The 144,179-nt window shown below is 42.3% G+C and overlaps 1 protein-coding gene and 1 non-coding gene across 4 annotated transcripts; both read right to left on the bottom strand.

Annotated features, from left to right (window-relative positions):
- Window positions 1-47,081: 47,081 nt before the first annotated feature.
- Window positions 47,082-121,606, bottom strand: LOC126458289 (very-long-chain (3R)-3-hydroxyacyl-CoA dehydratase 2). 3 transcript variants are annotated; one of them, XM_050095230.1, is made up of 6 exons: window positions 121,460-121,606; window positions 120,880-121,088; window positions 120,686-120,803; window positions 78,934-79,163; window positions 73,812-73,990; window positions 47,082-47,307 (listed from the first exon to the last, which is right to left on the bottom strand). In XM_050095230.1, exons 2-6 carry the CDS (start codon window positions 120,969-120,971, stop codon window positions 47,228-47,230), a joined length of 699 nt encoding a protein of 232 aa, XP_049951187.1. In that variant the 5' UTR covers window positions 120,972-121,088; window positions 121,460-121,606; the 3' UTR covers window positions 47,082-47,227. The 3 variants fall into 3 exon arrangements, with proteins under 3 accessions (XP_049951187.1, XP_049951188.1, XP_049951186.1); XM_050095231.1 differs by lacking the exon at window positions 121,460-121,606 and adding an exon at window positions 121,174-121,391; XM_050095229.1 differs by lacking the exon at window positions 121,460-121,606 and having other exon boundaries at window positions 120,880-121,391.
- Window positions 74,415-74,487, bottom strand: Trnat-agu (transfer RNA threonine (anticodon AGU)). The gene has a single exon. It is a non-coding gene; the product is annotated as a tRNA-Thr (tRNA).
- Window positions 121,607-144,179: the final 22,573 nt, after the last annotated feature.

Genomic DNA, 144,179 nt, shown 5'->3' with positions numbered 1-144,179 from the left:
CCCCAATCAACCAACCAACCCTTCACCACCTTGGCTTCCTGAATCGGCCCATGTTAACCATGGCCTCCATTCACTTCCTAAGGACACTACTCAAGCCTCTCTATCGCCTTTGGTTTCACGACCTTCGCATGGAACTTTGCAATAGTATCTTTGTGTACACTGATGGGTCTTGGACTGACTGTGCTGTCGGGTGTCCTTCGATGATGGTGCCCGTGTCTTTTGATATTGGCTTCCAGCACACTCCTCAGTATTTACAGCTGAGCTCTTTGCCTTGTATCAGGCCACAAAGTACGTCCAACAACACAGCCTTTTCAGTTGTGTCCTCTGCTTAGACACTCTCAGCGCCCTTTAAAGTCTTATGTGTGCTGTACACCACCCATTCCCTTTGTGCAATGGGTCCAGGAAAACTGTCACTTGCTCACCCTTGGTGGAGCCACTGTCATTTCGGTCTACCATGAAATGAGGCTGCAGCCCTCGTACCTCAGCCCACGCTTTCCTATATTCCCTCCAGTGATCTGTGTGTTCCCATCTGTCAGGAGGTGGTGTCCCTTTGGCATCAAGACTGGTCGTCCCTTCATGGGAATTAGCTCTGGCTTATTAAGCCTCTCCCAGTGGCTTGGATGACCACCTCTCTGCCCTCCCTCTGGAAGGAGATTGGGTATTGGGCATTGCCTTTTTAGTCATCGTAACTTGCTAAGTGGCGCACCCCCACCAGTTTGTACACATTGCGCCCAAGTTTTAACTCCTGATGGAATGAACATTTTTTTAACAATTTACGTTCCCAATTGGGTTTGCTGTCTGAGTTATTGGCGGTTTTAGCAAATGATGCACGGGCTGTTGACAGTGTTTTACTTTTTATCCACCAAAGCAATATGGTGAAGACCATTTAATTTTTAGTCTTCAACCTCCTTTTCTGTATGGTATCTTTATTAACCCCTTCTCCGCATCCCTGTTTTTTGCTGTCTTCTCTTCTGTCAATTGGGACTGACATACAGTCGTTTTTTGACTCCTCCCTGTTTCGCGTCTGATAGTTTTGCTTGGGCGTGTATGAACCCAGTTGTTCTTGTGCCCCAAAGCAAAGCAAAACAAAACAAACCAAACCACTACTACCACCACCACCACCAGCAAAACAAAACAAAACAACCACCACCACCACCACCACCACCACCTACTCCAGTCTGGTCACAAACATCACCTATCCCTCCAAAGAGAGGGCTACCTATGAAACCAGTCATATGATCTATAAGCTAAGCTGCTACCACTGTGCTGAATTCTACATGGGCATGACAACCAGCAAGCTGTCTGTTCGCACGAATGGCCACTGACAAACTGTTGCTAAAGAACAAGTGGACCACCCTGTTGCTGAGCACACTGCCCAACACAGTGTTCATTTTAGTGACTGCTTCACAGCCTGGGCCATCTGGATCCTTCCCACCAACACCAGCTTTTCAGATGGGAACTCTCCCTGCAATATATCCTCCTAGCCTCAACTTCCGTTAGTCATTGTCCTTACTCAAAGCCCCTTCCCTGTTCCTATTCCAGCACGGCACAGTCCTCTATTGCACAAATGCACCCAGTCTGTTCACTTCTGTTTTTATGCTAGCCCCCTCCCCCCTTTCTCTCCCCTGCCCTCTGTCTAACATTCTGACTGCACCTAGCTAGCCTACCCTCTTTCCACCTCATCCATCAAGCTCCCACTAGTATCGCTTCACTGTTCACACCCATACCTTGCTATCACTCCCCCACCTCACCCTCCGCCTTACCCACAACTGGTTGTCTTTCCCACCATGTGTTGCTCCTCATAGTCTGCCGCCCGCAGCTCGTGGTCTCGCGATTGTGTTCTTGCCTCCCAAGCATTGGGTCCTGGGTTCGATTCTCAGCAGGGTCAGGGATTTTCACCTGCCTCGAGATAACTGGGTGTTTGTATTGTCCTCATCATTCATGAAAGTGGCAAAATTGGACCAAGCAAAGGTTGGGAAACTGTACAGGCACTGATAACCACGAATAATAATAATAATAATCGTCGTCGTTGTAGTAGTAGTAGTAGTAGTAGTCTGGCATCAGTTGCCAGATTACGCCTAAAAAAAATTCCTTGAAAGTTGGCAATAACATCTGACAGTTGGCAACACAAACCAAAATATTCCATTAAAACAACTGCTCAGTTCCTAGTGCTGTAAAACGTGGAAAACAAAGACCCCAAGTGGCAAGTATAAGAAGAGGAACAGCACCAAAAATGGAACAGAATCATGGCATGTAGAAAATCGTCTACGCAACCTGTAAGTATGATTTAAAATTTTATTTATATCCCATAAATCCAATACTGCGAGGCATTTGCGTGGATGTAGGATGTGTCAGAGTTATTACAAATAATACAAAGGAATACATAAAAGTACCTCTTGCAAGAGGATATCTGGTATAAGAGAAAATACACATTAATAGGTATAGAAAAAATTACATAAATACATGGTAGATCTTAATAGCTAAATGAAAGACACAGTAATGTTAGCAGTGATTGTGTGTATCGTAATGTACAATAGCACATCAAATTAGTGAATGAAAAAATCAATTACAGTTTACTCTACTGAAATATTCTTCTACTGAATAGAAGGAATTATCTAACAAATACTGTTTGAGCTGTTGTTTGGGAAGCTCGTGGATAAGTAATTTCAGTGATAGTGGGAGAACACTGAACACCTTGCAGCTCATGTAATGGACTTCTTTTTGTACAATAGTAAGGTTTTTTGATTCATAATGGAGGTCCATCTTCTTCCTGGTATTGGGGGTATGGTATGAATCATTGGTTTTGTACAATTCTCCATTTTTACCAATGAAAAATAACAGGGAGTGGATATATTGGCATGCAGTTATCAGTATCCCTAATTTTCTGAAAAGGTTCCTTCAGGAATGCCTAGGCTGGACTCCACTCATTATCCTAATAACTCTCTTTTGGGCAAATGCATGGAAATAGCTAAAATAAGCAGTTTTTGTGGTGTCTCAGTCACATACAGTGGAAATAATACAAACAGTGAATGTTGCTGAGCTGAGTTTTTTGTGGAGGTGTAAAATATGTCCAGACCATTTTAGACTGTTGTCAATGTGTACACCCAGAAAATTGGTTGATTCAACTTGTAGTACCTCACTACCATTCAATGTAATACTTAATTGATCCTCAACTTTTTTCCTTACTTGGAAATGCACAAACTGGGTCTTATTAACATTTAGTGATAGCCCATTATTTACAAACCAATTACATATTTCACTAAAGACAATATTGGCCGATTCCTCAAGATTGAGGTTGGGAGTTTTGTTGATGAGGATAGAGGTGTCATCAGAAAAAAGAGTAAAGTGAGTTTTAAAGCTAGTATGCAAGGGAAGGTCATTGATAAAGATGAGGAAGAGAAGGGGGCCAAGTACAGAGCCCTGAGGAACACCACAACCAATAGAGTCCCAGCTAGATGACACAGAGTACCCCTCAAAGTCATTCAAAATGACCTTCTGCTTTCTTCCAGCTAGGTAGTATTTAATCCATGAGCCAACTGAGCCACTTATACCATAATATTCAGCATTTGCTAAGAGGATTTCATGATTAACACTATCAAAGGCCTTAGAAAGGTCACAGAAGATACCAAGATACCAACAGGAGATAATTTATTATTAAAAGACTCTAAGATTTGATAGGTAAAGGAAAAAATAGCTTGTTCTGTTGATACACCCTGTTGAAATCCGAACTGGCTACTGTTTAATACCTTATAATGCATGAGGTGTTCAATAAGTCTTTTCTGAACCAATTTCTCAAGAATTTTAGAAAAGGTTGTTAAAAGTGAGATAGGCCGACAGTTGGTAACATCGGCTTTATCACCTGTTTTAGAGAGAGGTTTGACAATAGCATACTTTAGCTCTCAGGAGCAATCCCATGCTGGATGGATTCATTGAATATGTGGCACAGTATTTTGCTTATCGGCTTATAGTACTCCTTCAGTAATCTTGAAGGGATGAAGAGATACCATCTATGCCAACAGAATTCTTGCTCTTCATCTCTCTAATTATATTCTCACTTTCATGTACTGTGACAGGAGACACTTTAATCTGCTTTTTTTTTTTTTTTAGGATAAACATGGCTTCATTAACAGATCCAGTTTGTACTGTTGATGCCAGAAAGTGGTTGTTAAAAATATCAGTGATTATTTCAACAGTGTCATGAATGGTATCATTTGTTTTAATTTCTATTGTGTTTTCTGCAGCAGGGATTTTCCCTGTTTCCCTTTTTATTATGCCCCACATGGTTTTAATTTTGTTATTAGAGACATCAATTTCTGCTTTTATAGAAATACTCTTTGCCCATCTTAGAACTTTTTATTACTACATCATAGAAAAAAACCAACCACCAGAACTGTTAATAACCTATAGGTAAACTGTCCCAAAATGAGAACTAAACAGGAAAAAAAATTTAACATATTCCATGCCACTGAAGATGTCTTACAGAGAATAAAGACGAAACGTGTATGGCATGAAAATTGTTTCATTCATTTGTAGTTGGACAATTCAAAATTATCAATATACTGCAACATTACATGTAACTGAGTAAGACAGGACTAAAAAAGTTGAAGATGTTAAGTTTAGTGGTTTCCTAGTAAGACCAGAGAAAAAAATTTGTAATTGTATGCAGCTTCAGTTCACTATATTTTGAGATAAAATTTACACAAACATCAATTTTACATCTACTAAGGGCAAGAACAAGGGGTTTTCATATTTAATGAGACTTTTAGTCAAAACTGCACAAATACTGCAGTTCTGGTGGCTTTTGTAGTCTACTTGAAGGCTGTTTACCTGCTTTATGGACCACAGATGCACCTTGTATCAATGTTTCCGTCTTAACTTAATCTATATTGATGTGGTCCATTGTAAACATTTATTGTTTCACTGTGGATAGAAATATTATCATAAATGCAGACAAGACTTTTGATGGGATTCAAAGACCTCTCAGAACAATGATAACAATGTATATGTTTCAGCAGTTGTTTTACAGCTGCATTTGTCATCTATTGCAACCCACTTTCTTTTCCATCTAAGTATTTTATGAGAGCTTTCTTGCATGGCCTCTGCAAATTCTCCTCTTCATAGCGTTCCATCTACATTACATACATACTCTACAACATGGTGACCATAAGGTTCATGGGCAAGGGTACCTTGTACCAACTAGTCATTTCCTTTCCACTCGCAAATGGACTGAATGCCTATGTATAAGCCCTAATTTCTCTTACTTTGTCTTCACATCCTTGACAGCAGTAGAAACATTCTGCAAATGCCAGTATCTAAATTTTCTTCATAGTATCGTTTTTCCTCTAGGGAGTCCCACTTGAGTTTATGTAGTATTGTACTAGTGTTCTATACCTAATTTCCTCTGTGGATTAGCCACACATTTCTAAAATTCTCCCAACAAACCAAAGTCGGTCATTTGTATTCCCTACTACTGTCCTTAAACACTCCTTCCATTTCATTTTGCTTTGCAATGATACACCTAAATATTTAACCAGTGTAACTGTGTTGTGCAGCACACCACTAATACTGTAGTAGAACATTATGGGATTGTTTTTCATATTCATCTGCATTAACTTACATTTTGGGCAAGATGTCATTCATCAGAGCAAATAGTTCTAAGTCATCCTATATACTTCTGCAGTCACTCTATCCCACCAAGGAAGTTCACCACTCTTCGGTGGGTTCATGCTTGGATACCACAGGGCCCCAGCCTTTGCAGCATCTTTTCCCTTCCATGCTGCATGTCTATCCTCTTGCTATCCACTTCCCCCTCACTTGGGGAACATGTCTGGGATGTTATTGGGAATGTTCTGCATTGTCTGTTGCTGATGTAAGAACAGCCTCACCTTTGTTTTTCACGCCCTTTTCCTTTCCTGTTTCACTTTTCCTCTCATTCCTCTGCTTGGGTGTCTGAGGTTCCTCTTTTTCATCTTCCTGTCTGTGTGCTCGTGAAGGCTGACCCACACATCTGCTGCATAACAGGTGACTAGGTAATGGGTACTTCCCAGCCTGAGGTTGACAGGTAGGTTTCGTACATACCCACAGTACAGGCCATGCCCAGGAATGGGTGATTGTCTGAGCTGCAACCTTCCCAAATTGTCGATTGGTCCCTCTGTCAGGTGTCTGGCAGGTGTGACCTGAGGTGTGAACAATCACCTAAGGCAGATGCACCCCCTTGTGAAGGGCTCCCCCAGTTGGAAGGAGCGTGCCATCAGAGATGCTGGCAATCATGGGGGATTTCCTCGCAATGAGTCACTCATCTTCACAATAAACATCTACAAAACATAAACATAATGAGGCTAATGGTTCAAAGACCCTTCCTCCTGCACCATGGTTCCTCATGTCTCACATACTAAGGGCAAGAACAAGGGGTTTTCATATTTAATGAGGCTTTTAGTCAAAACTGCACAAATACTGCAGTTCTGGTGGCTTTTGTAGTCTACTTAAAGGCTGTTTACCTGCTTTATGGACCACAGCCATGGTAAATCCGTTTATTATTCAGAAAGGTGTTGATGCAATTGTCGGCCCTGTGAAAGCCTGCTCTTGTTTACAGAATGGCACTTTGCTTTTGGAGACTACTTCTGATTCTTAAGCACAACTACTGCTTGCTGCCTTGCTTCTCCATGGCTACCCTGTTCGTGTTGAGGCTCATAGAACTTTGAATTCTTTCCTTGGTGTAATTTACACCAGTCTGCCCGATGGTCTAACAGACCCCAAAATCCAATCTTACTTCTCTGATCAGGATGTCATTGCTGTCCATTATGTAATGAAAAAGGTAGATTCCTCCTTAGTGCCCACCCGCAATCTTTTCCTTGCCTTTGATAAAGTGGTGCTGCCATCAAATATCAAAGCAGCCTTCGAAATTATCACAATCTGGCCGTACATTCTGAACCCAGAGTGCTGCTGCCATTCTCATTGTTTCAACCACACCCAGCCAAATGTGTAACCTATGGTAGGGATGCACACAAGGGTGATTGTCTGCCTCCTCCTCGCCACTGTATGGACTGTAATGGCAGCCATGCCTCTGCCTCTTGGGATTGTCCCATGTATCTTGATGAGCGGGCTGTCCAATAGATCCAGGTAAAAGAAAAAGTGTCTTACCCAGTCGCTCACAAGTTGCTGGCTATTCACAAACCCTGTGTTCTACCATCTGGCACCTATAGTTCTGTTCTTGTTACCCTCACTCCTGGAAGGACATGGCCATGTAGACATGTAACCTCAAATTCAGTTCTGAGGTTGTGAAACCAACCCGTGTCAAGGTAGCATCACCAACCCCCTGTCCAGCTACGCAACAACTCATCACTCTCACCTCAAGGGGCGAAGCGACAACCTACACAACTGATAGGCTGGAAAGGATGGAAGGAGTACTCCTGTGTACACTTCTTCTGTCTCTCCAGCCAAACAACACCCAAGTCTTCCTCTGACCGAAAAGGCTTGAAGAAGTCCACTAAAGGCAAATGGTCTTATCCTTTGCCAATTCGAAGATCCTCTTCAATGGTGTCACCACATGGTACCTTAGCCTGGCCGGCCTCTGTATCACCAATGCGCACCACCAACAGTTTTTCAGCGTTGGACTCCACAGACCAACCATACGAGCAAGCCGATGCTTCTGTGGAACCCATGGAGCACGATCCTCCTGCTTCTATGCCCTGTAGCAGCAAGTCTTCACATTCTGTCATTCAGCAGCTGCCGAGGTGACATACCTTCATCTCTTCCTCATCACAACCCTCCTTGAATGGAATGTTTGTGGCCTTCTGTTCCACAAAGAGGATTTATGGCTGCTTTTAGCATCACAGCATCCCCTTGTACTCTGCCATCAGGAAACAAAATGGCACTCTCACGACTGCTTTGAGCTTTCACATTACTTACTGACTCGTTTTGACGTTCCCCTTGAGGTTAGCATGCTGCTCATATGGAATGACATTCATAGTAAACCCATCTCCCTGCCTACCTATCTTCAAGCTGTTGCAGTTTGCCTTTTCCTTCCCCACCTGACATTTCCCTCTGTTATTCCATGTCACCAGGGCAGACTTCCTTCAACTTATTGGTCAGCTAACTCCCCCAGTTTTGCTACTCGGTGACTTCAATGTGCATCATCTCTTTTGGGGTTCTTCCAGGACCTGTCAGAGAGGTGCCCTCTTGGTTTACCTTCATAACCAACTGAACCTCTTCTGCCTTAACACTGGAGCACCCACTTTCCTTTCCGACTCCTCACACACCTATTCCCATTTGGACCTATCCTTTTGCACTGCCCAGCTTGCCCAGCATCTTGAGTGGTCTGTTCTTTCAGGCACCTACTCAAGAGACCATTCCCAGTTTGCAGACACCTACCCGATCCTCATGCATGCCCAAATGGTAACTTACTAAGGCTGGCTGGCAGCTATTCTCCTCCCTGGCAATCTTCAAACAACAAGATATCCGCAGTTGTGATGTCCAGGTGGAATATCTCACCAACGTTATCCTTACTGCTGCAGAATGTTCCATTCCTCGTACTTTCTTTTCACTATGTCATGTCCTATCCCCTTGGTGGACTGCGGCACACCAAGATGCAATTTTCCCATGGAGACGTGCTCTCCGCGTTTTTAACTGTCAACCTATGATGGAAAACTGCATTAATTATGAACAGATGGGTGCAAAGTGTCATCACGTTCTTCGGGATAGCAAAAGAGCTAGTTGGATTTCATTCACCAGTTATTTCAACAGTTCCACCCCTTCCTTTGTCATGTGGGCCAACCTCTGGTGGCTCTCTGGGACCAAGATCCATTCCCCAATTTCCGGCCATACAGTAGCAGACAATGTTATCTTGGACCCTATTGCTATCTCCAACACCTTGGGCCACCATTTTGGGGAAGTTTCAAACTCTTCCAAATATCACACTGCCTTCCTCTATTGGAAATGAGTGGAGGAGCTCAGGTGATACCCTTCTTTTCTCCAAATCGTGAATGCTACAATGCCATCTTTACTAAGAGGGAGCTCAATCATGCTCTCAGTTAATCCCGATCCTCTATCCCAGCACCAGACACCATCTACATTCAGATGTTGCAGCACCTTTCTCTTGCGGGCAAGCACTTTCCACTTAACACATACAACCACATCTGGGCTGAGGGCACATTTCCCGGACACTGGTGTGAAGCCATTGTCACACCCATACCTAAGCCTGGTAAGAACAAAACATTCCTTCTAGCTACCGCCCCATCTCTCTCACCAGCTGCATTTGCAAGGTGATGGAATGTATGATTCATGCTCGGCTGGCATGGTGGCTCAAGTCTCACAATTTACTGATGAATGCAGACTGTGGTTTTCAAGTATGACGTTCTGCAGTTGATCATCTCGTTACTTTGTCCACCCATGTCATGAATGGTTTTCTGTGGAAATCCCAGACAGTGGCCGTGTTTTTCGACTGCCTTGTCAGACACCTTTATCCAGGAAAACGGTGTGCCTCAGGGTTCCATCCTGAGTGTCATCCTCTCTGCTATCACCATTAACCCTATCATGGCCTGTTTTCAGCCAGGCATCTCCGGCTTTCTTTTTGTTGATGATTTTGCCATTTATTGCAGTTCTCCATGGACCTGTATCACTGAGCAGCAGCTTTAGTGATGTCTTGATCACTTTTACTCCTGGAGCATCATCAGTGGCTTTAGTTTTTCCACTCACAAAACCGTCTCTATGAATTTATGACTATGCAGTTTGTTGAAACTATGAAATTCCTGGGACTCATGCTTGATAGGAAACACTCTTGGTCCTCCCTTGTATCTTACCTGGCAGCCTGCTGTATGCAGTTCTGCTATGTCCTACGTGTCGTTAATGGTACTTCCTGGGATGCCAATTGAACCACCCTCCTCCATTTGTACCAGTCGCTTGTCTGTTCGAAACTCCGCTATGGGTGCTTTGTATATGCATCTTGTGCCGTCTCAACACCATCCACCATCATGCATCCGTTTGGCCACTGGTGCATTTTACACCAGCCCAGTTGACATTCTGTATGCTGAATCTGCTGAACAACCATTGTCCTACCACCCTGACTTTCTCCTCAGCAGGTATGCATGCTGTTTGTCTGCCATGTGTGGCCACCCATCCTATGCCTCCTTCTTTGATGATTCCTTTGATCATCGGTATGGGGCTCTTCACTCTTCTCTGTTATCTCCTGGAGTCCGCTTTTGGCACTTGCTACAGTGGCTTACCTTCACAATACGTGCAACTTTCCCAGTGGGTGTGAAGTCTTCACCACCTTGGCTTTGTGAGGCGGCACAAGTTAACCTTGGCCTTCATTCACTTCCTTCGCATGGAACTTCGTGATAGTACCTCTGTATACACTGATGGCTCTTGGACTGACCATGGGGTAAGGTGTGCCTTTTTCATTGGCACCCGTGTCTCTCAATATTGGCTTCCAGAACATTCCTCAGTATTTGCAGCTGAGCTCTTCGCCTTGTATCAGGCCACGAAGTACATACAACAACATAGCCTTTTCAGATGTATCCTCTGCTCAGACTCAATCAGTGCCCTTCAAAGTCTCTGTGTGCTGTACTCCGCCCATCCCTTAGTGCAGCAGGTCCAGGAAAACTGTCACTTGCTCACTCTTGGTGGAGCTAGTGTGATGTTTCTGTGGGTTCCTGGTCAAGTCGGTCTGCCAGACAATGAGGCTGCTGACGCTGCTGCCAAGGCTGAAGTCCTCTTACCTCAGCCCACAAGTATGTATATTCCCTCTGATGATGTGTTGTAGTCTGTCAGGAGGTGGTGCCCTTTGGCATCACCAATGGTCCTCCCTTCATGGGAATAAGCTCCAGCTTATTAAGCCTGTCCCAGCAGCTTGGATGACCTCCTCTTGGTCCTCCCAGTTGGAGGAGGTTATTTTAACTCGGTTTTGCATTGGGCACTACCTTTTTAGCCACTTTTATTTGCTAAGTGGCAGTACCCCACCACTTTGTACACATTGTGCTCAAGTTTTAACTGTCCACCACTTCCTGGTGAAATGCCCATTTTTTAACCCTTTATGTTCCCACTTGAATTTGCCGTCTGATTTGTCTGCCGTCTGATTTGTCTGCCGTCTGATTTGTCTGCCGTCTGATTTGTCTGCCATTTTAGCAAATGATGTGTGGGCTGTCGACCGCATTTTACTTTTTATCCGCCAAAGAAATATGGCAAAGGCCATTTAATTTTTAGTTTTGGACCTCTGTTTCTGTATGGTGTCTTTTTTAGCCATTTTTCCATGTGCCTGTTTTTGGCTGTCTTCTATTATTTCATCTGGGACTGACGTCTAGTCATTTTCTGTCTCCTATTTGTCTTCATGTTCTATAGTTTTGACTTGGGCATGTATGACCCCAGTTGTTTTTTGTGCCCTATAGCAAAACAAACTGTAACTCTATGATGATGCTTTCCCATTTCCTATGGTGTCATTGCCAAACAGTTGCAGACTGTTGCTCACCCCATCTGTTAGAGCATTTATGTATACAGAGGAAGGACTAGAGTGCTTTGACCAACATCATTTATTGTTTCTACAGAAAACATAAATGTTTTTAAATAACAGGCCCCCTTCAAGGAAAAAAGTAAGAAAATTCAGAGTTAATTTGCCATCTTCAGTTTATAGTTATGGAGGTGTTCAAAATGGTCAATGACACAGTCATTGAATTACAATAATAATGGTGTCAAACAAAGTCAAGAAAATAAGACTTTAATATTGGCCTTTAAAAAAATTTGAGTAAACCAGCCCATAAAAATGATTAAAACTGAGTTCTAGATAAATTTCTTCAGGCAAGCTCAAATCAGACATTAGGAAGACTCCCAAAGGATAAATATTAACTAGTTAACAAGAGATAACAATTGGCCTGTATGGCTTACCTATAATGTTTATACCTAATAATTTACACAACATAGAACAATAATAACATTAAGGGAAAATTTCCTATATGAAACCTGTTAATCAAGGGCCTCTTGTCTGACAGCAAAATTTCATTTACAGTGCAAGTCAGATAACATAAGATGCTCAGCTGGGGCCCAGTCAGTCAGGAGACATGATTGCAAACAAATAGCAAGCCACACTAGCAAATGCTCGAGAGCCAGGCCCACATGGCAGCTTAGTACGTGCTGTTAATGGACACCGAACATATACGTTTCACTGTATTACACTGCAAGTGAAAGTTATTGTTTAACCATGATTGCACTTACAGAGCCTTTCTAATAAGTTTGTACACCATAGGAAATAATCTTCACTAAAAATGTAAGGTGTAAATGAGAACTACTTAAAGGGAGCTGTAAATTATTCCAGGAAGGAATATAAATCAAAACTTGGCTGGATAACAGTAATACCAGAGAGCCCACCAGCTTCTAAAATATAATGAAGACAAATATTAGAATTCAGAAACATTTTGTTCTCTTGCATAAAACAGTTCAAAAATACAAAATTAAAAAAAAAAAAACACACACAGGTAATTCGTAGGCCCCTGGTATAATTATGTGTGAAAGCTGGACACATTACATAACTTTAACTACATTAACCATGCCAGATTTTTAGCGAGAGAACTGCCCACAACATTAACACAAGTTACTTCAAAATCGCAGGGCACTAAACTGGTCCTAGAATCGCATGGTCAAATAACAAAGGAGTGCATGACAACTCAATGAATATAAATACCAAGATCTGCTCAAACAGCCTGCGAAGTGGGAAATCTGTGCACACAGCTGAACAACTAGCAAGGCATAAGCATACCAAGATTTTTGTTGCCTACCCAGTCCTGACAAAGAAGAGTGAGTGATGACCAGGGAAAGATGTCATACCCATTAGCACCAGGTGTCCGTTGCACCAAGCATTGCTGCTGGCCCCAGCTCCACACTGCACAAAGACTCTATAAACACCTGCACTGCGCTGTTCGAAGTCACCCCCTGATACCACTCCAGTAGGCACTTGTGAACCCTAGCTGGGGCAGCGATAACTGAACAAGGGAGTAATCCATGCCGCCTGGTGAGATGAGATGCCAGCTAGAGGCTACTGAAAGGAGAGGGTGAAATGAGCTGCCACAGCTCAGAAGGGTGGTCCTATCACACTTCCTGGGAGCACTACTGATGATACTCTTGTCTCTTATTTATACCACTGATGACAACTTGGTTACTGTCATTGTGGTCTTCAGTCCAGAGACTGGTTTGAAGCAGCTCTCCATGCTACTCTATCCTGTGCAAGCTTCTTCATCTCCAAGTACCTACTGCAACCTACATTCTTCTGAATCTACTTCGTGTATTCAGCTCTTAGTCTCCCTCTACTATTTTTAACCTCCACACTGCCCTCCAATACAATATTGGCAATCTCTTGACACCTCAGAACATGTCCTATCAACTGATCCCTTCTTCGAGTCAAGTTGTGCCACAAATTTTTCTTCTCCTCACATCTATTCAGTACCTCCTCATTAGTTACGTGATCTACCCATCACCTGCATAGCCTACCCGATTACAGAGAGAAAAAGAACGAATTCTGTGTACATTTACATTCACCAATTTACGATGTCAATGGCACAATTCCATCCAGTTCTCCTTCACTATCATCAGAATCGGCACCAAAACTGACGGTGACGATGACATCATCATCATCATCATCATCATCACCACCATCACCACCACCATCAAAAGAAATCATTAATTGTTGATTTTCATTTATAATGCTATCTATAGTCTGTGCTTCTCTTATCAGTCTAGCAAAATGGTCTACTTTTTTCCTCCATGAAGTAGCGTCTACAGTAGCAAGACCTTCACGTAGCAGTCTTTCTACTTCTGTTATAGTAAAAGTCTTGTTGTTACTTCTAATGTATGCCTTGACTTCACTCCAAACCAATTCAGTGATAAGATGGTAGCCTAATTACCAAGTGACCCTGTTCACTTGCAATTTCATCTACAATGTATTTAGGTGTCACAGGCTTATTTTGTTTCATGAGCGAGTATAACAGCAGCTTTATCATGCTCATGTCCGCACCAATGTCTCTTGCCTGCAACCACTGCATCACAGTTTTTTTTATGGTCACTAGTGGTCAGAGTTTTATCTAAAATCACAGAATGGTATGGTGCATTGTCCATCACAAAAACTGTCGGAACCCTAATCTGGAGCAATAAATTTTTAAACCACTGTAGAAACCATGGGTGGTCCATATCCTCATGATAGTCACTGTTTTTTTTTGATCAAAAAACTAGAAGTCCTTCAGGCACAAAGCTGTTTGAAGATCCTGCATGGGCAACAATCGGGATCCTCTTCCTGTTGGCTGATGACTGCTGCTATTCGGAGTATCATCTGTCCAACATTTCTCAACTGATTCTCCAGCATTGACCCAGTTTTCGTCTAACCATATGACTGAGTGTATGACCTTTCCTTAAATTTTGTGTAAGAAAAAGGTACAACCTGCAACGACATGAGCTTTTTCTAGTAGCAGTTTTCGTTCATCTAACTTTTTAAAATGGAAACTCATGCTTTTTAATAACATATTAGATTAAGTCCCCCCCCCCCCTCCCACCCCGAGAAAAGTTTACTTTCTTTTAAAGAAATTAGCAACTTTGCTATTGCGGGGTATTGTTCCCTTTTATAGTATCCGTATATGTGCTGACGAATTGCATCAGACTGGAAAGAATGAATATCTGTAACCGGATGAGGCTGCTTTTTTTTTCTTGCCTGGAGTACTTATTAAAAATACACTGTTTCTTCCCAGGGCTTCTTCCACACTGTTTACTTCACTGTCTTTTAAGTCTTGAAGTAGCACCCCTTTCCTTATAATTGTTCTTTCACCGAGTCCTAGAGTTTTCGAGGTACGCTCTAAAACTTTACCAGCAGGAATCGATGCATGCCCATGAAAAGAAACAAATTCTTTTTCTTGCTCATAAAACTCTCACATCCTCTGAAGCAATTCCAAAGCCTGACTATTTCATGGCACTCCACGGTGCAACGGATTGTTGCTTCATGAATGACATTGTTTTGGTGACATTGTCGAGGCGGCAACACAACAGGCAGCGTTAGCGCACTAACATACAATGTTTACATGGAAGCCGGCAATGTGGTAGCATCGACGCCGGAACCAGCTTTTGTTCAGTGCTGTTATTGGTTCAGAAGATGCGGTGCCTCCCACTCCTCACTTGTTTGTTAGTTATACTACCAACTCTATGGCGCCTGTGGAGTGACCTTGAAGTGACATGCTTCAGTGGCCCAGGTATAGTGAAAGAAATCTGCTGTTTTGACACAAAAGGCAGGTTGATAGTTATCAGTGCAGAGGCTTGGGCATAACGCAGAGCAAAATGTTTGGCTGCAGCATCTCAGTTAGTGAAAACAGCATCGTTCAAGGATATACCAAGTACACCTGCAGAGGACTGGTACCCACAGAGGTGTTTGATCTTCACTCAAATCTACAAAGGAGGTGTATGTGGTCAAATGGTTGAAACATACCATTCCCAGCCTCTTGATCCCATCATTTTAAGCAGCACACCTATGCACAGAGCCATTTGAAGGCAGTTAGGTGCTAAATTAATGGGTGCCACTTAGGGCATTGGAGAGCTCGCCTAAGATCTCTAATGGCCTTGGTGATTTCCAACATCCACCACAGTGTTGTCTTCCGATGGAGGGATCACGGAGAATAGGGGACTGCTAAGTCAACTGCCAATGGAATGGCGCTGTTGCATTCTGGACAGCCTTGTCAATGCCTTCATTTAGTGGGGAGCTCAGAACGCAGTGCAGGCAAAAGTGTTCCAGTCGGCATTGTGGAGAGCCCATGTAGGCACGTGTCCTGGGGAGTGTGACTGAGGGAGGGACAGGAAGATTGGGAACTGATCGCTACCACACGGATCATCATGGTCCCTCTGGTGGATGTATGAGAGAAGACCAGTGCTGCAAATGGAAAGGTCAATGGCTGAATAAGTTACATGTGCCACACCAAAGTGTGCAGAGGCCCCAGTATTCAAGAGACAGAGGTCGAGAGCTGTCAGTAAGTTTTCAATGTCTACCACGGCAGTGCTTGTGGTTCCAGCCCACTAAGGGTTATGGGCATTGAAGCTGCCCTACATTAGGAATGGTAGCATGAGCTGAGAATCCGATGCAGGCAATAAATTCTGAGGCACTTCACCATCAGGAGGAAGATAAACATTACAGATGGTAAAATCCTGGAATTCTGTTACCTGAACAGCCACAGCTGTTGTTCAGGGAAACCCTCTCAGTTATCCAAACCCCTAAAGAAAAGAAAGATAACAAGAAGTCTTCCAAGACAAAGGAAAGTTGTAGTTAGTTATACACAAGTTCGGGACATATGTGAAAACTCCACCTGATACCCTATTATAAATAGTATGATTCTTAAAATATCCCTACTAGCCACAAAAGCAGGGGTCTGCGTTGCTGGAAACCAAGTTTCCTGAAGGGCAATGCAGAAAGCAGGGGAGGAGCTTAAGAGACATCATAGCCCAGGCTGGAGGTAGAAAAAACCAAAACTGCACTGGAGGATCATGGTGTTGGTATATTGTGAGGGCGTTAAGGGACAAAGGGGGCAGGTTACATCCCAGGGTCACCTGCTGCCTCTTGTTGAGAGAGTACAGCATGAAGACACACAGGTTCTGAGACATGTATGCTGCGATCTGGAGCCTCAGGGACCACCAGGATCACCGCCATGGCCACAGAAGCAGAACACATGTGGGTCACAGGAATTTCCTTTGTCTTGGAAGACTTCTTATCATCTTTCTTTTCTTTAGGGGTTTGGATAACTGAGAGGGTTTGCCTGAACAAGCTTCAGGGACTGAACCCCTACAACCAGCAGCCTGTGGCTCCTGGTATCCAGTTGCTGACTGGCAGAAACCTTGGAGGGGTGTGTCCCAAGGGACACTGTACTGGCATGAGAAGCCAGATGATGGTGATGCATCTCTGGCTGCAGGATGGTGATTGGTGACCCATGTGGGTGGGTAGCCATTGCCCACAAAGTGGGTTGGTTGGGTTGTTTGGGGGAAGAGACCAAACAGCGAGGTCTTCGGTCTCATCGGAGTAGGGAAGGATGGGGAAGGAAGTCGGCCATGCCCTTTCAGAGGAACCATCCCAGCATTTGCCTGGAGAGATTTAGGGAAATCATGGAAAAACCTAAATCAGGGTTGCCGGACGCAGGATTGAACCGTCGTCCTCCCGAATGCGAGTCCACCCAAAATGGGCACGGAGGGAGAGCCCTCAACCATCATGGGAACAGGCATGGTTGAGCAGCTCTGAGGCCTCACTGTAGGGTGAATAAGAAGCAGCACCAACAGCACAGGGGGCAACATCATCATAGCTGCATCGTACAACATTGTCATGTGTGCAATATGTTGATGATTGTACTAGTTCTTGGCCCTTTAGTGTGTCAATCTGTCAGAAGTCTTGTACTTATTTCTCCTTCTGAGAGAAAGTGTAATCTGATGAGCAAGGAGGATGGTGCTCTCTACATTTGATGCAGAAGTGGGGAGGAGCCCAAGGAATGTTTGGGTGCAACAGTCAACTGCAATCCCTACGAACTGAGCTGGCATTGCAAGGAAATGACATGTACCTGAATTTCACACAAATCGAAGGAGGAGGCAGATGACAACAAAATATGATTTACAGTTTCACTTCACATCACATCGGTATACCATCACCTTGACCCTTCCAGTCCATGAATTGCTCTCAGTGGCCAAGACGAAGGCCCCAGTAGCAAACCTATTGTTCTTTGGCCCTCTTGTGGACAAGACAGATGAAGTGTACACTCCAAGTTGGATTGTAGCTCATCATCAGACTGCAAGAGGAAGTCACAAGGGAAAAATGATGCCCTGAACCATGTTTAGACTATTAAGTGGAGTGACATTCACTGGAATGTTGTCTAGCTTGTCACCAGCAAGCAACAATTGTAACTGGGCAGGGGATGCTGTTTTAATCAAAACTGACCCACTCTTCATTTTGGATATGGCTGCAACTTTCCCAAACTTGAGGCCTCTATTGTCTCTACAATTGTGGCCAAAAACAGAATCCCCATCTGCCCTTATACAAACCAGGTATCTGGGAGACTATTTCTCTGCTTGTTGCTTAGCCTGACATTCCTCCCACAGTGTAACCAGGGAAGGAAACATTTTGGGGTTGTATCTCTGCATTGAACAAGTTCTTTCCTTCTTAAGAGACTGCTGGAGCCATATGACCACCAGCAGGAGAAAGCTTCATCTGTTTCATATGCAAGTCATCCACCACAGTGCCATCCACTCTGACTGACGGCTCTCCGCATGGGCACCATCCAGCCTCAGCAACATCTACCTGGCCAGTAATCCATTGCTTGGAGTCCCCATGCCCAGTCACAATGGGCACACATGGGGAGGAATCAGCTCATCCCTGCATGGTCAGGGTCTACTCTCATGCAGGTACTTTATGACCACCCCACAATGGGATGGCTACTGTGCTGGGTTTTGGGTGCATTATCTTACTGGAAAGGCACAAAGGTGGAACAAACAGCACACTGAATGACCTTCCCTGTGTGATCCACACTTCTGAAAAATTTAGAAAAGTGATGACAAGTTAAACCCAGCAATGGGGACCATGTATTTATTAATGAAAAGGTGTAAAGAGCACTGAAAATTAAATGGAAATCCAGGATCCTTAATCAAATCCAGGTCCATGCAGGTACTACACCAGAAAGACCATTCACTAGAAAGGCAGAAAGGAAAGGGATGGTGGAAGTATGGGCTTGCAGCACAGAGATGGGGCCCTGTGGTAGCCAAGCATGCACTCACAAAACAGTTGAGCCCCCTGGGGGCTAATAGGCAGATTTAGCTGCAATAAAATACAGTGCACTTAGTTTTATATGTGGAATCCTGTTAATAGCAACGTTTAATGTTCTTCCAATAGTAGCATGATTAGTGGAGCTAAACAAACTCAATGGGGGTGAAGGGAATGGTAAGCTCTCACATAAGGCACAAATTCACAACCTCCTGTAGCAGATGACAGTAGTTATCTTTACTATTAGAATACTGTCCAGTCAGTACTTGGGATAAACTTTCATTTTTTACATAAAACAGGACACTTTTTGGACAGTTTGGTACTAGCAGGGGGCATTTTAAGCATACAAATTAATGCGAGAGTTGCAACTGATGCAATGTTTGCTCATCATTCTAAGAAAAATGATCATATTTTGTGTTTTTTTCAGAATATCAGATTCATGGACTCGTTTCAGTCACAGGATGTGACTATGTTTCTGATCCTTTGTATATGGTGGCTTTGTACTGTAACAATTAAAAGTACCACCTTTTGGCAAGAACTCGCTGAATTTCAACTCTGAACAGCCCTTCTTTCTGCTGAGATTTGTCACTAAACATGACTTAGGTACATTCACTACTTCCAATACTGCAGTGAGATTTTATCAGATATTACAGGTGAGCTGCAACAACAGTTATATAAAAGACAAAAAATTAATAACAGGGAGGACTTAGTTTTAAACCTTGCCTTACTTACGAGAAGTAGCTACAGTACTGTCAGTATATGAGAATGTATTCAGCCAGTTGTTCCTGTAGCAGAAGGCATTTCATATTAACTGAGAAAATGGAGACAAGATGAGAGTAAAGAAGCTCTCTGTACTTGCCAAAAAGCAGAGGGGCCCAAAAGAACTACTAAGCATGACTTTGGACAGGAAGAGTTTTGCAGTGTGGGAGAGTATTAGTGGATGTTAGCTTATTCATGGCTCTGCCACCTCCATCTGTCAAAATCTTGATAAAGTTTTGAAGAGGCATAGCAAAGCCTGTTTTATTTTAAATTTTGTCATTTCTTTAAGATTTTTTTGTCCACAAAGAATGGTGTGGTTCCCACACCTCTCAAGCCATGACAATTCTGGACATGGATTTGTGGCCCTCATCTAAATAAGAAAAAGGCCAAATTTTCATTTTTCTTTCAATTTCAAAAAAAAAAAAAAATTAGTACAAGAAGAGTGCAGAGAATGAGGTACAGAAAAAATGTTGGAAAAAAGTATATGATCATAGGAGTTGAAAAGAAAGAATTAAAAACCAAGATGGAAATAATTAAAAAGACAGCCTCTTAATTGGGTGTCACATACAGAGCTGATGCAAGGGCTGTTCAAACTAAAATATGGAAAGAAAACGTCATAACCAAGCAGCTACATTAAGTATTCTGAAATGACAAAACCTCAAGTTACAATGAAGGAAACTGTGTGAGATTTTTGTAGAAAACACTGTGTTACATGTGGCACAACACTGCCAAAGAAAATATGTTTGTTTGCATGGCCATCTTCTGCAGCAGCTGTTAACATAGGTTATCTGTCTTTAGCTGACTGCAGTCTGATTAAAAAGAATTACACCAGATGCATTTTGCTTGTATTGACAAAGCACCTTCCGTGGTTATTGGTGTTTCTTTACGTACTCTGCTCCTTCCCTTCTTAATAGCAGTGGCTGGTGTTGGTGCAGAATGAAAAACAGTTAAGAAATTCAATTGTAAATAATGCAGCACAGGAAATACTGCAGAATGTCAGAAACTGTCAAGAGCAGATGTGAAATGAAGCCTGTCAACATCAACCACTGCTAGCAAGAAGGGAAGGAGCAGATTATGTAAAGAAAGACCAATAACCACAGAAGATGCTTTGCAAATAAAAGCGAAATGCATCTGGTGTAATTCTTTTTAATTAGAATACAGTCAGCTAAAGACAATTAACCTGTAGTAACAACTGAGGAAAATTTTGAAAAACCACAGTCATGGGCAGGAAGAGGAATGAAGACATCAAATGAAGGATGCAAATAGATTCAGTATTTCTGCAGTGGAGAGAACAGAATTGATAAGAATGGTACGGTTATACACGATGTGTATGTGGTAACACAATACTTCAGATAATGTGGATATGGTGGCTTCATGTAAAGCAGAACAGAGGTACACCTCAAGTAATGGAACCCATTAATTTGTCCTCAAATGGAAACAAAAGAAAAATTGGGAGTAGGAATTAAAATCAATGGAGAAGAAATAAAAACTGAGATTTGCCGATGAAATTGTAATTTTGTCAGATAGCAGAGGACCTGGAAGAGTAGTTCAATGAAATGGACAGTTTCTTGAAAGGAGGATATAAGGTGAACATCAAGAAAATCAAAATGAGGATAATGGAATGTAGTCACATTAAATCGGATAATGCTGTGGGAATTACACTCCTGGAAATGGAAAAAAGAACACATTGACACCGGTGTGTCAGACCCACCATACTTGCTCCGGACACTGCGAGAGGGCTGTACAAGAAATGATCACACGCACGGCACAGCGGACACACCAGGAACCGCGGTGTTGGCCGTCGAATGGCGCTAGCTGCGCAGCATTTGTGCACCGCCGCCGTCAGTGTCAGCCAGTTTGCCGTGGCATACGGAGCTCCATCGCAGTCTTTAACACTGGTAGCATGCCGCGACAGCGTGGACGTGAACCGTATGTGCAGTTGACGGACTTTGAGTGAGGGCGTATAGTGGGCATGCGGGAGGCCGGGTGGACGTACCGCTGAATTGCTCAACACGTGGGGCGTGAGGTCTCCACAGTACATCAATGTTGTCGCCAGTGGTTGGCGGAAGGTGCACGTGCCCGTCGACCTGGGACCGGATCGCAGCGACGCACGGATGCACGCCAAGACCGTAGGATCCTACGCAGTGCCGTAGGGGACCGCACCGCCACTTCCCAGCAAATTAGGGACACTGTTCCTCCTGGGGTATCGGCGAGGACCATTCGCAACCGTCTCCATGAAGCTGGGCTACGGTCCCGCACACCGTTAGGCCGTCTTCTGCTCACGCCCCAACATCGTGCAGCCCGCCTCCAGTGGTGTCGCGACAGGCGTTTATGGAGGGACGAATGGAGACGTGTCGTCTTCAGCGATGAGAGTCGCTTCTGCCTTGGTGCCAATGATGGTCGTATGCGTGTTTGGTGCCGTGCAGGTGAGCGCCACAATCAGGACTGCATACGACCGAGGCACACAGGGCCAACACCCGGCATCATGGTGTGGGGAGCGATCTCCTACACTGGCCGTACACCACTGGTGATTGTCGAGGGGACACTGAATAGTGCACGGTACATCCAAACCGTCATCGAACCCATCGTTCTACCATTCCTAGACCGGCAAGGGAACTTGCTGTTCTAACAGGACAATGCACGTTCGCATGTATCCCGTGCCACCCAACGTGCTCTAGAAGGTGTAAGTCAACTACCCTGGCCAGCAAGATCTCCGGATCTGTCCCCCATTGAGCATGTTTGGGACTGGATGAAGTGTCGTCTCACGCGGTCTGCACGTCCAGCACGAACGCTGGTCCAACTGAGGCGCCAGGTGGAAATGGCATGGCAAGCCGTTCCACAGGACTACATCCAGCATCTCTACGATCGTCTCCATGGGAGAATAGCAGCCTGCATTGCTGCGAAAGGTGGATATACACTGTACTAGTGCCGACATTGTGCATGCTCTGTTGCCTGTGTCTATGTGCCTGTGGTTCTGTCAGTGTGATCATGTGATGTATCTGACCCCAGGAATGTGTCAATAAAGTTTCCCTTTCCTGGGACAACGAATTCACGGTGTTCTTATTTCAATTTCCAGGAGTGTAGATTAGGAAATGAGACACTTAAATTACTAGATGAGTTTTGCTATTTGTGGAGCAAAATAACTGATGATGGTCGAAGTAGAGAGGATTTAAAATGCAGACTGGCAATGGCAAGGAAAGCATTTCTGAAAAAGAGAAATTTGTTAACATCGAGTGTAGATTTAAGTGTCAGGAAGTATTTTCTGAAAGTATTTGTATGGAGTGTAGCCCTGTATGAAAGTGAAACACGGATGATAAATTTCTCTCTATGAGTGTGGATAGTGTGCTATTTGGTATGCTTACATTTACATTATTATACGACATTTTAAATGCAGCTATTACTGTAACAATTTGGAACGACTTTTCATAGATATTGTCATCAACTTCAGGTGTTTTTATTTCCCTGTTTCACATACTATCAAATGCTTAGTCTCTGTCGTTGTTCTCTCCATTGTTAGAAAAACTTACCTTGGTGCGGTTACGTATAAACATTGATTGTGGCTTACATTTATAAAATGTATTTTGGAGTTGTGGGCGTGTGTGGTAGCAGCTATTGCAACCTCGCAATCGCAGTGTAGCCAACCACACGCAAGATGTCAAGTGACATGTTTCACTGGCCTGGGTAACACACCACCTTATCATCTGTAACTGTATCTGGAATGAGGGTGAGCTCCCATGTTGATGGTGTGAGAGCATCCCCTAGAGACAGACAGCTGTCACCCAAGTAGTCTCACCAATGTTCTCTATAAGTTGCTTGAATGCATGGTGAGCCAGTGGCTGTGTTGGCTCCTTCTGGCTCTGACCCAGGACAGATTTTGTCAAGGCCATTCCACTGCTGATAATTTGGTTTGCTGGAGTCTGCCATCCGGACAGCTTTTGACCAATGTCAACAACTTATTGCTGTCTTCTTTGGCCTACAAAAGACTTGTGACATCACATAGCAACAGCACATCCTCGCTAACTTACATGAGTGTGGTCGCCAGGGCCCACTTCTGGTTTTTTATCCAGAACTTCTTGTCCCACTGTGCTTTTTGCATTAGAGTTGGTCCTTCCCACAAGTATCCCCCCATATCCCACAGTATGGGGTCCTGCAAGGCTCTGTATTAACAGTAGCTGTGAGGTCTTCAGTGTCAGCTTCCTTGTCTGTCAATGATTTTAGCTTTTACTATTGCTCCTGGAGTGTGGGTGTTGCTGAATTCTAACTGTAGGGCGCCATTCATAAGGCACAGTCATGGGCCCTCACTCATGGCTTTCAATTTTTGCTGACAAGACTCACATCGTGCACTTCTGTCACTGTCATACTGTTCATTCACAACCAGAACTTTACCTTGAAGAACAATTACTTAACACTTTGGGCCCTGAGCCATAGTGCATGAAGCTCTACCACGTGTCCTAGCTGTTTTTAGTGAATTTTAATTTACTATAGCTCTTAAATGGTTTTTGTTATAGTAATGACATTGCTCTTATTGTAAAGCCTGAACTTTCTAGTTTGAAGTTACGTATAATACTTTGTTCTTTTAATTAATATTCGCTTTCATGAAACTTTCAATTATAGCATTGTTTTTGAACAGAGGAAAAATTGGTCAAGGATATATGCACTTAATGCTCAGAAGGAAAACTACATTATTTTAAACAAGAATTTTAATAATTATTTATAACCGAGCGAGGTGGCGCAGTGGTTAGCACACTGGACTTGCATTCGGGAGGACGACGGTTCAATCCCGACTCCGGCCATCCTGATTTAGGTTTTCCGTGATTTCCTTAAATTGCTTCAGACAAGTGCCGGGATGGTTCCTTTGAAAGGGCACGGCCGATTTCCTTCCCAATCCTTCCCTTACCCGAGCTTGCGCCCCGTCTCTAATGACCTCGTTGTTGATGGGATGTTAAACACTAATCTCCTCCTCCTCCTCCTCCTCTAATGATATATACTGCTTGTTTTATATACAATTACCTCCTTTGGCTTTATTTTAAGATGCAATTTTGGTCTTTGTATGATAAATTTTGAAACACGGTAGTTTGCATAATGCCACTTTGTATTCACTACATTGGTAGCTTGTGTCTTTGCACCACATTTTCCCAGTAAGCTTTTTGCCTCTCAGAGAACACACAACACACTGTTTTTGCTTCTGTTTTTTGCCTATTTCTGTCTCAGTCTTTTCCAGGAAATGGTTTCCAGTTGATAGTCTGTGGAGTCCTGATGTACCAGGTTGTGGTTCAAGATCTCTGTTGTCTGCAAGACCTGCACAGATAGTTGTCATAAACTGTGATGTTGTGAGGCATTTTCCAGTTACCTTGCTGTACAATATACCTGAATTTATTACTATCATTAGTATTATGCGGAATGACAACTTTCTCCACTACTTCAAAGTTCGATGCTCAAAAGCCCCGTATGATAGTCGTTGGTCTGATAAGCCAACACCCAACTTGTTTTTACTATAGTCCACCACACAGGCTGGTTTTGACCTCTCTGCCTCTTATCAATAAATGTCACAATCGCAGCAGTGTGTCTTATACTTATCATGTGCACATTTCTTTTGTCCTTCCAACAGAATGCCAAGATATTTCCTTTACGCCTAAAAATTAGTTCACCTCATTGAAGTTTTGGATCTTCTGTAGCAGAAGGTAATTCCTGTCTAGAGTTTCTTGTAGTTCCCACAAGAGCAGTTTTTGCAGCTTCCAATTCTGAAGCAAGGACTGGACTGGTGTAGAATCCATCTGTAAACAAAGTGTAACCTTTTACTGACAGACTCCCAAGCAACGTCTTTACAAGTGTCACTGTGTCAGACATCTCACCTACATAAACACAAAATTTCCAGACATAACCTGTCTCTGCCTCTGACAACATGTACAGTTTTATAACATATTTATTTGGCTTCTGTGGCATGTACTGTTTGAAATACACATGGCCACTAAATTTGCACATGCCTTCATCAATAGTAATGTTTTGAGAGGGTGTATATGCTTGCTGGAAATTAGCACACACCATATCCAGGAGGGGTCTCACCTTGTGCAGTGAGTCATAGCAAGCTTCTCCTTTTTTCTTAGCAACTGAATTGTCACTGATGTGTGCAAGTTTCACAAAACAGAAAGAAACCTGTCATGGCTCAGGATGTTTGGACAGAAATAACATGGCACAACAGGATTCTTAGACCAGTGCTCTCATATACGTGGTCTCTCACTTTTTTTTTTTTAAATATGTAAAAATCAGCCAACTGGTTGGCTGATTTTCACATATTTTTCAAATTTGTGTATATGGTTGCTGCAAATGTCAGTCATGTTCAAAGTTGGTCTCACACTTACACACATATGGACTACAATTGCCAGAAACTTTCTTATTTCTATGAGAGTAACTCCTTTCCACTTTGATAGCGAGCAGGTAGGGGAAAGGGAATTTGTGCTTCATAATTTTCTTATGCTTTGTTGTGCATACAGATGAGTTTTCTGCTTTATATGATTCACCATACTGTCTTCTGTAAGTAAAAACAAAGAGTCTAGAGGTGTGCTGTTCTGGTCTAAACTGGTAAGGCTGCACTTTCCAGAGTGTCCTGAGAATGGATATATATTTGGCACATGATCAGTAGTCATCTAGCCTTCCTGAGAATCAGTATGGTGCATAGTTCTCGGTCTCTCACTCACCCTTGGTCGCCCACGCACTTCAGGTATGGTATCAGCAGCAACAATGGCAATACATGCTTCTGAAGAACTTGGACACTCCCTCTCCTTGTCTGAATCTACCATAAAAGTAGTATTTGCAAATAAAATCACTTACTACAGTAGTTTTGTATTGAAAGCTCTTTCAATTGAAATCTGAATAAAAGTATTGTGTATTTTGTTATCTGCATTCCTTACCTGAAGACTCAGAATCTTCTTCTTGAATACAGTCTACGTCATCATCAGAATCGAGCAAATCGTCATCCTCTGAAAAATCAACATTACTTTCTTAAAACTCACACCATAACTCACGAGCGATTTCATCACCTATCAAACATGGTTCACGATGATGACGAGACTGAGCGTGCGTGTGCGTGGCAGAATATTTCCGCTCGCAAAGCCTCACAAAGAAAAGGACTGGTTCTCCCTTCTACAGCATGCCCGCACCATCTTGTGTCAAATACTTTAACTATAGCCTCTGTCAAGCCTCCCAGACCATTGGGAGCTTTATGAACACATAAAGGAAGGAAGGGGAAGATCGAGCACACGCGCCCGTAAAATTACGGGCATCGGATTTTTGGGGTGGTCAGGCATGCCCTTATTTTTATGGGCATCAGCTCCTAAGTGTTAATTTCATGGAGACTTATCACATTTTGGGACAGGTCTTCGATACCAGGCTGACGTGGCTTCCCAATCTTTATCAACTTATGCAGGCTACACCTTAATACAAGTTCACTGCCTCAGTAACACCAGCTGCAGAGCAGACCTCACTACCCTTCTGCAGCTTTATGAAGCCCAGTGCCTGTCCTGTCTTGATTATGGGAGTATGGTTCACCATCGCCCTCAACATTGTAGTCATTGGACCCGATACACCACTGTCATCTGCAGATTGTGGCACACGTTGGAACAAATGATGCCTGTCGTCTGGGCTCTGAGATCATACGTGGGACAGGTAAGGTACAGAAGATCAGCTTTGTGCATGAAGTTACAACTATGCTCACAATTTGCAGTATTTTCCCAAAGAACTGATTGTGACCCTTTGTATTTGAGTCAAGTGGAAGGATTAAACCAGAGACTTCAAAGGTTCTGTGGAAAGCTAGGCTGCAACTTCCTGGATGTGCGCAACATACGGATGAGAACTGTAGGATCCCCCTAAATGGTTCAGGTGTGCACTACCTGTCAGATGCTCCTACACAGCTAGCTGACTGTGTGTGGAGTGCACACAACAGTTTTTTTTTTAGATAGGCAACTCTTCATCCAGTCCAGATAACAATATCTGAAACCAAGAAGTATCAGTGTAAGGTCGAAAGCAATGTGTGTCACAGGTGAGAGTATTAAAATTTTAATATATGACTGCTCTGAAGCAGTTGCAACAAAGTGCCCGAGTTGGAAGCTCTCCTGAAAAGCAGAGCAGCTCACAGAAAGCTGCCCAAAATTCATAGCAGCGAGATTCTTGGGGAAAATTTAAGTGTATATCAAAAGAATAGGCAAACAGGAAATGGAGGTGGTGTATTTGTCACAGTAGACAAGAAACTCAAATCCACCAACATAAAAATTGAAGCTGTGTATGAGATTGTTTCGGCAAGACTCAGTATCAGAGGTGGGCATAAAATGATGACTGGATTCTTCTATCACACACCAGTCTTATCTCCTGATGTTGTAGCAGCTCTGCCTGCTTTATTTATTTAATTTGGTGTCCTCAGTGTTGACGTATTGTGCTGCTACACTGGCTGAAAAGGCAGATGTCAAAACAAGAGGGGAAGTAAAAATATCCCAGCTTGCTTCATTACAATGTAACTGGAAACTTTAGAGAAAACATCAGTTCACTTTTACATAAGTTCCCCAATCATACTATAATCACTGAAGGAGACTTTAATCATTCAACAGTCAATTGGGAAAATTACAGTTTTGTTACGGGTGGGCATAATAGGAAACCCTGTGAAGCGTCAGTAAGTGCCTTCTCTGAAAACTACATAGAACAGATTGTTAGAGACCTGAATCTTGATGGAAATATATTGCATCTAGTGGCAACAAATAGATTTGACTACTTTGAGGATGTCCATATTGCAACTGGTATCGAAGACAGTGATGCGGTTGTAACAGCAATGATTACCAAAGTACAAAGGATAACTAAAACAAGCAGAAAGGCATATGAGTTCAGTAAACTAGATAAAGAATCAGTAGTGTCATATCTCAATGAGGAACTTGAAATTTTCAGCAAAGGGCAGGAGCATGTAGAGGAACTGTGGCACAATTTTAAAATAATAATGGACCATGCACATAGATATGTACCCAGCAGAACAGTCTATAATGGGAACCTCCATGGTACACAGTCACTGTGAAGAAACTTCTAAAGAAACAGAGATTACTGCATGATAGGTCTGAAACAAAGTGAAGGGCTATGGACAGAGACTGAATGAAATGTGTTTAGCTGTCAGCAGAGCAATGCATGATGCCCTCAGTGACTACCAAAGCACAATATTGTGATCTTTCACAAAACCTAAACAAATTCTGGTCATGTGTAAAGGCTGTTATTAGCACCAAATTTAGTGGCCAGATCCTAGTGAATGAGACAGGTGCTGAAACTGAAGGTACCAAAGCAAAAGCTGAAATGCTTAACTCTATTTTGAAATGTTACTTTACATAGGAAAACCCAGGAAAATTTCCCCAATTTCATCACTGTCCCCCTGAAAGGATGAAATCTGTATTAGTGTCAGTGGCATTGGGAAACAGCTGAAATTGTTAAATTTAACAAAGCTCCGGGGTCCGATGGAATACCCTATCAAGAGTTAGCCCCTATTCCAACTACAACCTATCGTAGAGCCCTCAAAGAAAAAAACTGTGCCCAGTTCTTGGAAAAAAAGCACCGATCACGCACTTCTACGAGAATGTAGTAGGAGTGATCCACAAACTACCATTCAATGTCCTTGACACTGATTTGTTATATAATCTTACAACATATTCTGAGCTCAAAGATAATGAGGTATCTCAAACAGAATGACCCCCTCCATGCCAACCAGCATAGATTCCGAGAACATTGATCGTATGACATACTGAAAGCTTTGGACCCAGGCAGTCAGGTAGATGTGGTATTTCTTGTTTTCTGAAAAGCATTTGTCTTGGTACCACATCTATTGTTATTGGTAAAGTATGATCATATGGGGTATCAAGTGAAATTTATGACTGGATTGAGGACTTTCTGGTAGGGAGGACGCAGCATGTTATCTTGGATGGAGAGTCACCATAAGATGTAGAAATAACTTCTGGTGTGCCCCACATAAATATGTTGGGACACTTGGTGTTCACATTGTTTATTAATGACCTTGCAAAATATTAATAGTAACCTCAGACTTTTTGCACATGATGCAGGTATCTATGATGAAGTACTGAGTGAAAGGTGGTCCATAAATATTAACTCGGATCTTGAAAAGATTTCAGAGTAATGCAAAGGTTGGCAGCTTGCTTTAAATGTTCAGAAAAGTAAAATTGTGCGCTTCACAAAATGAAAATACAGTCTCCAATGACTATAACATCAATGAATCACTGTTGGAATTGTCCAACTCATATAAATAGCTGGGTGTATCACTTAGTAGGGATATGAAATGGAATGATTACATAGGCTCAGTCATGGGTAAACAGGTGGTAGACTTTGGTTTATGGTAGTCTACTAGGGAAGTGCAGTCAGTCCACAAAGGAGATTGCTTACAAATCACCCGTGTGACTCATTCTAGAATATTGCTCAAGTGCTTGGGACCTGTACCAAACAGGAAGAACAGGGGATATTGAATATATACAGATGAGGTCAGCATGAATGGTCACAGGTTTGTTTGATGCATGGGAGAGTGTCACAGAGATACTGAAGAAACTGCTGGCACTCTCTTGAAGATAGGCAAAAACTATCCCAAGAAAGCATATTAACAAAGTTTCAAGAACCAGCTTTAAATTACGACTGGAGGTAGAAACTGTTGTGCAGTCCTGCTGTACCCTGCGCAGCTAAGTTCCACAAGAAACTAAGTCCTTTCCTCGAAGCAGAATAATATAGGTCCAGCATCTGAGGCAGACTGAGTTTGGAATTCCTAGCATGCCAGCAATGCTGCTTATAATGACTCTCATGATGCAGCTCCCACGCAATCATATGCCATCCTCCTGCTATCTGGTCATTCTAGAAGCTGCTTCTACAGCTGGTCATGTAGGCTGACATTAGGTTACTCCTTTACATGCATACATCATGCAACATTTCCAGTCTGGCTACTCACTCGTCATTTTTCATGCAACTTGTTTGAGACACCTCCCTCGATGAGGGAAAATTTTGTAGTTTCTGTCCTCAGAGACTGCAACTTCTGTGTCAGCTGTGTTAGTATGTGCCTCATGAATTCATTACTTTGTTTGCAATTTCCCATACATTAATCTTTTAAAAGTAAATCTTTTTCTCCATTTACACGTACATTTTCTAAACACTTTCACTTTTGCAACCATTCATCAATCTTGAAACACTTATGTTTTCTATACACACCATTAATCATATATCTTTCTCAACTAAAACATCTACTACACAGAATAATTTCACATTTTCTGTCACAGTACTTATATTCTGCACGCAGCAGTATTAACTTTGTATCTTGAATTACACACTTTCTTTACAATGCATGCTTTTGCACAAAGCAGCTTCTTATAACCTTTCACTTATCTAGGGCAACATACATTACCATTTAATCATAAATTCACAAGTCACAGTATACATATTTGCACAAAGAAACTTTTTAACATAAACATATTATGATCTATTTTCTTTTCAATGGTACAAAACAATTGTCCTTTCTGGCTACACACTCATTACAATTACAACAGAAGTGAACTGTTTCATTCTCTTACTACTTCAGCTCTTCAGTTTCACTTTTGTCTCTTCTTGACACTAGCACTAAGGGCTCTCTACATCTTACAAATATCTTGTTAGTACAAGACTTTGTTCATATGTCACATTACCACTATTTCTAGCTTCATATTGAATAGATATTCTCTCGACATCAACTTCTTCATTTGCTCTTAAATCTCTTCGAGCAGGCTGGTAGTATCTGACCAGTTATCTACGGGCTACTGGTTCACTATATTATTTCTTGCAACAGTTGTCACCCGTGATTCTAAACATGACCTGAAAACAATCCTTACAACATTTACACTCTTTGGTAAATACACAGAATTACAATTATAATCACTATACATGATCTCATATAACTCCAAGTAGGTATAATACTAAATGAAAATCCACTAAAAGCTGCTCTTTGCTGATATAAAATTCCATTCTTTAAGTCATCCAGTTTGTGACCTACTATATTTAAATCACCCTACTGTCTAACCACATGATCAACAGGTAAATTCAAAGCAAGTTCTGTTACACCCCTTTTTCTTGGTTAATATTGCATTGCTCTACATCCATATTCAAGTTTGAAACTATATCATTATTTGTTATGTTTGTTCTAACAATATGCTCTATCAGTTTTTGAGCTCCGTATCCTCTATATTTATCGAGAAATTTCAATTTACCTTTACAATGAGTAACTACATCACTTGGTTCATTATCACTGCATAACACTGTAAGACCTCCATATTTCAGAGTAACAAATAACCATTCATTACCACATATGTGTCCAAAGACTTTTATTTAATACTATATACTTTGGGGTCCGCCCCTCGTGGTCTCGCGGTAGCGTTCTCGTTTCCCAAGCACGGGGTCCCGGGTTCGATTCCCGGCGGGGTCAGGGATTTTTCCTGCCTCGAGATGACTGGGTGTTGTTGTGTCGTCTTCATCATCATCATTCATCCCCATTACAGTCGGAGGAAGGCAACGGCAAACCACCTCCATTAGGACCTTGCCTAGTAAGGCGGTGCGGGTCTCTCGCATCATTCCCCTACGCTCTGTAAAGAAGCATGGGACTTCATTTTCATTTCATATACTTTGGGATACAGTCTTTGGGTATCTTTGTAACAGGTTGTAACATTATTACTTCACTCATCTTATGATCATATGTTGACAATAGAAAAAGTGTCTGTTTACACACTTTGTGACTTTGATCTACCTTTTACATAATAACTGATCGTTACTCAGCTCATATGTTGGCTTTTAGAATAATCTATGAACAGCATTTATTTCTCTGGAGCAATATAGTTTTCTTGCATTAACTTCTACAGGAAATGGCCAAATTTTGTACATGTCAAACACATCTTACCTACAAAGGGAATATTTAATATGTGGATTAAGATATTTTCAGTAATGAATACACCAAGATCTGTATTACTTCAAGCAGTGGATAATCATTATCCCCTGTAAGAGCTATTGGAAATGTCTTATCTTTAATATCATCTTTTGTCAGCTCTAGATAATTTCACTACTTGCGCAGTGCTCACCAAGTGCAGTTCCAAAATACCTTTCTGTACATTTACAATTGCTGTAATTAGCAATTCATGTTCCTGTTCAATCTCATTAAAGAAATACAGCAGCTGAATGAGTCACATATTAATGGTTATCAACATAACAGCTCTCTGTACCCTTCTCTCAGTGCTGTTCTAGAACTCTATGATGATGTACTGACTGAGCATTTTCATCCTTTGTGTAATGACCTGTTCGTTTCTCTTGATGGAACATACTGTTTGATTAAAACTTGTTAACATGGCTTTTACTGTTGTAACTGACTCTATGGTTAATCATAACAGCTGTTTTTTCTGCCTGTAGCACAAAATTTTTTTCCATAAAATAAGATGCAATAAAATTCAGTACTCCACATTTTGTTATTCTTCGTTCATGGCGAGCTGATTGTCCAATTCAACTGAGATTTCTCAGTTTTACGAATGTGCCATTGTAATGCCTGTTTTGCACCTTCACACTCTAAAGCACTCATGTTAAGTAGAGTGATTCTTCTCTGGCGGAATTCTGCAGCTCTGGCAGCTATTATTATGGTGTTTTCAAATTTATTCTTTAATTCTACTTAATTGAAACAACTTTCGATTTCCCGTGTTACACTGTAAAGACTGACTTTCCTCATATTGTCCTGGGAAGGACTGGAGTTTCATAAGCTGTAGATCTGAATACTGTAACATTGTTTGGACTGAAGTAATCCTGAAAGCTAGAATGGTAATTCCCACTACCAGACGTGTTACTGTCTGAGTAATTGAAAGAACTCTTTCAGGCAATTGGTGTGTACTGTGATACTTATTCCCTCTTAAATGTATGACCACATTTGATCCTTTACCTTGATTTGCAATACATGGGCCCTGCCATTGACTATCTAATTTCTTTGACTTCCGCTGTGTACACTTTTGCCAAATAACAAAACTTTATCTCCTGATTGGAACTCTGTGGATGTTGGCCTCTAGTATAATATTCCTTGTTCTTCAACTTAGTCTGAGTGTCAAAAGTTTGTGCATACTGATACCTCGTTCTCATTCATTGTTTTAACTTAAGTACATAATCAGCATGATTGTAAATTATTTTTGCTGGATTCTTTTGTAAAACTTCAGTACATTACTCTCTCTTCCAAAGAATAACTCATGAGGTGTGTACCCAGTTGCATCATGCAGCATTGAGTTGAATACAAAAAACGCATATTGGACCCAGATATCTCTGTCAGTATGTGCTCATTCTACATAGTGGCTGAGCATTTCTGTTGGAGTTCCGTGTGTTCTTTCTAATGCTCCATTACTCTGTAGCTGGTAACACATGGTTTGGACTTTCTCTGTACCCCAGTAGTGTACATGCTCATCACATTGTTTCACTGGTAAAATTACTACCCCTATCATTCAGTAGTATCAATGGTATTCCAAACTTTAAAATAATCTTTTCTGCTAGAACTCTTGCTCATTTCTGAGTCTTGTTTCTCAATGGGTTCTGCAACTAAAAATTTTATCAGTGTTTTCTGGAAGGTAAAGACATACTTATTAACGTTATCTGTTCGAAAAAGTGGACCTACAATATCTGTATCATAACTTTCAAAAACTTGCTCAGGGGTTGTCGTTATTTCCATTGGCATTTTCATTTTATTTTCAGTAGTTTTGTTGTTCTATGGCTTTCACAGCAGCACATACACTGTTTTGTAACAGCTTTCGTGCCTTCCCACATAAAATATTTCATTATCCCATTGACGGTTCTCTCTGTTCCTTGATGACTCAGTTGGTGAATCATGGAACTGCTTCAGGATCGCTCTCTTTTCTTCTGGAGTCAAACTAGCAGCTGGTCCCTGCTCACCTTTGTTCGCTGTTAAGGCCTGTGTGTCACCCACACCTACACGGCATGGGTCACTGCCCTCGTTTAGCTTTCCTTCTCCAGGAGGCCCATTAGCTTCACCACATGTGACCTCAAGGACAGCCTTTAAACTTCCACTCCCCACAGCTGTCTTGGCTGTTTTGGTTACCTTTCTTGAGTCGTCAGTTTCATTTCTAATTCTCCTGAAGTTTCTGATTCTAGAGAGAGCATCTATGACTTGATTTTATTTACCACGTTTACAAAATTTGATAATCATATTCTTCTAGTTTCAATCTAAATTTCCAACAATCTTGATGATGGATCTAAACTTCTAGTTCACCATGTCTGTTTGTGAAATGTGCATACTATGAATTTCTGGCCAAACAAACATGGTCGTAAATGCTTAATTGCCCAATATCTGCCTAAATCTTCCTCTCAATAGTTCCATATGCTTTGCTCTATTTAATGTTCTAGCTGTGTATGCAACAGGTAAGTCACTGCTCACTTTTCCTTGGCTCAAAACAATGCCAATTGAGCTCTGGCTTGTGTCAGCCACAACAGTAAGCCCATGGGTAGAATCCGAATACTGAAAAATCAGAGGACTTAAAAGTTTCTCCATCAACTGTTGAAATGTCTCTTGTTCTATTCATCAATTTATGCCACTCCTTTCTTCAGCATGTTACATAGAAGTTTTGCAATTTTACTATAATTGCTTATGAAATGAAGATAGTACCCACTTAGCCCCAAATATGATTTTAACTGAATGGTAGTCTTTGGCTGTGGCTACTGTTTCACTGCCTCGACCTTCTTTGGATAAGGCTTTAATCCACCTGCTGTAAAAAAAAAAGGTCCCAAAAGTGTAACCTCTTTGTGCAGGAATTCACATTTATCCACCTGTAATCTCAAATTATAGCTTCTAAGTCTCTCAAAGACCACCTCAAGATTGCTGTTTACCGAGGAGTCAAATGTTACTACACCAGCTAGATATATGAGTACCTCCTCTTCTTGCAACCAAATTAAAACTGAAGTCATTCACTTTTGAGACCTACTGGGAGCTGTCTTCAAACCCATTGGCATTCTTTTATATTTATAATGCCCAAGATCTTTCTCATCTAATAGCACTTGAGTTGAGAAATACTTTGCTTTTCCTTGCCCATTCAGAATTTCATCTATTCTAGGGAGGGGATACACATTGCAATAGATACTTCATTTAGGCACCTAGTGTCTGCTACAGTCCACTGTTTTTATTTCCCACGAGCATCCATTTTCTTTGGAATCATAATTGGGGGAAAATTCCATGGACTGTTACTTGGAACTATAATGTTGTCATGCAACATTTTATCAATTTCCTCTTGCAAGACCTTTTTAGTGCGTGTGGTATTTGATATGGTCTTGAACATGCTACCAGACCTTCTGCTTCCGGTATCAACTTGATTTCGCGTCTTTTAACATCAGTACGCATCAACTGATTGCCTGGCAAGTGAAATATGTCGTTGTGTACCATACAAAAGTCCATAATGGTATCTCTTTCTTTGCACTTCAAATGTATGACTATTAAGATTTTTTTTTTAACTTACTTGGCCTGTCTGCAGTCTTCTCACTTGCCGTAATTGAAATGCCACCTCTGGTGGTACTTCTTCAGCCACCAGTAACAGGACAATTCATTGACACACTCTCTTCTGTCACATTTAGCACACTCATAACACATGTTCCTTCTCTTACCATTACCAGTGTTTCTGGTATGTAGACTCCTGGCTTATTTCTTGCTTAGGAATGATTGCTTCCAACACATTCCGTATATGTACTAGCACTCTCAAAATTCGTTCCTCTCTGGGACCCGTGATCAATTTTTGCCCTGTTCTTACCTCTTCTCTTGCGGGTTCTCTCCTGCACTGGCATTTCCTTGTTTTTGCCACTCCGACAGAATTGAGTTTAACTTTTCTCTACCTTGGAGCTCCAAGTGCTACCAAACCTACACTTTGGTGTCTCATGGCTTTTACCGCGATTGAACCAGCAGCTACCATGTTTGATACAACTCTTCTAGATTTCACACCTCCAGCAACAATCAAACCTACATTTTGCCATTTCATGGCTTCTACTGCCAGGACTGGCACCCTCAGCATTCCACACAACTCTTCTCAGTTTTGTGGCTCCAACCACAACTGAATAAACATGTTGTTTCCTCAGGGCTCCTACCACTTCCACATTAACATTTGACTTTACCATGGCTCCTACTGCCACCTGACCAGCTCTTCCCATGTTTGACATAATGTGCCATTGTTTCAGGCTCCTACTGCTACTGAACCAATACATTACTGTCTCTCGGCTCCTCCCACACTTGCTCTAATGTAATTACTTTCCGCAGCCTCTGCTGCTCTGTCATTAACTTCTTTTTCACAAAGTTCTCTCTCTTGGAGCTGATGTTCCCACACTGTTTGCAACTCAATTTGCTACCCATGAATCCATACACTTTTTGCACTGTAATCTTTCACAGCATCTTGTCTAATTAGGAAACCTCTTCCTAATAGACCCTTGAATGGTAAATCTACTTTTGTCCTAATAACATGAACTTTGCACCTTATTAACATATCTGTTGCGACAAGCAATTCCATATCTACAGCACCTTGTGTCTTGGCAACAGTCTTAGCGATCCCTCTGGTCATAACACTCTCACCTGGATCACACATTTCAGCACCCCATAAACTTTCCCTTTTAACTAAACTTATTTGTGTGCCACTATATATCTAAAACCTCACTGGATACCATTTTCTTTTTTTGCACCAAAATTCTATAAATTCACTTCTTTTTGTGCAGTCAACAGTAAATATTTAGCCTGCAAAGGTGCAATGTTATTGAATCACTGTGCCTCCTTTTAGTTTTCTAGCCTCTTATTCTTTCTTTTCTCTAACCACACTCATATGTACATTGTTCCTTACAGTGGTCTCTCTGATAGCACTTAAAAACATATTACGTCACTTGACTCTGCACATTGTGCACTGCGACCAAATAACTTACACTGGGAACACTTCACTGGCCTTAACCTGGCCATTTCTCTGCAGTACCCCTTAAATCCAAGGTTTATTTCTGCGAGCCTTTCCTCATTTCTGTGCTCCAATTTTGCTAGCCAAACTGCCTTTTCTCTTCCCTCCTTGAGGTTTCTTTCTGATTGTGTCTCATTTAATCACACCCATCTATGTGCACAACAGTCTTTTGCCACGTGTCCTAGCTTACCACAGGTATAACATTTTAGGCTTTTTGGTCAATCAGTCCTCAACATTCCAAATACTTTTTTGCCACTGGCTTTTCTTTTGCTGATGCAATAGCACTCTCCTCTGTACTGACAGCATCACAGTGTTACTGTATCTTCTCTAGCCCTTACTATTATTTTAATGCAGTCATCATGGAGACCCTGTATGAATAATGCTCTGCCCAATTTCAGAAGTAGAGCAATACTCCCAGTAACTCAGGTTCTGTCATTACACCCCTAATGGCTTCTCTAAAATGATGTTGCAAGTCACCAATGTGTGAACCACACTATGCTATACTTTCATTGTGTTCTCATCTACTTGCAAACATCTTACAAACTTAGCTCTCAAAGCTGTCAGTTCTTTCCTGATTTCGAGCTGAGTACCGTCAGAAGTTCACTACATCCTACATCTATTTCTCAAAACTGTGGCCTGGCCTCAGTACTGCGTAGAGACATAGTAAGGCTGTGGCTTCCTGATAGCCAAAACCTGACAAAAAGGATGCCTAATTTTTGCCAACCACACAGAATAGGAGTGTGTACTTTTAGCCACCCCATCATTTGGCACCAAAAATTTCACGTCTTTAGTGCCCTGTGAGCAGAGCAGGATGGGGCCTGATGCTCTCTCCAGCTGTGAAGTGTCTCATCCAACTCGTAGACCAGGTGTCAAGTAGAAATATTTGCAGATATTGAAACTAAGAGGGGAAGAGATGAGGAACTCTAACAAAGGCTTCAGGCTCAACAACAAAGTAGGATAGAAAACTTGCATGTAACTCTTGAAGCTATGTACAACAAGAAACTAAGTCCCATCCCAGAACAGGGTAATGCAGGTCCAGCATTAAGGCAGACTGAGTTTGGAATCTCTAGCAGCGCTGGCAGCATTGTGTATAAAGCTTCACATGATGCAATCACATGTCATCCTCCTGACCTCTGTTTCTCTCAGAAGCTGCTTCTACAGCTGATCACATAGGCTTCTGCTTCTTAGCATTCCTCCTGACTTTAGGTTACCCTTCTACATGCACACATTGTGCAACATTAAAATTCTGACTACTCACTCTTAGTATCTCCCACAACTTGTTTGCAACAATAGTAATATGTAATTTATATGTATGTAGTCCTGTTCCGAAACACTTTTGTTTTTAAAAATTGATGTTTGTGACAAATATCATTACACTCTTGCAGCTGCACTCCCAACCCTGCTGCACTCAAGTACAAATTAAAATATTGTAATTAATAAATACCAAAAGTCGACCACTCTGAAGTTTATGTGAGAATCCTAGTCTGTACCATTATTTTAGGTCCATGGCACTTTTTGTAATGAGTTTTTGCTGACAGTTGATACTGACACTCCCTCACAGTGAACACGCCACACAGTAACTACCTTTGACACGTGTTATCCACCAAATAGTACGATTTCATCATATGGTGCCAGTGTGAAATCCATGTGAATCAGATATATATTATTGAGAACATATGAAACCACACCATGTTTTCTGCCTTGCTGTCACTTGTAACTTGGCTCTGAGACTGGTAGCCATCTGTACAGTACACAATTGCTGTCAGCAAGGTTGGTATCCAGTGGACGATCAGGACCATGTAAGTTACATCACATAGCACTGCTACTGTTTTATTACTTCCAGTTAATGAAATAGACACTTAAAATGTTTCCAGTGTTTCTATAATAACAAAGAGACACTACTGGATGATATCATGCACAGATCTCATGTACAGAAGATGGATGGAAGGTAGAAATGGGAAAGTAGACAAAAATTCAGTGTCACTTTTCTGATACAGAAAGACAATTTCAGGAGCTTACATAGGCCATCATCATGGCATGAGTTATTGGGGACAACTGTCAGTACAATGGAATGGTAGTTGTGGACCTAAAGCTAATTTTGAAATGCTAGAACATAATTAATTCACACATGATATTCTGTAAAACACATCATAAAAGAAACCCTTCATGGATGTGGAACAAGAAAGTTACTCATTAACAGCACAAGCAGCCACTGCAGATAGTTCTGTAAAGTAGGCTAACCACAACTTCTCTTTCTCACCATGGTAATCACAGTACTTGCTTCTAGAGTACTTCATATATGATTATTAGGAGAAATAAGGTACTTTGGAATATTTTTATTTTTGGAAAAAATATCACTGTTTCCTCTCTTATACTATTCAGCTACTGTTTTAATATAATACTTCAAACAATATTTATGTAACATTACAGTGCTTATTTCTGCCTATAAGGGGGTTAGTCTGTGTTGTTGCCCCGGATGATGATTACACGAATATTTTGACAGGATTTGTAAGTGGTGGGTCCTTGAGGTACAGCAATACACGAACATGAGAAGCAAGTTTAAACAGTTTTATTAACAAAGGTGGATTATAAAACATGCACGCTATGCGCACCCATCATCACTGTGTCTGACATCCTAACACCGGCTAATTACAGTCGTATCGAAAGGCTCCATGGTGAGCTAAGAAAAGAGACATATTCGCGCCCGAGGCCGCGCTAGTTAATACTGCCTGCGGACAGTGGCCAGTCGCATACTCCCTGTCGCAGTGAGGCTGGACGTGAGTCTACTGACCAAGCAAATCGTCAGCATTCAAGACAGGTCGGCTGGTGAGCACGTGTTAATACACAGTACGGCTGCGAGCAATCCGTAGACCCTTACATCACTCTCCTCAGATAAAAAGAGCAACCATAGGTGGCTCAAAACGACCTCCTGGGCGTTATGACTCTATTTCGCCATTTGTGGCATCAGAAGGCATTGCAACATGTATTTCATTTGCAGGCACAGTAACGTTCAGTACAGAAAAGCGTGCCTTCAAGATGACAATTTCATACATGACAAATGCTGTTGACAAAAGACAAATTAATAAAAGCAATAAAAACACAATACTGACAATCAAGTATTTATTAACATTACTGGATGGATCGAAGGACTCAATTCTATTTGCTGCTTCAGTGAAATTTAACTCATTATTTGAAGAGATTACATTTTCATGGATGTCCTTAATCAAATTATTGTCTTCAGAAAAACTTGATAAGTAATGCTTTCCATATGTTGTTGTTGTTGTTGTTGTGGTCTTCAGTCCTGAGACTGGTTTGATGCAGCTCTCCATGTTACTCTATCCTGTGCAAGCTTTGTTAATATGTATGAATCATTGTAATAAACAGATAACATTCTAGTTAATGGCAAATGTAGTTGGCAATGCACTAGATATATCAAATAGTTCACATGATAAATCACAATGTGTGGCATTCAAGATTAACCCACTATTGTTCAATTTTAGTGTAAAGGGTAGCTCAGGTGTATCATAGTTTTTACATGTAAATGTGACATCAAGGGTGGAGTTAAATGAGAAAATTATACCTTCAGAACATCGTTTAAGAAATGGATGATAAAGATACATTCAGTCATCTGTTGGGGGATGATTCATAAACAATTCTTTCTCACAGCTGTACACTCTACTGTCTAAGAATACTGCTGATTCAGGGCAAATTAAATTATCACTATATTTACACATATGCAAATCATTTTCATTTAGGGACACAAAATATCTTCGATCCTTGCTTATCAGTAGATAATCATTCAGTACATACTTTACATGAATACCTGCCTGTCTCCATTTCACAGGGTAAGTATAAATCTTATACATTTCAAAATTATGCTTTGATCTAGCAATGGGAATAGAAACAATAACAGTTAATTCATCTTCAATCATTAGGAAGTGTGTGGTGGTTAACTTACAGTAAGCATATAAATTGTAAGAGTTAACAGGGTAAATCATTGTATGTGTTACATCTAGCTTTTGTTCAATTGATAGTAGGATCTGTAACAATTGTTCTGGATGTAGTAGTACGCTGCTCAGACAATCATTTGAACTACTTTCTATGGCTGTTCTTAAGTTAAGGGCATCAATTCTAGCAGTGGACACACAGAAGGAATTAATTTAGTTTTTTTTAAGTACGTACGTCCTGTATCTTGACACTGTTCAACACAATGTAGTGATTCATTTAGGAATTCATCACAATAAGCACATTTCAATCACGGCACTGTTAATCACACACATGTCCGTAGCATGCTTTGTGTATACTCGGAGAATGTGATTACACTTTCTCTCTCGCAAGCGCTGCGAAGCCAAAGTTGCATTGTTTTTGTGTGGCGCGGCTGGCTCTACAGTCAGTCACATATTTTACCCGCAAAGATGCTCCAAATCAAATTATTAGAGGTCACGAGTTCCTTTTAACTGCCAATATTGGCAACAGAATTTAACGTCCATAGCATTGCTGTTACCTTCGAGTGTTCTTAAGGTTTCTTGATCACAGTTTATCACTGTTCACATTTTTCGCTAAATAAATCAGTGTTCACTAGACTTTTGTGCAGTTCTTGTAAGACACAGATCAACTTTCTGATTGCTGTCAGTACATGTCCATAGTACTTATACACAGTCTATATGCGCATGACAACTTTCATTAAAAGAGGTCTGGTACATTTGCACATATTTTCGCATTACAATAACTGAATAACAAGATCAAAATTTTATCCAGTTATGTAAACATAATACAGTATAAAACATTAGGAATCTCCTACATTGTTGTGATCATTAGATCATTCTCGAACAATTGAGATAACAGTACATTTCCATGATCTTACAGCCCACACATGACCAACACTCTTTGCATGTATGGGACTATATGACTCAATCTCATTTAAAATATTTTATGCATTTCATTGATATGTATGCTACATAAAAAAAATAACAAAATTTATTACATCTAATACAATAATATTTAAGTGAACTTTTATGAAGATACTGATTTCTTTTATTAAAATGTGTTTATCAAGGAGATTCTTTACTTCTTGCACAAATAATTCTCCCCAATCCAGCATTTTGCGTATTGCTTTCATGACTTCGTTCTTCTTAGTCCAGGGAACCGAGTAAGCTGCTCTACAATAGGTCTTGTGCGGGAATACATTCATTTTATATTGATAATCTTTTATGATACCAGTTTGTTCAACGAATACTTCAGGATATTCAGACAATAATTTGGTCAATTACTTAGCCTCAGACGTATTAATGCAAGCTATCTCCTTTATTTTTTCTTGTATTGTTGCCATGATGTCATTCGCATTGCTGGGTACATGGTTATTTTGGTTTTGACTACATATCTGCGGGTGCTCTTGGTTCAACATTAACATCTTCTGTTTACTGACAGAAAGATGTACCTTTTTCATTAATGGAAGGTTTGCACCGAACTCCCGATTCAACATCAAAGTTTTCGGTCGCTGTTGGTGATTAAGATCACACGTGCCCCAGGCGAGATTAATTATACCTTCATTTTCCCGAAGGAACTTGAGTCCAAGTAGCACTGGAATGGATAAGTTATCTATCAATAGGAACAAGCATGTCAAGCGATCATTTCCTAAGGTAACTTCCACCTGTGTCTGGAATTTTATGGTTTGTGTCTTATTTCCCAATGCTCCAATAACCTTGCAATTTGCGATGGGTAAGATTGGTAATTTTCCTAGTTGCGAAACCTTCTTGAAAAATTGCATATTCATCATGAATACATTTGCACCTGTATCGAACAGAATTGTAGTTGGTATCCCATTTATACTCCCGGTGACACTTGCTTGAATTATTTCCTTTTCTATCTTATCAGAAATGACAAGTTCTTGATATAGCTCATCTTCTAATTTATTTCCATCCTGATATCGAATCATGTTTACATTGTGCTTCTTTGACCTATTGCCTTCCTTGTTGCCCTCGGTTGCCTGGCGAAGGCCTACAGGGACTGCAATTAGTTTGTTGGCTTCTGTGAATTTTGTTTGGTATCAGAAGGTACCTCTGTTATTTTCACATTTTGTGAATTTTCCTGGCCTGTATGAAAAGAACCTTGCGACGGTTGCCAATGGCTTGGTCCTGGTTGCTGCCAATATTCGTTATCTCGCGCGCAGAGAGAGAGAGAGAGAGAGAGAGAGAGAGAGAGAGAGAGAGAGAGAGATTGAAATTTTCTGGTCATAGCTCTGAGAGCCCTCTTTATCACCTGTCAGGTGATTTGGCATTGTGATTTGATTGGCAAGGTGGCTTTAGTGATGGCAATTCGACCTATAACAGTGTGGATTGGTCATCTGTTAACGCATCAGCTGAAAGGCGACAGACATTACAGGCAGGCTCTTTGTACTGTTTATATAACAAAAATTACTTGCATTCGGAGCCTGGGGTACCTTGTACACAAACAGTTGTGGCAACTGTAATATCCAGAAAAAAACTGTTTGAATGAATCCAACTTTAGATGATGTGTAAAATATTGTACCAGCAACAAGCAAGATTGCAGGGAAGGAGGGAAGATTGAGATTTAATAATCCATTGACAACAAGGACATTATGAAGGAAATTGGCCTGTCCTTCTCATGACAACAATCCCATTATTACCCTTAGTCAATTTAAGGAAGCCATGGAAAACCTAATACTGGATGGGGGATTGAACTGCTATCCTTCTGAATTTGAGTCAGCTCTGTTAACCACTGTGCTACCTTTACTCGGTTAAGATAGCTGAGAGATTACATGCATGTTCACCCAGAAGCAATATATCTTGCGGTGTTGCACCTACTTTATGAAATTAAGTGCAGTCGAGAAGTAGGAATGTGAAAGTAAGTCCCAATACGTGTTGTTGACACCTAAGGGTATAATATTAAATCTGACTGAGTTCAAAAGGACATAACAATTGATTTACAGAAAATGGATTTGTCATACTGTGACATTTTTGTGCATACATAATATGCTGATACAGCAGTTATATGGTTGTAAAGCCAGTGGATAGATGAGAATTGTATGCAATGACAAACGTGCTGGCCCAGGAAATTAACTGTAGCATGTGATCACTATCCTCTCATCCATATGGCTGTAACAGATCATACAGCTTCATCCACAGCACCATCTCAATAATTAAGAACTGCAATTGGTTTGAATCAGTATACATTGATGGTACGGTGATGTCTCCTGCAAGGTGGACTGCTCATGTGAATACCACTGCATTGGCTTCCATTATACAGAAAACTCGAACACCAAATACTGCAATTGCTGCATTTAAATCAATGGTGTGCTGGGCAGCAAAATGAAACATTTTCGTAAGAGCCCCGCTACAATATGTCCTATAGTGATGAACATCTATGTCTTGGACACCAGCATGGTGACCACACTCTGGCATTCTGCATTTTCTTGCAATGTGGTGAAGAGCCCCCCATGTGTGATCCGTTTGGTCATCACAAGATACAACAAAAAAGCAAGGAAGGAAGATTGGGATTTAACATCTCATTGATGATAAGGTCATCATAGGCTGTGCAAACTTAGGTAGCACAATGATAGGGAAGGATATCAACTACGTCTTTTTCAAAGGAACCATTGTGACATTCATCTTAAATGATTTAGTACAACTCCAGTGCCTTAACCCCTGTCACCTTGTAACACTTATATCAATTAGGAGCAGGTTTATTTTATTTGACTGAGTATCTGAAATTATGAAGTGTGTATTCTTTGTTGTTTAAACTCCTTGATGTATGGGGAGAAAATTAGTTTTTTTGTAATGTATAGATAAAAAAACAAAAGAATACGTTGAAGTTTTAAATTATTATAATATGAATATGTTTATATAATATAATATGTTTATTGAAAGCTGGTTCATGCTTATGGCAATTGTATTTGTAACGTGTGAAAGCTGTAGGGAAGTCCCTCTGCAGTGGAAGTGGCATGGTGCAATGTAAAACGTGGGTTTGGCAGTCAAACTGTGTGGCTCCTTTGTGTGAATGGCACGCAGTATGTGGCTAGCCTTAGCATGATACACTTCGACGGTGCTAAGAGAGGTAATTGGAAGCTGCATTATAAAGGATTTGCCACTCACTGACTGTACCCAGCCTGCAATGCCAGAATGAGCTGTGACTGCCTCTCAGTGTAAATGGAGAAATGTAATTAAAAGCAAGAATGTGTCTTTTCAACAACCAGTCTGTCACTGAGCCCCACCACTCAGCATCACACTTGGCCAGCTGGAAACTACATACTGAAGGCAGTCTGGACAGCAGGTATCACCTACAAGAGGTTCTAGGGCCCCAGGTACAGTTCTTCCATTAAGTAATTTCACAATTCATATTTCAGTAGGACAATTTACTACCACAAGTGACACAGAAACTATTGTTTACATGGTCTGTAAATGTGCCTATCATGTTGCCATTCCAAGATGCTTAGGGATTGGTTGGCTGGCAATTTGGATGTCATGGCCCTCCAGTAAGCACTGTTGATGCATTGTGGACTAAAGTGTGGGGATAATGTTCTGTTCTGGCATAACCACAAGCACCGGAATGAAGATGAAGAATGCAAGAGCAGAGAAGGTGGTGAGACGTCGTCGGCCAAAGGTGCACTGACTAGGACCACACCATGCCAGGAACGCCCTCCAGCCAAAGAGAATTAAGTGCTGCTCCTGCTAGCCTCAGCTGGCCATATTAGCACAGTACTAGGAGAGCACTACAATAGCAGTGACGTGTGATCCATACCAACTGCTTCCATGGACCTTGTATACAGCAAAGGACTTTGATTGTTTGAATGTCACCCATCACTTGCAACACCATTGTAAGTTCAAAGTTAAGTATTATCAATCTTCTTATTCATAATGAAACCTATTAACATGATTTGTTTGAATTGTTGTATAACATTCTGAGAATGCAGATCCTTTAGGCACCCTATATGAGACGAGTGGGCAGGACCCCACATGTTCCCCAGGATCATGAAGAGGTCCTATTTGATTCCATGCCATGTTGTTTAAAGGCTCTAATTGTTGCATATGGGGCTTCACACTCCACACCAAATTTTGAGACTCTGGCATCTTAATCATTTGGGTGTTGTTACAAAGTTGATGTATGGCATAAAGTTCAGTTCAGCCCCATGACTCCTCCTTGGTGTTACAGTTTTTTTAAAATGTTAGTCTATAATGCATTGATAACATATTCAAACTTGTCTTTATGCAAGGTCATTACAATCTGTTCTTGTCATTGTGTATATTATACATGTCTGAATAAATGGATACACATGGGCATGCTAGAATGTGATCTGGCATGGAAATACATGAAAAAATATCAATGTTTCTCCAGACATGGCAGCAATGAAAAACTTGGAACTTCCATATATTAAATTTAAACTCATAAATGCCATGAATGAGTCTACACTGTCTCCTTATATTATTTCAAAAATGGAAAATATTGCATTGCTATACAAATGAAGTAGGCAAACGATATCCAAAAGCACAACTTTAGAGTGCTATTATGGGATAGTGTGTGTTCAGACTGAAGAGGGCTTTAAAAGTACTGTGTGAATAATTCAGCCACAAAAACAAAGATTATAGTTTTACAACAGTTTTTATTTTTAGAACATCAATATAAAATATGTATAAAACAAGATTCTCTTACAAACCATACATATATATATTCCTTTGCCTTCAACACAATTATTGTCTTATTCAAACACCCTTTTCTCTCCCTTTATTTATTTTTCCTTCTTGGTGGAAGGACTTCCTAAAAACTTCCTTCTTTGAGAAACCATATGCAGGAACAATTGTGGGAATACTGCAAGCAAATGAAACTTTATGTTAAAGTGCTTATAAAATGTCATAAACTAAATGACACGAACATGTAAGTTTTATAATTTTTAATTCTATTAAAAAGTCTGTAAGAAGTAAAGTAGAAATCCACCCCAATGTTGCTTTTAGTGTGTGTGCACTTCTGAATTTCTAATGTGATACCTATGTCACCTCACAGACAAAGTGTTAAAATAAATAAAGGTTCAGAGGTACAATAGGTAGTCTTGGTGACATGGGAATAGCCTTGAGTTATGGACAATATGCTATGTATGAGGTAGCAACCAAAGTAAGGAATTGCAACTGTCAAATTGCACAAATCATGTGAAGGATGATTTGGCCTGAACAAATATGTAATAAGTATGAGAACAAATATGCGGTATGCTGTGAGGGGTATTCATCTCAGTTCTTAGAATTGTCTCATTTTAAACTGTATATCTGGGCCTAGAACAAGAGTTGGTTAGGAAGAGACACAAGGTGATAGTAAGTCAAGTGGAGTCAGTTTCACTTTGGCCTATTCATAATCAAAAAGCACATTTAGGGTGTCTTTACTAATACAAACTAGAATTGTTATGAAATATACAGCAAATGTTCAGTGCATCATATATTAAGTGTTTCCATTTGTGGATGGCATGTGGATAGGAAAGCATTTATTTTGATTTTAGTATCCTCTCTTCCCCCCCCCCCCCCCCCCCCCCCCCCCCCCCCCCCCCCCCCCCCCCCCCCCCCCCCCCCCCCCCCCCCCCCCACAGTGTCAGCTTTTTTTCTCCCAAGTGTCTGCCAATACTGATTTATAAGAAACGATAAGTTAAACAAACACATGATCATCTGTGCTGTCAACTTGCGTGTGTGTGTGTGTGTGTGTGTGTGTGTGTGTGTGTGTGTGTGTGTGTGTGTGGGGGGGGGGGGGGGGGGGGGGGGGTATCCATTGTTAGTCTAATCTTACGTCAATTTCACAATCTGAGCAATATTCCACTCTGAAAACTTTGTTAGCCTTCAGACATTCTTTTTCTGTATTGTAACTTGAAACAGATATGTCCTTAAGCTAACCACATTTCCAGTCTCTTTTGTGTGTCTATCTGTGACTCAATGTTTCTATTATTCTATGAGTTGTTACTTTTTCTCCCAAATTATTTACATTCTTCTCACATCTTCCATGCCATATTAATACTCTGTTATGTAACACACAACCATTTCACAAGCAGTCTTGTTCAGAGATGAACTGCACTTTTCGATCTAATACATCTGCTGTGTGCATAACCCAATATATGTTCATTCTCTTTTGCATGCTGAGGCATTCCCATTTGAATTGAACTTTGTGCCCAATATTTAACTTTCTTTTATCTTGCTGTCATATGTCACAAAATGTGTATTTACTTCAGTTCAAAATCATATCATTCTATACATTTACAGCTGTTTACCAGTCTTTACACAATGCTGAAATATTGTAAAAGCCAGGTTAATAGTGCACTTTTCCTCAGAATAGTCTCCCATAAACAATTATGTGGTCTTCAAAAATTCTGACGACTGTTTAATAGTAGATATAAACAGTAATGCGGACTGGTCTGAGTCACACTCAAAATTGAGGAGCATTTTTTCAAATCTCGATAAATACAACAGGTACAGTTTTTCATAAAATGAGTTTTCCTGTTTTCACCTAGGTAGATATGTTTGAGCATTTGAATTTTTACACAACTACTACATCTCACTGACATTATTAAAAGTGTTGTAATGAAATACAAACAATAATGATAGAAATACAGTGGCATAATAAAATAACAGCAGTGATAACTATCTTCAGGTAGTTGTTTAGCTTGTCAATACTACATGAAGTATGAAATAAATTACACAAAAGTATTGCATGTTACAGTCACAGTGTTATTGTCAAGTTTTCCCTCTTACATTTACATGTTCCCTGTGTAGGACATCTTTGTAAAACTCCTTTGCATCCTCTGGAATTTCAAAATACTTTAGCAAGGCAGAAACACCTTTCTTCTTTTCTTTGCTTACCATATTTTGTTTTGGTAAAAGGGTGGAGGGTCGATGGTAGTACTGTTTTATGCATGATTTCTTTCATTTCAGGATGTCAACTTGTACTGGATCTCCGAAGAATGTAGCACTTAGTGACACATTAACAATTTTCTTTGTTTTCCTGTATGAGATGACATGCTGGCTGTTTATTTAGAATAACAGTTTGGCTTTTAGTACTCTCTGTGCACTATCTTTAAGATTTTTAACACAGTCCAGTCTGTATTTAAAACTTTGATGGTACCATGCTCTTCTAAAATACTGTAATATTCTTTAGAAGATCAGATGCTTTCTTTTTTTCTGTAAGACTTCTCAATTCTACCAAACACACTGTCTGTAGACATGTAGCTAAAGCCATGAACAAGGAAGAAGAGATGAATGTTATTGAATTTTGAGCTGTTTTCCAAAAATTCTGTAAGCATCACTATCACACATCTGTTTTTACTTTGGCTGCTGCAAGAATCTGAGAACAGGTGTATAGTATTGGTGCCATCAACTGGTATTTTTTCATCTAAGTCAGAAAGAAAGTCCAGCAAAGCCAAAGCAACTTCACTGCATCCTTTTGAAGATTCTGTCTCCAGCCAGGTGTAGAAAATAATGATTTCACTTTTTTGCTTCTTAGTATGGATTGTGTAAACTGTGCTTGTCCAACATAGAAAACCTCACTAATTAATAGTCTTGGAATAGCTTTTGTTGCACATCAAAGCATATCTTAATGAAACTACCATCATCTTCCTTCTTTATATCAAAAAATGGTTTTTGCACAAATTTTATGTAATCTGTGTCTAGTTTGTAGTTGATTCTTCTTCTGCAGACATGTTTCAGCTTTTATTTTCGTTATAAACCAAACTAACAAGTGGAACAAGTATTGAAATGAGGTGTCCTGAATAGTGGGTTGAAATGTTTGTCAAATATATGCTTGTATTTTGAAAAGGAAACACTGTTTCAGTCCAAATTTTTTCAGAACCTCTTGAACATTTTATTGACTGTGAGATCTGAAGGCAAAATAACCTCTCATAGACTTCCCCCTTTCATGGTGGCTGTCTCTGCATTTATATATTTTTTTCATATCATTCTTAAAGGCAATAGTTACCTCCTTATGATCCTTTCCTGTTCTATAGCTCCCCGTCCTTTGTTGGCAATATTCTTTCTTCATGGAACCTGATTATTGGATAGTATAACCTATCCTTTGACAAGCCAGGTACTCCTTGTAATATGGCAGCACCAACAGGCACTACTTCACTCCTCCTTTCTCTGACGGTATATACTTGAGTGTCACTGCTTTTTTTTCCTTTTTGCTTTCTGGGTGTCCACTACTCTGCACTGAGGTGGAGAAATATTAATAAATCTTAACAGAAACTTATCTTGATCCATTTTATTCAATGATGTTATGTGACAATGAAAGTGGAAAATATCTTCATAGCAGAGTTCAGAAGCTTTGTATTCTTTCATTTCTGTAGCTTTAGAAGGCAAAACATCAAGTCCATGATTACATTTTAATAATAAGTTCATTTTTACATTCTTCTTTGCATTTTAGATTGATGTAAGCTTTTCTTGAATTGGGGATTTTCTCGCATCAGAACATTCTTTAACCTGTATGTCATTTTCAGAATCATCCACTCTACCTGCTATACTTCTTTGGAGGTGTACACGTGAGCATTGAGGTGAACAATTGTGTAAAAGTAAGCTACAGGTGTTCTAATGGCAATGAAATATGGTTGCAACACTATTCTCGCCAGTAAATATTGTTACAACAATGAGTAACGTCAATTAATGCAAACCAATATATGCCATTATTGTTCACCGTTTTTCTGCGGAAACAGAGCCAAGACAAGAGAGAGTAATTATTTTGCATTTCTTGACTGTTGCTGTAACTGTAAGAATGCATATATCATGTTTTGCTAAAAACTTGTTATTTGAAGTGTTCATATACACGGCAGTAGTCGACTTTTGCGGAAAACTTCATTCAGGAGTTGATGTGAAAGGTCAATATCATACCTAACTCAACTTTAAATTTTTTTTTTGCATAAATCAAGTTCTGAAAAAATGCTCCTCAGTTTATTTGCAAATAAGCATTTTTTTTTAGTCGTATCTGCCAAGAAATCATCTTTCAAACAAGGCCATTTACTTTTGTCTGTTTTTCAATAACAAGTCTTTCTAGATCGACAATGTGAACATTTTTTCCCTCTACACATATGTACTTAAGCACTGAATGAAAAAACTTTTCAAAATTTGAGACCATAGGGCCAACCTTGTTATCTTAAGTGTGCAATACATATGAAATTATATGTAAATATCATTCACTCAATATTTTTTGGAACCTTTCCTCAGAGCTGTGCAGAAGAAAAGCAATAAAGAAATACCTCCTGTCATTTATGTCCATATTATTTTAGTACTACGGCAACATTCATTTGTGTACTTCTACACTCATTTCTTTTTGAAAATTCAATTTTCCAATAGTATTTGTGAGTTATTTTTTAAATCTTGTAACAGTAATTTGTTATGATAATTAGTAGATTAGAATTTTTTGCAGTAGGACAGTTTCTGAGCTGTAATTCTCTAGTAAATATGTACTGTTATTTCAAGGCTTTATGCTTTACCAAAAACTGTGATAACCTTTTTATTCGAGGTAGAGGAAAGTATTTTACTATACCACACATCTTTACTTTCCCTTTTGCCAACAAAAAATTGTTTCTAAAACCAAGACAATATAAACAAAAAAGTAAAAATAATCTTCTGCTGCTGCTGGAAGCAATTTCCATTCTCTTATACCACAACCCTTTTCCACAAACACTACAGACCCACTTTGTCAAAATTGTGCTGCACACAGTGAAAAACTGATAAAGTTTTTTACCTCCATGACTTTATAGTTGGTGTTTTTTAGTCAGCAACACACATTATTTCTCAATATTCCTTGGGTGACAGAAAATCACTACATACAGCTACATGTGTAAAGGAGGTAAAACTAAAACTGTATTCAGCGTAGTTCAGTGGAACAAGCTACATCTCCTATCATGAATGGAGCAATGCACCATGAGGACTCACTTCAATCTGTCAACATGGATCCAACGGTCATCTAAGTTTCAAGTGTGAGCATTGTCACTTAACAGCAAGAAGGACTGCCAATATGGAAAGTTGTCAGTGAACTGGTGTACACTGCAGTGATGTCATGCCAACATTCAACCACAACCGTGAGACATAAAACATTGAAAATCTGCCTCTTAGTGGTCACCAGCAGTCAGAAACAACCAGGCAATAACCACTACCTACAAATTGTGGCTCTTACATAACCTGATGAGAATGCAACAGAACTGCAGGTGGTCTTTTTGGAGGCAACTAGAAGGGATGTGTCTATCCAAACAGTACACAACCATCTACACAAAGCGATTTCACTTCTTGAGTATACACTGCAAACAACAGAAGAAACTACGCAGCAGCATCATGTGTTAAAAATGTAGGCAAGGGAACAACTGAAATAAAACCAGGTTCTATGGTGTTGGGTTCTCTTTACTGATAAGTGCAGGATTTATCCAATGATCATCAAAGACTGTGGAAGCAGCTAGGTACCAACATATGTTTCAGGTACGCAGTCCCTTAGCTATGTATGAGTACTATCTTAAATTAGCATCACACACACACACACACACACACACACACACACACACACACACATGGCTACTGTTTAGGGTCTCTCTGACCCAACTGTGAGCTCTGTTCATTCGTCTGATGCGGACAGCAATCTGGGGTGGGTAATGAGTTTAACAAGAGGGCATGGGTCAGGTGAGGGACGATTATCAGAGTAGCAAACAGGAAAGATGATGTGCTGCTATGGAGTGACATGATAGAAATGCTTGGTGCAGTGCCGGGAGGTTGTGCTATAGAAGGTGATAGGAGAGACATAGAAAAGGGGAAAGACTAGTAAGTGCAAGGAGGAAACGAAGGCACTTGTAGTGCTGGAGCAGGAGCAGGGAAGGGGGTGAAGGACAGGCGCTAGTGAAAGTTGAGGCCAGGGGGTTTATGAGAATGAAGTTCCCACCTACGCAGTTCAGAAAAGCTGGAGCTGGTTTTGGTAGGAAGGATCCCTATGGCACAGGCTGTGATGCAGTCATTGAAGTGAAACACATCATGCTTGGCAGCATGTTCAGCTACTGGATGGTCCAGCTGTCACTTGACCACAGTTTGGTTGTGGCCATTCACGCAGACAGAGAGCCTGTTAGCTGTTATCTCCAAATAGAAAGTGGCACAGTGGGTGCAGCTTAGTTTTTGTATATCACATGGCTGCTTTCACAGGTAGCCTTGCATTGAATGGGGTAAGAGATGCCTCTGACAGGATTGGAGTATGTGGTGGTGGGAGGACGTATTGGACAGGTTCTACTTTTAGGTCCATTTCAGGGATATGAGCGATGAGGCTAGGAGCTGGGACCAGGGTTAGTGTAGGGATGGACATTCCTCATTTCAGGAAACAACGAGAGGTAGCCAAAACCCTGCTGGAGAATGTGATTCAGTTGCTCCAGTCTTGAGTGGTTCTGAGTCTACATCTACATGTATACTCTGCAAACCATGGTGAGGTGCATAGCAGAGGGTACACCACTTTGTACAAGTTATTAGGGTTTCTTCCCATTCCATTCAAGTATGGAGCGGGGGGAAGACTGACAGACAGGCTGTCTCTGCACAAGCAATAATTGTTTTAATCTTATCCTTAAAAATCCTATGCGAGTGCCCCATAGGGGGTTGTAGTAATTCGTAATGTCATCATTTGAAGCTGGTTCTTGAAACTTTGTTAATAGACTTTCTCAGGACATTTTATGTCTATATTCGAGAGTATGCCAGTTCAGTTCCTTCAGTATCTCTATGACACTCTCCCACGGATCAAACATACCTGTGACCATTTGTGCTGCCCTTCTGTATATACATTCAACATCACCTGTTTATCCTATCTGGTACAGGTCCACCCAGATACTTGAGCAATATTCTAAAGCAAGTGCACAAGTGATTTGTAAGCAATCTCCTTTGTAGACTGACTGCACTTCCCCAGTATTCTAGCAATAAACCAATGTCTACCACCCACTTTACCTACAACTGAGACTATGTGATTGTTCCATTTCATATCTCACCCAGGTATTTGAATGAGCTGGTTGTTTCCAACAGTGACTGATGTTATAGGATACTATGTTTTTTTTTGTTTTATTTATTTATTTATTTATTTATTTATTTTTTAAGTGCACAATTTTACATTTCTGAACATTTAAAGCAAGTTACCAATCTTTGCACCACTTTTAAATCTTAAGTTCTGACTCAATATTTATGCAGCTTCTTTCAGGCAGTACTTCATCATCAGTTACAAAAAGTCAGTTACTACCAGTATTGCCTGCAATGTCATTAATATATAACATGAACAACAAGAGTCTCAACACACTTCCCTGGACAACACCTGCAGTCACTTCTACATCTGATGATAACTCTCCAACCAAGATAACATGCTGTGTCCTCCCTACCACAAAAGTCCTCAATCCAGTCACAAATTTCACTTGATACCCCATATGATAATATTTTTGACAGTAAGCTTATGTGTGGATTGAGTCTAATGCTTTTCAGAAATCAAGAAATTCAGCATCTGCCTGACTGCCTTGATCCAAAGCTTTCAGTATATCTTGTGAGAAAGGTTCGAGCTGGGTTTCACATGACCAATGTTTTCGGAATCCATGCTGTTTGGAATTGAGAAGATTATTCTGTCCAAGGTACCTCATTATGTTTGAGCTCAGAATATGTTCTAAAATTCTACAACAAATAAATGTCAACAATACTAGATGGTAGTTTTATGAATCACTTCTACTACCCTTCTTGTAGAAAAGTGTGACCTGTGCTTTTAAGAACTGGGCACAGTTTTTTGTTCAAGGTATATATGATAGATTATAGTTGGAAAAGGGGATAACTCAGCTGCAAGTTCTGTACAGAATCTGATAGGGATTCCTCTGGGCCGTGGAGCTTAATTCAATTTTAACGATTTCAGCTGTTTCTCAACACTACTCAGTTCATTCACCTTTTCAGGTGGGGCAGATCTCTTGCTGAGTCACAAATATGCACAACAAAAAGACTGTCACAAATCAGCTTTCAGCCAGCAAGGCCTTTGAGAAAGAAAAAAAAAAAAAACCACACACACACACACACACACACACACACACACACACACACACACACACACAGACTGCAGTCTCTGGCAACTGAAGCCATAATGTGAGCAGCAGCACCAGTGCATGATAGGAGTGGTGACTGGGTGGGGGTAAGGAGGAGGCTGGGGTGGGGAGGGGGAAGGGGGAGAGGGAGAGGGATAGTAGGGTAAGGGTGGGGGACAGTGAAATGCTGCTGGGGAGGTGTAAGACTTTTAATTTTACTGATGAGTCGCAGGATTTTGCCCACTGGACTTAGAATAGCTTTCTGTTGCCCTCCAAATCTCTGCAATATTCTTGTCAAACCCTATGCTTCTTCTGCACCTATCTCCCTAACCTATGGCTTCAATCCCTGTGACTGTCCGCACTGCAAGACTTGCCCTATGCACCCTCCTACCACCACCTACAATAGCCCTGTAACTCGCAAAACACATACTATCAAAGGGAGAGCCACTTGCGAAATGATATGTCATGTAAACACTGTTCAGCCTTCTACATCTGCATGACTACCACCAAATTATCAATTATGATGAATGGGCACAGGCAGAGGGTATATACTGGCAACGCACAATATCCTGTTGCAGAGCATGCTCTACAACATGACATTCATGACCTTGGCGCCTGTTTCACCACACGTGCCATCTGGGTTCTTTCCCCAGACACCAGTTTCTCAGAACTCCGCAGGTGGGAACTAGCACTATGACATGTCTTTGGTTCTCGCCACCCACCAGATCTTAATTTACATTAATTTCTTCCATCTCAACTTATCTTCATTGTAACTACTCTTTACTTCACCCCATTTTAGTTTTCTACGTCTTTTATTGTCTTTCCTTCTATTTTTCACCATCCCCTCCCACCTCTATTACGTACAATGCACTTAGCTTCTGACTCTTATTAAGTTGTGCATGATGTTTTAGTAGTAATCTCTGTCTTGTGTATTACCCTGTAGTCCACCTTTAAGCTCTCAGGTTTTCAAATATCATCCGATGCAGTTCCCAACAATCAGTCTTTCCTTCTCATCCCGTATGGTAAGTCTCCCCTGATCTGCAGTTCTGGTGACTTTCCCAAAATCTACGCCTTTTCCTAGACCTCTGCAGTCCTTTTCCTTCACCCTTCTTCCTTCCCCTTCAACCCTTCTGCCTGAAGAAGGAGCCACTGGCTCCAAAAGCTTCCCAATCACAACAGTCTTTTTTTGTGTGTTCTGACACCACTTGGTGAGTAGATTCTTTATCTACTCAATCAAATAATTTGACTGAATATAAAGATTTTTCTCCTTTTTTTAGTTGTCCTTTGTACTTTCATAATCATTGTTGCCACAACCACGTCCTGGTCACTGATACCAGTTTCAATGTAGAACTCCAAAGAGGTAAGGTCTATTTGTGGCCATTAGATCCAATATATTCTCATTATGAGTGGTGTTACTATCTATTCTAGGCAGTTTCCAGAGAAGGCATTTAGTAATATTCCACAGGATGTCTTATAATGCCCACCAATAACAAAATTGTAATTTTCCCAATTAATTGTTGGATGATTAAAGTCTCCTCCGATGATTACAGTATGACTGCGGCACTTATGTACAAGTTAACTGAGGTTACCCCTGAAGTTTTCTGTTACATCAGGAGATGAGCTGGTGAGCAATAGAAGGATCCAATTATCACTTTATGCCCACCTCTGATACTGAATCTTGCCCCAAACAATCTCAAATGTTGCTTCAATTTCTGTCTTGGTGGCGTTGAATTTCTTCTTGTCTACTGCAACAAATACACCATCACCGTTTCTCGTTTGTATACCCTTTCGAAATGCACTCAAAAATCTCACTGTTATCAATTTCAGGTTTCAATGAATCATATGTGGTGTGCTCCTCGGTGTCTGGGAGATGGTAGATGACTGAACAGACAAGAGACAGGAGATCTGTTTCTGGATCAAGGTTGGGAGGGTAATTTCACCCTGTTAAGGCCTCAGTGAGACTTTGGGCAAATTTGGACAGGGACTGCCCTTCACTATAGATGTGATAATCATGGGTGGCTGAAATGGGTTGCAGCTGTGGAGGTACTGTTGGTGGTTGGCAGGTTAGGTGTGGACAGAGGTACTGATGTAGCCATTTTTGAGATGCGGTCAATATCGAGGAAGGTGGCTTGTAGGGGTTGAGCAGGACCAGATGAATTGAATGGGGGAGAAGGTGTTGAGGTTCTGGAGGAATGCAGTGCTTTCACCCTCAGTCCAAATCATGTAGAAGCCATAAATGAATCTGAACCAGGTGAGGAGTTTGGGATACTATGTGGTTAAGGATTCCTCTAGATTACCCATGAATAGGGTGGTGCCACATAGGTGCCCATTGCTGTATCATGAATTTGTCTGTACAGTGTACCATTAAAGGATAAGTAATTGTTTTTAATTATGTAGGAGTTGTTGGTTTGGAGTCAGCTGGGCCACTGGGAAAGGTAGTGTTCAATAGTGGCAAGGCCATGGGCATTGGGAATGTTGGTGTAAAGGGATGTGGCGTCAACAGTGACGAGTAGGGCATCAGGTATTTAAGGAACAGGAATTGTGGAGAGCTGATGGGGAAATGATTGGTATATTTTATATGGGAGGTAATAGGCGAAGGTGCTGGTCCACGAAACAGATATTCTGTAAGTAAGGGGCCACAATGGGGTGTCCTGGGTAGTTGAGATTATGGATTTGAGGATCCATGCAGAAGGTAGGAGTTTGGGAAGCAGTGGGAGTGAGGAGGGAGGGAGGGAGGGAGGGAGGGAGGGAGGGAGGGAGGGAGGGAGAGGGAGAGAGAGAGAGAGAGAGAGAGAGAGAGAGAGAGAGAGAGAGAGAGAGAGTGATGAGGCCTTTGTTGGCATGTAGGATTATAAGTTTGTGTTCAGTTTTTAGGCTGGAGGTGCAGATGTAAGGCTGGTTTCCATGTTCAGGGATTTGGGTAACGATAGTAAGGCAAGGTTCAATGTTAAAAAAATCTGGAAAGTTAACAAGGGATGATTTGGGGGCAATGGGGATGGATCATGGTTTGATGGAGGAATGAACTGAGTCAGGCAAGTTTCAATATTGGTTTTGGATTGAAACTGACTGGCTGCGTTGGTGAGAAAAAGTGTTACCACAGTAGGGACCGGGAGAAGGAGAGAAGGTCTTTAAGTCCAGGATGTCTGAATTTGGTATTGGGGCAAAGGGCAAGGCCTTTGGAAAGGACTGACACATCTGTAGGACTGAGGCTTTTGCAGGATTGGTTCATGACAGTGTTTTGCGTTTGTTTAGGTTTGGATACTGTATGGTGGTGGGAGGGAGTGCCTGAGGGTGTGGTAAATGGACTAAGTCTGTAAGACAGGATATCGGGGGTTGGGGGGGAGGGGGGAGGGGAGAGGCAGTGGGACATTGGTGGACATTGGTAATGCAAGTTGGGGAACTCATCAGGTTGGAGAGTTCTTACAGGCTGCATTGTGCATGCTGCTCTAGTTCCTGGAGAATGAAAGTTTCAATCTGGAAGATGGGATGTAGGAATTTGAGAGTGTAGAATAGGAGAATTTTATGGACGGAGAAGAAATACTGCAAGGAGGTTTGGGCCTGATACATATGGTTTTGCAGGACTATTGTGGTGAGGGCTACAGACTGACTGAATTTGAACTGATAGAGGTCATTGTGGGAGGAGTGTTCCCAGCCAGCAACTGATAATTTGATTGTCAGGCGATTTGTGGGGATTCCGTGAGCTAGGCAACAATGCAAGAACAGAATGTGGGACTGTATTCTAGCTGGGAATAGGGAAACTTTTCTGTATTGGTGCAACGACCAAGGATCCATAATTAAGGATTAAAAAATACATAAAAATGTGAGGAAAAACAAGAGCATAAAAAGCTGAAATGGATCAGATATGGGGGAAAAAAGGTGAGATCTGAGGGGGCAGAGCCGATGGTGAAAGATGAAAATGAACAAAATCAACAAGAAAACACAACACATCATGAAAAATAAATAAAATGACTACAATAGTGGGCTGTAGATCGTACAACTGATATATGTGAAGAAAGGGGGCATCAGGTGTAACTGGAGTGAGTGTGGTGGGCATTTTCTCCTTCTGAGGAAAGACTTTTTGTCCAAAAGCTATAAGTTTAGCAGTTTTTTCATTGTGTCTGTCTGTGACTCAATGCGTCCTCTATGGTTAGTAGCAATCTATCCGTAAATTAATTTTGTCTTGCATTAGGTGGAAATTCTCTTACAAGTAGTAAGTGAAGTATAGGGCTGGTATCTCTGATGCCCCTCACACTATCAGGGGTAATTTGAGGGCTATGCTGTATTGTGACTGGATCCTCCAGCTTGCTGTCCAGCACATCAGACAACATTTTGGAGTGCATTTGTCTTTCAAGATGATAATTCTCAAGACTATATCTCCCACATTATGAACACCTGCCTCCAGGAGGCAGAAATCAGCCAAATGAAAAATCTGCAGTATATGCTGACACAAATCAAAGTTAATGTGCTTGAGACAAGTTGAGACTTGCAGTGCATCACTGCAGGAACTGGGTGACCTCACAAGTGTCATTATCAAAGGTTGAGTAGGTTAGTTCAGCAACATCTCATGTCAATTATAATCCAAGTGTGTTAACAATGGACAAGATGGAGCAACAACGTATGGAACGTAGCCTGGCTGCAGGTTTATATTTGAAAGATGTACACTTTCAAATTGATTGCCTTTCTTCTTATTTCACAGTAAAGTTACTTTTTTCCATAAAACTAAATCTTTAGCTCCCTATTCTCCTTGAATTTAAGCCCACACACATTTGTCATATATCCAAGTGATGCAAAACCTTTTGAGTTGTGCACTTAAGTTAATTTATGACAATTGTTTGAAAAGGACAGATCGCTGCTTACCATATAGGGGAGCACTGAGTCGCAGACAGCTGTACAATTTAGCTTTTGGTTACAAGGCCTCCTCCTGAACTAGGGGGGGGGGGGGGGGGGGGAAAAAAAAAAAAAAAAAAAAAAAAACAACAACAACCTACACAACTCACACACACACACACACACAAAAGACACTGTCTCTGACTCACATCTGCACCTGATGGAAGCAGAAAACCAGTGGTGGGGGTAAGTAGGCAGCATGGGGTGGTGAAGGCGGGAGAAAGCAGCATTGGGTGGAGGAAGGTGTAACACAGCTTGTGGTAGCATGCAAGAATGTGGTGGGGACAGGGTAGGGCTGCTAGGTGTAGTTGGAAGATTTGGGGGGGGGGGGGGGATAGTGGGAAAGAAGAGAAGTAGAGAAGGGGAAAAGGTCTAGGGGATGTGTTGTGATGGAATAGAAGCCTGTGTTGTGCTGGAGTGGGAGCAGGAAGGGGATAGGCAGGTCGAGAACAGGGACTAGCAAAGTTTGAGGCCAAGGGGGTTACGGGAACATAGGATACATTGCAGGGAGAGATCTCACCTGCGCAGTTCATAAATGCTGGTGTTGATAGCAAGTGCTGAAGTGAAGCACGTGATGTTGGGCACCATATTCAGTGACTGGATGGATCAGTTGTCTCTTGGTCACAGTTTGTCAGTGGCCATTCATGCGAACAGACAACTTATTAGTCATCATATCCACGTAGAAAGTAGCGCGTTGGTTGCCGCTTAGTTTATAAATCACATGACTGCTTTTACAGGTAGCTTTGCCTTTGATGGAACAGGAGATGTCTCTGACCAGACTAGAGTAGGTGGTAGTGGGAGGATGTGCAGGACAGATATTGCATCTAGGTCTATTGCAGGGATATGAGCAATGAGATAAGAGTTTGGAGGCAAGAGTGGAGCAGGGATGGACAAAGATATTGCATAGTTTGGTGAGTGGTGGAATACTATTGTGGGAGGGGTGGGAAGGACAGTGAGTAGGATAGTCCTTGTTTCAGGGCACAACAAGAGGTAGGTGAAACCTTGGGATTATGGGAAGTGGTAGGTGACTGGAGAGACAAAGTGTGAGAGATCTGTTTCTGTGCAAGTTTGGATGGGTGATTTTGTCTGTGAATGTCTCATTAAGACCCTTGGTATATTTGGAGAGGGACTGCTCGTCACTGTAGATGAATAACTTGGCTGTATGGAAGAGACTTCTCAGTATAGAGTGGCTGGCAGATTTCCACAGTTCCTGTTCCTTTACCACACAGTGGCCTGCTCATAATTGTTGATGCCACCTACCTTTAAACTACCATCCCCAATGTCCATGGCCTCACTGCTACTGAATACTACCTTTCTCCATGCCCGACTGACTCCAAACCTAAAACCTTTTTCCTAGTCACCACAATCAGCTATATCTTCACCTGCAATTACTTCTCCTTTGAAAACAACACTTACAAAGAAATCTGTGGTACAGCAAAGTGGACCCCATGACACCACCTATGGTAACCTATTCAAGGGCCTTCCAGAGGAATCCTTCGTAACCATCCAAGTCCTCAACTAGTTCAGATTCAATGATGACATCTTTGTCATCTGGATTGAGGGTGAGGATACTGTTGTAACCATGTAGTGAGAGCATGCATTGTAAAACAGTGTGTGATATAAGTGCCTCCATGGTGGCCTAGAGAGGTAGCTCACACTCTGGACAGATGGCACAGTAAGCACTGTACCAAATGCACAATGGCGCAATAAAAGCCCATCAAGCCGGGCCCTCAGCCTCACTTATGTTTATGAAGCTGGTATCTGTAAAGGTAACCTTTGGTGATCTTGCAGCTCTTGAAGAATGAAACTATAATGAATCCAGACCTTTAGCTACTTACAGGCATTGATAAATATCAACAGTGACAGTTGAAAAATGTGTGCCCTGACCAGGACTCAAACCCGGGATCTCCTGCTTCCTTGGTAGATGCTCTATCCAACTGAGCCACTGAGGACACAGATGATAGTGCGACTGCAGGGACTTACCTCGGCCACGCTCCCCGTGAGACCCACACTTTCCAACTTTCTGTCCACACACTACATTTGTAGAGCCCCTGCCCAACATACTACTCGTGGCAGTCAATCTACCAATTCCCGTAAGAGTTTGGGAAATGTGAGTGCATCCGCACTGAAGAAGTTCATTGGCCGGCAAGCTTTATCTACATGAAGATGGTATCTGTTCTCTTGGACAGGAGATCCCAGGTTTGAGTCCCGGTCGTGACACACATTTTTCAACTGTCCCCGCTGATATTTATCAAAGCCTGTAAGCAGCTAAAGGTCCGGATTCATTACAATTTCACTTATGTTTACCTGCTTTTTGTAATGCTCACTTATGAGACTGTTTATTGATTTGTTCTATAGTTATGAGACTTTGTACTGTTCCATACTTAATTTGGTGTTACTGTGGATCTCTTCATGTGGAAGAAGAATAAAACTTGGTTCGTATTACTTCTCATATTGCGCACGTACAGTGTTACAACATACTTGGCAAAAAGTGCAGTATTATTGGAAGAAATTCTTCATCTCTTGTTGAACAGCAGCAAGCTTTAACCAACCAGTATAAGGCTCTCTCGGTGCCAATAAACAATTTGGCAGCCTCACTGAAGTACCAGGTTCCACTGCCATCAATCCCCCTTATGATGATTCTGCAGAAGATTGAGACACACATTAAAAATGCCTTCAGCAAACATTTTCAAGCTTTTTGAGCTACCAACTCCAATCCATGTGGGCTTTAATATTATCATGGATTTCTCTTCATGTTTATCACCTTTTGTGGCAGCTAGCTCCTATTCATGAACCTGTCAGTATCTCTTTTGATGAAATGTGCCAGTTGCTCTCTAATTATCACTGCAAACATACACATATTACTGCTGCTCACATTGAGTTCTACCACTGTCAAATCAGCAACATCAGTCATACAGAGCTTGGGCAGTAGAACTTCATGGGCTCAGCTATCATTGCCAGTTTGTTACTTGAGCGCCCATAACACCATATCCATCCATCCAGTTTGTTACTGAGGCCCACCAGGACTCATATGCTGATTTGACGGTTTGTGATGCTATAATATGCTTGTCCTCTGATAGGAAAGTTTGTGAACATGCTCGCTCACAGATGTTCTGAACATTGCTCAATATTTTGAAGTATTTAGGGCAGCAAGTAATCAGACACAGAAGCATTGTGTGAAGTAGCCACCTTTGTTTCCTCTCCCCCTCAGCCGCCGTCAGTTAGCTCATAAGGGCAAGATGGTGATGCAGCTGTGTAACTGTAATGTCCATGCTGCATAGGGTCGCACCATTCTAAGCAGCAGCAGCAGATAGTATCACAACAATAGCTGCATGCTCCTCTATCATCATGCTCTTACATTTTGTTCAATATTAATGGACAGTGTGCCCAAAGCTTTGGATGACGTACAACCATATTGTGTCTGAGTGCACCTCTCATCCTCCCTTCACCAAACATGAATATGGAGGTGAACAGTGGTGCCAAGTGCACCAAACAAACTCTACACTGAAATGAGTGTGACGGATACGGTATTAGAAATGCAAGGGGACACATGTCCCTCAGTCACTGTTGAATTCTCAAACTTATGTGGCTCTGGGATTACTGGTATTGTCCCCTGTATCGTGTCGGTTGATGACAAATACCCATACAGGGACCGGTTTCTACTTTTGTAGTGTACAATGCAGCTGTTTGGCCTTTGACTTTTTCTAGTAGTGGATGATGCCAACACTGGAAACTTATTTAGGTTAGCCACCTTCAAAATTTTTGGGTTCTCTATTTCCAATGAAGTGCATCTGGTATCGGATCAGGTTCCAAACCAACAACTGGATGTGCTCTGCTTAGACCTCCCTGTTTTTGGAGTGTTTAGATGTGCTACTGACTTCAAAGCTCACATTACAATGAAACCAGTAGAATGCCCCCCCCCTTTTTTTTTTTTTTTTTTTTTTTTTGGCCACTCAGTCCCAGTAATGTTACATGTGCAAGTCAAATTGGAACTAGATCAACTTAAGTCTTTGGGTGTTATCACTCCTGTCTCCTCTATCCAATGGTCTACTCCTTTGGAAATTGTCAAAAAATCGAATGGCAAACTTAAGCTCTGTGGTGATTTTAAAGTGTCTGCAACTTCATATCTATTACTGACACCTATCCCTTACCCTGTCCGGATGAGCTCTTAGCATGGCTTTCCAGGGGCCAATATTTTTCTGAAACAGACTTGTCAGAAGGCTACTTACAACTGCCTCTAGATGATGATTCCAAATGTGTCCTTGTAATGAATACCCCATCAAGTTATATCAGTACCAGCAGCTGCCACTCAGCATGGCCAGTGCCCCTGCCATTTTCCCATGATTTTTGGAGCAGTTCATGGCCTCCATGTCTGGGTGTATTAAATACCTGGATAGTATTGTGGTCCCAGGTTTCTCAACAGCTGAACATTAGCAATACCTTCATGCCTTGTTCGCAGGCCACCGCTTTGAGGTGTAAATTGGACAAATCACAATGTTTTCAGCCATCTATCATCTGGCCTCAAACGTGTGCACCGGCATGTCAATGTCATTACAGCTTTGCTATGTCCTACCAGCAGTGTCAAAGAATTGCAAGCCTTTCTTGGAAAGACTGTTTACTACCATGAATTTCTTCCTGGTGCAGCCATACTGGCCCAGCCACTTCACACTCTCTTACATAAAGATGTTCCTTTTCATTGGTATCCCACCTGCGAGTATGTTTCCCTTTTAAGGTCAAAATTACACTCGGCACCTTGCTTGGCTCCCTTCCAATCAGCCAACATCTTATTTTGGTCACAGATGCCTCCCACCGTGGACTTGGGGACATTCTCACCCACATATGTGTGGACAATTCCGAACGCCCTACTGCATATGATTTCAAAACTCTGAATCATTCCCAAGAGCATTACTCCCATATAGAAAAAGAAGCCCTTGCCATTGTGTGCACACACCAAATATTTCTTGTTTTCCTATACAGTTTTAAGTTACATTTGATTACTCATCATAAACCTCTGTTTCTCTTTCCAGTGCTTCAGCATCTTTACCCGACAAAGCACCCCATTGCCTACAATACTGGGATCTGTTTTTGTCATGTTATAACTATGAGATCCATCTCCAATTCACAGCACAACACGCTAATGCAGAGGCCCTTTCTCAGATGCCAATTGGCCCTAAGCCAGTTTTGATCAGGATGAACTGTTGTGCTTCCATTTTGATGTCAAAGCCCAAAACACCGCGGATGGTTTTTCCATTGCCAGTTCTCGGATTTCGTTGGCTATTGTGGCCAGTCCATCAGGGTGTCCAATTTGAGGGCGGCGGGGGGAGGAGGAGGAGAAGGGCCAAACTGCGAGGTCATCGGTCCCTTGCTCACAGTAACATAATTACACAATGGAAAGAAGAAAAGGAAGGAAATGTAGAGCACAATAACAAGAGAAAGGAAGAACTAGAAGAACGACAGAAGAACAACCAACACAACTATGGACAAAAACAGGAAAAGGAAACGGTAGAGAGAAGCAAGAAACAGGTAGAAGGGAGAGTGGAGAACGCAAAGAGACAAAGGACATGCTCTAAAACTTATATAGAATGATAAAACCCACAGTCGCATATAAAACGTAAAACTAAGTTAGAGTCCGTGGTACGGTAGCCAAAAGAGGACAGCTCACCAAGATATGGGCCACGGTCAGCCAGGCACTGCACCAACACTTGGGTGGGTCATTATGGCGCAGGAGGTACCCGTGTGTCACCCAAGCATGGCCAATGTGAAACCACTAGAGAGCCACAGAGATCCTGCGAGAGGCCCGCATGGAGGACTGCCACACATTTGTAGTCTCCTTCATGGCACGCAGTTTGTTGTGCGTGCTGAGGATATGCCATTTCATCTCCCAAAGCTGCAAAACCTTGTGGCATAGTACTGAATGCAGATCAGCTGCAGAGAAGCCGATCTCCATAAGCAGTTTCCGAGTAGCCTGTTTGGCCAGCCAGTCGGCAAGTCCTTTGCCTGGGATTCTGACGTGACCTGGGGTCCAGACAAACACTACTGAACGACTGGACCATTCAAGGGCACAGATGGACTCCTGGATGGTCACTATCAAAAGATGACGAGGGTAGCACTGGTCAAGAGCTTGTAGGCAGCTCAATGAGTCAGTACACAGAAGAAACACCTCCCCAGGGCATGAACAGATGTGCTCAAGAGCCCAAGATATAGCCACCAATTTAGCAGTGAAAACACTGCAGCCATCAGGCAAGGAACGCTGTTCAATATATCCTTCATGGACATACACGAAGACGACGTGAGCATCAGCCATCAAGCCGTTGACGTAAACCACTTCGTGGCCTCGGTACTTGACAAGAATCGAGAGGAAGTGGCAGCAGAGAGCCATGGCATTAACTGAGTCCTTAGGGCCATGTGATACGTCCAGGCGAAGCTGCTGCACCCTAAGTTTACGCTGTGGAGTTGTACGTGAATGGACCTCAAGTGTAGATGGTAAAGGCAAGGACTCCAGTTCAGAAAGAAGGGATCAGACATGAACTGCAATTGGAAGCCCTGACGTGGGCCGCCGATGTGGGAGATGAACCACCTTGGGTGGGAGAAGGAGACAATGAATCGGATGTGCAGGAGAACTACAAATGTGTGCTACATAACTGGCCAGCAGTTGTGCATGCCTAATCTTCAATGGAGGGACTTCGGCTTCCACAATAACGCTGGTCACTGCACTCATCCTAAGAGCTCCTGTCGCTAGGCGAACACCACAGTGGTGCACTGGGTCGGGTAAACACAATGCTGAGGGCATCGCCAACCATAAACCAGATTTCCATAGTCAAGGCGGGATTGAACAAGGGCTCTGTAGAGCTACAGCAGCATAGAGTGATCTGCACCCCAGTTGGTGTGGCTGAGGCAGTGGAGGGTATTGAGGTGCTGCCAGCACTTCTGCTTAAGCTGACGAAGGTGAGGAGGCCAAGTCAATTGGGCATCAAAAACCAGTCCTAAGAATCGATATGTCTTCACTACAGTGAGTGGATTGTCATTAACATAAAGTTCTGGTTCTAGATGAACGGTACGACACCGACAGAAGTGAAAAACACCTGACTTCGCAGCCAAAAACTGGAAACCGTGGGCTCGAGCCCATGACTGCACCTTGTGGATTGCTCACTGTAGGCGCTACTCAGCAATACCAGTACTGTAGGAGCAGTATGAAATGCAGAAGTCGTCTGCATACAGAGAAAGTGAGACAGACGGCCCTAAAGCTGCTGCTAGACCATTAATGACCACTAAAACTAGAGAGACATCAATACAGAGCTCTGCGGGACCCCATTCTCCTGGATATGGGGGGAACTATGGGAGGCACCAACTTGTATGCAGAAAATATGAAGCGACAGGAAACTCTGGATAAAAATCAGGAGTGAGCCTTTGAAACCCCACTTGTATAATGTGGCAAGGATACGATGTCGCCAGGTCATGTCATATGCTTTTTGTACATAAAAAAAAAGACGGCAACCAGGTGTTGGCGTCTGGAAAAGGCTGTTCGGATGGCAGACTCTAGGGAGACAAGATTATCAGTGGCAGAGCAACCCTGGCACAAGCTGCCCAACACATGGAGCCAATAGGCCACGTGACTCCAGGACCCAACCCAACTGCCGACACACCATATGTTGCAGCAGCTTACAAAGAATGTTGGTGAGGCTGGTGGGCCAATAGCTATCCACATCAAGTTGGTTTTTAGCGGGTTTGTGCGAAAGGCTGGGGGTAATTCTCCAATGCAGAGGCTCGAGCATAATGCTCAGTAAAGTGCTCAGCAATCGCGTTTGCATCGGTAGATAACACATCATTTATGTCAACACCGGGAACACCTGTTGGGGTCTGGTACCTGAAAACACATTTGATCTTTGCCCGGTTTTGGAAAGGTGATGTATGGCACCCAATGGTCGAGACATATCTCTCCCAACACTCCTGCTTCCGTTGTTTGATAAGTTGGCAAATGCGAGCATGGAGGTGTTTAAAGGCTATGAGGTGCTCCACGGAAGGGTGCCGCTTATGCCTCTGTAGAGCTCGCTGATGCTCCTTAATTGCTTCAGCAACTTCCAGCGACCACCAATGGACTGTCTTTCGCCAGGGGCACCCTAAATAGAGAGGGATCATGTTTTCTGCCACAGAAATGATTGTTGTTGTCACCTGCTCAACCATCATATCGATGTTCCTGTGTGGGGGGACAGCAGAGGTGAAAGTTACCCAGTCCACCTTGTTTAAAGCCCATGTGGGCAGGCGTCTATGGGCTTGACGCTGGGGCAATGACAGGAAGATGGGGAAGTGGTTACTACCACACAGGTCATCATGTGCTCTCCAGTGGGTAGATGGGAGAAGTCCAGGGCAGCAGACTGAGAGATCAATGGCCGAATATGTGCCTTGTGCCACAATGAAATGTGTGGGGGCCCCCGTATTTAAGAGGTAGAGGTCGAGTTGTGACAGTAAATTTTCGACATCTCTGCCTCAGCCAGTAAGCACAATGCCACCCCACAAGGGGTTATGAGCATTAAAATCTCCCAAAAGTAGGAAAGGTTTAGGGAGTTGATCAATCAGTGCAGTTAATACATTCAGGTATATTACACCATCTGGAGGAAGATATACATTGCAGACAGTTATTTCCTGCGTTGTCCTTATTCTGACAGCCACAGCTTCACTACAGACTGAGTTTAGGACATAAACGCAAACTCCACCTGAAACTCTATTACAGTCGCTACAGTTCCTGTAGTATCCCTAATGACCGCAGAGGGCAGGGGTCTGCATTGCCGGGAACCAGATTTCCTGGAGGGCAATGCAGAAAGCAGGTGTAAAGCTTACCAGTTGCTGTAGCTCAGCCAGGCAGTGGAAAAAACTGCCGCAATTCCACTGGAGGATGATATCATCTTGAGACTGGGAAGGCATGAACCATTCAATGAAGCAGTTTGCACCTCAGGGTCACCTGCTGCCATTGACTTTTTGCCTGCGCAATCTATATCCATTTTGTCTGAGGGTCTGGCAAGATCTAGGTCCTCAGCGGACGCCAGAATCTCCACCTAATCTGCAGATGCAGAGCTTGGAGGCAGTGATGGTGTGGGTGCCACCGCAATTCCCTTGGTCTTGGGGGACCTTCTTTTTGGATTTCTCTCATTGTTCCTTGGGTTTCCCTGGCTGGGAGGATTTCACTGATTCAGTCTCCAGGAATGAGGATGAGTGTGAAGCCCGTGACCAGCTGCTTTTGGGCTCATCAGCCACTGGCAGGTGTCATCTTTCCCACTAGCAGAAACCTGGGAAAGGAGTGGCCCAAGGGACCCCTTCCTAACGAGAGAAGCTGAAGAAGTTTTACGCTTCTCTGGCTTAGAAGTTAGGACAGACATAGGTGGTGCAGGAGCAACACAGACGGAAGTTCCCCCGCCATCAAGGGGGCAGGTGTAGTCTTCTGGCACTGAAAGGTGACCGGAGTTGGCGGAGCTGATGGGGCTAGAACTGTTGTAGCGGTGGCGTAAGACGATGTCACGCGTACAGGATGTAGGCGTTCAAATTTCCTCTTAGCCTCAGTGTAGCTCAGTCGGTCCAAGGTCTTGTACTCCATGAGATTCCTTTCTTTCTGGATAATCCTTCAGTCTGGTGAGCAAGGTGAATGGTGCTCTCCACAGTTGCAACAGAAGGGAGGCGGGGCACAGGGAGTATTGGGATGTGATGGGTATCAGCAGTCTCGACATGTGATGTTGAAAGTACAGTGGGAAGACACATGACCAAACTTCCCACATTTAAAGCACCGCATTGGGGGAGGGATATAGGGTTTTACATCACAGCAGCAGACTATCACCTTGACCTTCTCGGGTAGTGTATTACCTTCGAATGCCAAGATGAATGCACTGGTGGCAACCTGATTATCCCTTGGACACCAGTGGACATGCCAAATAAATGTACACCTCGCCATTCTAAATTGGTGCACAGCTCATCAGACTGCAAAAAGAAGGTTCCTGTGAAATATGATATCCTGGACCATATTTAAGCTTTTATGGGGCGTAATGGTTACAGGAACATCCCCCAGCTTGTCACAAGTGAGTAACACCTGTGACTGGGCAGAGGATGCTGTTTTGATCAAGACTGACCCAGATCTCATTTTGGACAAGCCTTCTGCCTCTGCAAACTTGTCCTCTAAATGCTCAGCAAAAAACTGAGGCTTCTTCGTCATGAAAGATTCCCCATCAGCTCTCGAACATACAAGGTACCAGGGCGAATAAGAGCCACTGCCCTCCTTAGCCTGACTTTTCTCCCATGGTGTGGCCAGGGAGGGAAACAATTTAAGGTCATACTTCCGTGCACTGAATTGAGCCCGTGAACACTTAGAGACTGCTGGTATTTGACCACCAGCAAGAGATTATGCACTACGCTTCATCGCGTGATGGACACAATGCACTATGTAAGGTGCCCTTCCCCCAATTGGCCCGCTCTTCGGGAAAATTTTGAAAAATGGAGGTCAAACCCTACAGGGGACCATCACAAAGGCCGAAATGTGTGAGACTCCTTTTAGTCGCCCCTTACAATAGGCAGGAATACCTTAGGCCATTCTAACCCCTGGACCCGCAGGGGGGGGGGGGGGGGGGGGGGCTGGATGGATAAATCACCGAGCAACCGAGCAGAGCATCAAATCTTTTGCTCTCCACCACCATCTTTCAGTTCTCGATGGTGTGTTACTATTGGCTACTGAAGAGTCGGCCCACAGAGTTAGGGTCCCACCTGCACTGTGGCGGGACATCATGTGCTTTCCACACCTGGACGTTTCTCATACAAAATTGCTGGCCCGCCAGAGTTAGCACCTCAGGTGTTGATAATGAGAACATGTGCTCTGTGGAAGCCTGCCTGCAGTGTGCCACCCATCAAGCAGTACCACAGGCCTGTTTCCCTGTGGCCTGCCCTCCAGTACCCCTGGAGGCGTATTGATGCTGTTTTTGCAAGTCCATTCCTTAACTCATTTTAGCTTGAAGTAGTTGATGCTTTCTCAGAATTTCCTTACATAGTTTGCAGCCTGTCCATGGTGGCTCTGGCCACGACCCTCTCAAAGATGACAGCTGTGTATGCATGTGATGGACAACAGCCCTCAGTTTGTGTCTCAACATTTGAAGATTTTTGTACAAAGAATGGCATTCAGCAAGTTACAGCCCCTCCCCATCATCCGCAGCCCAATGGAGAGATGGAGTGACTTGTCTGTACATTCAAAACACAGATGAAAAAATATGTCACTCAATCTTTTCCCAAGGAAGCCCTCGACAGGTTCTCAAGGAGGTGCTTCATGGCTGCCAGCCCTGTATGCTGCTTCATCTGTTCTAGCCAACACCCGGCCACCTGCCAGTGCCCACCTCACAGCGATTGCACTTGGGCCATGGGTTTGATTGGTGCCCTAACTGGATAGTAGCTAGTGCTACCAGTGAAAGCAGTCATGTGATCTAAAAACCAAGCTGCAACCACTGTGCTGCTTTTTACATGGGCGCGAAGACTAACAAGCTATCTGTCTGCATGAGTGGCAACTGACAATCTGTGGCACAGAGACAACTGGACCACATGGTCACTGAACATGCTGCCAAACACAATGTGCTTCACTTCAATTATTGCTTCACAGCCTGTGCCACCTGGATGCTTCCTACCATCACCAGCTTTTCTGAATTGCACAGATGGGAACTTTCTCTGCAAAACATCCTATGTTCTCATAACCCCCTTAGCCTGAACCTTCATTAGCCCCGGTCCTTCACTTACCTATCCCCTCCTTGTTCCCACTCCAGCACCACACAGCCTTCCATTCCACCAACATACCTCCTAGTCCTTTCCCCCTTCTCTACTTCTCTCCTTTCCTGCAACTTTCCCTCTTCCTCATATCTCCCAACTGCACCTAGCAGCTCTACCGCATCCACACCATGTCCCTGCATACTACCACAAGCTTGTTACATCTTCCCCTACTCCACCCTGGTTTCCCCTCCCTCACCACCCCATACTGCCTCATTACCCCCCACCACTGGTTTGCTCTCCTATCAGGCACAGTTATGATTCAGTCTGGCCGCAGCAATGTTTTCCATGCGTGATTAATCAGTGTTTTGCTTTTGTGTTTACAGCTGAGTTGTTAGTTCCATTTCATGCACATTATTTACATGAGCGACCCACACATCTTCTTCAGGTGCTGCAAGATGAGATGTTATGCGATTCCAGGCAGCAACTGCATAGAACAACACAGCTTACAGCACCTGAAGAAGATGACTAGGTTGACCATTGAATTACTGGGCATAAAATGGAACTAATAGCTCAACAAAAATGGCTCTGAGCACTATGGGACTCAACTTCTGAGGTCATTAGTCCCCTAGAACTTAGAACTAATTAAACCTAACTAACCTAAGGACATCACAAACATCCATGCCCGAGGCAAGATTCGAACCTGCGACCGTAGCGGTCTTACGGCTCCAGACTGCAGCGCCTTTAACCGCACGGCCACTTCGGCCGGCTAATAGCTCAACAGTATTCCTGGAAGATCACTATTAAACACACATCTTGGAAATATAAGAATCATTCATCTGAATATGCAAGAGGAAACACCTGTAATGTGCAAATATGCTATGTGGCATACAGTGCTTGTTATTCTGATCATCTGATATGAAATGGGCACATTTCTCCCATTTATGTGAGAAATACTCAAAGCAGTTTATTAACATTACACCTGTGCTGCTAAGTAATGTAACAGAATATAGGGCAAATTTACATACAGAATAAACACAGACACCAATAAGTAGCAGTAGATGGGAAACATCCAAGAAGTAGTAGGCATTTTTCTGCTTCATTTACTTTTTAGTCACTACTCAACTGACAATTTCTTCATCAAAATGTTACTACTCCCACTGATATCATGAAATGATGTCACTGTACTGTCTGTTGCTGTGTGATATGTATCATTTTAAATGAGATAGTTTTGTTGAAAAGTGTGAGGACATCAGCTGCTAAAATATATTATTTATTTATCCAGTGAACAAAAAGTCCCTGAGCTAGAAAATGTGCTGTTTAATGGATTTGTAAAATACTTGTTCTAAATAAACTACGTTCACAGTGTGGAAAAATAAAAGACATCTATCATCCAATGATTAGACTGCCAAAAAAGAGATTCATTCTTCTTGAAATATTTATGATCAGTACCAACTACTCAAAGTTATTAAAAACACACTGTCATTATTAAAGTTTTCTTATGAAGTATGGCTCCCAAAACATACACACTGGTTACTAACCCCACAAATAAACATCCTATCAAAACATCCTATCACCAGTCAGGTGATAGAAGATATGCAAAATAGTGGCAAGTACATATTTTCTACAATACATATTATTTGATAAGTATTCATAATTAAAATCAGTCATGATTTTCACTTACTTGGTATGTAAAGCAGCATAATAATAATGACAAAATAGCTGTAACTAAATGTGAAATTAAATGGATTTGGTAAACTGACACTCCACATGTTGGTCTTTGAAATGTATGTTTGGGCAGCATACATGCACAGCAGTTCTCCTGTTATACCAATTGGATATAAAACCATGAAAAAAGTATACCTGGAAAATAAGTGGACAATTATGAAGAAACACACACAAAAGTGTTTGTGCACACATGAAGTCACTCTTACTCTCACTCTCTCTATCCCCTCTCTCATCAGTCAAATAAGCAACAACAATGATACAAACCTACTGAAAGTTGTATTTCGAAAAATGTGAAAATGTTGTACATAATATTTTGTTAGTACTAGGATATGATATTTGAGCCTTATGTTTCAGTTTGAAGGCATGCTGTCTGCTCGGGAATATAACTGATTAACTGAAATCTGATTATTCCAGACCACAAAAGCACTATTTGACACATTGAACAATCTTTATGATTCACTGATATTTCAAAACCATACAAACACATCCAGAAACAATGAATTAATGACATTACTTACCATTGGGCACTGATTTAAATCAATGGAGAATGTTGAAAATTTTCACCAGACCAGGATTTGAACCTGGGGCTCCTGCTTACTAGGTAGATGCACTGACCACTGTGCCATCCAGGTACAGCACAATGAACTCCCAGATTTCAGATTTAAATTCCAGAGTAGTAGTTGCCAGGCATCAGAATTTCATTTCATAGTTTGAAAGAACAATATTGCCCATATTTTTTCCTGCATTTACATTCACTTCATTCTAAATGTAACATCATTCAAGTGTCTCACACTCACTCACACTGAAATTCTACATTACCCTCATCATCATTTCCACTATTGTTTTCCTGACTATTTCACATATAGCACATTTCAGTACTTCATTTGTCAATCAACCTATCTTTGTGATCCTTGGCCTTCACGTGCTCTCTGAAAGCAACTAAAATCAACTTATTGAATATCACCTTCTGGAGCTGTTTAAATGCACTCTAAACAGAAGGGAATGGTAAATATTCTATGTGTCATTTTTTCACAAAATGTGTTTTCAGTGCTATTGCGTTCTTGGTGTTCTGTTGAATGTTCCTAGACCCACATGCCAAATCATGATGAAAGCCTTTCAAATATGTGTTAGTAAATTATGCATGGACTTTACGCCAAGCTGTGCTTCTGTCTGGAGTTACAAAACTTAAAAGATATGAGAAGTGGTTTTTGTTGGCTACAGTTCTACAACGTAAAAACTTAAGGCTGTATTTCTGTATTTTTATATCACAAATAAAATGTTGTGCCTTAGCATTAAGAGCACTTTGAACAAAAACTTTCTTTCTGCTATTTTGTAGAAAACTGACATTTTTGAGACAGTGGCTGTGTACAAATACAAGTTGATTTTTGCAAAGAAGAAAAAACAGCCAGCCACAGTTAATAATTCTACTTATCTACACAAATTGTGCTGTTACCATTTTTGAACTCCCAAATTCATCTTCAGACAGCTCTTCAAAAATGATATTACATTGGTTGTTGCTTACATTAGTTCTTTAAAAAAAACTTGTAACAACACTATTTGGGTACATAAACAGCATTATTAACAGTGGCTGGTTGCTGTTTTCTTCTTTGTAAGAACAACTTGTAAAAACTTTCTTATTAGCATCTAGAACCAGTCAGTTTCCTAGAATAGCACTTAGAACATTCTTAATAAAGTATTTCTTTTCTAATTTATCTCATTATTTTTCCAGTTATGCAGTGAGCAACACAATTCTATGGTATCAAAGTACCCCCTCAATTTTTTTGGATACAAATCAGTTATGTACAAACAGAAATACATTGTTTTTCTCAGTGTCCTAACAAAGATCAGATCTAGCACTTAGAACATTTTCCATTTCCATTCTTATTTTATTGTAGCCATTTTCATCACGGCAAATTATTAAATTCACTAGGTGCTTCTCAGTTATACCTCCCTCTCCACACACACACCAAATTCCTCCCTCAGAATCAATAGCCCTTGGCACCAAAACAAACTACAGCAGACAAAACGGAAATGTGTTCAGAATGGAGAAGAAATTAACAATGTCTTCAATGATTTCTTTTGCCCAGTATCTGTTGTGTTTTCTCACACAGCATGACATGAAAACGTGATTCATCACCTGAGATCAGAGCTAAGGTAAATGAACAAGTTTGCTGCAAATCTTCAGATGAACTTTGTTTAGTCCAGTTGTACTCGGTAAGTTACTATGAGAATGGGACCTGATGTTTAAATTTAAAATCCTCCTCAATTGTGGATTAGAATTTTTAACAGCAACTTGCACTTATTTGAAACAGTGTATGTAACCATTAAACAAATGCCTGTCACACAATTTCAACATTCTGTGGCTGCTGCACCCTTAAGTGACTTCTAGACAATGTAGTTTTTGAAGCAAAGTTTCTTCTTCTGCCAGCACATGCCCTCTAAAACTGCCTTCCTTCCATGAATCTACACAAGTTGAGTAAGTGTTGGTTCAGAAATCTCTATGTTGCCATAACAAAATCTTCGTTTCTTGAATATGCTGCTGCTGCAAACACAAAATTCTCATTGCTCCACAACTTTGAGATGATTGAAACCGTAAGGCACCTGCTAATCAATGCCATAGCTGCAGCTCACCTAAACCTACCAACATCGCAACAGCTTGCTTCATAGTCTCCAGTAACAACGAACAGTTCATTATTAAAATTCTGATATTTGAATCAGGGCTTTTATTGCATGGAAAAGCATTACAGCTTTAGTAGATGGCTTCAATATGTAATATGATTACTGGCTAGCTATTTTCTGAGAGCGCTATTGAGATGAATCCAGTGATGTGTAACAGTAAGGTCTTCAAAAGTCAATGAAGGTCACAAAGGTAGCATGAATGTTCATTTAGAGGTGTTCGAAGTGATGACCATTGGTACCAATGCAGTGCTGCAACTTTCTTATTATGGACTGAGTGGTATTCCTTATCATTTCGGCACTTATCGAAGCACATGCTCTGACAATTCTCTCTCATATATCGTGCAAATAGTAAATATTCACCGAATATGGCGTATACATCTAACGTGCCATTGATATGTAAACACCATTCAATGGTTTCACAATATAACACTAATAGGAACAGTAAGACTAGTATCGTCAAATCAAGCGAATGTGAATGATGTATTCCTTTGAAGAACAAGTCAACGTGCTTCTCATTTACGGACAATGCCAACGAAATTCAGTGAGAGCTCAACATACTCACCCTACATGTCATACATTTAAATATGACTATGATAAATTGAGAACGACTGGATCTTTAATGCATCAGAAACATATCTGGCAAAGGAAAGTTACAAACAAGGAAACGGAAATTGGTACTCTTGCCACTGTGATTCGAGATCCTTGTGTTAGTTTGCATCAAATCGCAAGAGAATCTGGCATGAGCCAGAGTAGTGTTGTTCAAGTTCTGCATCGCCATAAATATCATCTTTACCACATCAGTCTCCACCAAGAATTAACTGGTACAGATTGTATGCATCACATTGAATTCTGTCGATGGGCTCACTGACAAGGCTACATTCACAAACCAAGAAAATGTTAATTTGCATAACATGAATTACTGGACAATTGAAAATCCATGTTGGCTGTGGCAAGTAGCCCACCAAAAACCATGGTCAATGAATGTATGGTACGGATTCTGGAGGACAGAATTATAGGCCCCTATTTCATCAAAGGAAATCTTACTGGTAGGAAGTACACCACATTCCTGCAAGAAACATTAGGTCTTTTATTGGAAGAAATACCTTTAGGAACAAGGAACTGAATGTGTTATCAACACGATGGATGTCCGGCACATTTTTTGCTGATGGCTAGAAATGAGTTGCAGAGACAATTACCAAATTGTTGGATTGGATGCAGAGGAGATGTGTAGTGGCTGACTTGTTAGCCAGACTTGATGTCTCTGAATTTTTTCTTGGGGGGATTCATAAAAGACATTGTTTATAAAGACATTCCAACTACACCTGAAGATATGTGAAAGAGAATTGTCAGAGCATGTGCTTCAATAAATGCCAAAAATCCATGATAAGAAGATTGCAGCACTGCTTTGATACCAATGGTCATCACTTCGAACACCTTCTGTAAACAGACGTTCACGCCACCTTTGTGACCTTCAAAGAAGTTACTCTTACACATCACTTGATTTGTCTCAATAGCTGGTATCAGAAAATAAGTACCAAACTATAGCATCCCATTTAAAAAAACAAAGTTGACCTTCATATCTCTGACGCGACCCCACCTAGCAACAAAAAACCAACATCATACTATGTGACCCCTTTTGTCCCATGCAACAGTTAGTGACTCATCCTGTGTATCCAAATGTCTTTCTTTAAATAACTACTTAAATCTCATTTTTCATATATCTCACCACAGCATCTCCATACCTTATTTGCATCAGTTCTTTCTATTTAGTGCAATAACTGGCTGCATTTAACCCTTCTCAAATAATATTTCCTTTTATCTCGGAACCATCTTTAGAGAATGATTGCTCCAAAATTAAACTCATACTCCAAAATTAAACTCTTACCACAGAAGTAATGAAATAGCACAAACCCCTCCTCTCCCCACCCTCCACCCCCCAAACTGTGGACCCTGAAGGTGAACGCTAGTTTAAATGCCAACCAGCAATGCTTTGGTTTTGCACCAGCCACTGATAACATTTCCTCTAAATGGTTAGAAGTGGACTGTATCTTTCCTCAGTATTTGAAATTTTGGTTGGTTACATTGTCTTTTGAAACTTCTCCATTATGTAACTCATCTTGGCATTTTTTGTGTAATTTGCTCAAACAAAAGCTTTTGGTTCTCAAGACTTTAATCCTAATTACCTAAAACATCTCTTTGTTTCCCCTTTCTGTAAATAACTGTCCACATACATATCCCTATAGAATGAGTCTACTTCTTGCTGCAATTTTAATTGTTCAGCATTAATGCCAAATGCTTCTCCCACTCCCCACCCTCTCACCAACTGCACTGAACCAGGAAGTGAATAACTTTTAATTCAAATAAATTAAATAAGGATTTAGTCATATATTCATACATACCTGCACCATATCAAAGCGTATGGCACAAATCCCGCAATGTTGAGTGCATAATATAGGTAACGAGTTATTTCTGATATAGACCAAGCCAACATAGCAAGGGATACACCAATACTAAGTGGTGCTGTAGGAGTTGCAAGAAGAACACCACAAACTGCAAATACTCGTGAAAAGACTTGGAATGTTGTTACCACTACACTGGATGGTACAAGCTTCAAGGCTGCGTGAAGTATCTGAAAAATGTATATTACATGTAATTCCAACCATGGCATCACAGTTTCATGGAATAACAGAAACAAAACTAAAAAACATTCAAAGAAAGCATTGATATTATGAAAACAAAATAATGAAGTAACAGCTTATACCTCTGCCCAAGTGCTCTCTGGCAGTTTTACTCAACAATGTCTTGATTTCTTCTCAGAAATTCCTCACCTGGGTCTCATTTCAGTCCAAGTGACTGTCAGCTGCTGCTGCTGTGGTCTTCAGGCGAAAGACTTTTTTTTTGGGGGGGGGGGGGGGGGGGGGGTTTAAGGGCGCTCAACTACTGAGGTCATTAGTGCCCAGTCACAATTGTTAGAGCAAATAGAATCTAGTAAAACTCAAGGGGGGGGGGGGGGGGGGACACCAGAAAGTTCTTACAAAGATGCAGATAAAATAAGTGAAAGAGTTTGATGTCTTTGGATAAGCCAGTCAAAGTAATAAAACGAAGAACACGAGCAGCTGCTCGAGTGTCATCAGCTAAAATATCCTGTAAAGTAGATGGCAGAGACAGGACAACACGAGATTGACTAAAACTGGGACACGACAATAAAACATGGCGCACTGTTAATACATGACCACAAGGGCACTGCGGGGCTGGGTCACCGGAGAGCATGTAGCAGTGGCTAAACCGGCAATGCCCAATCCGCAACCTGGTCAGAAGGACCTCTTCTCGCCGAGATGGTCGGGAGGAGGTTGTCCAAGCAGTTGGGAATGGTTTTACTGCCCGGAGCTTGTTTCCTTGAAGGGAGGACCAAGCATCCCACCACAACGACACAAGCCTCTTACAAACAACCCCACTAACATCAGATGACGGGACACAATGGGAGGCTGGCCGACGCAGGAGGACTGCAGCCTTAGCTGCAGCATCAGCAGCCTCATTCCCAGGCACTCCTACATGGCTGGGAACCCACAGGAAGCTGACAGGAGAGCCACCATCAGCAAAAGAATGGAGGGACTGCTGGATCCGTTGCACCAAGGGATGGACCGGATATGGAGCTCCAAGGCTCTGAAGAGCACTGAGTGAATCAGAGCAGAGTACATACGATGAATGGCGGTGGCGGCGGGCATACTGAACGGCCTGATGGAGAGCAAAAAGCTCGGCCGTAAAGCTGGAACATTGGTCGGGGAGCCGGTATTTAAAGGTGACGGCCCCGACGACAAAGGCACAGCCGACACCATCGTCAGTTTTGGAGCCATCAGTGTAAATAAAGGTGTGACTGGCAAGTCGCGCACGAAGTTCGACAAACCGTGAGCAATACACTGCAGCCGGAGTACCCTCCTTCGGGAGCGAGCTGAGGTCGAGATAAATATGAACTGGAGCCTGGAGCCAAGGTGGAGTCGGGCTTCACCCTCTCTGAAGGTGGTAGGGAGGGCAAAATCCAATTGTCGAAGCAGGCGACGAAAGCGGACTCCAGGGAGCAGCAAGGCAGACACATACAACCCATACTGACGGTCGAGAGAATCGGCAAAGAAGGACTGATAAGTGGGGTGGTCGGGCATTGACAACACCGGCAGGCATACCGACAAAGCAGTACGTCGTGCCGGTAGGTCAATGGTAATTCGGCAGCTTCAGCATAAAGACTCTCGACGGGACTAGTGTAGAAGGCTCCGGTCGCAAGACGTAACCCCCTATGGTGGATGGAGTTGAGACGGCGTAAGAGGGATGGCCGAGCAGACGAATAGACGAGGCTCCCATAATCCAGCTTCGATCGGACTATGGACCGATACAAGCGAAGCAGGACAGTGCGATCCGCTCCCCAAGATGAACCACTAAGAACTCTGAGGACATTAAGGGAACATGTACAACGGGCCGCCAAATAAGAGACAAGCGGAGACCAACAAAGTTTCCTGTCCAGTGTGAGCCCTAGAAACTTAGTTGTTTCCACGAATGGGATAACAACGGGACCGAGATGTAAGGATGGCGGACGGAACGCTTTACATCGCCAAAAGTTGATGCAAACCATCTTCTCTTCAGAGAACCGGAAGCCATTTGCCACACTCCATGAGTATAGGCTGTCTAGACAACGCTGAAAGCAGCGCTCCAGGAGGCATGTTCTCTGGGCACTGCAGTAGATCGCGAAGTCATCGACAAAAAGAGAGCCTGAGACATTAGGTGGAATGCAATCCATAATAGGATTGATCGCTATGGCAAAAAGGGCTATGCTCAAGACAGAGCCCTGCGGCACTCCGTTCTCCTGGAGGAAGACGTCGGACAAGGCGGAACCCACACGTACCCTAAACTTTCGGTCTGTTAAAAAGGAATCAATAAAAAGGGGCAGGCGACCGCGTAGACCCCACCTGTGCATAGTGCGGAGGATACCTCCTCTCCAACAGGTATCATAAGCCTTCTCCAAATCGAAGAACATGGCTACCGTTTGGCGCTTTCGCAAAAAGTTGTTCATGATGAATGTCGACAAGGCCACAAGGTGGTCAACAGCGGAGCAGCGGCGACGAAAGCCACATTGAACATTGGTAAGTAGCCGTCGAGATTCAAGAATCCAAACTAACTGAGCGTTAACCATGCGCTCCATCACCTTACAGACACAGCTTGTAAGAGAAATGGGGCGGTAAGTAGAAGGAAGGTGTCTATCCTTCCCGGGTTTGGGTATAGGAACAACGACAGCGGCATGCCAACGCATGGGGACTTGACCTTCGGTCCAGACACGATTGTAGGTACGAAGAAGGAAACTTTTGCCTGCCGTAGAAAGGTGTGCCAGCATCTGAACGTGAATGGCATCCGGCCCCGGAGCAGAGGACCGGGGCAGTGCAAGCGCACGTTCGAGTTCCCGCATAGTAAAGGGGGCATTATAATGTTCCAGATTCAGCGAGTGGAAGGAAGGTCGCCGAGCCTCTTCTGCCTCTTTCCTGGGAAGGAAGGCAAGGTGGTAATGGGCGGAGCTTGAAACCTCCGTGAAAAAGTGGCCGAAGGCGCTGGAGACATCCACAGGATCAACAAGGACCTCATTACCTGAAGTCAGGCCAGGTACCGAGGAGTGGGCCTTAATGCCCGACAGCTGGCGCAGGCCACCCCAGATGACAGAAGAGGGAGTAAAACTGTTAAAGCAGCTGGTGAAAGAGGCCCAACAAGCTTTTCTGCTGTCTTTCATGACTCTACGGCATTGCGCTCGGAGTCGTTTGCATCCAATACAATTCGCCAACGTAGGATGGCGGCGAAAGGTGCGTAAAGCACGTCGTGGAGCATGGATAGCGTCTCTACAAGCCTCATTCCACCAGGGGATGGAAACGCGACGTGAAGAAGAGGTAGTACGAGGAATGGAACGTTCGGCAGCATTGATGATAACAGCCGTGAGGTATTCAACCTGACTGTCACAACTGAGAAAATCATGGTCCGGAAAGGTCGCCAGGGAGGAGTAAAGTCCCCAGTCAGCTTTCGGTATGTTCAAACTCGAAGGACGTGGGGATGGGGTGTGGTGTAGGAGACGAACGACACAGGGGAAGTGGTCGCTCAAATAGGTGTCAGAAAGGACATACCACTCGAACCGACGGGCAAGAGTGGTAGAACAGATCGAGAGGTCCAAGTGGGAGTAGGTATGAGTAGAGTCCGAGAGGAAAGTCGGGGCGCCAGTATTGAGGCAGACAAGATTGAGATGGTTGAAGACATCCGCCAAGAGGGAGCCTCTCTGACAGGATGCAGGAGAGCCCCAAAGGGGATGATGGGCACTGAAGTCGCCAAACAATAAAAACAGCGGAGGAAGCTGAACAATCAGGTGCATCATGTCAGCCCGACTAACTGCGGATGACGATGGAGTGTAGACGGTACAAACAGAAAAAGCAAAGGCAGAAAGAGTACTATGGACAGCTATTGCTTGGAGTGGGGTGGTCAATGGGATGAGATGGTAATAGACATCGTCCCGAATGAGCAACATGACCCCACCATGAGCTGGAATACCATCCCCAGGGGTGAGGTCAGACCGCTCCGAGGTATAGTGGGTAAAAGCAATACAGTCAGTTGGGCGCAACTTGGTTTCCTGGAGACCAAGGACGAGCGGACAGTGCAGGCGGAGGAGCAGTTGTAATTCCTCCCGATTAGATCGAATACCTCTGATGTTCCAATGTAACAAAACCATCGCTAGTCAGAAAAAAGGGGGGAACGAAACGGGTGAAGAGCTGGTCACCTCGACGGCAGCGGAGGGCCAGATTTCGAGGGAACAACGCTACAACCGGCGGGAGGCGGATCCTGTTCCATTGAGTCGTCGCCAGCTGCGGCCGCTTTCCCGGGTTGCATAGGAGGGGCAGCATCATTCGCCGACGAGAGGCCAGCTGAGCGCCTGGCAGCAGAGCGTCCCGGCAAAACTGAGGACGGCCGGGAGCAGCGACTTGCGGATGGAGCGTCAGACGAAACGCGCCGGGGTGGAGAGGGGGATAAAGATTTCTTCTTGGAAGACCGATGAGGCACGGGGATGGTGGGCTGGACCCGAAGAAGGTCCGTTTTGGAACGCCGGACCTCGGAAGCCAGGGTCCGGAACGTTTCCCCGATGGACGCCTGAGAAGAGGATCGCTTCTCAGGCAGCGGAGGAGGAGGAGGAGGAGGAGGAGGAGGAGGAAGGGTGGTCCCTGGGGCAGAGGGGGCAGGGGCCACGAGGGAGGACGATTTGGAAGGAAGGGATTTGGGAGGCGGAGGCATAGACCCCGGATTGGGTGAGGAGGTGGAGGGGGGACAGGATAGGGGTGAGGATACTGTGGAAGGACTGGACACGACTGAGGCAAACGAAGTTGTCAATGTCACGGGATGGAGGCGGTCATACTTCTTCCTGGCCTCAGAATAAGAGAGACGATCCAAAGTTTTTAATTCTTGAATCTTCTTCTCCTTCTGATACGCGGGGCAGTCTAAAGATCTAGGCGAGTGGATACCAGGACAATTGACACACCGAGGTGGTGGGGTGCATGTATGTTCCTCACGAAGAGGACGTCCACAATCGCCACAAAGGGGCTCAGCCTCACACCGTGACGACATGTGCCCAAAGGGCAAACACCGAAAGCAGCGCATAGGAGGCGCGACGTAAGGTTGCACATCGCACCGGTAGCACATCACCTTTACCTTCTCCAGGAGAACGTCCCCCTCGAAGGTGAGGATAAAGGCTCCGGTGTCGATGCGACGGTCTTTGGGGCCGCGCTGAACTCGCCGGACGAAATGCACGCCTCGGCATTCCAGGTTGGCCCTGAGGTCCTCATCAGATTGCAGCAGGAGGTCCCAATGAAAAATAACCCCCTGCGTCCTATTCAGTGCCAGATGCGGGACAATGGACACTGGGATGTCCCCTAGTCGGTCGCACGCCTGGAGCGCCGCCGACTGTGTGGCGGATGCGGTCTTTACAAGAACGGACCCTGAACGCATTTTACTGAGAGCCTCGATTTCCCCGAAGATGTCCTCGATGTGCTGGACAAAGAACATGGGCTTGGAGGTGGCGAACGTCCCCCATCGGTCTGAGAACAGACTAAATAGCGGGGGAAGTACTTCGCCCCAAGCCGGCGGGCCTGTCCCTCCTCCCAGGGAGTGGCCAAGGGGGAAAGGGCAGGAGAACCAGAACCAGAGACAGTACCTTTCTTTTTAAAAGACTCGGCCGCAGAGTGACCTGATACATGTTGACGTTTCATCTGTGAAACGTCCGCCCCGATACCACCCACTCTGACCAGGGACTCTCCCCACGGGCGCCACCCAGCCTCAGCAAGGGCCACCTGGCAGGATGACCGTTGCCGGGAGTCCTGATGCCGCAAGGAGACGGGCATCTACTCCTTGGCCGACGTGGGGAGGGTGCAGCTCAGGTATCGGCAGTACGATCCCTGTGTTGTCAGGGGGCTACAACCTAGAGGGTACATGACGACCCCACCATAACGGGCTGGCTACCGTGCTGGATTTCGGGTGCCATGGAAAGTCCATCATGATCGTAGGTGCAGATGGGGACGCACTATGGGCAGAACGTGTGCAACCCATCAGGCGTTTAAGCCCAATTGGAGGAATAGTGGGTGTGCTTACAACGCCGTTACAATGCTGAGTGCCAAGGTCTTAGTGCACTGAGGACCAGTGATACACCACGTAAGGCGTCCTTCCCCGAAAGGCTCGTACTTCTGTAGAATTTTGAAAAAAGGAGGTCAAACCCCAAGGGGGACCATCACATGGAATGCCGAAACGGTTGAAACTCCTTTTAGTCGCCTCTTACGACAGGCAGGAATACCTCGGGCCTATTCCTACCCCGGACCCGCAGGGGGGGGTTTCCAAATACTGGATTGGTGTCACTCACCACAGTACTTTATCCTGTGCAGACCTCTTCATCTCTGAATAACTGCTGCAATCTACATCAATTTGTGCCTGCTTACTGTATTCCTCTATTGGTCTCCCTCTACAATTTGTATGTATCCCCCACATTTCTCTCCAGTACTAAACTGGCAAATCCTTGATGCCTCAGAATGTGTCCTGACAACTCATCCCTTCTTTTAGTCAAGTTACGCCACAAATTTCTTTTCTCCCCAGTTCTGTTCAGTGGCCCCTTATTAGTTACATGATCTACACATTCAGCATTCTTCTGTAGTACCACATTTCAAAAGCTTCTATTCTCATCTTGTCTGAACTGCTTATCATCGATGTTTCACTTCCATACAAGGCTACACTGTAAACATGTATCTTCAGAAAGACGTCCTAACAGTTAATTTTGTATTCAGTGTTAAGAAATTTCTCTTCCTCAGTAATAATTTCTAGCTACAGCCAGTCTAGATTTTATATCCTCTCCACTTTAGTCATCATCAGTCATCTTACTGCCCAAATAGCAAAACTCATCTACTAGTTCAATGCCTCATTTTCTTCCAATACCCTCAGCTACACCTGATTTAATCTGACTACATTCCATTAACTTTCTTTTGCTTTTGTTAATCTTCATCTAATATCCTCCTTCCAAGACACTCTCCATTCCCTTCAACTGCTCTCCCAAGTTCTTTGCTGTCTCTGACAAAATTATAAAGTCATTGGCAAACCTCAAAGTTCTGATTTATTCTCTCTGAACTATAATTCCTTCTCCAAATTTTCTTCAATTTCCTTCACTGCTTGCTCAATGTACAGACTGAATGACATCAAAGATAGGCTACAATCTTGTCTCTCTGACTTCTCAACCACAGCTTCCCTTTCAATGGCCCTTGGCACATAACTGCTGTCTAGTTTCTGTACAAGTTGTAAATAACATTTTGTTTCCTGTGTTTTACCCCTGCTACCTTCAGAATTTCAAAGTGTGTATTCCACTCAAAATTGTCAAAACTTTATCTAAGTCTGCAACACTATAAACACAGGTTTGCCTTTCCTTAACCTATTCACCAAGACAATTAGTGGGGTCAATATTGCCTTGCCTGAACCTATATTTCTCCAGAACCCAAACTGACCCTCCCTGAAGTAGGCTTTTATCACTTTTTCCATTCTTCTGTAAATAATTTGTGTTGTATTTTGCAACCATGACTTAAACAGATAGTTCAGTAATATCATAACTGTCAGCACCTGCTTTCTTTGGAATTGAAATTATTACATTCTTCTTGAAGTCAGGTAATTTCACCTGTCTCATACATCTTGCCATCAAATGGAATAGTTTTGTCATGGCTGGCTCTCCTGCAGATATCAGTAGTTCTGACAGAATGTCTACTCCAGCGGCCTTGTTTCAACTTAGATATTTCAATTCTCTGTCAAATTCTTCTCAGAGTATCAAATCCCCTATATCATCTTCATCTACAGCCCTTCACTTTCTATAATATTGCCTTCAAGTTCATTTCCCGTGTACAGTCCATTTACATTCTCCTTCCAACTTTCAGCTTTCTCTTCTTTGCCTAGTACTGGTTTTCCATCTGAGCTCTTGATATTCATACAGCTGCTTCTCTATTTTCCAAATGCCTCTTTAATTTTCCTGTACGCAGTACCTATATTTTCCACAGTTAGACATGCTTCTATAGTCTTGCATTTGTACTTCTTGTAATTCCTGGCTAGCCATTTTTTAGATGTCTGTATTCCCTTTTACATGCTTCTTTTTTCTATTTTCTCCTTTCATCAATTAAGTTCTGTATCACCAGTAACATCCACAGGTTCCTGCATTCATTATTTTATCTCTCAAAAATGCTAATTCCCCTTCTACTGTATTTCTCTCCCATTTTAGACACTCATTTCCTAATGCTCCATCCAAAGCTCTCAACAACTTCCAGACTTTCAAATTATCAAGACTCCATCTTCATAATTTCCTACCTTTTTTGCAATTTGTTCAGTTTTAATAAAAAGTTCATAACCAACATCTGCCCCTGGATATGTCTTACAGTTTAAAATTTCATTCCGAAATCTCTGCCTTACCATTATATAATCTACCTGAAAATCTTCCAGTGTCTCCAGATACGTAATCTTCTTTCACAAATCTTAAACCAAGTGTTAGTGATGATTAAATTATGCTCTGTGCAAAACTTTACCAGGTGGCTCCCTCTTCCATTCCTTTCCCTCCATTCATATTCACTTCTAGTTTTTCTTCTCTTCCTTTTCCTACTACTGAATCTCAACTCCACATCACAGTTGAATTTTTCTATCCATTAACTAGCTGAATAATTTATTTTATCTCAGCACACATTCTTTCAATCTCTTCGTCATCAGTGGTGCTAGCTGGCATACAAACTTGTAAAACTGTGGTGGGTGCTAGCTTCATCTATATCTTGGTTATGATGATACATTCAATATTTTGTTCATAGGAGCTTACTCACATTCCTATTTTCTTCTTCATTATTAAATATACTCCTGCATTATACATATTACGTTTTGTATTTGTAACCCCATATTCATTTGATCAGAAGTTCTGCTTCTCCAGCTAGTGAATGTCACTAATTCCCCACTATAACAAATTTCTCTTTTCAAATTTTCTAACCTACCTGCCCAATTCAGGGTCCTAAAATTCCAAGATGCAGCCCATAGAATTTCAGCTTTGATTTTCCTGATGACAAAATCTTCCTGAGTAGTCCCCACCAGGAGATCCAAATGGAAGACTATTTTACCTCTGGATATTCTATCCAAGAGGATTCCATTATTTAACCATACAACAGAGCTGCATGCCCTCCAGAATAATAATGGATGTAGTTTCCCTTGCTTTCAGCCATTTGCAGAACCAGCACAATGTCAGATCAGTCAACCACCCACACTGTTGCCCCTGCAACTACTGAAAAGGCCCTCTTTAGGAACCACAGGTACCCCTCTGTTGTGGCTACACCTACAGTAAGGCTGTCCGAATTGGTGAGGTAAGAAAGCCACCACACCAAGGCAAGGTCCAAGGTTCATGGCAGGGTTCAGTCACATATTCTCACAAAAAGTGGGAATAGTGGAAGGAAAGTAGTACAAATTAACAATGAAGTCACCATGATTCGTGGAGTACTCATACACACTTGGCTTGTCCTACCATTATATTGTGTGGACAGAGTGCTTTACTGTCAGTCTTTCTGACTCAGTTCAAAATGACTGAACGGCTTATAACCATTAGCAGCAGAGAAAGTCTGATTACTGTACATCCATCTTCTGATGGATAGTGGGACAGCAGCTGTTTTATTTATTTGTAGCAAGAATAACACCATCAGCTAATACTGTTGCTACACGTAAGTTAGAGTATGGCTGAATTCCTACAAATTTATGAATTATTGCTAAAAGTTGGCTTAAGGAACATGAAAGAAGGTTGTACATGTGTAAAATGCCATGTATTTAATTGCTAACAGAAGAAAATATAAAATGTAATAAATGAAGCAGGCAAAAGAGAATAACAGAAACATCTAAAAATGAGATTAACCGAAAGTGCACATTCACTAAGCAAGAATGACTAGACAACAAATGAAAGGTTCCAGAAGCATGTCTGACTAGTGAAACATACTTTAAATTATGATATTTTCTTCATTTGGCTGTAAGTATATTATTGTGCACAATGAAACTATTACACACAAATGTGGAAAGAGACTCATTTGAAGAATTTATAGGGGTTGTGGACTCTTTTTATAAGAAGCTAGGGGACAGACAGATGCTGCCTATAAGAAAATTATAGAAACCTTTGGAGAAAAGAGAAGCAGCTGTTTGAATATTGGCTGCTCAGAGGGCAAGCTATTACTAAGCAAAGAAGGGAAGGTTAAGACTGAAAGGCGGAGGGAATACCCATAAGTGCTATACAAGAGAAATGAATTATATGACAATATTATTGAAAAAAGAGGATACGGATGAAGATGAGAAGGGATATGGCGCAGCAAAATAAATTTATCAGAGTGCTGAAAGACCTAAGACAGAACAAGGCACCAGAAATAGACAACATTACCTCAGAACTTAAGAAAATGCAAGGTAAAGCTGACCCAGTGACTTATCTCAGGAGATAAGTTGACGAAAGGTATACTTATATTTATGGCATTTGTAGACTCAGAGGAAGTTTTTGACAATGAGACTGGAATACACTCTTTGAAATTCTAAAGGTAGCAGGGATAAAATACGGGATGAAAAAGGTTATCGACAACTTGTACACAAATCAGATTGCAGTTATCAGAGTAAAAGAACATGAATAGGAAGCAGTAGTTGAGAAGGGAGTGAGAAATGGTTGTAGTCTGTCACAGATGTTATTCAAGCTGGACGTTAAGAAAACAGTAGAGAATATCCGTGACAACTTTGGAACAGCAGTTAAAGTTCAGGACGAAGACATAAAAATTCTGTGGCCGACTGATGACATTGTAATTCTGTCAGAGACTATGGAGAGCAGATGAATGCAATGGATAGTATATTGAAAGGAGGCTAGAAGTTGACTATCAACATTAAGTCAAACAAGGATGATGGACTGTAGTCAAATTATATCAAATAATGGAAAGAGAATTGGATTAGGAAATGAGACACTAAAAGTAGTACACGAGTTTGCTATTTGGCAGCAAAAACTGATGACTGCCAAAGTAGAGAGGATATAATATGCAGATTGCCAACAACAAGCAATGAATTCCTGAAAAAGAGAAATTTATCAACATCAAATATCAAAATATGAGGAAGAAATTATTTTCTGAAGGTATTTATCTTGAGTGTAGTCTTGTATGGAAGTGAAATATTTCATTTGCTAAGAAAATACTAGCTTTTGAAATATGGTACTATAGAAAACTGCTGTACATTAGATGGATAGACTGAATAACTAATGAGGAAGCACTGAATCAAACTAGGTGACAATAAATTTATGACTTGAATAGGATAACAGATCAGTAGACATAACACATCCAGAGGCAACAAGGAATTCACAATTAGGTAACAGAGGATAGTGTTTATTATTATGTCTTCTTCTCAAAGGCAAGTCTTCAAACAAATGCTCTTCTCATCCTTCTGTTTTCTGTTGCTCTCTACATTTCCCTGTAGCCCCACTTCCTTTAATGCCATCCACCATCTTACTTCCTTTAATGCCATCTACCATCTTGTATCTTCTCCTTCCTTTCATTCTTCTCTCACACACTATCACCCAATGCATTCACCATTACACAGTCTTGCCACAGCATGTGACCAAGCCAATTCTTCTTTCTTTTTCTTGTAACTTCAAACAGTCTTTCTCTCTATTCTTTCCAGCAAGTTTTCATTAGTCACTCTCTGTACCCAACTATTCCTTCCCATCCGCCACACCCACATCTCAAATGCTTCCAACCACCTTTCATCTTCTCCTTGTCCATGTTTCAGCTGTATAGAGTGCCATACTCCAGACAAAACACTTAACAAGTCCATTCCTGGGCTCTTTATCTAGTTTTTCAAAAAAAGAAGTTTTTCTTTCCACTGAAAGCTTCCTTGGCTACTGCAATTCAAGCTTTGACCTCTGGTGGCACCTCAGATCTCCCATTATTATGCTTCCTAGGTACTTGGAAGCTATCATTTGGATAATTTTAATTTGTCTTAACATTAGCCATTTTACCTTCTTCTTTGCCAGTTATTACGAAATTTGTTCTTCTCTCACTGATTTACATATTATATTCTTCACAGCCTCCCCCATGAACCATGGACCTTGCCATCGGTGGGAAGGCTTGCGTGCCTCAGCGATACAGATAGCCGTACCGTAGGTGCAACCACAACGAGGGGTATCTGTTGAGAGGTCAGACAAACGTGTGGTTCCTGAAGAGGGGCAGCAGCCTTTTCAGTAGTTGCAGGAGCAACAGTCTGGATGATTGACTGATCTGGCCTTGTAACACTAACCAAAACAACCTTGCTGTGCTGGTACTGCGAACGGCTGAAAGCAGGGGGGAATTACGGCCGTAATTTTTCCCGAGGGCATGCAGCTTTACTGTATGGTTAAATGATTATGGCGTCCTCTTGGGTAAAATATTCCAGAGGTAAAATAGTCCCCCATTCGGATCTCCGGGCAGGGACTACTCAGGAGGATGTCGTTATCAGGAGAAAGAAAACTGGCGTTCTACAGATCGGAGCGTGGAATGTCAGATCCCTTAATCGGACAGGTAGGTTAGAAAAATTAAAAAGGGAAATGCATAGGTTAAAGTTAGATATAGTGGGAATTAGTGAAGTTCGGTGGCAGGAGGAACAAGACTTTTGGTCAGGCGAATACAGGGTTATAAATACAAAATCAAATAGGGGTAATGCAGGAGTAGGTTTAATAATAAATAAAAAAAATAGGAGTATGGGTAAGCTACTACAAACAGCCAAGATAGACACGAAGCCCACGTCTACCACAGTAGTACAAGTTTATATGCCAACTAGCTCTGCAGATGACAAAGAAATTGAAAAAATGTATGATGAAACAAAAGAAATTATTCAGATAGTGAAGGGAGACAAAAATTTAATAGTCATGGGTGACTGGAATTCGGTAGTAGGAAAAGATAGAGAAGGAAACTTAGTAGGTGAATATGGATTTGGGGGAAAAAATGAAAGAGGAACCCGCCTGGTAGAATTTTGCACAGAGCACAACTTAATCATAGCTAACACTTGGTTCAAGAATCATAAAAGAAGGTTGTATACATGGAAGAATCCTGGAGATACTAAAAGGTATTAGATAGATTATATAATGGTAAGAGAGAGATTTAGGAACCAGGTTTTAAATTGTAGGACATTTCCAGGGGCAGATGTGGACTCTGACCACAATCTATCGGTTATGAACTGTAGATTAAAACTGAAGAAATTGCAGAAAGGTGGGAATTTAAGGAGATGGGATCTGGATAAACTGAAAGAACCAGAGGTTGTACAGAGTTTCAAGGAGAGCATAAGGGAACAATTGACAGGAATGGGGGAAAGAAATACAGTAGAAGAAGAATGGGTAGCTTTGAGGGATGAAGTAGTGAAGGCAGTAGAGGATCAAGTAGGTAAAAAGATGAGGGCTGCTAGAAATCCTTGGGTAACAGAAGAGATAATGAATTTAATTGATGAAAGGAGAAAATACAAAAATGCAGTAAATGATGCAGACAAAAAAGAATACAAACGTCTCAAAAATGAGATCGACAGGAAGTGCAAAATGGTTAAGCAGGGATGGCTAGAGGACAAATGTAAGGATGTAGGGGCTTATCTCACTTGGGGTAAGATAGATACTGCCTACAGGAAAATTAAAAAGACCTTTGGAGAAAAGAGAACCACTTGTATGAATATCAAGAGCTCAGATGGAAACCCAGTTCTAAGCAAAGAAGGGAAAGCAGAAAGGTGGAAGGAGTATATAGAGGGTCTATACTAGGGCGATGTTCTTGAGGACAATATTATGGAAATGGAAGAGGACGTAGATGAAGATGAAATGGGAGATATGATACTGCATGAAGAGTTTGACAGAGTTCTGAAAGACCCGAGTCGAAACAAGGCCCCGGGAGTAGACATCATTCCATTAGAACTACTGACAGCCTTGGGAGAGCCAGTCCTGACAAAACTCTACCATCTGGTGAGCAAGATATATGAGACAGGCGAAATACCCTCAGAATTCAAGAAGAATATAATAATTCCAATCCCAAAGAAAGCAGGTGTTGACAAATGTGAAAATTACCAAACTATCAGTTTAATAAGTCACGGCTGCAAAATATTAACACGAATTCTTTACAGACGAATGGAAAAACTAGTAGAAGCCGACCTCGGGGAAGATCAGTTTGGATTCCGTAGAAATATTGGAACACGCTAGGCAATTCTGACCCTATGACTTGACTTAGAAAACAGATTAAGGAAAGGCAAACCTACGTTTCTAGCATTTGTAGACTTAGAGAAAGCTTTTGACAATGTTGACTGGAATACTCTCTTTCAAATTCTGAAGGCGGCAGGGGTAAAATACAGGGAGCGAAAGGCTATTTACATTTTGTACAGAAACCAGATGGCAGTTATAAGAGTCAAGGGACATGAAAGGGAAGCAGTGGTTGGGAAGGGAGTGAGACAGGGTTGTAGCCTCTCCCTGATGTTATTCAATCTGTATATTGAGCAAGCAGTAAAGGAAACAAAACAAAAATTCGGAGTAGGTATTAAAATTCAGGGAGAAGAAACAAAAACTTTGAGGTTTGCCGATGACATTGTAATTCTGTCAGAGACAGCAAAGGACTTGGAAGAGCTGTTGAACGGATTGGATAGTGTCTTGAAAGGAGGATATAAGATGAACATCAACAAAAGCAATACAAGGATAATGGAATGTAGTCAAATTAAGCCGGGTGATGCTGAGGGAATTAGATTAGGAAATGAGACACTTAAAGTAGTAAAGGAGTTTTGCTATTTGGGGAGCAAAATAACTGATGATGGTCGGAGTAGAGAGTATATAAAATGTAGACTGGCAATGGCAAGGAAAACGTTTCTGAAGAAGAGAAATATATTAACATCGGGTATAGATTTAAGTGTCAGGAAGTCATTTCTGAAAGTATTTGTATGGAGTGTAGCCATGTATGGAAGTGAAACATGGACGATAAAAAGTTTGGACAAGAAGAGAATAGAAGCTTTTGAAATGCGGTGCTACAGAAGAATGCTGAAGATTAGATGGGTAGATTACATAACTAATGAGGAGGTATTGAATAGGATTGGGGAGAAGAGAAATTTTTGGCACAACTTGACTAGAAGAAGGGATTGGTTGGTAGGACATATTCTGAGGCATCACAGGATCACCAATTTAGTATTGGAGGGCAGTGTGGAGGGTAAAAATCATAGAGGGAGACCAAGAGGTGAATACACTAAACAGATTCAGAAGGATGTAGGTTGCAGTTGGTACTGGGAGATGAAGAAGCTTGCACAGGATAGAGTAGCATGGAGAGCTGCATCAAACCAGTCTCAGGACTGAAGACAACAACAACAATTCTTCACAGGACCCATTTAGATCTTTTAACACACTGTTTGCACCACTTTCATTTTTTGCTAGTATAACTACATCATCCACAAATCATATATGTGCTCTTCCCCTAACACAAACTCCTTTTTTCAGCTGAGCATTTCTCAATAATTTCCTCTATATGCATGTTAAGGAGCAATAGTGAAAGACAGCAGCCTCGACTCATTCCACTTCTGATCAAACTTTCCTCAGAAATTTCACTTCCAATCTTTACTCATATCTTCTGTTCTCAAATTAATATTCGTACCAATTTCCTCTTCTTACAATCAACTCCTTTATTCCTCAAAATACTTGTCAACTTGCTCTATTGTATTCTGTTGAAAGCCTTTTCTATGTCAAGAAATACAATAAAAATTTTCGCTTCCTCTCTAAAGATCTCTGTCTCCTACACTTCTTAGTAGTCTGATTTCATCTTTGTTTCTGTATACTTTCTACATCCAAACTGTGTCTTTGCAATGTGCCAGTAGGTTCTTCATAGAACCCTCTGATCACCCTCCTCAATAATATTTTGGCTGCATGTGAAATTAAACTGATAGGCCTATGTTTTTTGACACTTTTTAGTACTATTCTTTTTATCAGTTGGTATCATTACTATTATGATAAATTCCTCCCACCATTCTCCTTTTTTCATATATTTCATTACAAAGGTGGGTTATCTCTCTCCTCCCTCTCTCCCCCAAGCTCTTCTTCATGTCCACTGGCAAATCGTCACTTCCACATGCCTTGTTATTTTTGCACTTCTCTGTCCAAAATACTGTGATCATCATCTGGCACATTTGCCTTTGACACTCTTTACATTGCATGATATTTGATTCATCTCATATAGACACTGTATATACACTCACCATCTGTTTAACACCTCTCGTGTATCTTTGGTCATCGTTCCATCCTTTCTTTCAATTTCCATATTATTCTTCCTTTTCCTAATTTCAAAAACCATCTCACTAGTTAATCTGTACATCTCTTGTACTTTCCCTATTTCTGTATTTCCTTGGATTTCCCTTTCATTCATTTTTCTCTGGCACGTACTGTTTCTCTTCTTAATTCATTATACAATTTCCCATATGTCATTTTTCCTTCTCTATTCTCCATATTCTTCCATTTTCTCCACTTTTCACTACATCTTCCATTACCCTTTCCTTCCTGATGTTTTTAGACTTTCTATTTTGTACAATTTGCTTTGCAACTATTATGAGACTGACCCTCATTTTTATCCCTTTCTCATTTATGTTCTCTCCCTCATTATCTCTTCCTAGTTTTTCTATAAATCTTTTTTCCAATTCCAATTCCTTACCTGCCTTCTTTAGAGAATCTATATTTAATTTTTATTTAGCTTTTTATTTTCACACTTTCTTCAACTTTGCTTGTATTTCCCCAGCCAGTAGGCTGTGATCAAAATTTATGTCAGTTCCTTGTTATGCTTCAGCATTCTTATGGCAGTTCCTATATATTTTCTGTATAAATATGTAGCCCAGTTGCTACCTCTCTTCCATAAGACTAGAAACTCATGTGTATCATTTAGATTACAGTTCAGTCTTGATCACGTTATGTCTGTTTTAATGAGTAACCAGTTTCGGTTTTTTCTATAAAACCATCATCAGACCCATTGGCTCCCTTGGGTTGGTAGGTGGAGCTCTCCTTGCTGCCTACATTGATCAGTTGACTGCACAGCAGCAAGGAGAGCTCCACCTACCAACCCAAGGGAGCCAATGGGTCTGATGATGGTTTTATAGAAAAAACCGAAACTGGTTACTCATTAAAACAGACATAACGTGATCAAGACTGAACTGTAATCTAAATATAACAATTTGATCACTGTATTCCAAAAAAAAATGTTTACCAAAATCATGTGTATCACCTCCTCTTATGGTTCTTAAATGGTGTTGCCAGGAACTAACAAGTCTTCTTTACAGAACTTAATTACCCTTTCACCTCTACCATTCTCTGTGCATAGTCCATCCATCTTCTCTCATTCCATAGATGAAGCCAGGATGAAATAATGATATTAATATGAAAAGGATACACTGTTATTCGCGTGAATATGTACGTGAGGTCTACATGAGAAGGAGGCCTTTTGGCCAAAAGCTCACATGTATAGCAGTCTGTTTGTTGTGCCAGTCTGCAACTCAATGTCTCTTCCTATGGTGAGTAGCAATCTATCCTTTTCATAATAATACATTTTTTTATTCTCCCAGTAGTGTCATCATCATCATCATGTCTTCTCTCTATATATTCTATCTGTTTCACCCATTTAAAAAAAAAAAAAAATATGCCCTAATAACACTCCCACTCCATTTGCTCCACCTTTTGTTACAGCCTACATTCACCACTTCTATTTTACCATTTCCTCTCCACCTCATCTCGCAGATGCCAAGTACATCCAAATTGACACTTTCTGGCAGATTAAAATAGCATAACAGGCCAGGACTTGAACCTGGGTCCTTCGCCTTTCACAAGCATGTGCGTAACCAACTGAGCTAGCCGAGCACAAAAATGACCCAGCCTCACAGTTTTACATCCGCCAATACCTCATGCCAGATTAAGTCCCAGTGAGATAAACAGTTTTAATCTTCCGGGAAGTTTCTTATCAGCACACACTCCACTGCAGAGTGAAAATTCATTCTGGAAACAATTCCCCTGGCTATGGCTACGCCATGTCTATGCAATATCCTTTTTTCCAGGAGCGCTAATCCCACATGCTACACCGGGAAACTTCCTGTGAAGTGCGGAAGGTAGAGATGAAGTAGTGGTGGACTTAGAGCTCTGAGGAAGGATCGTGGGTCACGCTTAGATAGCTCAGTTGGTAGAGAATTTGCCTGTGAAAGGCAAAGGAACTGGGTTCAAGTCCCAGTCTTGCATAAAGTTTTAATCTGCCATGATGTTTCATATCCACACTGAACAGGGAGAATTCATTCTGGGTACATCCAGGTCGTTCTTTACTGTATATCATGTGGAATTCTGTAATTTCATTCTCTGCAGCGAAGTTAATACATCCCATGTTCCAATTCTGATCATTTCTTAGTTTTGCTTCTCTCTTTTGTGGGTATTCTCTCCTGGAAATTCAAGTGAGGGGAAGGGTTGTCTAAAAAAAATTTTAAAAAAATCCACAAAGACTGCGTTAAACAGATTTAAATGGCTGTAGTTGTGTAGAGATGAAGAGGCTTAAACAGGATAGACTAGCCTTGAGAGATGCATCAAACCACTCTTTGGACAGAGGAATACAAGAACTAGAAAAAGAACAGCAACAACACCACCACCTAGAAGAAATCGTGGAGGTGGAATTTTGCACCACTTGTGATGTGGACTTCAACAGAGCAGGCACTGACTTTATTGCATGCTTACGACCAACAATGATGCATATGTTACTTGTTATCAGATATGGGTGAAGCAAATGGATGTGTTCAGCTTTTAACCATAAATGTGCTTGCTGTGAATGACATCTGCTACAGTAAGGTGGCACTGACTTTGCGACAAAAACAATCAAAATTATTGCAAATTTCAGATTAAAAAAGTCCAAATTAATGAGGGTATATCTTCTCACAGCCACCACTTATAAACTGTAATCATTTCCATCAACTGTTGGATGATTAAAATCCCCTCCATTGAAGACAGTACAATCAGAGAACATGTGTATTAGAAAGCTGAGGTTTAAAGTATTTGGTTACATCTGTCAGTGTGCCTGGTAGTCGAGAGACAGACCCAATTATAAGGTCCTATACACCACTAATACCGAGTCTTGTCCAAACAAACTCACTTGCAAATTTAATTTCTATCTTGATGGAGTTGTGTTTCTTGCCTACTACGACAAATACACCATCACCATTTCCCATTAGCATATTCTTTCAATATGCACTTACCCCAAAAAAATCTCACTACTGTCAATTTCAGGTTTTAAACAGCTTTCTGTACCTACTATTATGTACGATCCAATGCTTTTTACAGGTGCTTCAAACTCTGGAAATTTGTTGCGACTGCTTCTACAGCTGATTTCTAATTTTTTAGCTGTCCTGTTTGTAGGGGCATGTATTTATGTCTTACACTAGTGCTCTGGGATCTCCTACAGATGTCACGATCTAGAATGGGAGAGTAGCCTATGCTAATGCGATCGATATTCATTGTGAGATCTGTGTAGTTTACAGAGAAAACATTATGAGTGATGGAATGGTAAGAAAGTGGGTGAGAGCATTTAAAGATGGCCGCACAAATGTGCATGATGAAAAACAGAGTGGGCATCCTTCAGTCGTTAATGAAAGTTTGGTGCAGGAAGTGGACAATAAGGTGAGAGAAGACAGACACTTTACAATTTCCCCCTTACAGGACAACTTTCCTAATGTTTCTTGTAGTGTTTTGTATGGCATTGTGACCGAGCACTTGAATTACCGAAAATTGTGCGCACATTGGGTACTGAAAATGTTGACAGATGTGCACAAAACCACACGTTTAGACAGTGCATTGACTTCCCTTGACCAGTACCACAACGACAGTGATGATGTCTTAAGCCAAATTGTTATGGGCGATTAAACATGGATGGCCTACGTCACACCAGAATCAAAGCAACAATCCATGGAATGGCGGCAGTCAGATTCACCCAGAAAGGTGAAGTTTAAGCAAACAATTTATGCGCGGAAAATCATGTGCACAGTTTTTTGGGACAGAAAAGGAGTACGGCTTGTGGAATTTCTGTCTCGTAATGAGACAATCAATGCAGCAGCTTACTGTAAGACATTGCACAATCTGTGCCGTTCAATTCAGAACAAAAGACATGGCAAGTTGAGCAAGGGCGTCATTTTGCTGCAAGACAATGCTCGTCCACATGTGGCGAATCAGACCAAAGATCCCATCACATCTTTTCGATGGGAAACTCTACATCATCCTCCATACAGCCATGATCTTGTGACCAGTGACTACCATCTGTTCCTGCACTTGAAGAAACACCTGGGCCGTCAGCGTCTTCAAGATGATGACGAAGTCAAAACAGTGGTTCACAAGTCAGGCAGCAGACTTCTATAAGGAAGGTATTCAAAAACTGGTACAACAATATGCCAAGTGCCTCAATATTGACGAAAATTATGTAGAAAAGTAGATTAAGGTACAGGCTTTCATGCAAAAATAAAATTATTGAGATATCTTAGCATGTCTTTTTTTTTTAATTTCAAAACAGTACTTACTTAAAAAACATGCCTCGTATTTAACTGCTTATGAAATTTGTTATCAACAAGTCATCTGACTACAGGAGTAATAGGGAAAATTCACAAGTACAACATCAGAAGGAAAGTGATCTACATTACTTTTTACTGAACCTAACTTTGGCACAAATTGGTTGAAATAGGCAGCTATAAAAATGTCTGGCAATCTAGTCATGGAAGTAAAACGTCTGAGAGACAGCACAACTATTTTCAAACATAGATGAAAATTCTATAGGTAAAATAAGGGAAAGGCAATTACTCACCTATAGCAGACCAATGTGTGGCCATGGGAGTGGGCATTTGGGTCTCTATGTGATCATGGAGGTGTGCATTTGGGCGTCTGTGTGTGGTTGTGTACAAGAATGGGCGTAATTTTGTTAGAAAAGAGCAAGAGCTCGAAAGCTAGAGTGAATGCTTTCTCCTGTTACGTATTTCTGTGCTTGACACATCAGTCTGCGATAAGTTAGTGGTTGCATTTCCCTTATTTTTGCTCCATCCAGGTGTTTCCATTATTGTCTGTTCTATGTTTATTCTGTTGACACATTCCACATCATAGCTTTTATTATGAATATGATATATGGAACAACTAACTAACAAGGCAATTATTGGAAGCAAATTATATTGTGAATGAATTATAACTGTTTCAGTGTATTAATACACAGACAATCCTCAACTACTGTGCTCACTATTGAATAATGGTAGGGAAATGCAAATGTTATTGAACATGAATTTTGTTATTGATGAAAATGTTTCTTGTGGATAACAAATATACAAAAAGAATGAAATCTCAGTAGAAATTAAACAGCGAACTTTACAAATGAGGCCGTGATAAACAATTCTATTTTGTAAAATGGAAAAATCTCTATGAAATTTATTTTTGAATCTTGTTTCATAGTCATTTCTGTCACAATTCTTTCGAACCTAATATTTTATTTTCCACAAACATCACTAAAGATTAGACAGAGTAATGTGTAAATGTGAGAATCTCAAGATTCTTGGAGAGAAAATTGTCAAGTTTTCATTTCTGCTCATTTTTGCACAATAAATACTCTGACAACTTTAATGACTATAGTACAACGGAAGATAACTTTATAAGGTAGTAGATAATAAAAGTATATGGAATACAGCGCTATTGTCTGCAGGTTAACAGAACATGATACATTTATTTGTGTATACAGACTGAATCAGTTTATTTATTGGGTTATGAATTTGTTTCCCATCTAGGTATAAAAGGAAGGAAGTTTAGTGTTCAACATATCACTGATGTCCATTCATTACAAACAGAGCACTAACTATGTTGTAAAAGGATTGTGATGCAAGCATCCGTGACCAGCATCAAGGAGCATCCTTCTCATATGGCAATTAATGGAAAGTACACAATATCTAAATCACAATACACAGTTAAACTTACTCATCCTGAAATCAGAACGCTACAAAATTCTAAACTTAAAATTTCATCTTGCAAGTAACAGAGCTTTTGGATCTAAATTACTTTCAGTTCTCCAAATTAAGTGAAAATCTTTTTTTCTGACACAAATAACTTTGATCCCACATGTTTAACCAAGTATCTCTCCAATTTTGCTTCAAGTTAGCCATAATTTAGTTTTATATTAAACTAAGTGTGTTATAAACATATAAACTAAATTGAATTCACCATAATGAAAGGAATGGAATCAACAAGGATGAAGCAATCTCTCAAGTTTACTCAGTGCAAATGATTAATAATGAGCTTCCTGGTGTTCTGCCAAGTTGTTGTTTCCATTTTTTGCACAATATTTTGATGACTAACCCAACGACCAAGAGTCAAGAAGAGATGGAAGGAACTTCAGTGACACACCTGATTAAAACAACCAAGCGAACTGGCTGTCACCGAGCGCTGCCTCTAAGACAATCATGAAATGAAATATGATGAGACTAGTTTCGTGGAGCAAACATCAAATTTCTGGGACAGCAAAATTAAGGAATCTACCAAAATAAAGATGTCAGAAAATCTAATAAAGAGGTATGGAGGTTTCAATTTAAATTACATTTTGGGTCTCGCACCCGCTTTATTACAATCTAGTCAGCCATCACTTCCATCAGAGCTGGAAAACAATGAGGGTGTAGTGACCACTACACATGTTGACTGCTGCAGTCACGCGCATTAGCTCCATTCATGCCATCCAGAGATGCAGAGCAAGCTGAGTGACTGTGCAGTGACAAATGAATGGCATCAACCACTAAGTTTGTGTTCATCAGTTGGAGTGCTGAGTTAATGCTTATTACTTACTCCTTGGAATTGTAATTCATTTACTTTATGTTTATTCTATTCTGTGCTTGCTGTATACTGACAAATTGCCTGTAGTAACTTATTCTTTCCCTCCTGTTATTTTGTGTTAATAAAACTGTTTGAGACTATTCTCGGCGTGTGATTGAGCAATTCATAAGTATGGGTTGCACTATACGATTTAATATTTCCATCGGTGGTGACCCCAATGTGATCTGGACTGAGAAGACTGGCTCGCAATAATATTGATCACAGGATGGAACCGCCTGCAGTATAGTGAATGGCATTTCATCTCCCCCTGTTTTGGCTGAATAATCCAATTCTCTAGTTTGTGCAGGCTAAGACCAGCTTTTACTATGCCACAATTACAGTGGATGCAACTAAATTTGTACTGATTGTGAATCAACTCAATCAACCTAGCTTATGAAGTTCAGGATATAATCATAGCTCCACCGGCAGGAACACCTACGAAAGATGAAAGACTGAACTTATTTAAAGAGTTGCAAAGTCACATGAAGTCCATTCAGATATTTGCTGAATCAGGAAGCAATAGGCAACTTGTACCAGTACATGCGTCACCTACGCAGCAAGGTGAACTTTGGAACAGTGCCTGACATGCACACTCTATGGAGTAGTCATCTGCTTTCGCAGGTCAAGGCAACCTTCACGTCACAGACAGAGATGTCTCTGGACACTGTTGCAGAACTGGCTGATGGCATTCAAGAAGTCGTCACTCCAAACCAACAGGTTCGGGTTGTGACAATGTCTGGTAATGGAGTGTCTATGACCCTTCCCATCTTACACATAAATTAGATGCTCTGTCTGCCACAGTTGATGCACTGAGCACATAGACTGGCACACTGATGTCACAAAGAAATCCTAGTCGCTACAGAGGATGTAGCCACAAGCGATCTAGGAGCTGTTCCTTGACTCAATCTGTGTCAGACGCTGGTCCCTTAACTTGCTGGTACCACAGAAGATATGCAGAGCAGGCAAAAGAAGTCCACTACCCTCTGTGCCTACCCAAATGCAAACTGTGGTCAGTTGTAGGGGCCACCGTCTGCCCAACTATGTCCCAGCACCCACTCATTATTGACAGGGTAACAGGCCTGATGACAGGGTAACAGGCCCAGCATATTTAAGACACAGGGTCCCACTGTAGTATCCTGCCCAGATCGTCACTGCACTGTTGCAGAGCTCCTACTGCATTTTGCTTGTTCGCCACAAATAATTCAGCAATTATGAACTATGGCATGTCGAGTGAAGAGTTTAATTTGGGACTCTGTCACTTGGGATTTTACTGCAGCAGTTGTGGCCAAAGCAATTATAGGTGCTAATTTTCTAACTCACTACCAGTTCCTGCAAAATGCCTGCCTAGTGAACAATATTTCCAGACTTATGGCTGTGTACCTTCTTGATACCAGAACGTACGACATCAAGGTTGCACAAGTTGCGAATGAGAAGTACTGCTCACTACTGTGGGAGTTCCCAATCTTAACGAGATCTCTATGTGTGCCACAGCAAATTTTTCACAATACAGTCTACCAAATAAAATTCAAGGAAAGACTGCCTATGCCTTGCCAGCTGAGAAGATTGGCTCTAGGTCACGTCAACATTGCTAAAGCGGAATTCCACATTATGTGAAAAGGCAGGGTCCAACCCTTCAGCAGCCCATGGACATCCACACTGCATTGAGTACCCAAAAAGGGAGTAGCCTGATGTCCATGTGGAAATTACAGAGCCTGATCGCTGCCCAGTGCCACTATTAAGAGATTATAACCACATGCTGCACAGAGCCACTACATTCAGTATTATAAACGGCATGAAGGCACAAACCCAGATTCCCACGGCAACACAGGATATTCTGAAGAATACAACTATTACTCTGTTTGGGTTTTATGACAGAAAGTTTATGACCTTCGGCCTACATAATGCAGTACAAACCTGGCAGCGGTTCATCGACTATCTTGTGGGGCTGACCTTTTGTTTGGCCTATTTGGACAATGTGTTACTTTATGTATTGTCCAAGGATCAACATCACCACCACCTGCAAGAAGTTTCTGAATGTTTCAGAAAGTACAGCGTGGTGTTGAACACAGCTAAATGTGTGTTTGGACAACCTGAAGTTGGATTCCTGGTCATTGAATATCTTCAGCAGGCTCTTTACCCCTCACTGAGAAGGCTGAAGCCATATCACAGCTACCTTAGCTCTCTATAATAAAAGAGCTACATAGATAATTTGGAATGCTCAATTTTTACTGCCAACATTTACCACACACTGCAGAACGACAGGCGCTGCTGAATGCACTACTCGCTGGCCCAAGGTTAAGAGCAGTTCTCCCGTGCAGTGGACTGAGGAGATGAATGTGGCTTTTGAAGTGACATAAAAGAAGCTGCACTGCTGACACACACCAAGCTTGAAGCTCCACTGGCATCAGTAGTGGACATCAGTCAGCCAGCCATTGGTGTAGCTCTCCACAATAGCTGGAAAACGTGTGGCAGCCAATGGCTTATTTTTCACACAGCCTATCACCTTTCCACCAAAGATGTAGCACATATGATTGAGAACTTTTAGCCATATATTAAGCAACTGAATACTTCCAACCACAGGTTGAGGATGGGGAGTTCATGATGAACGAGGGCTGTTCAAAAACTAAAGTGACTTTTCAAATTGCACGGGCAATGTATATTCGATATCGATCTTTTATGTTTGTTCACATACATATGTTCACAGTTTCAAGTGAACAGCATACTTTGGTTTTGACAGGTAGAGAGGTTAGACGTGTTTTAGTGAGCTCGGAATTTTTGATTATTGTAAAAAATGGAGCAAAGAATTTGCATCTAATTTTGTGTGAAAAATCAAATCAAGTGCTCTAAAACACTTGAATAGTTGACAGTGGCTTACGGTGAGTCTGCTCTAAGTAAAAAAAAAAAAAAAAAAAAAAAAATGTTTACAAGTGGCACAAGTTCTTCTAAGATGGCTGAGAAGATGTCATTGACGAACCTCACTCTGGACGCCCCAGCATATCAACAACAGATGATAATGTCGAAGCTGTGAAGTAAATTGTTTTTGAAAATCATCGACTTATCATAAGAGAAGTTGCTGAGGATGTGGGCATATCGGTTCACTCATGTCATGCAATTTTTTCAGATGTTTTGAGCATGAAATGAGTGTTAGCAAAGTTTGTTCCAAAACTCCTCAACTTTGATCAGAAGAACCATTGCATGAGCATCACTCAGGAGCTCTTGAATGACGTCAATGATGATCCTGATTTGTTCAAAAAGATCATAACTGATGACAAAACATGGGTTTATTGTTATGATGTCAAAACCAAAACCCGATCATCCCAATGGAAGCATCCCGGAGAGCTAAGACCGAAAAAAGCATGCCAAGTTTGATGAAATGTCAAAGTTTTGCTCACTGTTTTTTTTTTTTTTTTTTTTTTTTTTTTTTTTTTTTTTTTTTTTTTTTTTAAAAAAATTGCCGTGGCATAGTGCATCATTAATTTTTGCCTGAAAGTCATATGGTCAATAAGAAGTATTACCTTGATGTTTTGTGCCATTTGCGAGAATCAATATGCAATAAAGTCCACAATTGTGGAAAAACAATTCATGGCTTTTGCATCACGACAATGCACCTGCTCACTCACTGCTGTTTGTGAGAAGTTTTTCGGCCAAGAACAACATGACAATCTGTAGTGCCTCGAGAATGTCGGGGTAAATACTAGAGACCCTCATATTTCCACCGTCTCGAACACACATTATTTTAGAGATGAGTGTGGTAAAGTAGAACTGTGTCTACTGCACCACAATTATGTGTGTGCAGGACGGACATGTATCGGATTGATGATCGGTGCAGGCAGGTAGTCGCCGAGCCCGCCTAAGAAGTTACACGTCCAGCACAAGGAGTAACCGAGACGGTGCGATGTCATACATTATTGTGTGGACATTTGAACATTGTTGAAAGAAGAGAAGATACAATTACTTATTCATTCATTCTCTTACTTCTACATCTACATCTACATTGATACTCCGCAAGCCACCCAACGGTGTGTGGCGGAGGGCACTTTATGTGCCACTGTCATTACCTCCCTTTCCTGTTCCAGTCGCGTATGGTTCGCGGGAAGAACGACTGTCTGAAAGCCTCCGTGCGCGCTCTAATCTCTCTAATTTTACATTCGTGATCTCCTCGGGAAGTATAAGTAGGGGGAAGCAATATATTCGATACCTCATCCAGAAACGCACCCTCTCGAAACCCGGCGAGCAAGCTACACCGCGATGCAGAGCGCCTCTCTTGCAGAGTCTGCCACTTGAGTTTATTAAACATCTCCGTAACGCTATCACGGTTGCCAAATAACCCTGTGACGAAACGCGCTGCTCTTCTTTGGATCTTCTCTATCTCCTCCGTCAACCTGATCTGGTACCGATCCCACACTGATGAGCAATACTCAAGTATAGGTCGAACGAGTGTTTTGTAAGCCACCTCCTTTGTTGATGGACTACATTTTCTAAGCACTCTCCCAATGAATCTCAACCTGGTACCCGCCTTACCAACAATTAATTTTATATGATCATTCCACTTCAAATCGTCCCGTACGCATACTCCCAGATATTTTACAGAAGTAACTGCTACCAGTGTTTGTTCCGCTATCATATAATCATACAATAAAGGATCCTTCTTTCTATGTATTCGTAATACATGACATTTGTCTATGTTAAGGGTCAGTTGCCACTCCCTGCACCAAGTGCCTATCCGCTGCAGATCTTCCTGTATTTCGCTACAATTTTCTAATGCAGCAACTTCTCTGTATACTACAGCATCATCCGCGAAAAGCCGTATGGAACTTCCGACACTATCTACTAAGTCATTTATATATATTGTGAAAAGCAATGGTCCCATAACACTCCCCTGTGGCACGCCAGAGGTTACTTTAACGTCTGTAGACGTCTCTCCATTGATAACAACATGCTGTGTTCTGTTTGCTAAAAACTCTTCAATCCAGCCACACAGCTGGTCTGATATTCCGTAGGCTCTTACTTTGTTTATCAGGCGACAGTGCGGAACTGTATCGAACGCCTTCCGGAAGTCAAGAAAAATAGCATCTACCTGGGAGCCTGTATCTAATATTTTCTGGGTCTCATGAACAAATAAGGCGAGTTGGGTCTCACACGATCTTTTGTAAGATCCGGACAGTTGTCATGTTAAACTTCAGATAATTCCGAAACTTTATTTACTGAAAATGTACGTAATAGTTTCCGATGTTAAGAAGATATACGGGAACTTACTAAATATCAATATTCATGTGTCACATCAGTGTGTCACATCAGTGTGTATAGTTGCCTTGTCCACTTGAAGTGTACAATAGCTGTTGCGTAATTGATTGATTAACTGCTAAAGTAGATCGTCATGTCAAAACCACCAGAACGCGGCAACCAAAGTGAGCAGGCCACAAAAAGGATGAATTTTTTTGAAGAAGACTGAGATGAGAAGAAGTTGAGAGTTGCCATAGCAACATCTAATGACGAGACCAAAAAATTGGTCTGCAAGATTTGATTAAGAAGATTTGGTTGTGGGGAGGAAGCAATCCTCACACACGCAGTAACCAGCCAATGCTGACGCAGTAACCAGCCAGTCGCAGTAACCTGCCATCACTGCTGGTTGCTGTTTGAGTTGCTGACTTCGCACCCGCTGACGTCGACACCAACATTTGATACTGCCGGTGCCCGTGGGGTTAACCGGTCTAGTCTCGATATAAAAGTGAGTTGACAGCATGCTCCGCTGTAGTCATCAAGGATCTCGAATCCGCGTATAGTTAGGTCATATTTTTGCCTAGCCAACCAATGTATAGTTAGATCTGCTTTGGACCTAAACTATTGGAGGATACGATGTGATATGAATAACTATATATTTATGATGATATGATACATAATTTCTACTTATGATGATATGATACATAGTTTCTGCTTATGATGATGTGATACATAATTTCTACATATGATGATATGATACATAGTTTTCTACTTATTATGGAATAATTTATGCCTTTTGTGAAATATGATATTAATGGGGAGGGTTTATATAAATTTTGAAAGGGGTGGGTAGAGTAGGTACAAACATGACTAATACTACACACACACCACAACTTTCAAACGACCCTCACAGACAAGAGTGAGTTTCGTCACCATTGTCATTCCATAGGAGCTGCTAAGACCTTTCTTCAGGGACTTCAAAGGTGAAGGTGAGAATGCCCATTCCGCATGAGATGTTTAACGTCATACCTCCTCCGGCTTCTCACTCAAGTACCAGCGAAGTGGGGATCCTGGGGAAGAGGGATGGGAAGGGTTTCCTGCCTTTGGGGCTATCTTCTTTCTATGTTTCGATCTTAGCAATCATTTCTACTTTTTTCTTTCTTACTTCTCTTTTGAGTACCAGTCTATCTTTCCCTCTGTCCATATGCATACACTTCTATCGTTGAAGTCTTCTCAATTTCTGTGGTTTTCTATAACCTTCAACTTATTTTCCATAAGCTGGCCAAAGAATCAGGCTACACGACTACCCATATGCATACACACAATGAAACACAAAGACATAAACAGGAAGAGTACAGTTTAAGATAATGTGGGAACCGTCATGTGTTAGAGGGAGAAAAGTGTGCACAGTGATAGGTAAGCGCACCTGGTTATGTGAGGTGATGGTTCCACATGACATAAAGGTATGTACAGGGATATATTTATACAGGGTGAGTCACCTAACGTTACCACTGGATATATTTTGTAAACCACATCAAATACTGACGAACCGATTCCACAGACCGAACGTGAGGAGAGGGGCTAGTGTAACTGTTTAATACAAACCATACAAAAATGCATGGAAGTCTGTTTTTTAACACAAACCTACGTTTTTTTAAATGGAACCACATTCGTTTTGTTAGCACATCTGAACATATAAACGAATACGTAATCAGTGCCATTTGTTGCATTGTAAAATGTTAATTACATCCGGAGATACTGTAACCTAAAGTTGACGCTTGAAACCTCCGACGTTCAGTTGCGTGTTGTAACAAACACGGGCCACGGTCGGCGAGCAGCATCTGCAGGGACATGTTTACGATGATGACCGTGTTTACCAGTGTGGCTGTAGTGCACTGTTGTGGTTTGGTCTAGCTGTCACAGTGTCCGCATGTAGCGCTTGCTGCTATTGTTATTCTGCATTCGTCTCCGCACGCAGACGAACTGTAGTACACCGTGTTACCAAACGTCTGTGATAGTGTAGTGTTGTAGGAACTGTGAATACGGTGTATCCGAACTCTGAAAAGGCAGAGATGATACTCATCTATGGTGAGTGTCGACGAAATGCAGCTGAAGCCTGCAGGGTGTATGCAGAACGGTACCCGGACAGAGAGCATCCAATGTGCCGCACATTGCAAAACATCTACCGCCAACTGTATGCAACAGGTATGGTCGTAGCACGCAAACGGGTCCATAACAGGCCCGTCACAGGAGAAGCGGGTGCAGTTGGTGTGTTAGCTGCTGTTGCCATGAACCCACACATGAGTACACGGGACATTGCGAGAGCCGGTGGACTGAGTCAAAGTAGTGTCATGCGCATACTGCATTGTCACCGCTTTCACCCGTTTCATGTGTCGCTACATCAGGAATTACATGGTGATGACTTAAATCATCGAGTGCAAAAAATTCAAAGGGGGGAAAAGTGTTGTGACTCGCCGATCTTTCAAAGTGCTGCCGCAGTTACGCGCGCCCTCTACATGCGGCGCTGTCTGCCAGCCATGCAGCAGCCGCGCCATCTAAGCGGCCAGCCAGCCAGCGGCTGCTAGACTTGGACTCAGTGGTGATTGGACTGTTACCGTGTACACATGTCTTACTTTGTTTACTTGTGACTTACATGTATTGTGTCGTCCTTGAAATATATTTGTTCAACTTGATGTTATAAGAATACATTTTGTAGAGATTACTCTGGTAAGTTTGAATTCTCATTTCCACTCACATTGTGCAATGCTCACCATATTGCACAATGACCCTTGCAACAGTTAAGCTACACCTAGACAACATGCCTGGCAAGAACATGAAATTGTACTGTGAGGTGTCAAGTGGCAGATCACGCCCTTTCATCTCCATTGCATTTTGCTGGCCATTGTTTGAGGCCTTACATAATCTTTGTCACCCTGGAGTCCGGTCAACATTCAAGCTAGTATCTAAGCGATCCTTGTGGTCAGGGACAGATACTGCTATGAATGGAAAAGAACTTGCCAGTGTTGCTAACTTTACAAAATCACCTTACAGGTTCATTCCCCAATTGAATAGTTCCCGGATGCTGCTTCACATTTCACCCACATTCATCTTGATGTGGTGTACCTGCTAGGGGACTTAGTTGATGCCACCCTACTGTCAGAAACAGATGATCAACGAGAGTTTCTTTGCAAGTTACAGGAACATGTAAACCGCATTAAACCTACAAAGGCATCCTGGCATGGTTATCCAAAAACTTTTGTGATTTTCAAGAAGGCACCTATGTTGTGGTCAAGTGCTGCAAAGGAGGCACATATGACCCTGACCTCCAGCCCTGCCGCCACAACAAGTTGCTGCAGAACCTACATGCACCACCCACTCTGGACAACATATCCGCTTCCTGGCCTGGCTCAGAAAAGACGCCCCATGTTCTGCTTTCACTAAGGGGGCTACACATGTCAACTGCTATGGTCGCACACATTACCTCCATTCGCACTCGTCCAGAGATGCAGTAGTGATGCAGGTTGCATGACTGAGGAGACAGATGAATGGCTTCACCTGCCAAGTTTGTGTCCGCTGCTTGGAGCAATGTGTTAATGCTTATTACTTAGACCTTGAAGTTTAACTCATTTACTTTATATTTATTCTGTTCTCTACTTGCTTATATTAGCTCATCGCCTATAGCATCTGATTCTTTCCCTTCTGTTATTTTGCATTAATAAAAGTGTTGAAGTTTATTCTCAGCATGTGATTGAGCACTTATTAAGTACGGGTAGCACAACACGATTTATTATTCCTGTCACGAGAATATCAGTGTAAACTCTAGGACCGGGGGGCGGGGAGGGGGGGGGGGGGGAGAGGTGGAATAATAAGTCATTCGGCTGTAAATAGCAGCATGAGTCCAACAACAGTTCACTGCCATATTGGTGTCCATGCAATGAATACACATAACAGCAAAACTCGCAGCACTTTAAGATGACACCTAGGTCAGTTGTCAAAATATTGTGCAGAAAATTTAAACTACTTGCTGTACCACCTGGAAGCTTGTTGATAACAAGAGTGAACTTAATGAAGTGCAATGAGCTGAAACGATATGAGTGAAATCCATTTAGAAATGCTAAACCTGTAACGTTATGAATGCACAGGTATGAATAAAAATCTAAGGCAGACAACAATTTTTAATCAAATCTCCTGCTTATCATCGACAGTCATCTAAAGCAACTGGGCTTTTCTAGCTTATCTGCAGGACCAGCCCAAACTTTCAGTGTCACTATCACTTGTTATCCCTGTGGCAGCGGAAGACCTAGTTCTACATGTCCATTACACGACTTGTGTTATTCCCAATAGGAGAATTTCTGACTCTTTATTCACAAGAATTGGATAAAAACAGAAACAACAATGAATTTTAGGGTTAGACTTAATAGTTTGGATGGCCTGTTTGGTCGAGGTGATAACTTGCAATAAGCAGGAGATCTATCATGGTCTGGTGTAAATGTTCCTTTCTCGTGACACACTATGTGAACATATTCAGAGAAGGTTCTAAATTTATCATTTCCAGTGGCTGCTCAGTAGAACTTCTCTCACTAACTGAAATGTAATGACGTGGAGCAAACACTTGTTATCTCTGTCTCCTACAGTAAATAAAAGCTAATTTTCGTTCTTCCTGCAATTCACTTTCAGTAAGTAATTATCTGGTAAATATCAAACTTACTTCACAATCTATGTTACTCTAGGTCTTATTATTCACAGAGTTTTTATGTTTAGATGATTATAATGGTGTAGTTAGTTTTGTTGACAAATTTTTATTTTACAGCAGTACCATGCACCTTATTTAAGTAGACCCTTACAGACGAGTCTCTTGTTGAAACATTGACCTTTACTGATTTGAGGTACTATGTTTCCTGACATAGAAATGTATCCAGGCTTACCTAAGATATTGTATGTAACTGGCACACAGTGTTTTGGGATACAAACCACACCTGTCACTGAGTGAGCTGCCCTATGTTTGGCTTAGTACAAGTCTTTGTAGTATCTCTTCCTAAAATTCTGCATAACTGCATGGCACTAAATTAACGTAGGGCCTGACAAAAAATGTGAAGCAATCTGGAGACATGATCAGATGACAATGTAATTTCATACACGTACACCCCACTGACAGAGATATACACTTACATTGATTAGAGTTAAAATGCTCTTTGACTGGAAGAACAGACACCAAAGTGTATTAGAGCTGCTCATGTTGAGTATTGTTATCAGACCTGGTAAGGTGAGACATGTAAACAGCTTCAGTTGTTGAGTGATCACTGTGGAGGACATTGAGCATATTTACATAATAGAGCACTATCAGCACAGGGAGCGAAAGGCTGTTTACAATTTGTACAGAAACCAGATGGCAGTTATGAGAGTCGAGGGGCATGAAAGGGAAGCAGTGGTTGGGAAGGGAGTGAGACAGGGTTGCAGCCTCTCCCTGATGTTATTCAATCTGCATACTGAGCAAGCAATAAAGGAAACAAAAGAAAAATTCAGAGTAGGTGTTAAAATCCATGGAGAAGAAATAAAAACTTTGAGGTTCGCCGAAGACATTGTAATTCTGTCAGACAGAGCAAAGGACTTGGAAGAGCAGTTGAACGGAATGGACAGTGTCTTGAAAGGAGGATATAATATGAACATCAATAAAAGCAAAACGAGGATAATGGAATGTAGTCGAATTAAGTCGGGTGATGCTGAGGGAATTAGATTAGGGAATGAGACACTTAAAGTACTAAAGGAGTTTTGGTCGAAGTAGAGAGGATATAAAATGTAGACTGGCAATGGCAAGGAAAGCGTTTCTGAAGAAGAGAAATTTGTTGACATCGAGTATAGATTTAAGTGTCAGGAAGTCGTTTCTGAAAGTATTTGTATGGAGTGTAGCCATGTATGGAAGTGAAACATGGACGATAAATAGTTTGGACAAGAAGAGAATAGAAGCTTTCGAAATGTGGTGCTACAGAAGAATGCTGAAGATTAGATGGGTTGATCACATAACTAATGAGGAGGTATTGAATAGAATTGGGGAGAAGAGGAGTTTGTGGCACAACTTGACTAGAAGAAGGGATCGGTTGATAGGACATGTTCTGAGGCATCAAGGGATCACCAATTTAGCATTGGAGGGCAGCGTGGAGGGTAAAAATCTTAGAGGGAGACCAAGAGATGAATACGCTAAGCAGATTCAGAAGGATGTAGGTTGCAGTAAGTACTGGGAGATGTAGCAGCTTGCACAGGATAGAGTAGCATGGAGAGCTGCATCAAACCAGTTTCAGGACTGAAGACCACAACAACAACAATCAGCACCTGACCGAGTTCGAAAGAGGCCTCATTACTTATCATTTGGCAGGCTGGTCAAATTGTGCAATATCCAGATTTGTAGGTCATTCAGATGTGACAGTGGCTTGGAGTTGCACTGCATAGGAAATGAGGGCAGGTATAATCATCAGTGTTCCAGTCGACGACATCTCACAAGAGAGGATCACCGTACTGTGCACCAAGCTCATCACAGCCCTTCACATCTTTGCCTACCACCTGAATACAAACAACAGATTTCCAGCAACATTCTGTGTCATCCCACACTTGGCCGGAGGTGACTAGCAGCAGCCAGACTAGGGAATTACTGTCCCACACATACACAACCATTAACACAACAACACAAAATACTGCATCTGGAGTGGTGCTGTGACCAGGAAGCATGGACTGATCAACAGCATCGCATCGTTTTAAGTGATGAATCATGATACTGCATTATCCCTGATGAACATTGTTGGTGAGTACTGCAGAGGCCTCAGGAGAGGTACCATTCTTTCAACATCTTGGAGACACACAGACTCAAGCAAAAAATAAAAACACAAATACAAAACAAACACAACGTTTCCAGAATACAAGAGAACTCAAAAGCTGAAAACTTACAAACACATTCAAAAAACACACACAATGACAACACCACACAGAAAAAACCCAGATCGTACATCATGATCTACACACAGAGTTGCAAACATCGTAAAGAGACAGGGCTTCAAAATAGCATATAAGCCTGGACAAACCCTCCAATCACACCTAAGCCAGCTAGCTACCAAGAGGAACAAATTTCAACAATCAGGAATATATAAACTTTAAAAAAATTATATCACACCAAACACACACACATACACACACACACACACACACACACACACACACACACACACACATATGCATACATGAATAGATCACAGATACTTCAATAATTACACTCGAAAGTTTCGCAACAGAAACCAAAACATTGCATTGAAACAAGCGTTCAGTTCATAGTGCTATGGAATGTGTGGGGGGGGGGGGGGGGGGGAAACGCAAATTTGCATTCATAAGAAGAAGTACAACATCAAAAATGCAACAGGAGCGTAATATGTAAGAAATTGTCCACGCAACCTGTAAGTACAGTTCAAGACATTACTACTTAATAGGAAATACCAACCACCAGAACTGTTTATAACCTATAGGTACAGTGACAAAAATGTACATATTCCAGGCCACTGAAGATGCCTTGCAGAAAATAAAGGCAAAACGCATAAGGCACTAAAATTGTGTTTTACTCAGTTGCTGTCAGACAGTCCATAAGTAAAAATTATCAATATACCGTAATATTACACGCAACTGAGGAAGACAGGACTACAAAAGTTGAAGATGACACACAGCAGTGTTACTCCTGGTGTCACGGTGCAGGGAGCCACTGGGAATGAACTCAGGTTGTAAGATGCCTACTCCATTATTCGTTTCTATCACAGCCAAGTTTCTCTACAAACCAGCTGTGTTAATTTAACCGTGTGATAGGATTAATGCTTATGCTGTACAGCTTAGAGTGGGCCTCTTACTCCAAAGGAGCATACACTTGAAGACTAAAAATATGCCTACCCATATATGCCCTATCAAAATCACCACACTTGCTACTAAAAATCTTCACACTCAGTTCCAATAGCTATGAAAAGGATTCAAAAGGAGACAACAGCTTCACAGAACTGATATGTTTATTGTCTAGTACAAGGCACAGTACACATTCCTAGAGTTCTGCACACACATACTGACGTTCACTCTTATTTCATCTTTGTTATTACTTTTATGGGGTAACCATTGCTTCTACCGATCTTTGCTCTAATGGCTTGCTTCTAGTATCGATGAGTTCTCCATCTCATCCATGAACACTGCAACATTTAACAGATTTATCAAACTTCTTACGGCACTCAGTCACATATCGTTCAACCAAGCCTGACATTACGCCATGACTCCCCACTACTCTTGCATTCCATACTACCCGTGACAGCTGGTGCCAAACCGAGCTTCTCGAACCCTTTGGGTTCTCCTGGCGATAGTGCTACTGCATAAAGCTGCTAATTGTAAGGTACAGATATCAATACTCAGGGAGTAACTGTATCTTACAAGGTCATGGCTAGTAGAGATTGAGGAAACGTCTCACATGTGTTACCTCTCATGCGATAGCACTATAGTACTAGTTTTCAACACATGGTACATGTCTCTGTGAACTGTCTGCATGAAGAGACACCTGAAAGCAGTAAAATTCCCACTATGACCTCCCTCCCCCCCCCCCCCTCCAATAGAACATATGTGAGACAAGCTCTGACATCAACTCTGCCCTAATTCCAGTATACACATGGACCAGCATAATGACTGCTGGGCCAGCTTGCCTCGGCAAAAGATTCAACAACTTTATAATAGCCTGCCAATAGAATCAGAGCATGCATCCAGATCAGAGAGGGTGCACCTTCATTCTGATTACTGGGCTCATACTGCCACACTCTTTGTAAATGTGACTTGATATTTTAATCACTTAAAGAACCTCAAATACACTCTCAATGTGTGAATTTTCCCTTCTGGGTGCTTCACTTTTTTCCTCAGGCAGTGTACAATTGTGTCTGTATTTTGGGCTTCAATCAATCACCAACATACTAACTTCAGAACAAATCATGGCAAAAGTTGATCCAGTCCTGTATTCGAGGCTGTTTATGAGTTTGCCAGTAATTTTATAATCCCCTGGTTGCGTTACAAGCACAGCTGCTATCTCTAGGTATCGCGACATGCCAGATTTTTTGTTGGGGTTGTCTCCCTTATGGAAGCTAATTTCAACGTGCCTCTAGACCCCCGCCTGTCCTACGATGTGGGACACTCCGCCTGGCTCCTCAGTCAAGAGCACTCCAGCTAGGATTGCCCTGCTAGTAGCTACACTATCCCTGGCCAAGCTCTTGACTTCATCGAAGCACGCGAACCCTGCTGCCTAGCAATGAACATGCTTTCGATAAGGTGGTGTCCTAAATGGAAATGTAAAGTAAACAAAGAAATTAAGGTAAAGAATGAGGAATATCCGGAAGTACTTTTGTTTGCTGATGACATCGTTATTATTCAAAAGAATGAAGATGACCTCCAAACATCAATATACCAGCTGAATGAAATTTGCATGAAGTATAATTTTAAAATTGTAGCATCAAAACAAAAATAATGTCAATCCACGGAAAATATCCAGTCAGGGCAAAAACAGTTTTGGATCACTCAGTTTTAGAACAAGTGACTCAAATCTCTTATTTAGGATGTGCTATAAGTTTTGATTTGGACCATGATACAGAAAATAAAATACACAAATTACAAGCAGCCTGTAGAACCATTAGTGGAATATTGGGCCATAAAGTACAAAAAGAAACCATCATGAAATTCTATAAAGTAATGGTGGTTCCTATATTATCAAAGGGCTGCACAAGAAGAGATATGATCAGAAACAAAGATATTAGAACAGAACTAAATATATTTTCGTCGTGAATGAAGAAAATTCAAAAATACCCTGAAAATTGGAAACACCACCTCATAATAGTACTAAGCCCCAGAATTCCTCAAAAGACCCTGAGCGACAAGCCAAATGAGAAAAGAGGTATTGCAAGACCTAGAAAAAGATGGGAAAGATTTTTTTGTGAGTTCAAAACAGACAACAGTCTAACCCTTGAAAGGAAGAAGAAGAAGAAAAAGATGATGATGATAGCAGCAGCAAAAGAGAAATTTTATTGAATTTCTTTTTTATTTACACCTTTGAACTTTGAAAATTATTGAGAAAAAAGGAAGGAAGATTGGGGTTTAATGCCCCACAGACAATGCAGTTATTAGAGAAGAAAGAGAAGCTTAGATTGGAAAAGGAAATGATCCATGCACCTTCAAAGGAACCATTCCAGCATATACAGGAAAGCACAAGAAAGCTAAATCTGCATCAGGAAAGGGAATTTGAACTGCCCCCTTACTTGGTGAAACTACAAAATTTCAAGAGTAACTGAACAGTGAACTTTAGAATACTTTAGGTACAAAAACTGTGCTGGTTGTTTGTTCTTTGTAAACAATTTATATTGTTATTGTTTATTATTTTTTACAATGTTTTGTGATTTAATTTTAGCTTATCATTTACTGGTTGCAATAAACTTCTATTGGGAATTTGGCTGCTTCATTTTAAAACTAAAACTATTATTTACAGTTATGCAATCTAATGTCCAAAACAATTTTATTCAAATTGACAATACTGGTCATGGAAGCCTTTGCACATAAAACTAGTTGTTTTAATATCAAATTCAGAGACAATTGTATATGTAAACAAGTTGTGAATGGTAGTGGCAACACGCATTTAATCTTATTGGAAACATTAGTAGGCACAAGTGCACTAAAGCTGGACATATATAAAAATAAGATTGACAGAAAATGCTAACTGCCAAAGCAGGAACTGCTAGAGATGAAATAAAAAACTGTAGAAGCTGCATGATTATTGGAAAGATAGATGCCACTTAAAGGAAAATTAAAGAAGACTTAGGAGAAGTATTTGTATGAATTATCAAGGCCTCAGCTGGAAAGCCAGTCTAATCTGAGAGGAGAATGATGAAAAATGGCAGGAAAGAAACTTTAACACAATAAGCTCTCAATATAAAATAATATTAGTCATGCTTTAAAAATGGACACTGGTCATTTTTGAGAGGTGGATCAATGTGACAGAGACACACAAAACACTCTGTGACTTAATGAAAAATGTACTCAACCCAATTCCACACAAGCCAGGACCTAACAGGTATGAATATTACCTAACAACCTGTTTAATGCACTGAAGTCCAAAATACTAACATGAATTACTTACAGAAGATTGGAAATAAGCATATCAAAGAGATGAACAGTTACAGAGATGTAACAACATGAGAGAGAATATTTTCATCAAACAACTTATTGAATATATGAAAGGGAAGCAGTGGTTGGGAAGGGAGTGAGACAGGGTTGTAGCCTCTCCCCGATGTTATTCAATCTGTATATTGAGCAAGCAGTAAAGGAAACAAAAGAAAAATTCGGAGTAGGTATTAAAATTCATGGAGAAGAAGTAAAAACTTTGAGGTTCGCCGATGACATTGTAATTCTGTCAGAGACAGCAAAGGACTTGGAAGAGCAGTTGAACGGAATGGACAGTGTCTTGAAAGGAGGATATAAGATGAACATCAACAAAAGCAAAACAAGGATAATGGAATGTAGTCAAATTAAATCGGGTGATGCTGAGGGGATTAGATTAGGAAATGACACACTTAAAGTAGTAAAGGAGTTTTGCTATTTGGGGAGTAAAATAACTGATGATGGTCGAAGTAGAGAGGATATAAAATGTAGACTGGCAATGGCACGGAAATCGTTTCTGAAGAAGAGAAATTTGTTAACATCGAGTATAGATTTAAGTGTCAGGAAGTCGTTTCTGAAAGTATTTGTATGGAGTGTAGCCATGTATGGAAGTGAAACATGGACGATAACCAGTTTGGACAAGAAGAGAATAGAAGCTTTCGAAATGTGGTGCTACAGAAGAATGCTGAAGATAAGGTGGGTAGATCACGTAACTAATGAGGAGGTATTGAATAGGATTGGGGAGAAGAGAAGTTTGTGGCACAACTTGACTAGAAGAAGGGATCGGTTGGTAGGACATGTTTTGAGGCATCAAGGGATCACAAATTTAGCATTGGAGGGCAGCGTGGAGGGTAAAAATCGTAGAGGGAGACCAAGAGATCAATACACTAAGCAGATTCAGAAGGATGTAGGTTGCAGTAGGTACTGGGAGATGAAGAAGCTTGCACAGGATAGAGTAGCATGGAGAGCTGCATCTAACCAGTCTCAGGACTGAAGACCGCAACAACAACAACTTATTTTACAAGATAGACTGAGGAACGGCAGACCTAAATTTATAGCATTTGTAGAGTTATTTATTTTTAAGTTTCTGACAATGTTGACGGTAACAAACTTTTTGAAATTCTGAAGGTAACACAGATAAAGTGCAGGAAACAGAAGGTTATATACCACTTATACAGAAATCATACAGCAGTTGTAAGACTGAAAGGACTCAAAAGGGAGGCAGTAATTGAGGTGGTACTCAGACAGGGCTGTAGCCTACCACCAACGTTATTCAATCTGTACACTGAGCAAGCAGTAAAGGAACCCTGAGAGACATTTAGAAAGAATGTTGAAGTTCAGGGAGAAAACATTACAGTTTTAAGTTCTGTTGATGTAATTTTGTCAGTGACTTCTAAGAACTCTGAAGATTAGTTAACCAGAATGTATAGTGCCTTGAAAAGAGGTTACTAGATGAACAATGAGAAAATTTAAATATAAGTAACTGTATGTAATTGACTTAAATTTGTTGCTGCTATGGGAATTAGATTAGGAATATGTGATATCGGCAGAAGAGATAAAGAGAATATAAAAAAGAAACACTTATAAAACTTATGGGGTATAAAACTTAGGGGGAATATTAGTACAAAACAGACAATGTGAATGTGCCTTGCTTTTATGCAGAAAGTAACTGCAGAGATCTCAGTCGGCACTGAGATTTCAATAAATTTGGAATCATATTTTCAATTGAAACTGTGAGTGGGTCGCACTGAGACATAGGCCTATATTATTCTACAATTATATTCCAATCATCAACTACAGACTGCACCTAAAGAGAGTGAATAGACAAGTTTAAACTGCACAAAAGACATGGTAATAATTTGTAGACACTGAGTTTAGGAAACACCCTCATTGCTCATCCATCAGGGTATTTCCTTGTTGGGATTTACAGACCATCATAAACAATACCGCTAAAACCTTACAAATTTTCATGGGAAATATGTAAATTGCACAATACTAGGAACAGCAACCGCTTCCATTAGTTTTGATTTTCACATTTTCTCAAAATTATCACTAATATTTATGCTAGTTGTATGGCAACATTTCCATAAAGTTCAGGCCCTAAAGTCAATGTAGCATATACTAAGAGAACAATAATCAGGGGAAAAGCTAATACACAAACAAGTTCTAAGTGCATGTACCCCATCACACTCATTAATATCACGGTGTTACACACTGAGAGTATTGCTGATTCAGCAACCCACTAAAATGAAGAAAATATGCTTTCTTATTAGAATGCTGATAGAAAATTTGCCTCTTAAAGATCACTTTATTACCTCTAGGGCAGCTGCATTCTGGAAGATGCATATAGGAAGTTTAACAACTTCCCACAATATAACACTTTTCGAGGGCTGCAAATGGTGTCTTATAGTAAGGAAGAGAATATACGACCATCTGGAACGCGAGATAAACATTTAAACAACATTTTCATTCATGATTATGAAAAGTACGTTTCACATTATATACTTGCCCCAAGAACTGGACAACGTTATATGCGAAAAGATACGCTGTGCCTAGAGTTCCGGGCCCTTTACGCACGTTCGTTTGTGATTTCTTGGCCATTTCGCTGAGATGTTCAAACACCACCCACTTGCTGCTCAGTCAACAAACAAGTATGCAAGAAGCGAAGAACCCAAGTGGGAAACTTGTTTCAAAGCTGACTGGCAATATTGTAATATGCTGCCAACACAAAACAGTATATTCAACCACCGAAATACTAGCCCCAACACAAACAATAAACAGGTACAGGGTAATGAGTGCTAACTGGTATATATTCTTTAAAGCAGTTTTCTATTATGACAGTAACACACAGCAATGTACGAATTCAAATCCTGTCGCCTTTTATAAACTCTTAAGTCTGGGCGTCATAAACAAGTATTGTACGATGCACGCGGCTCTGCGCACGATGGACATTCTCTACATAAATTAGCCCTACATCTATTGCAAGATTGAAAGTGTCAGAATGAAACCCATAACATTGCTATGCTTTAAAGCCTTTATTACAACGAAAACCAAAACAGTATCTACAGGAAATGTTAACAGAATCGTACATTTACGACAGTGTGAATGTATGTTTATTTTCCTCAAGCTGACACTTATCAAACAAAAACAACCGAATCCGATAAAGAGATAACATGTTTTTCTCTGTATTAAATTATCAGCAAATATCTATTAATTTTGCGAGTAATGTTGGCAGAATGCGCACCGGCATTTCGAACCCAGAGAATACAATGAACTAGGTCCTTTGTGATCGATAGAGAAAAATCGACCTATGAATTTGTATAAATGAAAAATAATCAATTTTTGAAAATGTAACGTAATTGGACAGATAAAAAAATCTGTTCACCAAGCGCTGGGATGAAAGCACACATATAAAGGCATTTACATTTACAAGCTTTTGGGGCCACTGGCTTTTTCTTCAGGCAGAAGGGTTGAAGGGGAAGACAAAGGAGCGAAGGAAAAGAGCTGGTGAGGTTTAGAAAATGGGGAGGGTTCGCAAAAGTCGCCCAGAACCCCGAATCAGGAGAGACTTACGGGATGAAATGAGAAGGAAAGATTGATTGTTGGGGATTGAACTGGACTGGTCTGTATCTCTACATCTGGGACACCTTTCTGGTGACCAGTTGTTCTGGACCGAATTATGTGTAAGTCAGCCCGCTGCCTTGTTTAATAGATATTAACAGTTTCATTTAATGTTAATGAGCTGTCTGTGTTTCGTTGGTAGATCTTAATGAACGATGTAACACATGAAATCTAAACAAATAACGTTGCGTGCATTATTCATTATATCTCAGATTACATATTATACGTACGAGTATTACTCTTTTTTGCGTTTTGTAGATGGGTGAGTTACCTCAAAATATGATTCCATATGGTAATCTGGAGTAAAAGTAAGAATAATATACTTATATAAGGAATAATTTGATGACTGATTTGCTGAGTACCGTTACAACATAACACACAGTTTACACCTTATTAGATATATAATTGATATGTGTGTTGCATTTAAGATTTTCTTCAAGCCATATACCAAGAAACTTAACAGAGTTTTCATTGGATAGTTCTTGGCTGTTTAGGAGCGTGCCAGAGATTTGTGTCATCAAAAACTGGTTAGTATGGCCTGAAGTTGGCTTCATATCTATTTCATCCATATGTAGCAGAAACAGTCTGGCCGCAGCATTGAGTCTCGTAGCACACCATATGCAACAGACATAACTTCAGAGGAGTGCATAGTATACTGATGAACATCAGTATTCTTTTTTTTTAAATTTCATTTCAACTTTTTGTACTCTGTCTGACAGATGTGATTCTAACCATTGATTTGCAGTTCCTCTTCCACATTTATTAGGTACCTTTCTAAGGAGTATCGTGTGGTTGACAATATCAAAAACGTTAGACAGATTTTAAGAAATATCAGTAGCAATTTCTTTATCATCTGATGATTTTAAAATAATGTTGAGATCTTCATACACCACTGTTATTTTTTTTTCTAACGTCATGCTGGTGATTTGATATTAAACAGAATCTGTTAATAAAACTTTCCAATCTGGTAAAAGACAATTTTTCAAATGTTTCTAGAAATGTGCTGAGTTGTCCTACTGGCTCATAATTAACTACATAATTTTCAGGATCCTTTTCGTGGAATGGCGTAACTTTGGCAACCTTTAGGAGGTCAGTTTGGATGTTCTCTTAAATATTGAGTTATAAGTTGACGGAAAGTATAAGGGGCGTTCAAAAAGAAACGAGCCAGAGGTATAATTACAGAAATCATTACCTGCATGTTAGAAGTATTGACCCTGGCTTTTGAGACACTTATCCCACTGTGACACGAGGCGGTGAATGGCTGTCTCACAAAATTCCCGGGGCTGGTCGTTTTGATTTGATCGCTCAGCGAAGGGTGGTCATGGTTTGCGAGTAACGCTGGGCATTCACTGTTATCCCATGCTGCAGGAAGTGGATCAGTGGGGCCATCTTGGTTAAAGAAGAACGTCAACATAACCTTTCCTGCACTCGTGTGGACGACGACATCCAGCTGTACATGCAAAACTGGTTACCATCACAGCCCTGGGAATTTAATGAGACAGCCATTCACTGCCTTGTGTCACAGTGGGACAAGTGTCTCAACAGCCAGGTCAATATTTCTAACATACAAGTACTGGTTTCTGTAATTATGCTTCCAGCTAGTTTCTTTTTGAATGCCCCTTGTATACTACGTCTCTGTGTGTACCGCTACTTTCACAAAAGATACAAAAAAGTAATATTTCAAACTATTTTTTTTCAGACTAAGTTTTCATTCTACAGCAGCAAAGCAAAAAGCAAAACTCTGCGTTCTAGCCCAGCTGGGTCAATCGGAAGCGATCGATGGCCATGTCAGCCTTTGCAGATTAAAGCTGTGTGCAGTCTGGGATCCAGGCAAATGCTCTATCAACTGAGCTATCCAGGCATGACTCAAAAGCGCCTCAAAGCCTTACTGTGGCGAGCACCTCTCTCCTACTTTCCTAACTTCAGATAAGTTCTTCTGTGTGCTCTGTCAGACTAGCATTCCTGGAAGAAAGGATGTGGAGGAGAAATGGCTTATTCACAACTTAGGGTATGTTTCCATGCTGAAATCGCCTCCCACCCTCCAGCACTAAAGTGTGTTCTGGTTTGAGACTTCCTGCTAGATTAAAGGCCAATTCACATTGGCTGTCATATCATGTCATGTCAAAACATTCCTCAGTGCATCCCAAATGGCGGAACTGACGTTTTCTGTCGTCTCGTTACCACTGTACGCTTGTACCATGGGAAGCAAGGAGAGGATGTTGTTTAGTGGTTGGTAACCTCTTTCTATAACACAACGGCGCGCATGTATTAACCGTGTTCTTTATTCATCAGAATAAGAAAGCTACCTAACTTAAGCTAGTTGTGGTGGTACAAGCTCTTCCTCAATAGTCCACTTTAGCCTCACTGCTGGTGAAGGACTCGTCCCACTATGCACACTACTCTGGTCGCTATGTGCTTCCTGAGACAGAGACTCTGATTGCAGTTGCTACCGTCTGGGGTACGACTTCAAACTGACTGGGCCCTCCTGTCTGTGGCGGCGATCTAAATACTGTTGGTTGAGAGGGCGTAGGCAGCGCATTGCCTGCAAGTCTGTTTTTGGCCTCTATCGAATTTCTCACAATCTGAAACTTCCTGGCAGATTAAAACTGTGTGCCCGACCGAGACTCGAACTCGGGCAAGTGCTCTACCATCTGAGCTACCGAAGCACGACTCACGCCCGGTACTCACAGCTTTACTTCTGCCAGTATCTCGTCTCCTACCTTCCAAACTTTACAGAAGCTCTTCTGCGAACCATGCAGAACTAGCACTCCTGAAAGAAAGGATATAGCGGAGACATGGCTTAGCCACAGCCTGGGGGATGTTTCCAGAATGAGATTTTCACTCTGCAGCGGAGTGTGCGCTGATATGAAACTTCCTGGCAGATTAAAACTGTGTGCCCGACCGAGACTCGAACTCGGGACGTTTGCCTTCCGCGGGCAAGTGCTCTACCATCTGAACTACCGAAGCACGACTCACGCCCGGTACTCCCGAGTTCGAGTCTCGGTCGGGCACACAGTTTTAATCTGCCAGGAAGTTTCATATCAGCGCACACTCCGCTGCAGAGTGAAAATCTCATTCTTCTTACAATCTCTTTGCCACCCGATGTGCTGATGACAGCTTATTCCAGTGCATTCCTCCAACCTCGAAATGCCACACAGTTGTAGTGTAGCGAGGCTGTGAACGACAACAGGGAGGGAGGCAGGACGCTGGATGTAGAGATGAGCTGGGAGCTGTAGCTGTGGAGGACAACATACTCTCAACCATCCTGCTGCCATGGCACATGTCTAGGTCTGAGGGCATTTTCTGGGGCAATGACGGCAACGGCGACGGCGAGGGCGGGTCCAGGTCCACCGAGTCAGCGACTGGGGATTGGGGGTCAAGGGCGCTTTGTCCATCCGCTCCTCCTGGGGTGCCCTGGTGGCACCAGTAGGCGGCTGCGAAGGCTGCCCCGTCCTGTGAGCCCTTGAATCTGGGGGAAGAAAAGCATCAGAATCAGGGGCAAATGACTTGCAGGAATTTGGTTCTGATGGTGGCACTGCAAACCATCGGGACATGTAATCAAATACATAGAAGAGCCTACCTCTTTCCCAGCACCCACAGTTGCCATAAACCATGAAAAGAAGAAGATCGTGCAGCACAAATCGATACTCATGGATCGTGGGCGGCGCCAGATGCTGTGATGGGTGTAGCAGCGTCAGATTGTAGTGGCCATGCAGAAGTTCCGCCGTTGATGGTCTGTCTCGTGGGTTCGAGTGATAGGAGGCGAGAAAGAGTTGCAGCGCTTGTCCGTGTGTGTGGGTGGTGCGAAGCTTGGCCATATGTTGCTTAAAAGAAAGCATTCTGCTTCTCCATTGGACTGTGGGTGAAACGGAGAACTTGTGAGATGACGAAAGCCGTTTCATTCACAAAATTGTTCAAAATCACATGAAGTAAACTGTGGTCCATTGCCCAACACAAGTACTTCTGGCAAACTTTCGACGAAAAATATTGAGGTCAACGCTTGAATGGTGCTACATGATGTGGTAGAGTTCGTAGGCACCACAAATGGGAATTCGGTAAAAGAGTCTACGGATATGAGCCACCTAGTCCTGTAAAGTCTATGGGCACTCGTTGCCGTGGCGATTGAGTCTTAGGCCAAGCTGAGAACCTCTACGGCGGATCGGATTGGTTTTCCGTGCACTGTGGCGTCATCTGTTCAGTGTGGGCGCACTAACTGTTTAGTACGAACAATTCTCCAAAGTCCTTAGTGGATCAATCGCATGCAACCTTTTTACAACACTTTGGGAATAAGCACAAGTGATTGTTCACTGTCATTTTGAACTAGAATCACACCCTGTTGAACTGAAAGGTTATGGTGACATACAAAATATCGGCGGACAACTGAGTTCTGGATACTGTTCAATGAACGCGGCCAAAACATGCGAATGTAATGCAACAAAATCTTGAGATCTGGGTCAGCTTCCGTGGCCTGTGCAATTTTTCTGCAGTGTAAGGGGAAAGATTCCAATAGTTCAGAGTCCTGCGCATCGATTTGGCAAGAAGATGTGGCAGATGCATCAAAATCAGAGTCTGGGCCAATTGGAAGGCGAGACAGAGTGTCTGCATTGCGATGCTTTGCTGTAGGTCTGTACACAGTTTCATACTAATACTGTGAAAGCAACAAAGCCCAGCATTGCAATTTTTGAGCAGTGTGTGTAGGAACCGGCTTTGACGGATGAAACAAGGATTGCAAAGGCTTGTGATCTGTCACTATATAGAACTTGTGACCATACAAATAGTGATGGAATTTGGTCACAGATTAGCGAGAGCCTCTTTTTCAATTTGAGAATAGTTGCACTGAGTTTGAGTGAGCAGCTTTGAAGCAAAAGCAATATGTCTGTCTTGTGCACCAATTCTGGGCGAAAGTACAGCGCCGATTCCGTAGGAAGAAGTGTCGACTTGCAAAACTACTGGCCTGGCAGGGTCAAAATGCACTAAACATCTGTCATTAAGCAAAGCATTTTTGAGTATCTGAAAGACGTAATAACACTTTCAGTCAACATAAAAGATACATTTTCGCGACGCAAGCGATGGAATGGAGCCGCGATCTGAACGGCATTCGGTATGAACCGAATGTAGTATGTCATCTTGCCTAGTGCTGACTGCAGTTTAGACACATTGCGAGTAACAGGCAGGTCACGGATTGCAAGCAAATGAGATTGAAGAGGGTGCACACCCTGACTGTTTATCACTTGACCTAAGTACTGTAGTTCAGTTTGAAAAAAGTCACACATTTAGAGACAGCATTTCTGTCTTGCTTCTGACAACACTCGAAAAAGAGTATGCAAATTGGCAATGTGTTTCTCTGGTGCACGGCCTGAGACCACAGTATCGTAGTTTGAACAAAATGGCACTTTTGCCGTCAGCTGTTCCAAATAACTTTGAAAAATAGCGGGTCGGAAGCACTGCCGAAAGGCAAACGCATGTACTTGAACAGTCCTAATGTGTATTTACAACGAACACGTTCTGTGATTCTTCTTCCAACGGAATTTGCAAGTAGGCATCACGCAAATCTATCTTAGAAAAGTACCGCCCTGCACCAAGCCTGTCCATGAGCTCCTCAGGGCGAGGTAATGGATAAATGTTAACTATTGTTTGTTGGTTGACTGTAGACTTTAAGTCAATAGAAATGTTAATACGACCAGAAGGCTTAGGCAACAAAACGAGAGAACTTGGCCATTGACTAGCTTGAATGGGAACAATTACAACATTATCTTGCAATTCTTTCAATTCACTGGCTACTTTGTCTCTTAAACCAGTTGGAACAGGGCAGGTCCAGACAAACTAAGGCTGTGCATTGTCTCTCAAAGTAACATGCGCTACGAAGTTATTAGCTTTTCTGAAAATAGTTCAGCAAATTCTTTAAGCAAACTATCTACACGGTCTTTTGGTACAAATGTCGAGACGGACAGTACATTGCCGTTGATCCTAAGGCCAAACAATTCAAAGGCATCTAAAACAAAAATGTTCTCACTGTCTCTTGATTTTTGCACAATAAAATTCACTGTCCTAATGTGAGATTTGTAAGTGGCAGGCAAACTGCACTACCCAAGCACTCGAATTTCCTGTCTATTTAAGCAGTGAGGTTCTTGCTAGATTTAGAAAGCCATGGTGAGCCTAACTGTTCGTACGTGACACGATTAAGCAAAGTTACTGAGGCACCTGTGTCTAACTGAAAGTTCACGCAACAGCCAGCAGTTCGTAAGGAGACAAATAGTTTGTTGGAATATCGTTGCACAGCACTAGGGCGAGAAGGAAGAACAAGCTTAATCTTACTTTATAGGTATAGAAAACTCAACATTCACTGCATGTGCACGAGTTTGTTTTTTTCTGGGAGCAGGCGAAATTGGCGTTTTTGTGTCATTGCTTACAAACTGCTTGGACATGGCCTTGTTTTCTACACATGGAACACGTTGTGCTATGTGATGGGCACTCCTGTTTTTTATGGCGAGAAAAACATCTAGGGTAAGAATTCACGAAGTTCACAGGTCTGTTTGCCTGTCTACTTGACTGTCCACACAGCTGTGTATGTGGTCGTTGTTGTGACTGCTTGTGGTGGTCGCGAGCAAGGGGAGACTCAATCTGACAATTCAGGGCCTGGTCAAACTTATCGGCTGCTATGGCATCCGAATCATATCGCTCTAATATTTGCAATACCTAGGGAAGTGATGGATCAGAGTACTTTAGGATCTGTTACAGTATTCTACTATCTGGGACTTTGAATGTTATTGCATCTCTAATCATTAAATCACTGTAAAAGTTGCCACAACTACACTTAAATTTACACTTCCTAGTCATGCCTGTTCATTCTGTGTACCACTGATGATACTGCTGTTCCGGCTTTTTCTGCAAGCGAAAGAACTGATATCTGGATGGAGCTGCTTGGACTTGCTGGTCATAATGTTGAGTTAATGCGTCGATTATTTCACCATAACTGAGTTATCGAGAGACACAGTTGGTAACAGTTTTTGTTTTAACCTGAACACTGGGGAACCGGCAATCGAAAGAAAGCATTTTAGCTTCAGAGTACCTTCAACTCGATGAACTTCATAATGTGCTTGGAACAGTGTCAGGTATTCGAGCCATTCCTCTTCAGAGTCGTTAAATTGCCGGAATGTTGGTATGCCGGTCAGCAGCACTTGTTGAGCTGGTCGGTCGATCGATTGTTATTGTGCAGCCGACATGGCTTGTGCAACCAGAAGTTGTTGTACTGTCGTTAGTAGGGCAGCAATTTTTTGTTCTGAAACTGAAAAGCTTGTGTTAGATCCATTACATTGGCCATCTGCAGCGAGGCCAGGGCTAGGGGGTGGAGGGGGTGGGGTAGCCATGGTTTACCCAAATATGTTATAGCTAAAAAGCAAGCAAGGGCTCTGAAAAGAGAAATTTGACTAGTTTTGCGGCTCCCCTCCAGGGAATCATACAAGAACACAACAAAAAAATGATCAAACACTTGAACGAGAGCACCCCTACAAGCTAAAGCACAAGAGAAGAAAGCAAAATCTCCTCTGAATTATACTCGTCGACAGATTTTTGTGTCGCCCCGTTGTCACTGTAGACTTGTACTATGAGAAGCATGGAGAGGATGTTGTTTGGTGGACGATATCCTATTTCTATAACACAACTGCACTCATGTATTAACAGGGTTTTTTATTCATCAGAATAAGAAAGATAAAGTGGTGGTACAAGCTCTTCCTTAACAGTCCATTTTAGCCCCACTGCAGGTGAAGTACGCGGCCCACTATGCACACTACTCTGATCGATGTGTGCTGCCTGAGACAGAGGCTCTGATAGTGATTGCGGCTGTCAGGGCTGTGACTGAAGACTCGACTTGACTCACTGGATGACAGACTGGGGTTGACTGGACCCTCCAGACCGCAGCGGCGACCGAGGTACTGGCGGTCGAGAGGATATCGTCGGAGCGTTGCCTGCGAGTCTGCTTTTACCCTCTATCCATCTTCTTGCAACCTCTTTGCACCCAGTGTACTGGCAACAGCTTACGTCAGCACAGATAGTAGCCGTCAGCGGACTGCCAACACAAGGTTTCTCCGGAGAAAAGGTTTTGACAGTGATGTAGTCTGCTAACATTGGAAGTTAACCTATTTTCACCACGCTCACTCACGTTATAGTAGTGGATTTTGTGCATTGCGTCTTCTTAATATTACCTTATATTGTGCTTTGTTTTCGTGGCAAATATTAAATGACGACTTGAATATTTTTTTGATATCTGAAAGCTAATAATTATTTAGGTTCTAAAATAACAGAACAGAGGCTGTATATAAATACTAACATAAGTTGCTGAAGCAGTTTTCATTAAACAACACTTTAAGTGAGAAAGGCCAATTTCCAATGGCTGTCACGTCATGTCACAGCACATTAAAGCAATCCACAATGTATTTCAAATGGTGGCATACACACTGGCTTGTCACTTCACATCACGTCAAGTCATGGCGCCATCAACATTTCTCAGGAACAAAGTTTTGACAGCTGACATCATCGTCTGTTGTTGATAATGTTACGGCGTAAAGTCAAGCGCTGGCACGCCAGTCGAGAACGACAAAGAAGTGAAGGCTGTGAGAAGAAGTCAGCCAATGACACACTGACCAGACCTCCCTCTAGGACGACAACGCGACAGCAGCGGTCCATATGTAAAGAGGACATAAGTGCCACGATCGAATGGTGATGGCCGAGTTGAATAGCAGCTTCAAGATTAGCGAGTTCTATAGAAACGTCAACGCTTGTTACTTCGCTTGTACGTTCTATGTAGCACAGACTAGGAATTGCCTATACTGAAGAAGATTGCTTATTTCGTACGTCGCCCTTTGCTTGCGACACATCTGTGCAATTGCAAAGTTAAGTATTGTTAACTTCTTTTTGTACTAAAACTATTTAATACGATTTGTTTGAATGTTTGTCTAGCGAACCGAGCATGCAGGCTAGACACCACAGATCGTATAACCCCCAACCTTATTTCCCCCCAATACGCAGCCATACTCTCATCCTCAATACTTCGTTTCATCAAACTCTCCGGAGATCGTGATTTTCGTGATTGGTATCATTGTTATTCTACATCTATTCGTTTCTTGTTATTTTTCGATATTTATTATAAATTGAAAGAAGTTGAGGACAGCCATGTAAGTTCAGTTCACACGACTCGAACTTGTGGTAATGTGACATGACAGAAACTGTGAATGCACCTTGACAAGGTGGTGTAGTGATGGCCAGTGCGAACTGGCCTTAATGAATAGAAAAGTCCAGTTGTTTATGATGTTATTAGTTATATAAGAAAAACATGGGTAAAGTAAATAGGTTCTGTTTATTCGATTGTAACTATTGTTTGATGTGTATGCATGTACAAATTTTCGCTAGCAACACACAAAATTGATAAAGTACACATGCTATGTAGTTGACAATTAATAAACTGTGTTGTTACGAGTTCCTCAATTCTGGTACTCCAACATTTTGTATCTCTGATGATAACTCATAACCTCACTTTCACCTTTTGTTAGTGGACTAAGCGAACTGATGTAACATGATGTGGCAGACAGTGTGAATACACTCTGATGTGACAGTGCAAAGACATGATGGCCAGGCTAAATTGGCCTTAGTATTGTGTGTCATGCAGAGATTAGAACCTGAAACGTTTGTCTTTAGTTCAATTCACAAACATTTCAACAATGCTGAAAATGTTCAATGTACTACACTCATGCAGTGTCTCTGATTGTCTGGAATTATAAACAAGTAACCTTTTACGTTGCTAATGAACAAAGGCAAATAATGATTCATAATGTCAAGCCAAAAATGAACCTGAGAAAAAAAGCCTCCTTAACTGGTGTCATGAATGTGCTCATGCTCAAGCTGTTCTGCTGCTATGATTGATCTCATTCTAGCAGTGTTATACTGCATGTTAATTTGGAGGTGGAAAAGGCATTAATTACTGCTGACTGGAGCTACATTTTATGGCACCAGTTATGATTATTGTAAGATGGGGTTTCACTAGGCATGGCATTTACCTCAGTAGGTTGGGAAGGTAAGAATTAATAGGAGTGTGGAGTGTAAGAATGGAGTCACACAAGGTCAAAGTCCTGTTGTCATAGGTAGGAGAACGAGACAATTCTTTTTTTGAACAGAACATAACAAAAGATTTCACTGTCTAAAAAGAGTTTCACTTGAGTTTCTTTTTACATACATTTCTAAAACAGCTACACAGAAGTACAGTGTACCAGACTGTACTACTGTGCACCACTAACAACTACAATAATAATAATAATAATAATAACAGCATATTAACCCAGTAATATGTTGCCCCCACATATAAACTACACACCTAAATTTCAAGGAAGAAATAAAAGAAAATATTTCGTGCAAAAATAGTCGTGTGTTATCCTGCTGAAATGTAGGGTTTCACAGGGATCGAATGAAGGGTAGAGCCACGGGTCGTAACACATCTGAAACGTAACATCCACTGTTCAAAGTGCTGTCAATGCGAACAAGAGGTGACCGAGACGTGTAACCAATGGCACCCCATACCATCACGCCGTGTGATACCCCAGTATGGCAATGACGCATACACGCTTCCAATGTGCGTTCACCGCGATGTCGCCAAACACGCATGCGACCATCATGATGGTGTAAACAGAACCTGGATTCATCCGAAAAAATGACGTTTTGCCATTCGTGCACCCAGGTTCGTCGTTGAGTACACTATCGCTGGCGCTCCTGTATGTGATGCAGCGTCAAGGGTAAGCACAGCCATGGTCTCCAAGCTGACAGTCCATGCTACTGCAAACGTCGTCGAACTGTTCGTGCAAATGGTTGTTGTCTTGCAAACGTCCCTATCTGTTGACTCAGGGATCGAGACGTGGCTGCACGATCCGTTACAGCCATGCGGATAAGATGCCTATCATCTCGACTGCTAGTGATACGAGGCCTTGGGATCCAGCACGGCGTTCCGTATTACCCTCATGATCCCACTGATTCCATATTCTGCTAACAGTTATTGGATCTCGACCAACGCGAGCAGCAATGTCGCGATACGATAATACGCAATCGCGATAGGCTACAATCCGACCTTTATCAAAGTCGGAAACGTGATGGTACGCATTTCTCCTCCTTACACGAGGCATCATAACAATGTTTCACCAGGCAACGCCGGTCAACTGCTGTTTGTGTATGAGAAAACGGTTGGAAACTTTCCTCATGTCAGCACGTTATAGGTGTCGCAGCTGGCGCCAGCCTTGTGTGAATGCTCTGAAAAGCTAATGATTTGCATATCACAGCATCTTCTTCCTGTCGGTTAAATTTCGCGTCTGTAGCACGTTCATCTTCGTGCTGTAGCAATTTTAATGGCCAATAGTGTAATATGGGTTCAAATGGGTCTGAGCACTATGGGAGGTCTGAGGTCATCAGTCCCCAATAACTTAGAACTACTTAAACCTAACTAACCTAAGGACACCACACACATCCATGCCCGAGGCAGGATTCCAACCTGCGACAGGAGCAGTCGCGCGGTTCCAGACTGAAGTGGCTAGAACCACTCGGCCACCATGGCCAGCTTGTCTAATATGATACATTGCGAGGTGCCGGGGCTAGCAGTGTATTTAACACTAAATTCTTCTAGAATCTTCATATGTAAATGGCGCTCTAAGCCCCCCACCCCCATTCTAACGCAGACTTTTGCTGTTGCACATGGATTAAAAAGAAACGCAAACTGACTGTAATCGACCCTGCAAGTGGAGTAGAAAAGAGTTTGGCACCTGCAATAATTTAATTTGATAAATAAGTTAAATAAAGGAAAGTTTCATTAACGTAGTGAGAAATGATAGGGTTGCTCTATCGATTAACAGAATGAATGTTCTGTCCAAAATAACAATACATCAAATTGGCTCAAAGTGGATACTCAAATAAATGCTGTGAAGGTGAAGTTGTCCCTAAACTACACTCCTGGAAATTGAAATAAGAACACCGTGAATTCATTGTCCCAGGAAGGGGAAACTTTATTGACACATTCCTGGGGTCAGATACACCACATGATCACACTGACAGAACCACAGGCACATAGACACAGGCAACAGAGCATGCACAATGTCGGCACTAGTACAATGTATATCCACCTTTCGCAGCAATGCAGGCTGCTATTCTCCCATGGAGACGATCGTAGAGATGCTGGATGTAGTCCTGTGGAACGGCTTGCCATGCCATTTCCACCTGGCGCCTCAGTTGGACCAGCGTTCGTGCTGGACGTGCAGACCGCGTGAGACGACGCTTCATCCAGTCCCAAACATGCTCAATGGGGGACAGATCCGGAGATCTTGCTGGCCAGGGTAGTTGACTTACACCTTCTAGAGCACGTTGGGTGGCACGAGATACATGCGGACGTGCATTGTCCTGTTGGAACAGCAAGTTCCCTTGCCGGTCTAGGAATGGTAGAACGATGGGTTCGATGACGGTTTGGATGTACCGTGCACTATTCAGTGTCCCCTCGACGATCACCAGTGGTGTACGGCCAGTGTAGGAGATCGCTCCCCACACCATGATGCCGGGCGTTGGCCCTGTGTGCCTCGGTCGTATGCAGTCCTGATTGTGGCGCTCACCTGCACGGCGCCAAACACGCATACGACCATCATTGGCACCAAGGCAGAAGCGACTCTCATCGTTGAAGTCGACACGTCTCCATTCGTCCCTCCATTCACGCCTGTCGCGACACCACTGGAGGCGGGCTGCACGATGTTGTGGCGTGAGCGGAAGACGGCCTAACGGTGTGCGGGACCGTAGCCCAGCTTCATGGAGACGGTTGCGAATGGTCCTCGCCGATACCCCAGGAGCAACAGTGTCCCTAATTTGCTGGGAAGTGGCGGTGCGGTCCCCTACGGCACTGCGTAGGATCCTACGGTCTTGGCGTGCATCCGTGCGTCGCTGCGGTCCGGTCCCAGGTCGACGGGCACGTGCACCTTCCGCCGACCACTGGTGACAACATCGATGTACTGTGGAGACCTCACGCCCCACGTGTTGAGCAATTCGGCGGTACGTCCACCCGGCCTCCCGCATGCCCACTATACGCCCTCGCTCAAAGTCCGTCAACTGCACATACGGTTCACGTCCACGCTGTCGCGGCATGCTACCAGTGTTAAAGACTGCGATGGAGCTCCGTATGCCACGGCAAACTGGCTGACACTGACGGCGGCGGTGCACAAATGCTGCGCAGCTAGCGCCATTCGACGGCCAACACCGCGGTTCCTGGTGTGTCCGCTGTGCCGTGCGTGTGATCATTGCTTGTACAGCCCTCTCGCAGTGTCCGGAGCAAGTATGGTGGGTCTGACACACCGGTGTCAATGTGTTCTTTTTTCCATTTCCAGGAGTGTAGATTGTGAGATTTATGACAAAATGGTATGTGGAGCCAATTCCTTGCAACTCGAATCTTAAGAGTAACACACAGCCAACCCAACATTAATTGCTGCTACAGTAGTGAGAACTCAGACAATGAACACCCAAGACAGAACAAAGTTAGAAAAGACGAACAGGCGCGCTCTGCTGAGCTCTGATTATCACCTAGCAAAATTGCCTGCTTTGCCGGTGCTGCGGACGTACATTACCAAGCTGTCTTCTTAATTGCAAGGACACGATCTGGTATACCGAAGGCGATGGCTGGTTTCTTCGACATCCCGTCGTGGTGATGATAATGTCGCGAGTATAGCCCGAAACAAATTATCCTGGTCTGGTTATTCCAGACTAAAGACTTCCTAGCAATACAAATGTGCCTCTGAGGGAGACGAAGAAGGTTCGTCACACGATCACTGACGGTACAGTGATTGATTTTAACAAGCAAAGTCACACAGTAACTCCAATACAATCAACTTTAGCCAAAACTGCTCAAGACAGACAACATAGGCTGCTTGTACGCAGAACTCTCAATTGACAACTGTACTCGGAAAGTTACATTGAGTTCGAAACTTCAGCAACTTCGTCAAACAGTTACAATTAAATAAAAGTATATTAGACAGCCAACAGAAGGCAGGCTGTCCAGAGCAGCGAGGGCTCAGTCTTGTAACCAGCGCCGACTGAAAGGCGAGAGCCGACTCTCTCAAAAGCACCCATACAAGCCGAACACAGAACATTCCCGCCCCTACGACAGTGGCCGTGGTTAAACATACCAATCAGTAACTCGAAAACAAGCGGAAAATTCCACTCTATTGCCGAAGCACTACCATTCCACCAATGGAAATTCTTGGCGCCAACTTCTGCGCCGATTTTGCTATGTCACGGAGCTATGCCCTGAGCAAGCCAATCACAGTTACGATTTTGCAGAAAACGCGGGAATTTGCCCGCCAAGACTGCCTGGGAACACAATTCATTCCCACACCTTGCTGGTAGCCCCCAGAAACGGTTTACACTAAGCTTCTGCGAAGTAACGGAATCTCAAGCCCAGCCGGAACTCGCTTGTCACTGGACCACCCGGGTGACGAGAGACGCTTCATGGGAAGTCCGCAGGTGAAGGAATAGCAACTTTTCAACGCATGCAATTAGAGAGGAAAATCGAATTACTCAGAGTAAGATAGGAATATGAGAGGGGACTTCTGCCACCTCTCAACATTACAATTGCCCCCCGCTGTGCACTGATGTCATACGGAGGTGTACAGTGCCTGAGCCTATTTCTCTTTTTATGTGTTGATAACTGTGGCCGGTATGGGCATAGCCTTTATATTTCGGCCATTTGAGTTATCCTGTATGGTTACCAGTTTATACAGGTATGTCAGCTCCCTTGACACAACTGTGGCCGGTATGGGCATAGCCTTTATATTTTGGCCATTTGAGGTATCCTGTATGGTTATGTCAGCTCCCTTGACACAAACATGTATAAGTTTTCCTTCATAACAAAGTGCTTGCTGTAAGCGCATAGTCCCATTATTGCCAGTCAGTGTATGCCTGGAGTTTAGCTTGCAAAGCGTGTGCACGCAGCTCGACGTCCGTTAACTGTCCCTGCTCGCTTCACGCGTTTAATACAATGTCAGAGTGCCCGTGTCGTGCGTTCACATAGTCTTCGCTGCACAAATTCGTGAAGCTCGTGTTCAGTGGCATGCTACTTTGTGAAATCTTCGATGCGGTGACAACTGGTTTCCGGATCAGTGACCTGGGGAATGTATTTCACCCCGTCGATCGCTCTTATTCAGTAGGGATACCAGCTGTACATCCGCCGACAAGGAAATTTCTTGCCGCTTCTACGACGTTGTCGAACACAGAAAATTCCTGTTTTTATGAAATTGTTGAGCACAGGAAATTCATGTCACACTAAGTATTGTCATTCTTAGTTCATCATGCGCACACCCACCTATCTCACACGTGCACTTAACACTTTGCAGGCAGGTTTCGTATGTTTTTGAGCTTTGTTTTTGAGCGCTTTTCATACCGTTGCATTACACAAAATATCTGTAGCGTCCTTTCCACATTCTATACACAGGACAAAAAAATAAAGATAGGAGTAATACACTCCTGGAAATGGAAAAAAGAACACATTGACACCGGTGTGTCAGACCCACCATACTTGCTCCAGACACTGCGAGAGGGCTGTACAAGCAATGATCACACGCACGGCACAGCGGACACACCAGGAACCGCGGTGTTGGCCGTCGAATGGCGCTAGCTGCGCAGCATTTGTGCACCGCCGCCGTCAGTGTCAGCCAGTTTGCCGTGGCATACGGAGCTCCATCGCAGTCTTTAACACTGGTAGCATGCCGCGACAGCGTGGACGTGAACCGTATGTGCAGTTGACGGACTTTGAGCGAGGGCGTATAGTGGGCATGCGGGAGGCCGGGTGGACGTACCGCCGAATTGCTCAACACGTGGGGCGTGAGGTCTCCACAGTACATCGATGTTGTCGCCAGTGGTCGGCGGAAGGTGCACGTGCCCGTCGACCTGGGACCGGACCGCAGCGACGCACGGATGCACGCCAAGACCGTAGGATCCTACGCAGTGCCGTAGGGGACCGCACCGCCACTTCCCAGCAAATTAGGGACACTGTTGCTCCTGGGGTATCGGCGAGGACCATTCGCAACCGTCTCCAAGAAGCTGGGCTACGGTCCCGCACACCGTTAGGCCGTCTTCCGCTCACGCCCCAACATCGTGCAGCCCACCTCCAGTGGTGTCGCGACAGGCGTGAATGGAGGGACGAATGGAGACGTGTCGTCTTCAGCGATGAGAGTCGCTTCTGCCTTGGTGCCAATGATGGTCGTATGCGTGTTTGGCGCCGTGCAGGTGAGCGCCACAATCAGGACTGCATACGACCGAGGCACACAGGGCCAACACCCGGCATCATGGTGTGGGGAGCGATCTCCTACACTGGCCGTACACCACTGGTGATCGTCGAGGGGACACTGAATAGTGCACGGTACATCCAAACCGTCATCGAACCCATCGTTCTACCATTCCTAGACCGGCAAGGGAACTTGCTGTTCCAACAGGACAATGCACGTCCGCATGTATCCCGTGCCACCCAACGTGCTCTAGAAGGTGTAAGTCAACTACCCTGGCCAGCAAGATCTCCGGATCTGTCCCCCATTGAGCATGTTTGGGACTGGATGAAGCGTCGTCTCACGCGGTCTGCACGTCCAGCACGAACGCTGGTCCAACTGGGGCGCCAGGTGGAAATGGCATGGCAAGCTGTTCCACAGGACTACATCCAGCATCTCTACGATCGTCTCCATGGGAGAATAGCAGCCTGCATTGCTGCGAAAGGTGGATATACACTGTACTAGTGCCGACATTGTGCATGCTCTGTTGCCTGTGTCTATGTGCCTGTGGTTCTGTCAGTGTGATCATGTGATGTATCTGACCACAGGAATGTGTCAATAAAGTTTCCCCTTCCTGGGACAATGAATTCACGGTGTTCTTATTTCGATTTCCAGGAGTGTATTTTGGTGCCAGGTGTGGGGTTGTTTTGGGTGGAATTGATTTTTGAGATAGGTAGAGATACTTCGTTCCTACTCAGCCTGAGGCCTTGACTGGACTGACGGCTTTGAGACTGTTAGACGCAGCATTGGCAGTCCAGTGAGAGCAGACGGAGCGAGAAGAACAGAAGAAAGAAGAGGAGGCCGGACGTTGAAGCTGGACGCCGAGAGATGGGGCCAGGGCAGCCCGTCTTCACGGCTACCGACACAGCGGATGTCGTGGTGGCAGCGGAGCGCCAACGAGACGGGGTCTTATCGCGGTCCTAGGAGGACTGCCAGGGCATCGCACCCACGACACCAAGCCAGGGCAGCGCGGAGACACGTCCTTCAGGCGTCAGCAGGCGTCTAGCGCAGCGCCAGTTTGCCTCTACTCAGCACATCGCATCACAAACATAGCGATTCATGAGGACCCCTAACCCTGCCGATACTGAGAGCGGACTGGCTACAGCTAGTATTTCAACAAGCGATGCGTTAAACTCGATCCCTCAGGCCTTTGATGGCACTAAGTCAACATTAAATGAATTTATAAATAATGTGGACATAGGCTTTGAACTAGTACGTGAAGCAGATCATCCTATCCTTTTAAAATTTGTCAAATCAAGAATCTAGAGTCCTGCACGAATCAAATTGCTCGTACACGAACTATCTTCCACATGGGGGGAAGTAAGAGCCACTATGTTAAAAAATTACGCATACAAACGCACGTTAGATTTTTATGCCTCTCCTATGTTTTCGAGTAGGCAATCAAAGGGAAAATCAATTGCAGATTGGGCTAGTAAAGTAGATTCCCTTCAACATCAATTTCGTGAAGCTGTGCACGGTGCCATGCCAGCGTCAGAACTGGTGGGATCTGTGGCGTTAAAGTGCGCGTCATTTACGACGGCGGCCGAGTTTAGGTTCGTTCTGCGCATCTGACATCACAAAACACAGTCAGCCAATGAACAGAGAACGACATTGCCAGAGCTCGACTGTAGTGCAGAGCACGGACGAGTGTCTTCAGTTTTAGAAACGTTCAGTCATAAATAAAGTAATTGAACAAAAGCAATATTTTGATAGCAGACTTTCTATAAAAGAAAGTTTGGAAAAAGCATTCTTTATACCAATTGTTTCTATTCGTTTGAATGTAATTTTTTGAAATTTCTAGTCGCAACTATAATCGACCATACGGAAAGTATACGTGCGGACTTTTACCTCTGCAAATTCTTCAAAATTTCGTGCAATGGTTTACTACATTTAATGCTGCACAATAACTGCATTGAACATCGAAATAAAATTAAGTCATTTATGGGGGGAAAGATATCAGTCAAGAAGATGTGCAAAAATCAAGTTTTTGGGCCAAATAGTTTTTGTGAAATTCAATGATAAGTGTGTCGAAGCAGTCGGAACACCATGTGTCTGCAGAGGCGAGCAGTGCAGTGATGACAAAATCGCGCACAGCGCCGAATGCGGGGAGCACGTCTCTGTACCAGTGAAAGGGTTACTGCGGCCGTGGTGGCTTTACTTCATAAACTGCGCGCTCCCCCCTAAACGGAAGTTTGCGAACTATAGTATTCTATGGCGCTGCTTCTCTTGGCGCGTGCATCTGGCAACGCAGCAATCTCCCGCGTCTGGGCGGCCATGCGCGAGCCGCCAAGATAAAAGAACTGAACTATGGTAGGAAAATCAAGCAGAGCAGTATTCATTCAGGGGATCTATGATGAGTGTATACAGACAATTGTGCGTGCAAAGGGCGAAAACATTACTCTGACTGAAGCGGTCGAGGTCCCTTTGACGGGAGAGTCAGCAGTTAGGTCCACCAAGGAGAAAGGATTTAATGACAGAAGTTAGCAGGGCAAAATGGGGAAAGCTACTCCAAGTGTTTTACCTGTGGTCGGGTAGGGAATACCTCAAAGGATTGCAGGAGTAATATCAGGTGCAAGACTTGTGGGAAATTGGGCCATTTAACGCGAGACTGCGGACTTGAGAAACGGATTCGTAAACTCGAATCGGCGCAAGCGTGTCGAGAATCAGAGACGTCAAAAACAGTTAAATGTGAAAGTTTCAATTTATTGGGACATCGCGGTCCCTGCAAGAATGCTAAATCAGTTGTGTGTTAAGCGTGTCATAGGCCAAGACACATGGCTAGAGAATGTACTGAGAACATGTTTCATCTGGTAGGAGGCGAATTGCACATTCCCTATGCTGGTTTAATTGGAAAACACTTCTTTACGAAGTATGGCGTAGTGATTGACTACGCATTAGGAACATTGTGGATTAGGGGCAGATCAGTTAAACTGCGTATGGGGGTGGAGACACCAAGCCCACGTACACAAGAGCCGGGGCTTAAGGGGCTGCCGATGGAATATGAAACTGCAGAGAGAGAATGCAGTACACAGGATACCGGTAGACAGACATGTCGCCTACAAGAAAAAGTTGCTACCGAGCCTAGGACAGGCCAGGTGGCAAAAATAGAGTTAGGTCCTCGCGAGGAGATGTTTTGAGGACAGATGTTGCAGATGCTAGCCTAGAGGAAGGCATTGTGGAAAAGCAAGAATTGCTACAAGGAGTGTACCTCCCAGAAGCGTTGGTGAGAATAAGAAACGACTCTTGTTTAATTAGTGTGTTAAATACACGAGACGAGGCGATTTCTCTTGAGATGCCTCCGATTAAAGTGGAGGGAGTTCCACAGTTCAGCACTAGGCCGCAGCGGACCGTGCGTAACGTAGAAGTCTCGAGCAAGAAAAAGTCTAGAATCAGTTTACTTCAGGAGAATTTACGATTGGATCATTTAAATGATGTAGAAAAACAGTCCATAATAGAGGTGTGCTCTGCGTATAATGACATTTTCCATCTGCCTGGAGACAAGTTGACATGTACAGAGACGCTTCGTCATAGGATACAATTGATTCCTGAGGCACAGGGGCGAATTATTTGTTCGCGCGCATACCGAATCCCGGAAGCGCAGAAAGAAGCGTTGCAACAAGAGAGAATCAAATGTTAGAGGACGATATAATCGTTCCTTCCACCAGTCCTTTCAGCTTTCCTTTAATTATGATTACAAAAATGATGGATGCATCAGGTAAAAAGAAATGGCGAGTAGTTGCCGACTTCAGGAAGCTAAATGACATTAGTGTCAACACAGTCTTTCCACTTCCGCGAATTGATGAAATTCTGTTTGGCTTAGGCAAAGTGAAATATTTTTCAACACTTGATTTGGCAAAAGGATATTATCAGGTGTTATTAGAAGAAAAAGATAGAGAACTTACAGCTTTTAGTACGCCATATGCTCATTATACACTCCTGGAAACTGAAATAAGAACACCGTGAATTCATTGTCCCAGGAAGGGGAAACTTTATTGACACATTCCTGGGGTCAGATACATCACATGATCACACTGACAGAACCACAGGCACATAGACACAGGCAACAGAGCATGCACAATGTCGGCACTAGTACAGTGTATATCCACCTTTCGCAGCAATGCAGGCTGCTATTCTCCCATGGAGACGATCGTAGAGATGCTGGATGTAGTCCTGTGGAACAGCTTGCCATGCCATTTCCACCTGGCGCCCCAGTTGGACCAGCGTTCATGCTGGACGTGCAGACCGCGTGAGACGACGCTTCATCCAGTCCCAAACATGCTCAATGGGGGACAGATCCGGAGATCTTGCTGGCCAGGGTAGTTGACTTACACCTTCTAGAGCACGTTGGGTGGCACGGGATACATGCGGACGTGCATTGTCCTGTTGGAACAGCAAGTTCCCTTGCCGGTCTAGGAATGGTAGAACGATGGGTTCGATGACGGTTTGGATGTACCGTGCACTATTCAGTGTCCCCTCGACGATCACCAGTGGTGTACGGCCAGTGTAGGAGATCGCTCCCCACACCATGATGCCGCGTGTTGGCCCTGTGTGCCTCGGTCGTATGCAGTCCTGATTGTGGCGCTCACCTGCACGGCGCCAAACACGCATACGACCATCATTGGCACCAAGCCAGAAGCGACTCTCATCGCTGAAGACGACACGTCTCCATTCGTCCCTCCATTCACGCCTGTCGCGACACCACTGGAGGCGGGCTGCAGGATGTTGGGGCGTGAGCGGAAGACGGCCTAACGGTGTGCGGGACCGTAGCCCAGCTTCATGGAGACGGTTGCGAATGGTCCTCGCCGATACCCCAGGAGCAACAGTGTCCCTAATTTGCTGGGAAGTGGCGGTGCGGTCCCCTACGGCACTGCGTAGGATCCTACGGTCTTGGCGTGCATCCGTGCGTCGCTGCGGTCCGGTCCCAGGTCGACGGGCACGTGCACCTTCCGCCGACCACTGGCAACAACATCGATGTACTGTGGAGACCTCACGCCCCACGTGTTGAGCAATTCGGCGGTACGTCCACCCGGCCTCCCGCATGCCCACTATACGCCCTCGCTCAAAGTCCGTCAACTGCACATACGGTTCACGTCCACGCTGTCGCGGCATGCTACCAGTGTTAAAGACTGCGATGGAGCTCCGTATGCCACGGCAAACTGGCTGACACTGACGGCGGCGATGCACAAATGCTGCGCAGCTAGCGCCATTCGACGGCCAACACCGCGGTTCCTGGTGTGTCCGCTGTGCCGTGCGTGTGATCATTGCTTGTACAGCCCTCTCGCAGTGTCCGGAGCAAGTATGGTGGGTCTGACACACCGGTGTCAATGTGTTCTTTTTTCCATTTCCAGGAGTGTATGTATAAAAGGATGCCCATGGGAGTTCGTTCAACACCTTCCACCTTCCAAAAGTTGATTAATGCCGTATTAACTGGGTTGCAGGGTGACAAGATGTTTATTTATTTAGATGACATAGTAGTTTTTGGTCCATCTTTGGAAGAGCACAATTCCCGATTGGGTGAAGCCTTCGAGAGACTAAGACAACATAATTTGAAGTTGCAGGTTCATAAATGCGAATTCTTAAGGAGGAAAGTCACATATTTGGGGCATGTTTTGACTGTAGATGGGTTAAAACTGGATCCCAACAAGTTGAAAGCAGTGGTGGAGTTTCCGAAGCCACAAACAACAAAAGAATTGAAGCCTTTTATTGGATTAATAGGATATTATCGGCGTTTCTTGAGTGACCTCAGCGAAGTGGCAAAACCACTCCATGAATTATTTAAAAAGGGTGTTAAGTATGAATGGAGCGCAGAGCAAGAAAATGCGTTCCGAATGCTGAAGGAGAAGCTACTTAACCCCTTGATATTACAGTA

This window comes from Schistocerca serialis, chromosome 2 (assembly GCF_023864345.2).
Source record: "Schistocerca serialis cubense isolate TAMUIC-IGC-003099 chromosome 2, iqSchSeri2.2, whole genome shotgun sequence".
Taxonomy (NCBI): domain Eukaryota; kingdom Metazoa; phylum Arthropoda; class Insecta; order Orthoptera; family Acrididae; genus Schistocerca; species Schistocerca serialis.
The sequence above is the reverse complement of the archived record's forward strand: the minus strand, read 5'-3'. Positions and strand labels throughout refer to the sequence as shown.

Coding starts and splice junctions, on each gene's coding strand:
- LOC126458289 (XM_050095230.1), bottom strand. CDS start 120,971: ATGGCCAAGAAATCACAAACGAACGTGCGTAAAGGGCCCGGAACTCTA. Junction 79,164..120,685: donor AGAATGCAGCTGCCCTAGAG/GTAATAAAGTGA, acceptor TACATTTTTCAG/ATACTTCACGCAGCCTTGAA. Junction 47,308..73,811: donor TATGCTGCTTTACATACCAA/GTAAGTGAAAAT, acceptor ATTTGCTTGCAG/TATTCCCACAATTGTTCCTG.